Source organism: Sphaerodactylus townsendi, linkage group LG06 (assembly GCF_021028975.2).
Source record: "Sphaerodactylus townsendi isolate TG3544 linkage group LG06, MPM_Stown_v2.3, whole genome shotgun sequence".
NCBI lineage: Eukaryota > Metazoa > Chordata > Lepidosauria > Squamata > Sphaerodactylidae > Sphaerodactylus > Sphaerodactylus townsendi.
In genome coordinates, this window is record NC_059430.1 from 104,251,008 (window position 1) to 104,394,853 (window position 143,846).

Sequence of the window (143,846 nt, forward strand, 5' to 3'; positions counted from 1 at the left end):
TGGAGGACTCTAATCTGGTGAACTGGATTTGTTTCCCCGCTCCTACATATGAAGCCTGCAGGGATGACCTTGAGCTAGTCACAGTTCTTTCAAAGCTCTCTCAGGCCCACCTACCTCTCAAGGCATCAGTTGTGGGGAGAAGACGGGAAAGGAGTTTGTAAGCTGTGTTGAGACTCCTTACGGTTGAGAAAAGTGGGATATAAATTCAAACTCCTCTTCATTGCAGAGGAGTTTGCCTAAGAATGTTAGTAAATCCATACTTGGCAGTAACCAAAGCAACCAAGTCCCCCTCCCTCCACATCTCTCAGATTTGTTTTAGACTACAAACTTGGTGGAAAGGGCTGTGCTGAGTTGGGTGGCCTGTTGTAGGATAAATATCAACATATTTTTGTTTAGGGATCGCCAGGTGGCACTACAATATTGCAGGTGATATCAGTGACAACTGAAAGAGCCTGTAGCTTCATAGTCATAAACCTCCAAATACACACACCACTCAGAAAGTAAAGCAAAAGACCACCAATATCTCTTTTTATTAGAGAGGTTCTTCTGTATCCATCTCTGTTCCAAAGCAGAGCAATCATCTTCTCCACAAGAGGGGCAGCTCAGAGTCCGGAGTCCTGGCAAGATCCATTTTCACCAGGCAGGCAGCTCCAGAGAAGGCCAACATGGGGGGTGGGTGAGGTGTAGCATAGCCAGCCAGCATCCCATTCCACCCCAAACAAGTTCCAGCATTCACCCCCTCAGGGAATGTGAAACAGTCTCCTCATCAGTTCCTGTGGCAGCATTACCTAGAGTTTCTGGACTTTTTTTTCATGAAAGACCAATTATTTTTAAAGTGACCTGGTTAAACACTATTCCTTTACATCCCTACTCATAAACTGAAGTAGCTCCAGTTGCATTGGAAATTCAACGTTTGGTGTCGGGTTCTATTTCCTTTTAAAAAAACCACACAGAACTAGTCATGGAACACAAGCAGCAATAAATTAAAAACTCAGAAAACCATGAGGACTTGCAGCAAACACCTGCAAACGGTTAAATTTTGTACCAGGGAAGGCTTTTGCATTTTAAAAACAAGCTAAATGTAGGAGGCATGAGGGAATTCAGGATTAGGTACAGGGAAATTGTGTGTTTTCAAAGCTTCAGAGTAAAGATAATTAAATTAAACCAAAATCATCCTGAAGAATTTCTAAGCGGTTAAGGTTAAATTCTTAACCACGCAGGTTGACATCTAGCCACGCATGAAACAGATAACCCCTGCTGCGTTGAATCGGCTAGTGAGAGAGATCTTCTGTGTATTTTGAAACGTTTCTGCAACAAGTCTAAAGGGTCCCGGCATCTGTACCAAGGTGCACTCATTGTGGCAACAGGTTGCCTAAATCTGGAGCAGATCTTCTGCTTCGAGGAGCTCCATCTGAAGGAAATGATGAGAGGATTCTAGCTCCAAATACAGCCAGGAAAGTGGCCTCTTCTTCAGCTACTCCTCCCAGGCAAGAGAAACACTTCATGACAGCTCCCTGGAGATCGGCCGTCAGATCCTATTGCAATTGGACAAAATGAGAAGGGGGAAAAACACCATAGAAAGTGGATGGCAAAATGGCTGCCCTGCCTTACTGAGGTCTAATGTCTCCTGGTACTTTTCTCAGAATTGGAAACTACCTCTGGATACAAGACAAATATGAATTGAGAGTAACTTAAGAATGGCCAGACCCTAGAGATTAAGATGTCTCCAACATTTTTGTGCAAAAAAAATCCCTATTAATCAGTGGTGGGATTCAAATAATTTAACAACTGGTTCCAGGAGTGCATTGGAATTTAGACCAAAGTGGGTGCCCTCCCTGAGCTCCAATATCTTTTGATGTTTTTCTCAGCATTGGAAACTATTCCCAGAAAACAAGGAAAGTAAGTGCTTATGTGCTGTCTTGTCTTCAGAGGCAGCAGGGCCACCGCCAATGAAGATTGAGAGGGGAGGCAGGGCCTCAGCAGCTGGTGGGGCCACACCTTGCTGCCGGTGGCTCCTGCCCCGGCTCAACGTCCATCGGCGGTGACCCTGCTGCCTCCGAAGATGAGACAGCAGGGCTACTGCCGATGGAGGTTCAGCCAGGGGGGACAGCAGTCGGTTGCTGCTGCCCCCCGGCTCAAGTGGGCTGAGGGGTGCAGGAGCCAGGGAGGTACAGTGTTGGGATTAGCTACTGCTTCTACTGAACTGGTGCGAACCGGTTGAATCCCACCACTACTATTAATTTAGCGGAATTTAGACCAAAGTGGCTGCCCTCCCTGAGCTCCAATATCTTTTGATGTTTTTCTCAGCACTGGAGACTATTCCCGGGAAACAGAGGTAGGGCTTTGGTGTGAATTTTCCCATCAAAATTAGAAAAATGTTGATTTGTCGGCATCTCATTTGCTTTGTTTTTCGTAGCTGGAGAATACAAAAGCGATAAGTGGCTCATGTGTCCAAAGCCACTGGAGGGTATAGTGCCTCTGAACATGGAGGTTTTGCTCATCCTTTACTATTATTAACAACAACAATAACAATAACAACAACAATAATGTGTGACTTTACAAGTCATATACGACTCAATGTACAAAATTCATACTAAGTAGACAACAGAACCTATGGGAGGAAGAGCAATGGGTTCAAGAATACAGCTGTATGAAAGACTTCCATCACTTTTTAGAGTCAGTCATATGAGGGACCCCACGCAAACACACTACTAGGATTAGCTAACCCTTTAAACATAGAATAGGAGCCATGTGGCATAGTGGTTAAGTGCTTGCACTGCCACTCACGTGGTCAGGAGTTCGAGCCCGCTGTGGGTCAGATATCCTGGCAGCTGGCTCATGGTCAACTCAGCCATCCATCTGTTTCTTGGTCAGTAAATGAGTACCTAGTACACAGCTAGGGGGTAAAGAATAGCCGGGGAAAGCAATGGCAAACTACCCTACAAAAGAGGCTTGCCTATGAAATCACTGCTCGCAGTGTTACCCCAGGGTCGGACATGACTGAGGGGGAAACTTTACAGTTACTTTTAAACATAGAAACATAGACGTTGAAGGAACCCCAAGGGCCATATAGTCCAGCCCCCTGCGCAAAGCAGGAAATTCACAACTATCTCCCACCCCAGTCCCATGCCCAGATGAAGTAAAAAAAACCTTCTGGACCCTGAGCCAACGTGCCCTGACGGAAAATATCTTTCTGATCCCAAAATGGCGATCAGCATTATTGTTGTTGCTGTTATTGTTGTTAATAAAAAGCCACAAGAGTTGAGGAATGGCTCATCCTTTCCTGCCCGCCCTCTCACAATCTGCATAAAAATCATAGTGACTCATAGAATCAACATTGCTGTCAGATGGCCATCTAGCCTCTGCCGAAAAACCTGCAAAGGAGGAGAGCCCACCACCTCCTGAGGAAGCCTGTTCCACCGAGGAATTGCTCAAACTGTCAGGAGGCTCTTCCTAATAATTAGCCCAAAACTCTTTTGATTTAATAGTTACCCCACTAATTCTGGTCTGATCTTCTGGGGCAGTGAAAAACAACTCCGCTCCATCCTCTATATCAATTGTTCCCAATTTTTTCAGGCTGTCTGCCCTTGGCTTCCAAGCCACATCCCTAGTGCCTCCCCACCCCCCACCCACCCCCCACCCCCCAGACACCTCTTTCTTGGTATTAGATCTACTGCAAATTTTAAAAACAACAGAGGAGGAATGCTGCTTTTCCTTTAAAACTCACCAGTTACCACACAGCAAGGATGAAAGGCAAAACCTTTTTCCTGCCAGATGGCCCAGTAATTTCTGTAATGTTCCTCTGTTGCCCCAAAATTCTGTCACACCCCCCCCCACTACCCCAAAATTCCTCTCTGCCCCCTTCATGTTTCCACCGATACCACCATTCTGGGAATCCCTTCTCTATATAATAATGAGAGGAGCCCTTCAAATAGTTAAAACTAAGGCTATGGTATCTCCTCTCAATCAGTTCCCCTCTAGGCTAAGCATACCCAGCTCCTTCGACTTTTCTTCAAAGGCCTTGGTCTCCAGACCCTCACTATCTTAGTTGCCCTCCTCTGGACATGTTCTTGCTTGTTAACATCTTTCTTAAACTTTGGTGCTCAAAACTGAACACAAAACTCCAGGTGAGGTCTCACCAGAGCAAAGTAAAGTAAAACTATCACCTTGTGTGATCTGAACACTATCAGCCCAATCCAGGGTGATGGGAGACCAAGTACCAGATGGGTTGTGAGCCTGCATCAGTGGATTTGCGGTCTCTGGGGCACCTACCTTGTAGAGTGGCAAAAACACCAGCAGGTGAACACCACAGGCGACTGACGTCAGCACTCGCACACCACAGCTGACCCTATTGGTGTAGCAAGAGTGGGCTGGAAGTGTTCCTGGGGGTGGAACCAACTGTAGTGAGTTTCCACCCTGCCTTTAGAGCCGGGAATGATGGAATGTGCCTCAGAGTTATGCCGCCCTTATGAAACTCCACTCAGCACTATGGAGGGCTTTCAGGCAACCAGGTTATTTTTCTTTTTGGCTGTACCCTCATGACACCAGAAAGACACCGGAGGCAGTGGGGTGGTAGCGGCCCCTGGATTGGGCTGCATGCTTTGGTTTATGCTGCCCAAAAATCACATTTGCCTTATTAGCTACAGCATCTCACTGCTGACATGTTTAGTGTACAATCTACTAAGATCATTAGATCCTTTTTTGTATGTGCTACTACCAAGACAAGCTTCCCGCTCCTATCATTAAGCATTTGATTTTCCTACGTAAATGCAGAACTTTTACATTTATCTCTGTTGAAATTCACTGTGTTAGTTTTAGCTCAATTTTCCTGCCTGTCACGATCATCCTGAATCTTGATTCTGGCTTTTAATGGATTTGCTAAACCCTCCAGTATCATCTGCTGATTTAACGAGCATCTCCTCTATTCCTTCATCCATGTCATTTATAAAGATATTGAACGATACAGGGCCTACAATAGATTTCTGCAGTACTCCACTTGTCACTCCTCTCCAAGAGATTAAGGAACTATTTACAAGCACTCTTTGGTGCAATCTGTCGACTATTACAAATCCATCTAACAGTAGTAGGATCCAAATCACATTTCAGCAACCTGTCAACAAGAATACCGTGTAGAACTTTATCAAAAGCCTTACTGAAATCATGAAAAACTGGATCAGCAGTATCCCCCTAATGGCCTAACCTAACGAAGGAGAAACTCTCTCAAGGAGGGACATAAGGTTAGACATGACTTGTTCCCAAGGAACCCATGCTGGCTCTTAGTAACCAAAAATCGACTGATAATTTGTTCTAAAACCTTACCAGGTATGGATGCCAAGCTGTTACTTGAATACTCCTTTTTCCCATTCTTGTAAATGAGGACATTTACTTGCCTCAAATATTCTGGTACCTCACCTGTTTTCCAAGAATTCTCAAAAAATGATGGACAGAGCCTCCAAAATTACATCAGCCACTTCTTTTAGTACCCCTGGATGCAATTCATCTGGCCCTTAAGACTTCATTTCATTTTTAAAAGCTAGATGTTGATGTATCACTCCTATGCCTAGCCTCCACAGCAATTCCCTTCCTTCATCACGTATTCTCTTTGTGCCAGGTTGAGCACAGTTTCCCTTGCAAGAAAAGACCAAGGCAAAGCAGGATTCGAGCAGTTCTGCCCTCTTCTCATCACCTGTTCAAATTCCACATTCCTCTCCTCACAACAGGCCTACTACTTGCCTGTTCATTTTCTTATGCTGAACATTTTTTGTTGTTGGTTGTGGTGGGTTTTCCGGGCTGTGTGGCCATGTATCACAGAGGGAAGTCTGTACACACTGTGTCCAATGACTTCTCACTGGACTCCTCACTGGTCATAGTGTGTAACGGACTTCCCTCTGTGATACACCTCTGAAGATGCCAGCCACAGATGCAGGTGAAAAGTTAGGAACAAGATCCACCAGACCACGGCCACACAGTCCGGAAAACCCACCACAACCAGTTGAATCTGGCCGTGAAAGTCTTCGACAATACATTTTTTGTTGTGTTTAGCATCTTTCACTAGCCTAAGCTAATACTGAGCTTAAGTTTTGCTAACACTCTACAATTACTGGCTCTTTGTTTATATCCATTCTCGTTGATATGGCCCTTCTTCCATTTCCTAAATGAGTCTTTTAAAATTTTAATTTAATTCTTTGTGTATCAACACCGCAGTAACCTTGGCCGCTCTTCTGCAACAAAAGCATGTGCCAGGGACTCTGCTGCTTCAGGTGTGACATGAAAACATAGCCTTCTGGGGGAATTCAAGACAAGCAAAAGCCATGTTTGAAAGCCTACCATCAAGGGAGGGGCAGCCCCTTGGAAAAATCCCCAGAATTTCAAACACCATGGCTGTCAGTAAGAGCTGCTGCCTGACAGAGCAGACTGTATGGGGCAACTTTAATCTCAAAGCTCCCACAATGCACCAGGCTTTTGACGTTGGTCTGAGAGGGTGGAGGGAAGAAATGCTTGGCCTTTTGCAGACCCGGCGTTGCTCTGGGAGGGGGGTAGTGGGGAGATGGGGGAGAATGCTGGGCCTTTTCTTAGCCTTTTATTGTTTAGGATATGCCCACATTGCAAGGGAAGGTGGCCTGGAAACATTTTTTTAAAAAAATACACCATTTTAAAAGTGTTTTCAGAAACAATGGACAAAAGGTTGTTTGGAAACATTTGTAAAACCAAAGGGAGGGAAATTAGTGTGGAACTCCATGGAGGAAACCTTTTATTTCTGAGCTGGAAACACTGTAAATGGCATGTGTGGAAAGGCCACAGTCTTTCAGACTTTAAAAAAAATAGTGGTCTAGTAAACCAGTAAGACTGCACTAAAATGGTTTGAACTGGTATAAGCCATCTGCTATCTACTCTTGCCCAGCCTAGCCCAATGTCTTCAACTCTCAGAAGCTAAGCAGGGTTGGGCCTGGTTAGTATTTGGAGAGGAAACCACCAAGAAAGACCAGGGTTGCTATACAGAGGCAGGCAATGGCAAACCACCTCTGAACATCTCTTCCCTTGATAACCCCAGTTCATAATCTGTACTGTATTCTGAGCAGGTAGGATTCAGAAAAGATGTCTCAGTCCTTGATCACTGGTTTACTTTATATTTGTCATTTATGGGAGACAGACCTTACATGGCATTTATGGATCTGTGAGCTGCTTTTGATTCAGTCCAAAGATCCTACCTTTGGGCAAAGTTGGCAAGGCCAATGATAGATAGGAGGCTTCTGTGGCTAATTTCCATGCTTTATAAAAATCCAACAGCCCAGGTCCAATAGGGCTTTGAGGGTCAGCTGACTGAGTGTATCTCTCTAAAAAAAACAGGGCTGCCTTCTAGCCCCTTCATTGTTTAACCTGTATGTAAATGACATGATTCCTTATATTACAAGATTGGCACTACATGTGCCCATTCTGGTTGGTTCTAAAATTCCAGCTTAGCTATACGCAGATGATACACTCGCACTGTCTCAATCTTAAGCGGGTCTCCCTTGTGTTTATTGATTACTGTACCCAGGAGGGATTGTCAGTAAATTATATAAAATCTAAAATAAGGATGTTTTCCAAAAGCACTGGATGGGGTCTGTAAAGGGTGAGAAAACGAAGCATGTCCCACATATTAAATCTCTAGGAATTATATTCATCCAGACTCTTATGTGAAAAACCCATTTTTGCACTGCAGGTGAATGTGCTCAAATCAATACAAATGCAATACTGTACTAAGATTTTATCATTCTAAAAGTGGAAGATACATATCTGCAGCCATTAGGGTTTTTAATGCAAAGAAAATTGTTCAACTGTTGTACAGTGCGGAGCCCTTCGGGGATCGGGCAGTATATAAATTAAATAAATAATAATAAATAATAATAATACTTGGATAAAGGGAGTATCAGAGTGACTGGATAATAGATAACATACTTTATGGTGCATGTCAAGGGTTCCAAACTGTGTCACAGAAATGGTGCTCAGAGTTGAGTTTGCCCAGCACTCACTGGAATCTAGGGTCTGGTTGGCTGCTTTTAACCTGAAGCTATATGTCTTTCAGAAATGGGTGTTGTGTTATTGGGGGGGGGGGTGCAAGAGGGAATCTTGATGAGATAACACACCTGGACAGCGTAGCAAGCTCCAACTTCTGAGCTATAACCATATCACCTACGCTTATGGAGACCACTGAGTTGCTATTTATATCTAAATGACTATGTTCAAGCTCCAGGATAAACATTTTAAAACTTTTTTAAATTTTATCCTGGAACATAACAGGCTGGTATAACAGACTGAAAGAACTGGAGGTTAGATCCTGTTTGTTGGATTTTCAAATTATTTGGATACAGAAAACCTGGGTCAGAGAATCCATTAGTTTGGCAGGTTTTGCCACTTATGCCCAATGCCATAAATGCCTGATCTAGTGTAAAAGTTTAGTCAAGTTCAGGTTTAGAACACTCAGTTTCAGAAGCACTAAACTGCACTAGTATGATTCTCGCGGCCTCTGTATACTTTGGTTTAGTGATATTATTCCAGTTTCCATCCTTTTCTCTTGTTACGAGTTAACTCCCCCAGTAGGCAACCAATAGTGAAATCTTGAAATTGTGGGAAAGTTACAGAACCCTTAAGGGGGAAGATTTCCAAATGGTCCCCCCCCCTCCAGCGAGTCCTTGTGGGGACCTGGCTTCAGGCTATTATGGAAGGCCCCTTGAAAGTTTTAAACCCAAAGTGTAAATTAATAAAGTTGTAAAGCAGCCACGGAGTGACATCCAGTCATCCTCGCCCAGAGGGGAGCGCTCACAGGGACATGTGAGGTCACATGTCCCCAGGTGCACACCAGCTGGTCACGGGGGAGGGGCAGAGAATCGACTCTCACACCCCTCCCCTCGGCCCAGCCAGGCTGTTCCTTCAGTTGAACGAGCAGCCTGGCTGGGCTGCTGCTGGGCGCCCCTTGGCATTTGCCCGCCAGCAAGGTAAGTGGGGTGTGTGTGTGTGTGCGGGCGCCTGGAGCAGGTGTTACCCTGGGCACCATTCCCCCTCCCCCCATGCCTCTGTCCTCGCCCATCTTCCATGCACCAACTTCTGATACACTCCAATCAGGTGAGACCAGCTATCCAGTTCTGGCCCTTGGCAGTGCCACCACAGCCTCTCTCTTCCAGGCCATGCCTGGAAAGATCCACAAATCCTTTTCTCAGACATCTTGGTAAGTAAGAGAACCCCTAGTTTGAGGCTGTGCCCCTGCAAACAAGTCACACTGCACAAGAGAACACCCAACAGTGACTGAAGCCCTGGAGAAATCAAACTCTTACAAGCTTTAATTATGAAATTGAAAGCAGAAATCACAGGTCTTTGCTCCATGTGGCAAAGGGCACTCTGGCAGGCTCTCAAAACCACAAAAACCATGCAGCAGCAAGAGGAGAGAGACACAGCAAGCACACACAGAATTCCTCAGCTGACTGGAGAAAAAACACATAGCTCGATAGCAACCTCTTTCACTTCACTGTGTCTTTGGGATTTGGGCATGGAGGTGGATGAAAGAGATAAAGAGGTTTGAAATAATGAAGGCCTTGACCTGGACAGTCCAGGGAAGCCCAATCTTATCAGATTTTGGAAGTTAAGCAGAGGGAGCCCTGGTCAGTATTTGGATGGGAGACCTACTGTTATTTTAACATGATGGGGTTTTTTTACTTCGTCTGCCTTGGTTATTATATTCTTGTTTTGATGCTTTAAGGCAGAGGTGTCCAACTCTGGAGCTTCAGATGTTCATGGACTACAATTCCCATCAGCCCCAATTCCCACCAGCCAATTGGCCATGCCAGCAGGGGCTGATGGGAATTGTAGTCCATGAACATCTGAAGCGCCAGAGTTGGACACCCCTGTTTTAAGACTATAGATTGGTATCATAAACATTAATAACCTTCTTGGTTTTTTAAAATACTTTATGTTATTTTCTGTGCCTGTGAAAAGCCACCTTGAGAAGGGAATAGGCCAGATTCAGGGCAAAGGGATTTTTACAAAGAACTTTCTAGTTCATCTCTCTTGGCCCCTTTGGTCGGGAAGCGTGTGAAAGTTCTTGCTCACAGGGAATTCTTCCATGGGCCAAGTGTAAAAGGGAGGTAAGCTCTCAGAGGGTCCAGAATCTGGCTGCATCTGGACAGCCAATGTTTCCTCTCCACCTCTGCCCTCAAGAACACCCTTTGCTTCAGGAACAAACAAGGTTGTCTATTTGTGTGACTAACCAGACTGGGCAAACCGCAATGGCCTTTAATGAAAATTAACAACCTTTTGTAGAACGACATTCCTCTGGTAGGAAACAACCGGAGGGGATGGAAAAGGGAAAAATTAAGTAGAATCCCCAGAACTAGGTCTAGAAAATGAATTCAACGGGAAAACTTTTTTGCAGGACTATTACCCCTAAGCTGCAGGGAAAAAAAATCAGTATTTCACTGTCTCTCAAAAATCCTTGCACATAGACAACTAGCATGTTATGGAATCCAATCTAGTATCTCTCCAGCTTGTTATTGCTCTGTGCACATGGAAGTTCTTTCTTCCCTGAGCAGAAACATCCAACCTTATTTCAAACCCTGCAGTTGAAAGGTATATAAGCCCAAGAAAAACACAACCACACATTGCCAATAAACTGGTCCGTTGTCAGTCTCTGAAGACATACTACTAGAGAGCAAAGAAACAGTGATACATTTTTCTTGTTCCAAAAACAGCTTATTGCATTTGCCCCCTTGCTTGGTCATACACGGCTACACCTACTGGTTTTCCTCTCTGGTGACAAGCAGCATGCAAAGGGAATAAAAAAGGGGTTGGGTGGGAATGGAGGAGAATGTTAGAGACAATGATAAACATCAGGTGGCCCCCATAAACACACCCAAATGCACACCTGTCTATGCTGGTGGTGGGTGGGAGGAAATAAGACACCCTGCTGTCTAAGGTGGAAGAAAGGCAGAGAATAAATCACATTAGACCAAGCGATTGTGGGTTATCACATTCACTTTTGCATTACCTCAAAGTCCCTGTTCCTTAAGGATTTTTTTTAAAGTTCTGAACATGTTTTGCTCCCTCTAGTGGTCAATTTGACTTCAATGAGGTTTAAATGAAACATAATTCGAAGCAGTTCAAATCTTTCATTTAAATCTGTGTAATGTTGAATTGACCACTAGAGGGAGCAAAATATATGCAGAACATTAGAAAAAGAAACTTTCCCGGTGAGGGGAAAGAGAATGCAAAAAAGCCCTATTCCACCCCCCACCCGCCATTCTATCAACAGATGTGCCCCAGAAGGTCTTCACAACTGTCCCATATTGGGATCATGGTGACTGAGGAGAGGGGGCTTGAGGCCCTTCCCAGCCATTTTACTGACCTAAACAACCCCAGGGAGCTGCCTATTACAGAAATCAGTATACACCAGTGAACTGAACCTGATCCACACAAGTTTCCTCCAGTGGGCAAACAGGACCATTCCAGCCTGGGAAAACAGCACAGCGTAGAAGAAGCTGAAGCCCAAATCGGATCTGGGCCTGGGGTTTCCAACCTCCAGGTGGTGACTGGAGATCTCCTGGAATTACGATTGATCTCCAGGCAATAGAGATCAGTTCTAAATGAGAAAACGGCCATTTTGGAAGTTCCATAGACTCTATGGCATTATACCCCATTGAAGTTCCTCCCTTCCCCAGCCTCCTCAGTCCGTCGGTGCTACTCCTGAAACCTCAAGGTATTTCCCCACCGACAACTGGGAACCTAACTCAGCTTGGGAATTATGGTGTGAGCACAGGCCTCCCAAGTGCACATGTTTGGATATGAGTAGACTTTATGAGTAGATGTGAGAGCCAGTGTGGTGTAGTGGTTAAGAGCAGGTGGATTCTAATTTGGAGAATTGGGTTTGATTCCCCACTCCTCCACCTGCGTGGCAGAGACTTATCTGGTGAACCAGATGTGTTTCCACACTCCTGCATTCCTGCTGGGTGACCTTGGGCTAGTCACAGTTCTTTGGAACTATCTCAGCCCCACCTACCTCACAAGGTGTCTGTTGTGGGAAAAGGAAGGGAAAGAAGCTTGTAAGCCACCTTGAGTCTCCTTACAGGAGAGAATGGTGGGGTATAAATTCAAATTCTTCTTCTTTATAACATAGAATAAGGTCACAAGGCTCACAGGGACAGGAGAATAGAAATGGGGGCAAAGTGGTTAGTTCACACTTTGGGTCAGGGACCTGAGAGAAATTTTTTGGGTAAAGTTACAGAAAAGAAGCTTAGAGTTGGGGGGGGGGGGGGCTGCAGACTGCATCCTAAAGACAGGATCACTCCTGAAAGGCAGAGCTTCTTGGGCATTTTTATGAACTTTGGAGTCAGCAAGAATCAGCCACAGCTGCCCTTTCCCTAATGGGACATGCTGTGTCTGTGAAACCTCCGCCTTCCTGTTTGGAACATGATCATCCCAAAGATAAGCCGGAGAGAAAAATGGGGATGCTTTTGGCCTGCTACACAAGGAACAGAAACCAGCTCTAGAGACAGGCACAGAGCACGGCCGCTCTCCCTGAACATCCAAAACAGCCTGGAAGCACACGCAGACCATTATCTCGGACGCGCAACAGCATGAGCACTGTGCATGCGGTTACAATTTAGAGAGCGCAGTCAGGGTTTGCATACAGCTGCAACCTGTCAATTAAGCCCAGAACTTGGCAGGCCTCAATTCCGTGGTTGGTGGGATGCATTTGCCCAGCTGCCTTTGGTGAAGAGCCCTCTGCTCAGGGAGGTTTTAAAAAGCGGGAAAAGAAAACCAGCAGGACTCCCAATTCTGCATCTCAGGCAATTCAAGACCCCTCCCCGACCCCCCACCCCGCAGCAATCCCTGATTCGGCCACTTGGAAATTCCTCTCCTCCATTCCCCCACATAAATACCTCCCCAGGTTCTTAACTGCCCTCTGGCTGGCCCTGGATTAACCTAAGCGAGGAGCAACAAATCAATGGGAAGCAGCCGACTGCAAAACCTGATGTGCCCCGAGACTAATTTAGGTTGCTTCCCAGTTTTTAAAAAAGGCTCAAGGCCGCTGCAGGCAGCCCAATTCAGATTTTTCTTTTTTTAAAAAAATCATCCAGCATGAGGCAGAGTTCTGGAAAATTCAAAACCCTGTGCAGTGTTTTGTGACAGTCCGGTTGGGCCTCTAGCCCTTGGTTTTGTTTTGGGCCAGTGTAGCAATGGGTAACCGCTGCACTCCATACAAAACAACGGAGCACAGAACAGCAGGTCGGGAGCCTGCTAAAAAGATGGCTTTAAAAAATGGCTAAAAAAACCCTCACACATTAAAGCCTTGATATTTTTGAAGCTCCAGAATGAGCCTTGATTTGTGAGGGTGGGGTGGGGTGGGGTTGGGGGTGGGGTGGGGGAAGCAGGGCTGCCCCCAGGGAAAGAAGAGAAAAGCAAAAGGAAACAAAAAGTGTGGCAAACCAGTTTGAGGAAGAAAGGAACATGGCTTGTCCACAAGACTGCAAATACCTGCTTAAAGGAAATGAGTCTCAGGAAGGTGAGTGGTATGAGAAGGTGTGCACAAACTGCACCAAGCTTTGTGGTGCCCAGTGGCAGGCAGAACTGCCAGTTCTTGAACACAGCTGGTCCTATGTATCTGCCATACAAAAAACTGCACAAAAGGGCAACGGAAATCTGAGTGCAGGTATGAGCATTGTGCGTGAAGACATGCTTGCCAAGAAATTCTTCCCACCCACCCCCCCGCTTTGGGCGAAGGGGTCTGATCCACCTGACTCCCTCTCCGATAGGGCAGCAGCTGTGGGCAAAGGTATGTCCCGAGTGGATTCTCTCCACCAGCCTCTCCCCCCAGTTGCCCCAGACAGGGAACTTACAGCGTCTGATAGGTGCTGTCCTTTGATCGGAGGAACTTGATGACGAAGAAGATGACGGCTTGGATGCTGAGCACCAGGACAATCCCGCCAATGAAGCTGGCAGAGTCAAAGCCCGCAGGGCGAAACTCGGGGGAACCAGTTAGCGGTGGGCTGGCTGTCGTACCTGGAAGGAACAAAAGCTGGGGGGGTTACTGGTGAGATCTCACCTTCTTCCGTCCTGTCTCTTTGGCATCATTTCCCCCTCCTCTTCCGTTTCCCCCTCATTTCCAAGCCTGTGAGGTAGGTTAGAAAGAGGTAAGGAAAGGAAGGAAGGAAGGAAGAAAGGAAGAAAGGAAGAAAGGAAAGAAGGCAGGCAGGCAGGCAGGCAGGCAGGCAGGCAGGCAGGCAGGCAGGCAGGCAGAAAGCAAGCAAGCAAGCAAGCAAGCAAGCAAGCAAGCAAGCAAGCAAGCAAGAAAGAAGCAGGGGTGGATTGAGAGGCAACCATGAGCATGGAAAAGGGCCAAGCCCCCTCCATCAGCTGTGCCCCGTCACCTGAGGAAGGAGGTGCTGCCATGCTTTTCCTTGCCAACTGCACCTCACACAAGCTAGTGGGGAAAAAACAGGTATTCTCTCCTTTCCCCTGCTCTCCAGACATGCCACATCTCAACGGGCACAGGGTGAAGCAAGGCACTGTTGTACCTGTCCTCCTCCTCTTCAGGTGTGCCATGTTTGGGCTGGCATGAAGGGAGACTGAGCATCACTGGGTTTCCTACTGCTTCTCACTGTGCCTACGCTCCTGCTCACCAGAACATTACTCCTGGGCCAGGAGAGAGTGAAGTTGAAGCCACCGGACTCCCTTATGCTGGCATCAGCACAGTGGGGCCATTGAGAAGTGTAGGTGCCTTTCGCAGAGGATGAAGCTGGATGCCACTGAATCTCACTGAGGGTGGGCATAGGACAGGGCAACACCCCTCTGGCATATTCCCCAGTGAAGTAAATGGCCAACCCATCACTGGAAGAATGACTGGCCCAAGGTCACTCAGCTAACTTCCATGGCAGAGAAGGGATCCAACTGCGTGCCTCCCGGATCACAGCTTGGCACTCAAACCACTCTATAACACTGGCATTACGTAAAGATACTTGGGAAAAAAATCTATCCAACCCAGGCTAGCCTGATCTAGTCAGCAATCAGAAGCTAAGCAGGATCGGCCCTGGTTAGTATTTGGATGGGAGACACCAAGAAGAAGTACTGCAAGGTTCATGATACAGAGGCAGGCAATGGCAAAGTCTCTTGCCTTGAAAGTGTTACGGGACTGCAGTAAGTCAGCTGTGACTTGACACACACACACATCCAAGCTTCCAGATAGCAGAAAAGATGGGTGAGTTCCTAAAGCGGAACAGGGCGATACAAAATTTCCCAACCAAACCTACATTTCAGTTCTCAAGATGAAGAAGAGGGCACCGTTTCTTCTCTTCCCTCCCCTCTGCATTCACCAAGCCTATATGGCGTAATACCGGGACCTGCAACCAAATGCTACTTGTGTTCATGCCCAAATCAGCCCTGCTGTGTTCAGTGGAGATTACTCACAGGAAAATATGCACAGGATATTTAGTTTCTGGAATTTAACCCTGTCAGTGCTCTATATGCCCAGTAGTTCTTTGGGTCAAAGTCTTTACCCACCGTGGTAAAGAAAAGGATTTTCTATCAAAAGGCTATAAAACAAGCACATGGGTGTGCTATGAGCAGAGGAAGAGCTGAAGCAATTAAATACAACCAGGAGAACCAGCACGGAAGCAAAGGAAAAAACCTTCACTTGCAGAGATAAACGAGCCCACAACTGCCCACTGGGAGCCTGCGCCGGATCAATAATTCACAAGGCTTTGAGATAGAGTTACTCACTTTAATTAGCCCAAAGCTCTTCGGTTCCTGGGCTCCTTTTCGGCAGGAAGATTCATTCTCCCCACGAGCACACAATCCATCTCCTCTGCCTGGTTTCTTTATTAACCGGCCCTTTCCCTTCTGTCTGCAGGCCCGGCTGGTTAAGCTTTGCTATTTGAGTACCACTGGATACAGCAAGAGTCCCTGAACTTCTTTTGAGCAACAACGGGCTAAGAAGCGGAACCATTTCTCTCTCCGTGTGTGTGTGTGTTTGTGTGTGACAGACAGACAGACAGACAGACAGACAGACAGACAGACAGACAGACTGACTGACTGACTGACTGACTGACTGACTGACTGACTGACAGAGACAGAGGGACAGAATGGGTGTGTATTAGAAAGGGGGAGAAAAAGAAGAAATCCGTGATCATTCTAATTCCTGCTACAAGCCTACTCTGCCAAAGAAGTTCCCTAGGCAGCCTTGGGCCGGTCACTTTCAACAGAACCTGCTTCACAGGGTGAATATGAAAATAATGAAGTTGCATATGCTTTAGATCCCCATTGGGAGAAAAGTCGAGCATCAAATATCTAAATAAAAAACAGGGTTTATGCACAAACCAGAAGATCAAGGTTTGCTGCATAAACAGTTTCAACAAGCCATGTTTTTATCATGACACGTGCAGGCAACCTTGGGGTTTTTTAAAGAGGGTTTATTAAGGCCATCTTCAGATCATTTCAGAACCTCTCAGTGGGACGTTGCTGATTTGGAGCCAGCAGAATTTGCAGCACAGATCTCCACCCCTGCATAGAAACAAGGTCCAATTGCTGCGCATGAGTAATGGCTTTGTTTCAATGCAAAACAGGAATCTTGGCCATCCTGTATTGTCCCCCCCGTCTTGCAAGATGAGTTCTATGGTGATTGACAGAACAACCATACAACATTAAAAAGAAAAGGCAGAAAGGCAAAACAGAAATGTCCTAGAACGGTGCTGAAGAAGAAGAACACAATCACGGACTGGGGGCGGGGGGGGGGGGAGAAAAAGATGAGAGCCAGCATGGTGTAGTGGTTAAGAGCAGGTGGATTCTAATTTGGAGAACCGGGTTTGATTCCCCACTCCTCTACCTGAGTGGCAGATGTGTTTCCGCACTCCTACATTCCTGCTGGGTGACCTTGGGCTAGTCACAGTTCTCTCAGAACTCTCTCAGCCCCCCCTACCTCACAAGGTGCCTGTTGCGGGGAGAGGAAGGGAAAGGAGCTTGTCAGCCGCCTTGAGTCTCATCACAGGACAGAAAGGTGGGGTATAAATCCAAACTCTTCTTTTTCTTCTGGTGAAGGCTGAAAGGCAAAGGGGGATTCTCTCTCTGTTGCATCTTGTATATCCACAGAAGCTGCTAACTACCTCCTGCTCCAACACGGGCCTTCTCTCTATCAGCCACACAGACACATCTTACCAGGGGTGCGGATCTCTGGCTCCTTTGAGGGCGGCTCCGGGGGCTCTTTAGTTGTTGGGCGTGGTGGCTCCTTGGTGGTCTTTTCTGGTGCTAGGATGAAGAGGTTGAAAATCAGGAAACTATCCTCAGAATTGTTGGTGCACAGAAAGCCACACCTGCTATCTAAATGTACTCTGATACTAAGCCCTGAAAGCCCTTCACTTGAGAAACCTTTTTAAGGTCCGACTCTTATTGCACCAGAGGTTACTAATTGTTTTTGCTGCAGGGAGAAACTTGGACCTAATTTACTTCTTAGCATTGTGCCACAGGATTTTACTCTGGCACAGACTGATATTTCATATCTCCAATATTAGCATGCAAAATAATTGCACAGTTCCGAAATACCAATGTTTTTGAGACCGAGTAAAACTCACTCTCTGCATCCGGTAGGTCAGCAGGTGCCATCACAATACGGCCATCGTGAGGGCTGGAGCGTCACAACATAAGCAAATTGCTGGATCCATCCCAGGCAGACACATTATAGCCATGAGCCCTCAGCCTGAACACAGACTGTCTGACATTTCTGAACATGGGAACCTTTTCCTCGGGTTGCGGCAGCAGCAAACTATCCGTCCTTTGAAAAACCGGAACTAATCAGTACCTCTTGCTCAAGGCAAAGAGCAAACCCTGCTCCCACAGTGGCCATATTATAATTGGCTCCTCCCACACTGCAACCCCACTGTGATAGCCGCCAGAGTCAGCATCGAGTGAGGCAGCTGCTGGGGCATAGGGCATCTGGCAGGACCCACTCCATCCAACATGGCCTTTCCCTGATTGGATCAGACCAAAGCCCATCAAATCTTTTGTCCCAGAGGCACACTGCCCAGTGAAGTGGGGGAAGAGGATACAGGCAGTCAGATTAGAGTTTCCAGATCTGGGTTAGAAAGGACTTAGAGATTTTGAAGGTGGAGCCTGAGAAGGGTGGGGACCATTGAGGGAGAGAAAGGGAGGGACCTCAGTGCGATATCATGCCATAGAATCGACCTTGCAAAGCAGTCGTTTTCTCCAGAGGAACTGATCTGTGTCACTTGAAGATCACTTGGAATTGTTATTCCAGGAGATGCCCAGCCACCCCCTGCAGTTTGGTGGCTGTGTGCATAGGGGTCTGCAACCTGTGGCTCTCCAGATGTTCATGGACTACAATTCCCATCAGCCCCTGCCAGCTGATGGGAATTGTAGTCCATGAACATCTGGAGAGCCACAGGTTGCAGACCCGTAGGCAGTGGGAAGGCATATGAGCAGGGCAGGGGAAGGATGCCCAGGCTGCCATTGGGATGTATAGGTGAGCAGGTGGGAAGGGGAGCCCAGGACCTCTCTGCCTGGGGACCCCAAAACCTGGAATCAGCCCTGCCCCCATTACCGTCAACATTCCAAAACTGCTCAGAAATTCAATGAAATTGGGGACCTCCAGCATAAAGCAGGGACAATCAATCACTATTCTTAAAAGGATCAGAACTTTGGGGTCATAAGAACATAAGATAAGCCGTGCTGGATCAGACGGAAGCCCATCAAATCCAGCAGTCTGTTCAAACAGTGGTCAACCAGGGCCATCCACGGAATCTAAACTGCAGCTAGTAAAGAGCACAGGAGTAAAAAAAGGAAGTACTTCCTCATAGTTAGTTTGTGGAACATCTTGCCATGGGACACTGTGAGTGACTACTGATGGAGAAAGCCTGGTGGAGGATCTGGGAGAACCAGATTCAAATCGCCACTCTGCCATGGGAGCTTGCTGGGTGACCTTGGGCCAATCACACACTCTTAGCCTAACTTATCATGCAGGGTTGTTGCGAAAATAAAAAGATGATGAGCAGATGAGCAAATGTAAGTCACTTTGGGTCCTCCTTAGGGAAACGGTGGGGTATAAAAAGTAAGCAAATAGGTGAAAAAAATTACAAGATCTAACAGATCCTCCATTGTTCAAAGGTAGAAATGCTTTAATCATGAAAGTCTAAAAACATTCTGGTCATCTTATGACAGTGGTGGCGAACCTTTGACACTCCAGATAATATGGACTACAATTCCCATCAGCCCCTGCCAGCATGGCCAATTAGCATGGCCAAAGGTTTGCCACCACGGTCCTATGATGTTTCTATACCCCCCTTCCTTCAAGGAAATCAGGGAATGAACATAGTTCTCCTCCACATTTTATCCTAACAACTACCATGTGCGATAGACAAAGTTGACAGCTCCAGATTGGAAGCTGGGGGAGTGAAGTCTGAGACAGGCAGGTTTGGGGGAGGGGAAGGATTTTGATGGGGTATAATGTCATTCAGTCCACAGTCTAAAGTGGTCATTTTCTCCAAGTAAAGTGATCTCTATCACCTGGATATCAGATTTCCAGCCACCACCTGGAGGTTCCACCATAATAATCAAGGCAGGTGTACAACAGGTACTGTCACAAATATTACACCCATGCGTACTCCAACTCACTAGGTGAGTAACATTTCAACATTATCTTACAATCATAAATATTCAAGAAAGATTTTTGTAAGTCAGTACACCGTCAGGTATGGCTATAAAATCTCTAGATTAGGTTTTTATTCGGCAGTCCTTTGTCAAGCCAATCTGAAATGTACAAATACAAATGTCAATAAATAAAAGTCTATCTAATTCTTTCATTTTCATATAATTAAACAAAAACCCAAAGAACCCTCCCAATACACTTACAAATGTTGAAATGTTACTCACCTAGTGAGCTGGAGTACACATGGGTGTAATATTTGTGACAACACCACCTGGAGGTTGGCAACCCTACAGTAGGCTAGGTTGACTATAACTGGCCCTCAATTCCACAGCAAGCTTCCATGGCAGATCTGATAAGGATTCGAACCTTAGTCTCCCAGATCATAATCCAACACTGTAAACACTACACTGACTTTACACCAAATCGCCTCATCTCCAGGAGCTTCTGTCATTGATTTTTTTTTAAAGCAGTAACTGTTACCTTCACACATGGTAGTGATGTTGTAAAAGGAACACTTCTCCTGGGCTGGTTCTCCCTTCCCCACACAGCTCCCAGAACCTAAACGTGGAGGAGAGGAAAGAAATGTGTGAATATGTGTATGTGGGCGGGTGGATGAGTGAGTGAGTGAGTGAGAGCCCTGCTGAACACTTTTTTTTTCTTATTTGGACCTACACAACCAGAAACAAAGATAAACAGTCATCACAGATTATAATTTAAAAACTGGAACACAAAAAGGTTGTTTACTTAAGATTTCTCCTGCTGCTCCTTAGCAAAACTGAACAGTTTCCAATTCAAACAAAAATTTAAAATAATCCCCAGACAATAAAGTGCCCTAAAACAACTGAGCCCCATTCCTGCAGCCAATGGCCAATGACCCGTGGCGAGGTGCCCGTAACTTAAGGAGAATTGGCTGGGGAGTCTTTGTTTTGGGGCATGTTTGGCATTATTATCCACTGTCCTGTTTGTAGCAGGGAAGCCTGGCAGGCATCATCCATCAGCTGGTCTCTGCTTGCATCCGAGGGGGCGTGGATGATGTTTCGCGGGTTCTCTATTGTACATGCGTGCTTTAATTTTCAATATAATCTTTAATTTTTATTGTTAAACATATCTATAGATCGATATATCAATTTATCAATCAAACTGATGCCAGGAATATGGTGGAAAGTCCCTGCTCTTTTTGGAGGGGAATCTTGGACTTAATGTCGGGGGCAAGTCATTCTCCGAGGCACCTTGTCAGAGAAGAGATATTTAAATGTGTTTTTTTCACTGTCCCATGCAATACATTCCACATATATTCATTCTACTATAGAAGTCAGTTTGCCCTGGAATTAGGCATTTTGTTTACTATCCCATGGTATACCATGAGAATAAGCCCTTTGGAATTGGTTTTTTAAGCACAGGGGTCCCCCTGGAAGCAGAACAGGCCGAGTTCAGACACAAGAGTTGTGCTATGAAGTAAGCTACACTGCTCCCCTTAAGTGCAAATAAAAACTACAATTCCAGTCTTGCAGGCCACAGATTTCCTTTGGCTGTGAACAGCAACATGATTGCCTTTAGAGGCTAGAGGCTCCTTCTTGATGATGAAATGATTTTTCATTTCTTTTCAACAATTGATATGTGGGATCCTGATCCAGAGCAAAGTTGTAGCTTTGGTGGGGAGGTTGTTTTATCCTCTCCCTGCCTTTTCCTAACCTGACATCATAAGACAGAGTTGTTTGTTTACTCTATTTGTTTACTCTATTTTGTTTGTTTGCTCTATTTTACTCTACACAGTAGTTCCTTGGACACATTTCAGATCAGAAATACAGCACTGGGGAAAAACGACCCCCTTATCATGGATCTTAATTGAGGCTCTCCAAACCAATCATGTAAGAGCAAAAACAAACAGAAACTTGGGCTCTCTGAACATGGAACTCCAATCTTTGCATCCTTTGGTTGGAAAGGTAAGTTGCCCTGAAAAGAAACATGGGATATAAAAATAAATTCTGCCCTGGGGGACACCTGTTTCTGGAAGGCCTACTCAATTCTCAGCCTTCGTGCCTTTTTCTTCATTGGCCTTGCTCCTCCCTCTGCCTAAGAACTGCTTATCTACTGTTCGTGTTCCGACTCTTGTCATTATTTATTATGTGATTAACATGCACATGAGCATCCCGTGATGTCACAGCAGCACAGCCAATCCCAACAGCAGGGAAACTGGCAAACCAGAAATGCAGTAAATCTTGCCAGTTCTCATGGGCTTGGTCAAAAGAATATTTTTATACTGAAAGTCTAACCTCAGTGCTTCAAGAGCAGTCTCCAACCCAGGGGTACACAACTCCCTCACATATTCACTGACTGAGTGGGAAGCAAAGAGAGAGCAAGTACACAGCCTCCGCCCTTTCCCTCCCCTCTTCTGCAGGGACAAACATGGAGGAAGTGGGTATGCAAGCCATTGCCAACCAGTGACATTGCAAAACAATAGTAGCTGAGCGGGGGAGGGAGAATTCATACAGCCGCTTCTTCCATGAGGCCACCCTGCAGAGGACCAGGCGATTGTGCGGAGGCAGGGGATGGGGCCAGCCCACTCTCACCCCCTCTCCCTCCCCACCCATTCAGTCAACGTGTGGGGCTGCCTTGGGCACTTCAGCTATGCAATCTTTTCCACGATGTACAAGAAACAGGCTTCTGCTGCTGGCCTTCCCAGTTCAATTGTGAATGTCAAGATACGGGGAGGGGGATTTTCAGAGTTGCGATCTGACAGTCCCAAATCTAAATGATAAATGGATGGAGGTAGCACTTCGAAACTGCACAACAACAAAAAATCCTGTTCCCATAACAACAAAGCGTGGGAAGTCACCCTACTGCAAGAGAGGAGAGGGTTTTTTTTAAAAAATCATTCATGGCAGCCACATGCTGCAGAATCAGGTCCTTTCCTCCGTAGCAATGTTTTATGGGGGAAAAGGTTTCACAGCAAACCCCGGCAGTTCTTCCTCCATGCCCAGGCAAAGTATGCCAGCCAGCAGCTGCTGGGACAACGCCACGCCAGGGGAGTTTGTTTCTCTGCCTACAAAAAAGCTGCTCCTTCCCTGCTCCAGCGAGCGCTCCCCTGGGACAGTAGTCATGGCAACGAACCAGGTGCACATCAACAGTGAAGCAGTGCTCAAGAGGCATCTTAACATCTTGACAACCCAGCCTGAAAAGTCTGCTTCCTTCCCACCTTATCCTTGTTTAAATTTTGTAACATCCAGGCTGATGCAGAGTTCTGGTGAGCTCAAAACTTTGCACAATGTTTGGTGTCAGGTTGGTCCTAAGCAAACGTCCTACGTGAACTTTGTTCTTGTTTTCAGATTCCGTGCAGACCAACATGACTGTACAGCTTTGTCTGTCTCATCCCAAAGACAGCTCTCCTGGGCAAGGAAGAAACTTCAGAGCTGCCGCATGGACTCTAAGGCCCCTTCCGCACAAGCAGAATAATGCGTTTTCAATCCAGTTCCACAACTGTTTGCAAGTGGATTTTGCTGTTCCACACAGCATCACAGAGCATTGAAAGTGGATTGAAAGTGCATTATTCTGCCTGTGCGGAAGGGGCCTAAGGGACCAACAATGTTTCACTCACACTTTTTTTGAGTTGAGCCACACAAAATGGACAAAAAAAAAAACTTGGGGGCAAGAATTGTCAAATGTAAGATTCTACACTTAGGCAGAAAAAATGAAATGTGCAGATATAGGATGGGCGACACCTGGCTTGACAACACAACATGTGAAAGGGATCTGGGAGTCTTGGTAGACCACAAACTGAACATGAGTCCGCAGTGTGATATGGCAGCCAAGAAAGCCAATGCAATTCTGGGATGTATCAATAAGAGTATAGTGTCTAGATTGCGGGTAATTGTACCACTCCACTCTGCATTGGTCAGGCCTCACCTTGTGCACTGTGTTCAGTTCTGGGAACCGCAATTTAAGAAGGATATTGGCAAGCTGGAACGTGTCCAGAGGAGGGCAACCAGAACGGTGAAAGGTCTGGAATCCATGCCCTGCGAAGAGAGACTTAGGGAGCTGGGGATGTTTAGCCTGGAGAAGTGAAGGTTAAGGGGGGAACATGATAGCTATGTTTAAATATTTGAGGGGATGTCATGTCATCATCATCATCAACCTTTTTATTGGCATAAGTTTAAAATACAACAGGGAGGTTGAGGAAAATCAAGTTAAAATAAATAGGTTCAGACATTTCCTGCAGTTAAAACCATAAATAAATAAATAAACTAAAATCTGTGGCGAATCTGCTGTGCCAGCGCCAGGAATTTGGCAACGTCTAGGGATCTCTGAGGAGACTGGTCACAAAGCAGAAAGAAGGATTTGACCTTGTCTGGTGAGTAGGCATAGTTCTCGGTGTGTGGGTCTATATATTGTCTTCTGGATGAAGTATATAGTTCGCAATCTAGGAGGATGTGCTCAATTGTTTCAATGGCTTTTTGTGAGCAGGGACACGTTCTTTGTTGGTATGGGATCTGGAGAAATCTGCCACTCAGGACTGCTGAAGGTAGGGCGTTCAGTCGGGCTAGCATTAAGGTACGTCGGAGATATGGTGAGGATATATTAGATATTTAGATAGATATTTATTATTACGGCCTTTTGGCCAGCCAAAGTGAGGATATATTGTAAAAGTACCTTGGTAGCCCTTTACTGAAGGGAAGAGGGTGGGAACCCTCCGGTAAAATGCCCTTCATGTATTGAGTAGATAGCAGTTGATTTTCGATGTCAAGTAGCCTTAGCGACAGAAGTTTGACTATTTGCGCTTCATCCATGTTTATGAAGAAGTCTAAAGCGAAGCCTAACGAATTAATTTTTTCCTTGATCAGGAGGCTCCAAGTGGAGAGGTAGGAATCCGAAAGCATTCGCTTTGTTAGGCTGTCCTGTTCTGGTCGGAAATGGAGGCGCAGCCAGTATCGAAGCGAGGAGAGCCATATACGTGTTTCGAGAAGATTTAGACCTAATTCCGAACATAAGGAGAGAGATGACACGCTGTTCGAAATTCCAAGTAGTTTGCGAAAGAAGCTAGATTGAATAGACTCAAGAGGCTTTAGATTACGATTTAGCCAGATTGGAGCACCATACAAGGTTTTTGGGATCAGTTTGCCTTCAAAGGCTCTCACTGCTGCTGGGATGCATTGACCCCCTTGGGAGTAGAAGAACCGCCTAATTGCTGCCGCGCACTGATTGGTGGAGAGGGAGATGTGCTTGTACTGCTCGGTCCAATTCAAGTTATATTGGAAACGGATTCCCAAGTAGTTGAAACTTTTGACTTGGTCAATTCTGTTCCCACTGATAGACCATGCTGCTGGTTTCCACGCTTTTGAGAATGTCACGATTTTAGTCTTCTCATAGTTTATTGTAAGTTGATTGCATTCGCAGTAGTCTGCAAAGGCGTAGAGTAGACGTTTCAGGCCTATCTTGGTACGCGAGAGTAATACCGTGTCATCGGCATATAGAAGGGTGGTCAAAGAGCGTTGCCAAGGATGGGAGGGTGAGCTCGAGTGGTTGGAGAAGGAATTTGGAAGGTCCTGTAGAAACAGGTTGAAGAGAAGAGGGCAAGGACACAACCTTGCTTGACACCTTATTAGAAATTATTTCGGGGGTGCATGAGCCGGTAGGATTGTACCGTATGCTGCAGGTGGTGGCAGTATAAAGTCTTTGGATGAGAAGAAGTTAGAGCTTCTCTTTCCCCAGAGCACTTAGTTTGTTCCAGAGAAGTTGCCTGGGGATTGAATCAAAGGCACTCCTCAGGTCGAGGAAATCGCATGGCATATAGTCCGGAGTTCTTGGTTTTTCTATATTTCTCGGCGAGGTGCCTCAGTACCGCACAGTGGTCGCATTACGTCGATGGAGTGGCCCGTGATGAAACCGATTTGCTCAGGACCAAGTACAGGAATGGCACATTCCAGAAGTTTCTTGCGGGGGTGAACCGCATACAGTCTCCCTGGGATAGATAGGAGGCTGATTGGCCTGCGGTGGAAGGTGTATCATTATTTCCTTTCTTAAAAATTGGAACAACAGTGGCTTTGGTCCAATCTTGGGGTGAGTGGCCGCTATTATCAATTGATGTGAAAAGTTTCGCCAATATAGGAGCCCAGTTTCCGGCATAGTTGGTAAAGATTTCAGGGAATAGGCCATCCGGACCAGGGGCCTTTCCATGTTTGAGTTTTCTAATAAGGCGGAATACCTCGGTGGTAGTGACTCGAGGCCATCTGGGCAGGTCTTCAAGAGCAAGTAGCTCCACATCGGGTTGATTGGAATCTGGGTCAGAGAAGATTTTATTGTAGTGCTCCCACCATGTTGAAGGGGTGATAGAGGAGGCCGAGGTGTGTGCGGTAGAGTTGCAAGAGCTGCCCTTTGAAATGAGGTTCCAAAATTGTTTGGTGTCCGTTTCTTGGCGTTGATTGTAGCAATCCAGATCAGCCCAGATTTTTTTATGCACCAGTACCTCTTCTTTATAATCAGGGGCTTTCTGGAGACTGGGTTTTGAATTGATTGGTATTGCGGTCATCCACGATCTGGCAGTTAGCATTTTTCGAGGAAAATACGATATATGAAAGGAGCTCTGACCGGTGTAGCTTTCATTTGATAGCACCTTAGGTCAAAGCTCCCTGGATGTTTTCTGTCCTCGCGGACTGAGTATGGCACTTTGTTCAGGAAGACGGTAGCCTTTATCAAGATGGCATAGGGATTCGGATACACGGACAAAGAGATCCTTCTAAGGAGAGTGTCAGACATTTTTTGAGGGACTCTGACGAGTAATCCTTCGAACACCTGCATTTTTCAAAGGCAAGAAGTTTGCACCTAGAAGACCGATTTGGTGCAAAGAACCCAGGATGGAAGACATTGGCTTTGGTTGAAACTGGGTTTGCATGAGTTGTTGTTGGGGAGGTAAGAGTCATGATTAGTTCATCAGGTGGTAAATGGTCACTTTCCGTTCTGTTTAATCACCTAGAAAGGAGGGATAATAGGAATCCAAGACGGAGGATTGGGTGAAGGCGATCATGTAGTCAATCCACGCTCCTTCCTTTGCGTGAGATATGCGTGAAGCTGCCTGGGTAATCTGTTTGAAATTTCCCATTGAGGATTATTTTATTTGTTGCTGAGCAGAAATTAATGAGTTCATGGCAGCTTTTGTTTGTTATGGGGTCTTGAGATACCCTCGGCAAAATGGGTGTTGTTGTTTTGGCGACAATGTCAGAGGCAGCTGAGGAAGTGGGATCTGTTTGGCCAATTCTGGCATTAAGGTCTCCGACTATAAAGCAAATCCAGCTCTGGGTGTTGGTGAAACTCTAATTCCTCCAGATAGGATGAGACTCTTTCCCATTGGAGCTGGGAGTGTTTTCTATGATCAACTTATTTGGTTGGAAAGAGTGGAGTAACTAACTACTATTAATTTGGATTATTGCCACTGTAAGTTATGAACGGCGAGGAGCCAGGGGTGAACATTGTTGTTAGAGAGGTACACTTAAGGTCTGAGATGGATTTTGAGTCAAAGGCAGCTTAGAGTCCAGCTTTCCAAAGCAGCCCTTTTTTGAGGGAGGCTAGCGTTGCGGTGGCTGATATGATTTATGAAGCCGTTGTAGCAGAATTGTTTCAGGAAGGGACCACCAATGTTTCTTGCAAAAAGATGATATCGCATTAAGTGGATTAAAAAGTCTTTGAAGGTCCCTACGTCCACTGGAGATTCTTTTGCCAGCCAGCAATAGCAATATTCCATGAAAGGCAACCTTGGAGGAATCCGGGGTTCTGAGGTGTTCCTGGATAGTCAATGTCGAGGGGTGTGATTTTCTGTAGGTTATCCTCTCCAATGTCATGGAAGATACAGCCATTTCCATCGGCAGGAGGGTTTTTGCAGGGGCCTTGCCCGTTGATGGTTCGATACTCCACATTGGGACTGCTTGTGTAGAAGGGGAGGGTATGTATTGGAGACTCGGCAAAGTTTCTTGTGCCCACGATTTTCCTGCTTTTTTTCCGGCCTGGGTGTTATTTTAGAACTTCGGCTTGACCATCTGTCATACTTCCAGCTCAAGGAAGGGTGCTGCACAATGCCATCTTAGCCATCTCAAGTCTGAGCTTTGAAAGGTTGCTTGTTTTTTGTCTGCTGGTAATGAGGTATCTAGTAAGAGGAGAGAATCAGGAGACGGACCCGTTGGGCCGGGTCTCTTTGGAGATGGCTTGCGTCTTTGATGTAATCGCTATACTGCTCCTTGAGGGGCTCAGGTGTGTCAGATCTCGTCTGTTAAGGGTGCCATTTTGCTCCTGCTGCTGCTCATGTTCCTGCTCCAGCCCTATCCCGTGAAAGTTTTGTGTATAGGTCACATTTTCTTTCATTTCCTTCCTTACCCTGGGGCTGGGGGGCTTCATTGGGATCTTGTAAGTATCTGGGACCTTGACCAAATCCAAGGTGGTTTCGTTCTCGGGTCTTAATTGGGTGTCTGAGCTCTTGTAGATTAAGGGGTGGACGATGGTATTTTTAAAAACCCGAGATAAAATCAAGCCTTTGGTTTGCTTAGCCTTGAGCTCTATAGCCTGCGCCAGTAGCTTTGCATGAGAATTCTAGATAGAGTTGAAGGTTAGCAGCGGGAAGCTCTTAGTTGATGGTTTTCATAGTCCATACATTTCTACTGAAGCGTGGAAGGTTGACCACGCAGTGTAAACTTTCTTTTAATAGTATACTGAGGTGGTGCTTGGCCAGAGAGGGTTCGCTCCAGTCGGGGACTATGCCTCTGTGTTTACCAATAATTAAACAGATTTTGTTGGGTAAGAGTGTTAAGTTACAAGTGTTCCTAATTTCTCTGCTTTTTTGGTGAAAGTTGGAGCTTGTGTCTTTAATAGGAGTGGTCTTTGTGAGACTGAGCTGTAGTTCTCTTTGTGCTGTGGATTGAGCCTCAGTGCCTTCCTGCTTTTTGGAGTCCATTACTGCGTTCATTTTGCCATTTAGCAGCTTAAGCTCGTTGTATATATATTCGACTGTCCCCACTAAGAGAGACAGCAGGCTGATTAATTCTTGTCGGTCTTCAGATACAGTGAGGTTACCGTCTGCACTCTCAGCTGTATTTATTTGTACATTCGGGACATTTGCTGTTTTGCTGGGAAGCATTTCTGTTTCAGTTCCTTCTGATAAACTTCTAAGGGAGCTCTCGTCTCCCGGCACTTGCTCATTATTAGTTAGAGCTGCGTAGCGGTTTCTTACAGGAATTTGGAAGAAGTCCTGAATTTTTGGTTGTTTAGCAGTGGGAGGGGAGTTTTCTTCCAGCTCTCTAGTCCGTTTTTTACTACCCATGATGTAGTCAGAGCCTGGGAAAAACTCGCTCTTATCACTCCAGGGGAAGTATCTGAGGGAACTGTATTATCACCAGTCCAGTCCCATCGCCATCTTGAATATGGTTCTAGACGGGGGGAGTTAAAATCTGTTAGTTCTGCTAAAACCTCTTAAAATCCTAAAAGACCCTGTTAAAATCCCGTTAAAATACAGTTAAAACAAGATTTAAAACAAGGGGCTCACAAATTGCAGCCTGAGTTGTCTGCAGATCAGACTCTAAGAATACAGTCAGTTCGAGCCTCCTTATCAGCAGGCATTCTGAATTGGGAAGTGAGGGGGGGGGGGAAAGCAGCTGGGAGGATGCTCAGCTCCACACTCGAATATTAAAAGGCTCTCCCCTTGGAACAACAAAACATTCCAGAGATTAAAAAGAAATACCAAGAGATAAAAGCTGAGGAGGAAATGTAGAACTTATCTTTAAAAGGTGGAGGAGCCCTGCAGCTAACGTCCGATCAGCACGGCAGCCGGAACCGGACTGGGATGTCATGTCAAAGAGGGAGCAAGCTTGTTTTCTGCTGCCTCAGAAACTAGGACATGGAGTAATGGATTCAAGGTGCAGGAAAAGAGATTCCACCTAGACATTAGGAAGAACTTCCTGACCGTCAGGGCTGTTCGACAGTGGAATTCACTGCCTTGGAGAGTGGTGGAGTCTCCTTCTTTGGAGGTTTTTGAACAGAGGCTGGATGAACATATGTCAGGAGTGCTTTGATTGTGTGTTCCTGCATGGAAGGGGTTTGGATGATGGAAGGGGGTTGGACTGGATGGGTCTCTTCCAACTCTATGATTCTATGAACAGTACATAGGGGACACAGAACATGGCTCAGTGACACAGCATCTGCTTTACATGTACAGGGTCTAAAGTTCAACCCTCAGCATCTCCTATTAAAGGAGACTACCATAGCTGAGATCACTTAAGTTTGGGGGGAGGGAATTGTAGCCTGCCAGAGCAGAGACTATTGGTCTTACTCAACATATAGAACAGCTTAGGGCCGTGGTGGCGAACCTTTGGCACTCCAGATGTTATGGACTACAATTCCCTTCAGCCCCTACCAGCATGGCCAATTGGCCATGCTGGCAGGGGCTGATGGGAATTGTAGTCCATAACATCTGGAGTGCCAAAGGTTTGCCACTACTGGCTTAGGGTGCCAAAAAGCCTTAACAATGTCTTTGGGGGCAGCCACTGTTTTGTTGGACCATTTGAGCTCCTTCCAAAGGTCTATGGAAAACAAACATGTGACAAATGCATTCAGGGTTGCTGCTGAAGACACACAGCTTTTGCTATTTTCAAATCCTCACTGAGCCCCGAAGTTCAGAAACTTGTTGCTCGAAGTAGCAAGGAGCGCTTTCCACCAAATTCCCAGGTCTGAAAGCTGCAAGCCTTCTCACACACCCAAGCTTGGCTACAGCAATGTGCTCTGCGGGTGGATGCCCTTGAAGGCTGTTCACAGGCTAGCACCAATGCAGAAGAGACATGGGCAGACGGGAAAGTGGGGTGAGACCCCGATTTCATCAGTTCTCTCCAGCATCCAAACCAAGCCCTCCACTGCTATCCAGGCACTGGTTTCAGCCTGTACACATGTAGTTGATGAACATCTCTAAGAGCTCAGAACCTCAACCTGTGGGATTCTGACCTTAAAACTCCTTCTTCAAGGTCATCTGCACAAATAGTTTCAGGGGCTACCATGTACTTATTTAACTTTTTAAAAGCTACCCTTTCTTCAAGCAGCTCCGGAACACACCCTTAAAACTCTGCAAAGTAGGCTGGGCTGGGTTGAGCTTCACAGCTGAGCCTAAATCTGAACCTGGGTCTCTCCAGGGATGGTGGAGTGGTCTGGAGCAAACAGATCACCTCCAGCTCCCAGTGACTCCGGATAACATGGGCCCTCCCTCCCTCCCTCCCTCCCTCCCTGACTGCCAATACAAGCCTCCTCAAAGAAGCACCTCGCCCCGAGGGAGAAGAAATGGGAGGAGGAGACGGGAATCGCAATTGAAAACAGCAGCATCGCAGCAGGGGAGCGCACATAATTACTTCTTCAACTAGCCAGAGACAAACAAGGGAAGTAGCCATTCCAGTTTTCAAATCCCAGAAGTCTAGGTGTGCGTTTTATCTTAGATCTCCGTGGACAGTTTTTTAAAGTGGAAAGGTGATTCAGTAATATAAAGAAGGACAGTCTGAAGGAACATGGAAGGCTCGCAAGAGCTTCCTTCACATTCCTTGCACTACATCTCCTCTGAGAATATGCATCAGACTTGTGACTCACAAGAAGTTTACGTAGGAATACATTTTGCTCGTAGTTGAAGATACCATGAGACTCTTTTTGACATTTTGCAAGGTTCCAGGAGGCTGTGCTTGCAAAGCGAAAAAAGGAACCCCAAGGATCAGATGAAAATGTTCGTTCTGTATGAACAGAAGGTGCTTTGCAAGGCATGTGAATTGGAGGTCTCCCTTACTCACCTTGCTTCTCCTTGGATTCTCTGCAGAGCATCCAGACGCAATCGGTGATGTTCAGGGATGTTTCTCCTTCAATGCATTTCTTACAGGACTCCAGATCTTTGCATTCTCCTGTGGAGCAAAAAAGAGAGAGAGTTTTCAAGGCATTGAATCTGAATCCTGCATTTGAATTTTGGGAGGAGAAGGAGGAGGAGGAGTTTGGATTTATATCCTCCCTTTCTCTCCTGTAAGGAGAATCAAAGGGGATTACAATCTCTTTCCCTTCCCCCCTCCCACAACAAACACCCTGTGAGGTGGGTGGGGCTGAGAGAGCTCCAAAGAACTGTGACTAGCCCAAGGTCATCCAGCTGGCATGTGTTGAAGTGCACAAGCTAATCTGATTCACCAGATAAGCCTCCACAACTCAAGTGGCAGAGCGGGGAATCAAACCTGGTTCTCCAGATTAGAGTGCACCTGCTCTTAGCCATTACACAATAAAGCTATTAACAATTCATAAAAATTACTCACAGCTATTGGCCAATGACCATGTCATGCTACTTCATTTAGACCCAAAGGGGCTTATATTACTCTTAATCAAACTTATTGGGTGAATTTGAGCCACACACACTCAACCTAATCTACCTTACAGGGTTGTTGTGATGATAAAATGGAAAGTAGGAGAACAATGTGAGCCACTTTGGGTCCCCGCTGGGGAGCAAATAAACGTGTGTGTTAAGTGACATCAAGTTGATTTTGATTTATTGAAACCCTACGAATTAACAACCTCGAAAACATTCGATGATTTACATCTCGGCTGAGGAGTCTTGCTCCCCGAGGGGCATGGCTTCCTTGATTGAGTCAGTCCATCTCACACTGATTCCACCTCTTTCTGTGCTGTATTCAGCTCTTCCTAGCATTATTGTTGTGTAATGCTTGCTGTGTTGTTGTGCCTTCTCTTTGCATTACCAAAATATGACAGCCTCCATTTAGTCATAAATAAACAATTTTTACTCACACCAACCCTTGCTGATGGCCCTGCGGTTCAGGGCAAAGCATCTAATGCACTTGCAGAAAGTCCCAGGTTCCGATCCCTGGCATTGTCCATTAACAGGATCAAGTAGGATGTGACATGAAAGACCTCAACCCAGTGGCGTAGCGAGGGGGGAATGTGCCCGGTGCACCGGTGCGTCCTCTGTCCCGTCCCAGAACGCCCCCACCCCGGAACGTCCTGGCCACACCCCCACACGGGCGTGCACCCAGTGCATCGTGCCCCCTGTCTCCTTGGAGCTACGCCTCTGCCTCGACCACTAAGACCCTGGAGAGCAGCCAAGAGTAGCTAATGAGGACCTTGGCAGACCAAGTGTAAGGCACTGCCATGTTTTCAAGTGTGTTTACATCTGACAGCCACCACATGATACCCTACTAGAAATTGCTCCGTGGGGCAGCTGCCATTACAGAGCAAGCCTTGTTGGTCCAGTGGGTCACCTTCTCGGACCAGGCAAGTATGTTGCTCCACTGCATACGTCCAAAGTAAGAAGTGGGGAGTATTCAGTGGCACAGAGAGAAATCATCCAGTCGACTTCACATGGATGATTCAGGCCCCATGAGGTTACAGCCACATGGGGAATCCAAGAGGCATCAGCATGCTAATTATAATAACAGTGCAAACACATTTTTGAGTGGAACTCTTGTGCAAAGAAAAAAAAGCAAACAAGAAAAATCTTGGGGTACCAAACTCTGATTTTAAGGACATACAACAAATTATTTCTTCAGAGCCTTTCTAGGTCAGACCAAAGGCCCTGCTAATCCAGCAGTTCAGAAAACTACATCTTATGTGGACGATGGTTAGTTTGGGAAAGCAGAACTCAGCTCCTCCAATCTTGGCTTGACAAATGCTGGTTTCACTGTCTTTTCTCTACAGCTTGTGAGGATGTTGCCGGAAAACAAACCTGGACTTGGTCAAGATGTTTGTTAATAATTTATTATTATTATTATTATTATTATTATTATTATTATTATTATTATTATTATTATTATTATTATTATTATTATTATTATTATTTTAATTAATCAGTTAATAATTAATTAATCAGTTAATAATCCAGTGCCAGCTCCTGGCTCAATAGACTAATGGAGCAGTTAGTGGCATGGCTTTCATTTATACAACCACTCTAACCCTAATTATACCATGATTTCATGCAATACCTGAATCGATCCTCTGTTTTCATTAACAACCAACCAGATATCTCCGGAAGCTTACAAAAATAGTTAAAGCAACAATCCCCTATTCTTTCAGCCTGAGACAAGGACTGCCACTCAGACACATTGCCTCTAAAAATGAAGTTTCTAAGTAATTAACAACAGACCACAGATCTGTAGATGGACTCCACTTCAAGAATCTCTGAATTCAGTTTATATATGTAAGAAAGTTACTCATTAGTCAAGCATTGTTTATTTGGCAGGACTTTTGATGGGGTACGAACAGTAGGAATCTTTCTGGGGGAGGGCTAAACTGCAAAATTTTAATTACTGCTTTTAAACCACTTTGAGTCAAGAGGCAAAGCAGAGAATAAATATTTTAATAAAGGAAGACACCAAGGCAATTCTGTTGAAATAGTACCAGCTACAGCCCGAAAAATATTGGACTTGGGTCCCAAAAGGTGCGTAAAGAATGTTCTATGCTTGTAGGATAAACTCAAGTACTGTGCTGGCCCTGCCAGGAGTCTGCACGTGCAGAAGCCCAGATAAGGCTGTGGTGCTTATTGAACATTTATAGGTTTAATAAATGTTGGATTACATTTGCCAAGCACAGCATATTAGGCTCAACAACGCAGCTGCCTGGGAATTTGAGGCCCCAGAAGAATAAAAGCACCACGCGCCCAGGCTGCATTCATGCCAGCCTCTAATTCCCCTTCCCAATCAATAAAACGAGGTATTAAATTGTTGCATCGTCGAAGGCTTTCACAGCTGGAATTAAATGTCTGTTGTGGGTTTTCTGGGCTGTGTGGCCCTGGTCTGGTAGTTTTAGCTCCTCATGTTTCACCCGCATCTAAGGTTGGCATTTTGAGAGGCATGGTGCAGTACAATGTGTTTCTTTCCACTCCACACTGTACCACGGAGATGAACACGTCTTACTGTGACATGCCTCTGACGTTGCCACCTGTAGATGCAGGCGAAACATTAGGAGCTAAAACTATCAGACCACAGCCACACAGCCCGGAAAACCCACAATAGCCGATTAAATTATCCTTTTCAAAAACAGTTCCTTCTTTCTCCAGTTTTAAAACACACACTTCTGTTGTATGCTAGCCCATATGCCAGTGGTGGCGAACCTATGCCACGGGTGCCACAGGTGGCACTCAGAGTCCTCTGTGGGCACATGTGCACAGAGTTCATCATGTGATAATGTAATTATTTCAGGGAGATTATTAGCATTAAACCAAAGACCTAGTTTTGGGGAAGCAGCATAGGTAACCCTGTTAAGCGCTGTTAAAACCCAACTGATTTTCATGGGAAGAACTAAAGTGCGATCCTTTACCTGGGAGTAAGCTCAGTTGCTGGAAATGGGGCTTGCTTCTGAGTAAACCCTCCTAGGGTCATGATTCACCCTTTGGAAGAGTTGCACAGTTGCTTCAAAGCAATGCCACTGACTACCACCAAGCTTACTCCGATGCCTTAGCAGCGTGCCTTTAGGAGTAACCGTTTTTCCTATACTAAAACCTCATTGTTATTCGAAAGGTTGAGAATTGCCATGTTTGGCGCTGCGAGGTAAAAAAAAGTGGGTTTTGGGTTGCAATTTGGGCACTCGGTCTCAAAAAGGTTCTCCGTCACTGCCATATGCCTTCTCACCTATGAAAGACGCATAGAGTTACCTGTTGCAAATTGGGAAATTCCTGGAGATTTTGGGGTGGAGTCTGGGGAGGGTGGGGTTTGAGGAGGGGCCTCTGCCAAATATAATGCCCTGGACTCCACCCTCCAAAGCAGCAATTTGTTCCAGGGGGATGGATCTCTGACATCTGGAGGTCAGTTGTAATTGCAGGATATCTTTAGCTCCCACCTGGAGGCTGGAAACCCTAAAGATGCATGGGACTCTTTCTCTCCCCCACCACCCCAAAAGAGGCAAATTCTGTTTTTGATTTTCAATTATGGGGCCCATCTGAAGGATCAAAAGCATCTCTGAAGTCCTGAACAATTAGGAGACTTAGGACTCAATTGCACTGGTTGACAGTGACGTATCTGCCAGAGGAACATGGGTGGTCCCATGTCCATGCGCCACATGGGGGGTGTAAAATTGCCCACCCACCTTCACTGCTAGCCTTTCCTGGGCATTCTCCCCAGCTGCAGCAAGGCCCCGGGAGAGGCACCCTGGCCATCACCAGCCCCTGCAGCCTTGTTGAGGGGCTAGCAGGACCAGGCGGGAGCCAGCAGCTGCCAGGGCGCCTCCCCCAGGGCCTTGCTGCGGCCTGGGAGAACGTGACCCCACTGCCGGCCTCTCCTGGGAAGCGCCCCAGGCCGTGGCCATCTGGCCGCATTCTTCAGGCCCAAGGAAAGGCCCCAGGCCGTCACCGCTCCCTGCATCTGCTGACTTTGCCTGGTCCTGCTGCCCCCTCAACAAGGCTTCAGGGGCCAGTAACAGCCGGGGTGCCTCCCCCAGGGCCTTGCCAAGGCCTGGGAAAATGCCAGACAGCCTCGGCCCAGCCCCGAGGGGTGCCCAGCGGCGGACTCGCAGCAGGCTCTGGCCCAGCCTGGAGAAAATGGCACCTGGGGCCCAGCCTGCTCCAGCGCCCCCACACACCCCATAGCCCTGGTGGCGGTAAGTGGGGCAGGGGGGGGGGCGCTTGAGCAGGCTGGACCCCAGGCACCATTTTCTCCCAGTACTCCTCTGCTGGTTGGCCCTTGATCCTGGCAAATAGATGAATGTTGGGAGCTCCCCACTGAAACTTAGATACAGGATGGGGAAAATTCAGATTATGACTGGGGCACATGGGCAGAAAGGACATAAGAACTTCCCAAACGTGCCACTGTCCCAACCTGAAACAGTCCTGGGGCTCTGCTATTTGCTATCTTGGGGCAGTTTATAGATTGCCCATCAATACATCAGAGTTTCCTCAGTGCAGCAAACAGCGACTCCCTACGGCTATTTCGTATCAGCAAACTGGCCCAGGCTTAGACACACAGTCCTGGGGCACTGCAACTGACTAGACTACCATTTCTCAAACTCAGGTCCAGAAACACCAGGGGATCCTATGCAATGGCAGAAGACAAGTTCCTCTCACTTCCACCAGCGCAACACGCTCTGTTTTCTAGGAGTGGAGGCACAGTCCCTCTAATTCAGAAGACGAGGATGGAATCCTCTACGCTTCCTTTCCCCTCTACAGAACTTCCAAATCACCTGTAGCCAGGAAGTTTCTGGTGAACCTAGAAAGTACAAGACACCAAGGAGGTATTGTTCTATGGCAGTGGTCAAAGTTATGTCCAGTATGTAACTGAAATGGTTTTCATACTAGTTTCTTTTGCAAAATATTTCAGAGAAAGAGAGAGAGAGAGAGAGAGAAATACAGAGAGACAGATAGAAAGTGAGAGAGAGCAAGAAAGAAACGAACTGCAGCCAATGGTGGTTTTCAATCAAACACTAGACAGAATCATAGAGTTGGAAGAGACCCCAAGGGCCATCAAGTCCAACCCCCTGCAATGCAGGAACACATAATTAAAGCACTCCTGACAGATGGCCATCCAGCCTCTCTTTTAAAACTTCCAAAGGAGACTCCACCACGCTCCAAGGTAGTGCATTCCACTGTCAAATAGCTCTTACTGTCAGGAAGTTTTTCCTGAGGTTTAGGTGGAATTTCTTTTTCTTCACCTTGAACCCATTACTCCATGTCCTAGTCTCTGGAGCCATAGAAAACAAGCTTGCTCCCCCACCAACGTGACATCCCTTCAAATATCTCAACATGGCTGAACAAATGTCCAGATTTTGTGCATTGCTGGTCTCCATTTCTGTGAGTAGCCATCCTAAGCGGAGTCATACTTTTCTAAGCCCACTAACTGCAGTTGACTAATTCATTTAGGTCTGGCCTATGTGTGTCAGGACATTTTGAGCTACAGCCCTAGAGAATTAGCCACCTTCAGAGATGGCAGGCCCCGTGCAAATAACCATAACATTTTTTGCTTGAACTTGCTTTAAAATTATAGCTGATCACAGTCTCACTGCATGGTTTTGAGGGCACAAGTGTGCTAAAGTTTCAAGACTGTGACACTACACCCAACTTCTGGACTTATCAATTTCATTCCCAAGGCAAACTGGAATGGAAAATGTGGCTTGAAGATGCCCTTTGAAAATGGTTTTTGATTGACACCTCTCTTTTGCACAAAAGCGTCAATGAAGCGGCACCTGGGGGAGAACAAGGCCAGGTGCAAACCTGACTGCTTTGAAGACCTGTTAGGTGTGAAAGTCAGGGCAACTTTTGAATTACAAAGAGTTTACAAACTTAACAAGGCAGTTTAGCATTCCATCCTCCCGGGTGTGCACGAACTGCCCTTCCAGCAGACTCATTAAAGCTTTAAATTCATGGGTGGGGGACCACACAGAATGAGTACATTGGCCTTCCCTGCATTCCCACCACCCATCCAGGCATGCGTTAATGCTCAACACTATGATCATGGAACTTTTTTCTCTTTGTGACCCCCCCCCCCCACTGCATTTGCTGACTCTCCACATTTAAACAAAGAAAAATGAGTCACCATTTATTAATAGCAAATCCTCAGCTTTGTTTTATTAAATCTACAAAGAGAATTCTTTCACTCCCCCACCGGAGATCATGCTATGAACTAGAAATGGCAGAATGCTAATCGAGTGGGATCTAGAAGGCAACCTCATGAGTGTCTGTCCTCCCAGTTAAATCCCATGCTCTTAGGGTGCCACTGGCCGCTTTAATTTGCAAACAGAAACTGACTCGATTTCTTTTAAGAAACAGACTCGATCAAAGAGACTCGCAGTTAAAACAGTGCAAACCATTAAAAATGATATCTATAAGACCCTTTTAAAAAAATCAGTAAAAGCATGGCCAGTGAAAACAGCCAGTAAAAGAGCTTAACTGGATCTGCTAAATCTAAGGATCCGAACTCATTTTGGGAAGAGGATTCAAGTTGCTTTAGTAAACCAGAAGCTGAAACTTTGAAGGTTTTTTGAAAGCAGGGTAGATGCTGATAGGCATGGACTGTTCGGAAGGAATTTCTTTTAAGATTCTGAGAAGCACAAGGGCCTAATGAGGTGCCCTTTTCTGTTTGCTAGAACAATGCCCTTTTTTCTCTTTGCTGGGAAAAAAATCAGATGTGCAATGTTTTTTTTTGCAAAAACATGTATCACAATTTAATGTGAACAGTTTATATCTTAATCAGAATGACACACATTATTATCACATTGGCTTGCAAAGTAAACAACATTTTCAGTACAGAGGATCAGATTACAGATGTATTTATTTACCGTCATAGACCAAAAGAAAAGCATGGAACAAAACACAAATTCCAGAATAATAAACTGGAGGATCACCTTTTCAGATTTCCACCACCAACAGACCAAAATGCAAAATTAACGAACATGCTTACACACAGAGAGGCTATAATGAACACGATAGCGTCATTTTTCCCCCAACTTTTCTTGTGGCAAAGTCAAGTATTATCAAAGTAAACCTCCGTCAGAAAATCCCTCTTCTGCAGATGGCAAGGCCCTAGTTATTTCATCAGCATTTAATGAAATCTGTCAACACTGATGTGGTCCCTGCTGTGTATGAGCAACCCAGAGCAGCTGTCCCTATTGCCCCATCCTCCTAAAAAGTTCTGCATGGTATCTTTTTAGCATCCTTGTATGTCATCAGCCAGTCTGGAAGAATAAATGGAAACAATACTAACTGAGGAGTGGATTACACAAGCATGCTCTTTTATCAGTACAACACTGCTTGAGTGTGGTGGCAAAAGGAGCTCATTTGCTTATGGTCAGGGATGTAGAGTTGTGCCATGTAACACAGGAGTCCTTTCCGATGGAGGACAGGAATGGTCTTAGCCAATGAGCAACAAGAGCTGATGCCCTGAGGCCCGTGCTGCCCATTCCCCAAGTACCTGCAGTCTCACCTCCCGCCCAATGGGGGCAGAAGAAGAACTGGTGTCTGTTGTCACCAGTCACATTCAGCCTGTGCAGCAGTGCAGGCCGTTACGTGCTCCATCTGGGTTCCCACCCACCATGCACAGGGAATGAGCCACTCTTTGCTCAGCACCAGCCGGGGGAGGGGCTGGCAGAAGGACCCCACTGAGAGATGGCAGTAATTCTTGGGCCCCATTCTGGACTTTTGCCCTTGGTCCTGGAATCAATTAAGATTGCCCCAACACGGATGATCAAAGATGCAGATAGAAGTCAGGACACAGATATTTGCCTTGGGCATGAAGAATGTCAGTGTGGACACTCAACTCATGTACTGGGAGATGGATGGGGGTGGATGGGGGGTGGGATTGCAGTTTTGGCTGACCAATGCACGCCACAATTTCAAAATGCCGTTATTAAATTGCCATAATTAAACCAGCCTATTTTCATTCATAATTATAATAGCATTACTAATTTAATAAGAGAATGTTAATTTGTGTGTAACAGCATAATTGGTATTTAGTTAATTTGATGCCCTGCTTACAGTATCCAGTGACAACCAGGGTTCATACCCTCCACTGTGCCCTGACAGTCACTCCCTATCTAGTTAACCTTATAGGGTTGTTGTAGGGGGGTAACAATGTATAGTGCCGTGAGCTCCTGGGAGAAGAGGCAGGTTAAGCCTCATCCAGAGGACAGGAAATAAAGTCAAGGGCAGCTATTTCTTACAGGTCCATAAGTGCCATATAACATTATGAAATTGTGTAAGTTCCCTGGTTGCCATCTTTGGAGGTCACACAGTTGTGATCTCTCACTCAAGGGGGACAACTTCTCTCATTCACTTGGAACAACCACACCAACACCCCATGACTCCAAATTCCTACATTTAAGATTCCTATGAAGTAGATGGTTTGTTCAGATTTAATGTCAGCTACCTCAGACTACAGTGCCAAAGAGTCAAATTTCATGTTGTCATACACTGGTTAGTTGTCATAGAACTGGGATGACGTTAACCCGGGCTGGATATAGTATGTTCACTTTGAAAGCCTATTTGTAGCAGCAGCAGAGGGAGACCAAAGAGTTAAAATGCAAAATGCTGCAAAGGAAAACCTTTGGTCCTCTGTAATTGTACCGTGACTGAAGAACAGCCTGATCTTATGCATACTTCCTTCAGAACAAATAAGCTCTCCTGCATTCAACAGGACTTGTTCCCAGTCAAGCGTCTACAGGTCTGAGTTTTGATTATACTGTAACCTTTAAATGTCTTCTTCCACTTACAGAAAGGATGACAGCAAGATAGCTGGATTTCACTTTGTAATGCATACCTAAAAATAAGCTGGGGATTTTAATCTGCAGATAATGAATCCTAATCTCTAACAGCGGATATCTAATACCACTTGCGGATCAAAAAAATCCAAACAACAGGGCTAGGCACAGCTAGAGTTTAGGATTCTGTCAATATACCCTCTCAGGTTCCAAAACAATCCAATTTGTCTTTTTGTTTGTTTTTAAAGCAAAGGGAAGTGATATTTCAACAAGACTGGAGAGGAAACCCTGCAGTTTGGTAGAATTCTGCACTGCCATAGCAGTCCCCAAAATACAGCCTAGCACTAAGGCAGGCATGTTGGCTACCAACCCCTGAGGCAGTGACAGCAAAGGTAAGGCAGGGGAACAGAACTGAAGAAGAGATCAACAGTATGTATTTTGTTGTGGGGGTTGGATTTTCCCATCCTGTGAGACCTTGCAGATTCCCACTTTTGAAAACAAGGGATGAAAGCAAAAGAGAGAGAAAAGCAATTATTTCTGGGCAGAAGGAAGCTTTGGTTTAGTATACTAAAAGTGAAGTTTTTTAAATAGTTTGAAAGCAGCTTGGATGTTATTTATTTGTTTGTTTGTTTGTTTGTTTGTTTGTTTGTTAGATTTATAGGCCGCCTCACCCCTGAAGGGCTCGAGGCGGCTCACAATATAGCTGTTCTCAGTGACAGCAAATGAATACAAAAATATAGTTTAACCCCATTAAAACCTGATAGCAGCAATCACTTTCAATAAATACAAATTAAAACAACGGAAGTTGTTACAAACAGGCGCCCAATCTAAAGGCCAGAGGGAGGGGGAAGGCAGGGCCCAAGGTGGAATCAGGGCCCAGCCAGGATGGAAAAACAGGCAGCCTCAGTGAGGGGCGGTAGAACCGCAGCCAGCCCCCCCAAAAGCCCCCCCAAAAGGATTGTTTGTGAGAGCCATGTGAGGTTACTGCTGTGCAGAGTCCTGGTGAAGTGAACCTAAGGCTACACTGTAGGAATGGATCTCGGGAGTGGGTTCATGTGGCAGCTTTTGCTGTCTGGCTATTGTGAGGAACTGTAAAATATACCATATAGCATGAAATGAAAACAGAGTGAGGAAAAACAGGCTATTATTGAACAGGTGTAGCAGGACTCGTTCAGATATAAGCACACACTCTTGCTCCTAAAATCAAGCATGTTCATTGTATGTTCAACTGGATTACAAAAACACTCTAGAACTCTCTGTTTAGGACTTGCAGAGTGACTTAGATCAGGGGTCCCCAAACTACGGCCCGGGGGCCAAATGTGGCCCCCTGAAGGCATTTATCCGGCCCGCCAGGCATGGCAGCGATGGCTCCATTCATGTGCAGTGGGGGCTCGAGGGAGAGGAGGAATCGGCTCCAACGGCTGTTGATTGCAGTTACATGATGGCACCCCCAAATCTCCATGAATTTTCTGACCCAGAGTTGGAAACCTTACATGTGGCAACGCCTGCTCTGCCCTTCCCTCTCAGCTACTCCATGTGTTGCTCTCAGGCTTTCTGTTCTGCCTCACTCCCATTGGCATCAGCCAGGCTGGCAAATCGCTCGCTGGCTGATAGGGAGGAAAGAACCCAGGAAGATACCTGATCCTGGGTTAGATGGAATGCTTCATTGGGAAATTTCTGCTTTTTTTTTGCAGGGGAAGGTATTCCACAGCCTCCCCAACAATATTTGGAGCCCACCCTGTACTTGACATACTTTGGTCACTGTTCTAAAAATAGACCATGACAGAAAGGCTGAAAGGTGAAATCAAACATTTTACAATCATTTGTGCATAGGAATTTGTTCATAGTTTTTTTTAGTCCGGCCCTCCAACAGTCTGAGGCACAGTGAACTGGCCCCCTGTTTAAAAAGTTTGGGGACCCCTGACTTAGATGAACTGAGATGCCTGCTACGGACTGCACATGAACAGAAAACAGCATACACACACATAATGTAGAAGACGTTTAAAATGTATTTGCATATTTATATCCTATTTTCTCCTCATCGGGGATAAAAAAAGGATGCAACAACCATCCTGTGAGGTAGGTTAGGCTGAGATTATGATGACTCATGGTCGCCCAGTGAACTTCCAAGGTAGAGTGCTTAAGTTAGTGTGACTAACCACTACACAATCAGTCTCCAGTGACTTTGGAGGTACATAATCCTGGCAAAGAAGTAAATTAGGAGACTGCATCAATAGTGGCTGCCCATTTAGGCAACCCATTTAGGTGACTAGCTGTGCATAAAAATCACTTGAAATTCTGCTCACTCGGAATGGTAAGATTATTGCAATCTCACAGGTTGCTAGACTTGAGAGGGAAAGGGCCCTGTCAGGGTGGGTGGGGATACTTGCACAAAAATCTAGAGACCCTCTACACTTTGGGGGCCCAGTGAACCTACAAGCGGGACGTCCAGTGATGAACCCTTAGCCAATCAACATGCAGGACGCACAGGGACCCAAGCCCTGTGCGTCCTGCATGCCCATTGGCCATTGCTGGGTCTGTGGAGCTGCTGCTCTGTGGGCCTGGCAATGCCCTCAACCTTCCACCTGACCCAAGCACCCAGGCTGGGCTTAACCCACACCTTCCAACCCTCCCTCCACCCCAAGCCTCACATTCTCACCCTCTCCCATCCCATCCCAAACCTCACCTTTCCACCCTCCCCACCCCAATACCCACCTTGCCACCCTCCCCCACTGCAAGCTACACCTTCCAACCCTCCCCCACCCCTACCCCTACTGTCCAACCCTCCCCACACCCCAAGCCTCACCTACCACCCTCCCCACTACCCCGGCCACACCTTCCAATCCTCCCACACCCCAATCCTTACTTTTCAACCGTTCCTCATTGAAGCCTCACCTTGCCACCCTCCCTCACCCTAATACTCACCTACCAACCCTCCCTCCACCTCTTACCACACCTTTCAACCCTTCTCCACCCCAAGTCTCACCTTGCTGCCCTCCCCCCACCCCAAGCCACACCTCTCCACCCCCAAGCCCCAGACCCAAACCCAGACCAGTGGCACACATAGTGCTGGAAGCAAGGGTTGGGGGCTACTGCTCCACTAAAGTCCAATGCAGGGGAGATGCTTCCTCTTCCTCCTTTTCCTGGAGCCCACTGCCAGTAAATAAATAATAAACTTCTGCATATGCTAGTTTCCTTAAGGGTGCTTCCCTACATAGTCTCCACCTTTTCCTGGAGCCCACTGCCAGTAAATAAATAATAAACTTCTGCATATGCTAGTTTCCTTAAGGGTGCTTCCCTACATAGTCTTCATAATCCCTCCAAAAAGACAGAGGTCTGATCAATAGGATTATCCCAGACAGGGGATTACAAACAGGAACATGAGGATGTCAAGGCCCCCAGGGAATAAACAGCCCCCCCCCCCCCCCCGGACTGCAAGGGCAAGTTTGCATCTGATGGCTCTTGCCCTAAAAAGAAACTCAGTTGAGCTGCTGGACAGAACCATACCTATGGTCCCCTCTTCAATTATAAATCAACACTGCATACCTGCATTAGGGACATCCAAAGGATGAGCAAGAGACTATTCTTTGCCAAGCGACCAGCAGTTTTCTAGTCTTAAAAAATCAGACTAAAGTATATATCCTAACATCAAGTAGCAGTGAGTTCTACAGGCCACCATCAAATTTAAACTACAGTTGGCATGAGATTCCGGCCACTGGGTGGACCATCAAATTAAAGCACAACCCTTTTTGTTCTACACCAGCATTCACAGTATCCCCAGAGCTCAGTAGTCTCACAGAACGTTCCTGTCACTGCAAGCAGCTCTGGGTGAGCAGGAAGTAGATGGAAATGCTCCCTCCTTCAAGAAGAAGAAGAAGAAGAAGAAGAAGAAGAGGAGGAGGAGGAGGAGGAGTTTGGATTTATATCCTCCCTTTCTCTCCTGTAAGGAGACTCAAAGGGGCTTACAATCTCCTTTCCCCCCCCCCCTTGCCTTCAACAAACACCCTGTGAGGTGGGTGGGGTTGAGAGAGCTCTGAAGAACTGTGACTCGCCCAAGGTCACCCAGCTGGCATGTGTTGGAGTGCACAAGCTAATCTGGTTCCCCAGATAAGCCTCCACAGCTCAAGTGGCAGAGCGGGGAATCAAACCCGGCTCTCCAGATTAGAGTGCACCTGCTCTTAGCCACTACACCAAGCTGGCTCTCCCATTAATCAGGCACGGGGAGGATTTTCCCCTCCACTTTGCAAAATCTGCCAGACAGTCTCCTCCATTCAGAAGCAAGCCCCAGAGAATTCCACGTGACTGGCTCCTGAGTAATCACGCACAGGACTTCAGCCCTGAGGAGGAATTCGGGAATGAGATGCAACTGTCAGCCAGCAACTCCCACCTGCTCTGAGCCAGCCTGCCAATAAAGCAAGTATCCGACCTAGCGTGGGAGTCTCTTCTGTTCAAACTAACCTAAAAAAAAAAAAAGTTAACCAATTATCTCTCCATGGTGGAAAGTTGAAAAGCTGATGGGCCCATCACCATGGAGACAGTGTCCCAGCTACGGTATTTCTCCTCTCAGCATTGAGGGACTGGTACAGTAACCAATTACGAAGTAGTACTTGAAGCTCCAGATTTCTGGCAGGTTTTTTTTATGAGTTGGGTTATTTTTACTGCAGCACTAGCACAGATGATCGCAGATCAGTTGCTTCACCAAACGCCTCCGAACACTGTCACGCTGCATCGGAGCACAGGGGGGTGGGGAAATAATAAAGCCCCTTATAAATCTGTTACAGCCACCCCACAGATGGGGCCTAATTCATATGCAACAAAGTGGGATACAGTAAACTCCCCCCGTAATATGCAAGTTTTTTCCACATGCCTATCTGGACAGGTGTCTCACTGCCCTCCTACCCCCAAATCCACAAGTTGAGCACATCAAATGGGATAAGATAAGCTTCCCAAATGTTCCATTAGACTTCCATTTGAAATATGTGTTACCACCTAACAGGGACCCACCCGTAAGACCATTAAACTTACAGTCTGAATTGTGCACTGAAATGTACCTTTGGTCTCTTTCCCTAGCTGAGGCAAACATCTACTTGCTTCCCCTCCCTGCCCCCAGACAGTGGGGGACCTTTATTATGCCCTACCTCCACAATCTTCACTGACCCTCAGCAAGACCTGAAAGCAGCTTCAAGCAACTGTAATTTTGTCAGGTTTTTCTTCCCTTTTTTGGATGCAGAAACATCCCATAAGGGCATGTGGGCCCTACAGGGCGGGCAGGTAGGCAGGCAAACCAGATACCTGCTTGGAGTCACAGTTACCACATAGAGTCTTCTTGCACAACCCAACCCAGAGAGGGAGTCAGGATCCTGGAAAATCTGCAGTGTGGCGGCACAACAGAATTCCTCTAAGTTTGAGCCAATACATACTACAGCCGTCTTTTGTTCCTAGAAGAAGTTGCCAGCCATCAATTACAGCCTGCTGAGATCAAGAGGACTAGTATGACCAGAGGTGTTGAAATATATAGTGCTAGTAAAAGGAAGCCATTTTGGTATTTCTAGCAGTTGTGTAGAACATGGAGTTTGAGAGTGGACCTCTCACCCTACAGGACTATATATCTGCCAGAATTCCTCCTCCTGAATCATGGATCTTGAGCTCTTAAAACATGAAGTAATGGATTCAAGATGCAGGAAAAGAGATTCCACCTAAACATTAGGAAGAACTTTCTGACTGTCTGGGCTGTTTGACAGTGGAATTCACTGCCTCGGAATGTGGTGGAGTCTCCTTCTTTGGAGGTTTTTAAACAGAGGTTGGGATGATCATATGTCGGGAGTGCTGTGATTGTGTGTTCCTGCATGGAAGGGGTTGGACTTGATGGCCCTTGTGGTCTCTTCCAACTCTGTGACTCTATCTGGCCACTCTGAATTTCCTCCCTGGGTTGATTTCTGATGAGGGGTGATATATTCACACTGCCATAACATTTAGTAAGCAAGAGGATCCAATGGAAAGATCACCAAAATTGGGGAAATCACTTCCAAATAGACTTGCAGAGATAAAATGGAAGTCCCATTGAATTCTCTGGGGCTTACTTGGGAGTAAGAATGCTTTGGACTACAGCCTTGGGTTCAAATCCTTAGTCTGCTCCAAACTCAAGGACAAGGACCTTCTTTCAGGCCCTAAAAAAATCCCAGGAACTATAGCAGCCTGCCTCACAGGGGTATGGGGAAGATAAGTAATGGGAGGGCCTTTGAGCAGAACATTTACTCTGTATTCAGAAGATCTCAGGTTCAATCCCCAGCAACTCCAATTAAAAGGAACAGGTAATATGCAATGTACAAGAATGAGACCCTGGAGAGCAGCTACCAGTCCGAGTAGACAAGACTGACTGTGATAGACCATGGGTCTGACTCAACGGAAGGCAGCTTTATATGCTCAAGGAGAAGCACCATATGACTTATAGTATGTTGGGGGAAAGGGCAGTGGAGCAGAGTGGTATGAGTCGAATGACTTTATGGGAGATGCGGGTTCCAGTTCCGTCTCTGCCGTGGAAGCTTGCTGGGCCAACTCTGTCTTTCAGCCTAACTCCCTGTACTGAAAGGGCTGTTAAGAAGTTAACAAGGAGGAGGAAAAGACCATGCCTACTACTCCTAAGCTCTTTGGAGGAAGGGTGGGATTAAAAGGTGCTAAATAAATGCACTGGGATTTTTGTTAACTTCAGCTGGAGGGCACGCCGGAAAGCAAATTATGCAACTGCCAGAAAGCAAATAATTGCATCAGAGCAGGGAGATCTTTCTCAGCTCTGGAGAACTTTTGTCCATCTGCCCCCAAGCATATTGTGAGGGCAGGTTAGGGAGTTAGTCCATTTCAAGTCACTTGAGAGTTTTTATGGCACTTCTTGTACTTTTAAGCACTTCAAGTTACAGGGAGAGGCAATTTATTTACCATTGTTCCTGCCCTGTTCGAGGACTCTGGTTGCATGCAAGAATTCATAGTCTTTTTAAACCTCCGAACAACTCCAGGGCATCTAGCCACATAGACGGGGACACATCCCAAGGCCACACCCAGATCTCCCTTCTACCAACCAGTTTACAACATTGCAACAAGTCAAGAGCAGCATCCAAAGGCCCTGCCCTGTGTGCCACCAACTTTGGGCAGGGCCTTCTCTAGGGTGGCACCCCATATGCTGAATAATCTTCTACAGGGGCCTATTTCTATTTCTTTGACCAGGCCCTCTGTTAATATTGTTTGGGATTTATTCCCAACTGTCCTCTCTGGGATTGTTTTACTGCTTAAATTCTTTCAGCGTGTTTTTGACTCCCCCATTCGAAATTTTCTAGAGTTCCAAAAGTCAACACATGATAGAGTATTCATGCAACCCAGTGGATCTTGCTGCAGAATGGCTGAAGTCACCCACCGATCATAGGGCAAAAGCAACTGTATGAAGCCACTTGTGGAAATATTGGTCTCAAATTGCAACACTGCTTTAAAGAGGACAACCCCCGCCCACAAGTTCTCCAATTCTTTAAGGACCTTGACTGAATGCTGCGGGGAGCAGCGGGGGCAGGACCTCAGAATTAACCGCACCATTCACAAAGCAATCACAAAAGAAAAATCCAAACGGATCTGTGATAACTTTAACAGAGGGCAAGTGAGGTGTATAATCGATTGGGTGGAATTTGTCTTGAGGTGTACTATACGGTTCTGTTCTCTCACCCATGCTCTTTATTACATGTGTGAAGCTGCTGAATGAAATTGTTCAGAACTTTGGGGTTGGGAGTCATCAATGTGTAGATGACACCCAGATCTATCTTTCATTATCCAGGCCTCTAGATGCCTCCATCTTGGTTCTGAACTGAGGCTTTGAGGCTGCAGCCAAGTGGCAAAGGCAGAACAAGCTGAAGCAGAATCCAGACTAGACAGTGGTAGTCCTAGTTGAGAAGTCTGATATTCTAGGGCCGTGGTGGCGAACCTTTGGCACTCCAGATGTTATGGACTACAATTCCCATCAGCCCCTGCCAGCACGGCCAATTGGCCCTGCTGGCAGGGGCTGATGGGAATTGTAGTCCATAGCATCTGGAGTGCCAAAGGTTCGCCACCACTGGGCTGATGGGAATTGTAGTTCCTGAACATCTGGAGAGCCGCAGGTTCCCTACCCCTGGTCTACACAGAGCTGAAGGGGTCAAATGATTCTGAGGCCATCTGACCCATCCAACTGTTTTAAAGAAGAAGACTGCATAATTCCGCCCTCCAAAAGGCTTGGGGAGGTATGCGTGGCTTTTGTATCTCCTATGTAATCCTCACAACACCCCTGTAAGGTAGGTTTGGGTGAGAGGCAGTGAGTAGCCCAACATCCCCCAGTGAGTGTTACAATTGAGTACAGGCTAGAACTATGTTCTAACCACTACTTCAGTGTGACCAACTTGTAAGGAGACAGGAAGTTTGTTGGTGGCGTTCTATCTCATATGTTAATTCTTCCCCCAATCCTCCATCACACCTCCGCTCCAGATTCAGGGTGGCCAAGTGGCTGGAGAAAAAAAAGTCTTGCCACTTTCACCAGAAGTTAATGTCAGAGCACTGATGTAACATGTGTCTGATCATCAAAATCTAACTGACAGCTAACTGACAGGTAACACCTGACATAGCCTCATTCTGGGATTGATTGGCAATGGATGGTGATAGGCCAGTAAGCCAGATATAAGGCTGCAGTATACTGAGGACTATGAGACACTTGTCTTCGCACTGCCTGACGGAGCACTTTGTCTGTGTGCGCTATACTTGTGAACTAATAAAAGTAGGCCCGCTTCTGTGAAGCTGAGCTGCTGTGTGCGTCTGACTTCCTACTGTGTTCCAGTATATTGCACTACTCTTCTATAGGGTTTTACCCCACACCTTCACAGTTAAATGGGTGGAAATGACCACTTAGTGCTTTGATTGTGTGTTCCTGCATTGCAGGGGATTGGACTTGATGGCCCTTGGGGTCTCTTCCAACTCTATGATTCTATGACCAGTTGAAGCTATACATGACAAGGAGGTAAATAAATAGCACCTGGTAAAGAACATTCCCAAGCGTCTTTATTAAAGGGACAGGAGATTTTCTTCCTGGCCTGTTGGCAGCCCTGCCTAGATATGAGGTTGACTCTCCTCTCTCTGAGTTCAGAGTGGTCTTCCCTCCCCACAGGGCTGACTGTCTCCCTGTTCAGATAACAGAAGAGAATCTCAAGGGAACTCTTGAGTTAAAAATGGTCCAGCACTCACCGCACTCTTGTTCAAAACAGCCTCTAGGCCCACAGGTTTGAAAGTGTGAAGCTGAGCTTTATGGCTCGGGGTGCTGCAATCTGTGGAGAGCAGATTCATCAGATGAGGTTAACCATGTCAATGAAACAGCCAACCTCAGGGTTTATAGAACCTGTTTTCAGAACCCCAGTAAAAGCAGAAGGAACCCACCCACCCCGCCCCTAATCAGATGCCCCCCTGAACTCAACATTAGTGGGGTGTTGTGAACATCCCAAAAAAATACAAGTCCTTCCATAAATTCTCTGATTGTGAGCCTCATTGCTACTGTCTACCCTTGAGGAAATCTTCATTACTTTGTTAATTTCTTGAAGCCATAAATAAGGGAACCAGTAAACCCATTAAAGTGCTGATTATTATTCTGTGCACCTACATGGAAAAGCTGCAAAGTACTCCTGCTGAGATCTTTGCGCTCAAGATGAGAATTAGTCAGATTTGCCAGAGAGAGTGGTTGCTCTAGGGTCTCAGCACTGCTAGGGTTGCAATGTTTCTTTGTCACTTTTCATTCTTGACTGTGGAAGAAGGAATTGGGTTTGCAGCTGTTTCTGAATGCTGCAGCTTTTCTCCTGTGGAAATAAAATCACTATCCCCCCAAATAGTAAAAGTTTTCAGACCCAGAGATGACCCAACAGCAGCATTCCACTGGAACACAGACTACAGTAAACATCTTCACACAATGCATCCTAAACCTAAGACTGAAGGCCACAGGGTGTAGCGATGAGTGCTTTTTTTGGCCATCAAGTCACTGCTGATTTATGGAAACCGCTTAGTGTTGTCAAGGCAAGAGACGTTAGGAGGTGGTTGCCATTGCCTGTCTTTGCGTCATGCCCCTGCTAATGGTATTCCTTTGAGGTCTCCCATTCAAATACTTGCCAACATAATACCCCCAAACCATTGCCGGTCTTAAAGACTGCTCCCCTGTTTAGAAATGTCTTAGTGATGTAAAATGATTGCTGGGCACAGTCAGTGGCGTATCTGCCAGAGGAACATGGGGGGGGGGGAAACTGACCCAGGGCGCCACCCATTAGATCATATGGGGGGTGCCCGGCAGGCTGTAGCAGACTCCTGAAGGAGCAGCCGGGCCAGGAGCCTGCTGCAGGCCCGGCAGGCACCATTGGCCAGGCCCTACCCGGCCAGGCTGCCCAGGACCGCCGCTACCCTCCTCTGCCGGCTAAGGTAAGGGGGCATGGGGGGGGCACAGGGGTGGGGGGCGCCCTGAGCAAGTATTGCCCCAGGTGCCATCCCCCCCCCCCCGTATGCCTCTGTGCTGTCCTCTAGAAAGTCACAAAGAGGCTAGCCTTGACTGGCTTCTCTAAGCCACAACAGAAAAGCTCCTGTTCCATGATTCCACACCAGCCTTAAAATCACATGACCGGGCCATTCCTGATATCCTAAGAGCCAATGAAGGAATGCATTGGTGGAGTGAGCAGCTCAGCGTGCCTGGATGCTGGGTGGGTGGGTGCTACATCAATCTAAGTGTTCATAAGTATTATTTCCTGTGATAGGATGTCTCTCTTTCTCTCTGGAGCTTCTCCCAATCAGTTGGTAACCATAAAGTTATGGTTATACTGGCAGATGGGGACACTGTGATGATTAACAGGGTGGGCGGCAATCAGCCCCTCCTCTCCTGCTTCGGGGTGACTATTCCAAAGTGAAACCAAGATGGGAGAAGAAGATAAAAGTAGAGTTTGGATTTATATCCTCCCTTTCTCTCCTGTGAGATTCAAAGGGGCTTACAATCTCCTTTCCCTTCCACCCCACAACAAACATCCTGTGAGGTAGGTGGGGCTGAGAGAGCTTCAAAGAACTGTGATGCCCAAGGTCACATGCTGGAGTGCAGAAGCTAATCTGGTTCACCAGATAAGCCGCCACAGCTCAAGTGGCAGAGCGGAGAATCAAACCTGGTTCTCCAGATTAGAGTGCACCTGCTCAATCACTACACCATGCTGGCTCTCTGAAGTGGGCATTTCTTGGATTACAGCTCTGTATCCTAACTGGGCCATAACTGCTATACACAAGAACTTTTCTGTTATGGTGGAATATCATAATCTTAGGAAAACATGGGGACAGCATTTCTAGATTTGTTATATCTCAAGTCTCACACTAGAGGGCGATTGTAGCTAACATTGTTAATAGGGGGATCTTTTTCAGGGGCTTACTGGGTAGGTTTCCCAGAGGGAAGTTCAAAACATGGATATTGAAAAAAAGCACCTGCCCTATAACGTGCAGAGAGCAAAAATGTTTCTTTGGGAATTTATGTGTTTCTACACGTTGCATACAAGCCTGGGTGTATCACAGCCGGAATAACGAGGATATTGTGGGTTTTCCAGGTTGTATGGCTGTGTTCCAGTAGTATTTTCTCCTGACTTTTCATCTGCATCTATGGCTGGCTCAGGATCATTGTGCAGATTCTTTTTTGCACGGCAGGGGAGATGCTAAAAGATAACTCCCTGGGGCAAACTGCAAATTATTATTTCATTTCCAAGAGATATTGTTATTAATAATAACAATCTTGTTTGTCACTGGAAACTCTGATTTTAACGGATTTATTTTTAATAGGATGCCTGACTTTTCAGGGAAGAGATGCTGGGGTTCGGGGGCGGGGGATCAGGCTATTATATATGTTGATTATAAAGATATGTATAAAAATAACAAAATAATATACTGGGGCATCATTTTGTACTTTTGCCTCCTTCAAAAATATATAGATAAAGCCTCGCATTTCCCCTACACACATTTGCAGTCTCACAGACATGCATAGGGAGATCTGTGTCTTTAGAGCTCTCATGTCATGCCTGGTTTGGACCCCCATGATGAGGAGAAGTTTGGATTTATAGCCCACCTTTCTCTCCTGTAAGGGGACTCAAGGTGGCTTCCAAGCTCCTTTCCTTTCCTCTCCCCACAACAGACACCTTGTGAAGTAGGTGGGGTTGAGATAGTGCTGAGAGAACTGTGACTAGCCCAAGGTCACACAGCAGGAATGTACAAGGGCGGAAACACATCTGGTTCACCAGATAAGCCTCTGCCACTCAGGTAGGGGAGTGGGGAATCAAACCCAGTTCTCCAGATTAGAATCCACCTGCTCTTAACCACTATGCCACGCTGGCTCTCCAGCTGCACCCCATTCGTGGCAACACCTCTCGGCGTCTGGTCCATATCTACGAGCGGCTTTGGAGAAAAGCTTTTTCACTATTCCCTTTGCGCGGGTCCCAGGGCATTGCAAACAGATCTAGGGGCAGATTTCTCCCGGACCTTTAAAGATCTGGCGCTGGGGAAGCGCTGTGAGAGATCGCGCGCAACTGCGCTGGAGTGAGACGGAGGCCACGCCCAAGGGCGGAGCTACTAGGGTCCCGCCCCAGCTCACCTGCCTGCCCCGCCCCTCCCTCCCTCCTTGCGCGCATGTGCTCGCCAGCTGGGATCCTGGAGAGCTGGGATCTTCGTTGGCTGCACGGCGGATCGCGGCTACTCGAGTACAAGAGGAGCGATGCCGGCGGTGGGCGCCCGGGAGCTGCGGGCGGCGTTGTGGTGCGCCCTGCTTTGCGCTCTCGGCATGGTCCCGAGCCAGGCAGGTGGGTGAGAGCGGGCTGCTCCAGGGGATCTGGCGGGAGGCTCTCCCCAGATCCTCCGGGTCCAAGTTCGGGAGTGGGGAGGTGCAGTTTTGGGGATCGCTTGTCACGGGTCCGTTTTGTTGGCTGGCTGTTGTGGCGGAGGGTGGGTTGTGGCTCTCGGGGCAGTGCAGCGAGATGAAACCAGGAGTCCAGAGGGGGGCGTCAATCCTGGGAGCCTCTAAAGTGCCACGGAAATAACCCTTGACACCTTAAAAGACGCACAACGTTGAGTCCACTCACTGGAAGCTTTTGTGAGTCAAAGTTCCCCTCCTCAGGTGTGCAAAGTGTTCATCTGCCAGTAAGATGTATTTCTACTTCTGTCACAGAAAGAGGGAAGATGCAGAGTTTATCAAGCGCACTGTCCTCCTTTCTGTTTCCAGTGAACTTCAGCCTTTTTTAGTGGTTAAAGTTTACAAACTGCCCTGATGGTGCATCCACTTCAAATGATTTCCTGGTCCTTTTTAGATTTGCCTGAATGCACCATTGTTTTTCTGTAGGAGAGTAGAGAGCTGGCCAGGTTTCCAGTGTCCTCCCTGGAAACCACTTCCTTGTTGATGTGAATGTGTGACCTGTCTGGACTACAGGCATGTTTTTGCCCCCTGATGCCGGCACTGTTTATATGTGGGACTGGGTGAGGGTTAGTAGATCCAGATCGGATGGTTGATGCTTGACGCTGTATCAGAACAATACCATGCCTGTAAATGGGGTCAGTTCCCACATTCAGCGGCCCAGTGTCAAGGACCGGTTCAGACCTACAATCCAGTGTTTTGGTTGTTATAGGTGGTGATAAATGGGCCTTGAGCTTTATTTGTATCATTCAGTTATACCCCATTTTTCTCCCTAATGGGGTCCCAAGGCAGCTTACATCGTTTCCCCCTCCTGCATTTTGGCTGCACAACAACCTGTCAAGTAGGTGGGACTGCGGATTGCCCATCAAGTTTTTACGGCAGTGTCGGGATTCAAACCTGGATCTCCCAGGTCCTATTCTGACATTGTAAGTGCCCCTTTGTCTGGTACCCCTTTGGAATGGAGGAAAGAATGTGAATCTGGGGGGGGGGGGCATCTGTGCCTGCATTGGTATATGCGATTTCTTGGTTTGCACATGAACTCACTGGTGGTAGCTGAGCACATTCCCAAGGCACATTCATTAGACCTTAACACTGAACTGAATGTCAAAAGTTGCCCGAAGTGCAGAGTTGTAAGTGCATGACATCAGCCTTGTAAAACTACTGCACACGTTCCCTTCTTTAGTCGCCAGGCTTCGTAGCCAGGATTGGCTGCAGTGCCATGTGTGTGCATGGCTGTGAGTGACTGCCCCACAATATGAACTGAAAATTGGTATCATTTGTTTGTTTATGAAAACACTTATATCCTGCCTTTCCTTGTGGTTCAAGGAGGCTTACAATAATAGTTCAAAAAGTTTTCAGTTAAAGCCAAAGGTAAAATAGGCTGGGATTTTATTAAGTAGCTTGCAGACTATTTAGGAATTAGGTTTTAGAATGATGGAGAAGCTAGATTTTAGAATTCATTTATGTTATTGACGTTGTGGTTGTTTTAATTCTGCTTGTAAGCCATCCTGAGCCTGACTTTGGCCGGGGAATTGGGTGGGGTATAAATATACATAGATCAATGAATAAAATAGCAAACCCCAAATCTTCTCCCTTTCTCCCCTTAAAGGATTTCTGTCATTCAAACTCCCTCAAATGCCCTTGCAAGCAGGCAGGCCTTGCTGTGCATCCTGAAGATCTCTTGGGAGGGGGAGCTCACCTGTTCAGGAAGCCCATTCCACAGAGTCAGAGTAATGTTAGAAAAGGCTTTTACTCTGATTGATGCCAAACAGGCCACCCTAAGTGGTGAGATAGCCAACAGATGTCTGCCGAATTATTGTAGTTGGTTCACATGGAAGGAGATGGTACTTCAAATATGTAGGTCTCAAGCTGTGAGCTTTACTCATAACAAGCACCTTGAGCTGAACTTGGAAACAAACCGGCAGCCGGTGTAGCTATTTCAAAATGGGCAGTGTATGTTCCTTCTGGGGGGCTCCTGACAATGCTTGAGCCGCTACATTCTGGACTGGTTGTAGTTTCTGGGTTGTGTTCAAGGGCGGCCCCACATAGAGTATGTTGCAGTAATCGAACCATACAGAAGCATAGAGTGGCCAGATTGGCTGTGTTGACAAATCAGATGCAGCTGATGGAAGGCACTCCTGGCCACTGGGCCAACCTGCTTTTCAAACAGCAAGGCAGTGTCTGTGAACACCGCCCCGTCAGCTCTTAACCTGTCTGAAAAAGCCAGTGTCATTCCATCTAGAACAGTGGTAGGGAACCTGCGGCTCTCCAGATGTTCAGGAACTACAATTCCCATCAGCCTCTGTCAGCATGGCCAATTGGCCATGCTGGTAGGGGCTGATGGGAATTGTAGTTCCTGAACATCTGGAGAGCCGCAGGTTCCCTACCCCTGGTGTAGACCATTTTCTCTGGTTGGGAGGGATTAGAAGGCAGTGAAAATGTCACAGTCGCTAAACTACCAAAGATAGTGTTTCACATTCACCTGTAGCTGTAGGTGATGCCGGATGCCCCAATATATGCTTGAGTCTGCTAACTTCCGGCCTCAGAGAAGCAGAAAAAGTTGCCAGCTGCCATATCAGTCCAGGCAAAATTCAGAAACAAAACTAAAATTTATATCATGCTGTAGGGATGAGCCTCAGAAAGAGCGCAGGAATGCCTGTGCCATCTGTGCCCTTCTGGGTGCACATGCTCACCTGTCCCCAAGCCCCCGCGAGTCATAGGTCATGAGATGCCTGACTCACGGTCACAAGACATCCCAGACAAAGGGACAAAGGGGCTCAAGCCCCCAGGTATGGATTAGGCCCAGACAGGAACGTTTCATCTCTCACGTAGGCAACCCCATGAGTCATGTACTGTACAGTATTCTCCCGCTCTCCCGCCTCTGTCCCGCTTCTTGTGAAACCCTAATAAAAGGTGCCAGGGATCAGACCACGGCAGAGTTGCCAGATCCACGGATCACGCTTCCTGCCGCTGGCTCTCTCCACCGGATGATATCGCTGCGTCTCGCCTCTTCCTTGCGACCCTCGCGGGCCGACTTCATCATGCCTTTTTACTGGCACCAACCAAATTAATAGAAAACATTGTGCAAGCTTTTGCGCTCACGCAAACTTGTTATCAAGTTGGATGTTAGAAAATTGTTAAAAGATGGAGGAGTAGAAAGGAGAATTTTATCCTATTCATTATATTTATATCCTGCCCTCCCGCTGTAAAGCAGTGCTCAGGGCAGCTCAGAATGGCACCACATAACAGCAATAAACTATTAAAACCACAGCAACAAATTCAATAAGTCACATCTAACTATAAAAAACGATGCATTAAAATTAGCACCCTGGAGTAATTCAGATCATGACCCTACACGAAACTGGAGGTGTAGCAGTTAGTGGCACCCCAGACGACTCTGAGGGAGGTCTGGAAGATGGAGAGATCAGGTGGCAGAATGGAGGGGAGTCCGGCAATCCAGGCTGGTATACAATGTTAGCCATATAAGCCATTGCTGTCCTCGACTATGATCTCTGGTTCACAGGAAAACGTAGTGCACAAGCAAAACACCACTTGAATAAAAGGATTATTTGACTGTGAGGTTTCCAGGGCAACCCTAAACAGCTTCTATACCCATGAATGGACATCCAGCTTCAAAAGCAAGCAAAAAACTCTACCACCACTGGTCGCTGTGGGTTTTCCGTACTGTGTGGCCATGGTCTGGTAGATCTTGTTCCTAACATTTTGCCTGCATCTGTGGCTGGCATCTTCAGAGATGTATCGCAGAGGGAAGTCTATTACACACTGTGTCCACACAGAAGGAAGTCTGTTACAGTGTGTAACAGACTTCCCTCTGTGATACACCTCTGAAGTTGCCACATGCCAGCCACAGATGCAGGCGAAACGTTAAAAACAAGATCTAACAGACCAGGGCCACACAGCCCGGAAAACCCACCACAACCAGTTGAATCCAGCCGTGAAAGCCTTCAACAATACATCTCCACCACCAGCTTTGCCGTTGCAGCTCGCAGAATACAGCCACGCGGAAGGCAGTACATGGCCATCTATAATTTGTTACCAAGCCCAGAGCAACCCCTCAGCCAGAAATGTACCTGAATTGTTTACTGCACATGGTGCCTGTAGCGAGGAGCATTCTGGGATTCTCTGCAGCATCAAGACAGAAGCCGGTCACACCAGGCAGGCCCATCTTGCCCTGCGGCACAACCGGCACAGCAAAGCCATTTTCTCCGTTGCTATGAAACCACACACAAGCTTCTTGGATGATCAGACCTTGGCAGAGTCACCTATTAATGAGGACTGAGGGCCAGAGAAGTTCGGCTTGCAAATCAGCACCAAACATGACCGTGAGGAAAGATGCACAGATTTATAAAAATTAATACATGAGGGAGGCGGGGGGTTGATCATCACCCCGCTTCTCAGCTGTGTAAGCCACCTGGTAATCAGGAGCAGCAGACACTTTTGCTGTTTTATGCCCTTGGTTTGCTTTTATATTGATGATCTGTGCTGTTTTATAGGATTTGAGGGTACTGTTTTTGCTTGTAAGCCACCTGGAGCCGGACTCTGGAGTGTAGTGTACAAATTTCCTAAAGAAATAAAATGGCCCAGTTTCAAGCAGCTGGGAGATGGATGCCTCTATGCCCTCCAAACAAGACTCAATTATAACTAAAGGCTCCTTATTTATTCATATGCTGAGGTATATTGCTTACTTAGATGGAGATTCTGTTTAGTTTCCAAGACCTCTTTCCCACTAATTCTGGCAGGTGTCATAATGATCCTCTGGCTACACTGATAAGGATGTTTCATTGACAGAGTTCCTACCACAGAGAGTCATAACTGTGCCATAAAGTCCGTTAGAGATGCCTTCTCTCTGAGGAACACAGTCATTCTGTGGTGGTGGAGGCTAGGGACCCCCCAAGGGAAATTTTCAGCACCTTCACTAAACCCTAATTCCTAGGGGGAAGACAAGACTGGTACAAGACTGGGGTACAAGTTTGGAATAAAGATACACTCCAAGAGTGTCCACACTGTAGTTATGATGCTACACACAAGATGAATATCGCATTCATTTATTATTCACTTTGTTTGTACCTCACCTTTCTCCCAACAGAGACCCAAAGCAGCTAATTTTCATAACAACCCTGTGAGGTAGGTTAGGCTGAGAGTGAGATAGCAAATTCCTTAGCGGGAATTTGAATCAGTCTCCCAGACTCTAGTCCAGCACTCTGACCACTGTACTATGCTGCCTTCAATGGATCTCCTTTCTTTAAAAAGAAACAGGGTTACATCTTGGGATCACAGATGTGCCTCTGTTTTTTGTGTCTATGGCTCCAGGGTCTGCCACCTTCTTGCTATATTTCAGTGGTGGCGAACCTATGGCACGGGTGCCAGAGGTGGCACTTCGAGCCCTCTCTATGGGCACGTACAAACAGAGTGCCCCCGCTCCCCACATCTAGGCTGGTCTGGGCCACTGGGCTCGATTATTAGCATTAAACCTAAGACCTAGTTTTGGGGAAGCAGCGTAGGTAACCCTGTTAAGCGCTGTTAAACCCCACTGATTTTCATGTGAAGAACTAAAGTGCAATCCTTTACCTGGGAGTAAACTCAGTTGCTGGCAATGGGGCTTGCTTCTGAGTAAACTCTCCTGGGTCGTGATTCACCCGTTGGAAGAGTTGCATGGTTGCTTCAAAGCAAAGCCACCCACTACCACCAAGCTTACTCCCAAGTAACGCATGCCTCGGAGCCAACCGTTTTTTAAAAACTAAAACCTCAGTATTCAGGTTAAATTGCCGTGTTGGCACTTTGTGATAAATCAGTGGGTTTTGGGTTGCAATTTGGGCACTCGATCTCGAAAAGGTTCGCCATCGCTGCTATATTTCCTTATACAGTCAGTATGGGGCAATGGTTAGATTAAGAACTGGAAGACCCCGGTTCAAATCTCTCACTCTGCCATGGAATTTCACTTGGTGCTTTCCGGCTTGCACCTAACCTACATCAGAGGGTCCTTGTTGTGAGGAGTGGAGAATAATATTTATAAGTCACTTTGTTGGGGAGAAAATATGTTGGCAAATAAAACAATCACTCTTGCTATACCTTTATGTTCATGAATACACATCAGTGGCAAAACTGCAATGGGGCAGGCGGAGTGCCACGCCCCGGGCGAGCACCATTGGCTTCATGTGTGGCGAAAAATCACCACCAGACCCCCTTCTCCAGTGGCGGGGTGTGGGCAGGGTGTGGTGTGGGCAGGGCAAGATGGGGGGCTACATGAGCAAGTCATGCCCCGGGCAAAGTTCACTCTTTCCCCATCCCTGATACACATAGTTGCACAATGATCACCGTGCTTTCAGCTAGGCATAGAATCACAGGCACATCAAGAAAGCACTGCAGTCAACAGCAACAGATATAAGATTCTCAGACGTAACTCACCAGCACTGGTACGCCAGACTTTAATCGGGGAAGTTCCAAGATCACTTTTACTGAACCTAGGAGTATAGCATTTACTTCCCCTGCTAATCACAAACACAGACTTCCTGCACAAAAAAATGGAGTTTCTACATATTCAGGACTTCTTGGGTATGTAAACAAGCAGTATTTTGTAAATAGACTATAAAGAAAAAAGAAATACCCCCCCGCACACACACACACACAGAAACAGGGGGGCCAGTGGCTGGAGAAGCCAAACAGCCCAAGAACAGAACATGCTTCAGAAAGCTTAACATACTGAACTTTAAAGGAAAATGGGAGGCAGAAGGGGAAATTAGTCAGCACAATTCCTTGCTAGCTTAAAAAAAACAACCCTCCTCTCAGCAGTAGCGTGCAGAACTTGAAGCAGGAGGTGCACCAGCATGTGTGGCAGCCTGCACCTGCATGCATTCATTTCCCGACCAACGACCAACGCAGTGGCTGCGTCCTTGCCACAGCCCCTCCCAGGAATGCCCCGCCCCCAGAATGCCCAGCCAAGCCCCCATCGTGCCCCATCCAGCCCCATTGGCGCTACGCCACAGTTTGAATCCCACCACCATGGGAACCTGTTACTAAAATTTTTGGATCCCACCACTGGATGTGGCATTTCTGTAGAGATTCTTTGTGGGATGAAGAAAACAGACTCCATGAGGTAAAAGTTTTTCTGCCAAAAGCAGAAGAGACAACCTGAATTAAGAACAAGCCATAATTTTTAGAGTCTTTGCCTTTATAATCTATCCCCAAGAAACTGATCTACTCTACACCAGTTCCAGAATCACTCAGGGGTCTGCAATCTCCGGCTTTCCAGATGTTCATGGACTATACATTCCATCAGCCCCTGCAGACCCCTGCAAGAATCACGTTTTCTTGGGCTACCCCAGATCAGCATGCCACAATTTAATTTTTAGCTATCTGGCTCTCTTGTGAGGGAAACAATAGCTCCTCGCACACAGAAAACTAGCAAGACAACAACCAGTGTTCCAAACTAGAATTTATTCCCACCTTACTAGCTTGATGTCATGGTTAAAGGACACATAGGGTCAGTGTAATGCAGTGGTGGGATTCAGCAGGTTCGCACCACTTTGGCAGCACAGTTGTTAAAATGGTGCTTGTAAACAATCAGTTGTTAAATTATTTGAATCCCACCACTGGTGTAACGTAGTGGTTAAGAGCAATGGACTCTAATCTGGAAAACTGAGTATGACTCCCCACTCCTCTGCACGAGATGTGGACATCTCTGGTGAACTGGATTTGTTTCCCTGCTCTTCCACACGAAGCCTTCCGGATTACCTTGAGCTAGTCACAGTTCTCTCCAAACTCACTCAGCCCATCGACCTCACAAGATATCTGTTCAGGGGAGAAGAAAGGAAAGCGTTCATGAGTCGCCTTGAGTCTCCTGACAGAAGAGAAAGGTGAGGTGGTATAAATCCAAACTCTTTTCTTCTAAAACTCCACCATTAAAAAAGAAGGCAGTGGAGGTTCCAAAAGCCAGACCTGTAGTTTGAAACAATACGAATCTAGAATCTGATTCTGCTGCACTTTCAGATGGATTCTGAGAGGGGGGGGAAGGGCTAGGGCAGGGGTCTGCAACCTATGGCTCTGGAGCCGCATGCAGCTCTTTCAGCCTTATACTGCGGCTCCACATGGTCTGGAGGTCGCAGGGTAGCGTGGCCATGTCCCTCCATCCCTCCAGAGCAGCACTGGAATGAAAGGTGAGTCAAGGGGCCGAACCAGGGGCGGCTCTATGCGTGAGGGTGCCGCTTTTTGTGTCCCCTCCACTCACCTCTCCTTCCAGTGCTGCTCTAGAGGGCTGTAGGGACACGCCCATGCTACCCTCTGACCCCAGGAGGTTGGACGGTAGTGTGGGCATGTCCTTTCAGAGCAGCCGCCATCCCTCTCTGCTATCCCTGCAGCCGCCATCCCCCCTCTGCCCCTTGGAGCAGGTGACCGCCTGCTCCATGGGGCAGAGGGGGTTTCCCTGCCTGGCGCCGCTGCCTCCCACAGCACGAGAGGTGCTGGCACTGGGCAGGCCGCAGAAGCCATCCCCCCTGTGCCCCACAGTGCAGGCAACTGCCTGCTCTGTAGGGTAGAGTGGGTTTCTCTGCCTGGCACTTCCGCCTCCCAGCACTGGAAGGAAAGGGGAGTGGAGGGGCCAAACTGGAGGTGGCTCCATAGATCTTCAAGGCTGTAGAAAACGGGTCCAAATGGCTCTTTGGGTGGTAAAGGTTGCTGACCCCTGGGCTAGGGAATTGGCCAGGGGTGCGCACTGATATAAAACTCCACAGAAGAGCCAGCATGGTGAAGTGGTTAAGAGCAGGTGGATTCTAGTGGGGAACTGGGTTTGATTCCCCATTCCTCCACCTGAGCGGCAGAGGCTTATCTGGTGAACCAGATGTATTTCCGCACTCCTACATTCCTGCTGGGTGACCTTGGGCTAGTCACAGTTCTCTCTGACCTCTCTCAGCCCCACCTACCTCACAAGGTGTCTGTTGTGGGGAGAGGAAGGGAAAGGAGCTTGGAAGCCACCTTGAGTCTCCTTACAGGAGAGAAAGGCGGGGTATGCATCCAAACTCTGCTTTGTCTGAAAGGCACTTCTCCTTGACCACTCGATTGAGAACGAGAAGGACACCCATTCACTGAGTGCGCCCTGGAAGAGCCAAGACTGCCAGGGCACCACATTAAGGAGACACTCTAAGTCTAAGACTAGCATGGATGGTCTGTGCGCGCCTCTGCGCTTCCACGGTCTCTGCAGCAGAGTGCTGAGTCACCACTCCAGCCTACTGGCTCTGATTCATAGACTACGCCAAAGCAGCCCCGCTTGGCATCAGCCAGGCACGCGCGCGTGGCGATGCGCTCGCTCACCTCGGCTGGCTTGCATGCATGCGCACGCATCCCCCCCCCCCTTTCCCCGCAGCATCCTCAGCCTTAAACAGCCAACCGGGGAGCATTGAGGCCAGCCGGGATCGCCAAGGCAGCCCTGGTGAGCAAGCGAAGCTCGAGCTGCTGAGGAGGGGGCAGGGGGGTGGGAGTCATTCATTCACTTGGAGGGGGTTGCCCAAGAGCTACTCATGCCGCCGCACACCCACCTGCGGGGGGAACATCGCGTTCTCTCTCCCGGCCATTCATCTCCTGCAGTTAGCCAGCCACATCTAATTGGCGCGGCGAAGGCAACTCTGCAAGGTCACCGCGACTGGTGTTTCTTGAATGCCCTTTCTTCGGAGCCTGAAATACACCTGAGCCATGACGTGGCAAGAGCAGCGCAATTTCCCGGCCACATCAATACCAAAACGGGAACATCACTTTCATGTGTTGGGGGGGGGGGGGGGGGATGAGTTTGTAATGAAGAAGAAGAAGAAGAAGAAGAAGAAGAAGAAGAAGAAGAAGAAGAAGAAGAAGAAGAAGAAGAAGAAGAAGAAGAAGAAGAAGAAGAAGAAGAAGAAGAAGAAGAAGAGATGAGTTTGTAATTTAGGAGGAGGAGAAGAAGAGTTTGGATGTGTACCGCACCTTTCTCTCCTGTAAAGATTCTCAAGGTGGATTCCAAGCTCCTTTCCCTTCCTCTCCCCACAGCAGACACCTTGTGAGGTAGGTGGGGCTGAGAGAGCTCCGAAGAACTGTGACTAGCCCAAGGTCACCCAGCAGGAATGCAGGAGTGCAGACACACCTCTGGTTCACCAGATAAGCCTCTGCCACTCAGGTGGAGGAGTGGGGAATCCAACCCAGTTTTCCAGATTAGAATCCCCCTGCTCTTAACCACTACACCATGCTGGCTCTCAACGAGGAAGGGGTCTCGATGAACACTCTGCCCCAAATCAGATTAGATCAGAGTATACCATAAGGCTTGGAACCCAGACACTCATTTGGGCTGGAGACGTTTGATGGGGAGGGCAGAGCACAGAACTTGTAGCCTTTTGCAAATCTTTCTGCCTGCCCTGCCCAACCTCCCAGGACATGGGGGGGGGGGAGGCGGGATTAGCTTCCAAACTGGCATACTTTTTGAGAGAAGCCCTTCACCACTCAACATCATCCTTCCCCCTATTTGAAGGGTTTGCTTTGCTCTGTTCTTCCCAAGCCTGCTTTGCTTCCACTTTTTTTCCAGAAATGCCAAGGGTGTTTGCATTTTCAAAGGTCCCACGCACACCAGCCTCATTTTCCTGCCCTTTACAGTTGCCAGTTCCCTATCTTCAACAATGGAGGACATTTTGGAGAGGGGAATCCATAACTGAAGAAGAGAAGAAAGGTTTGGACTTATACCCCACTTTTCCCATCCGTAAGGAGACTTAAAGAGGCTTACAAACTCCTTCCCTTCCCCTCCCCACAACTGACACCTTGTGAAGTAGGTGGGGCTGAGACAGTTCTGAAGAACCATGACTAGCCCAAGATCACCCAACAGACTTCATACAGAAAAGTGGGAAAGCAAACCCAGTTCACCAGATAAGAGTGAACTTATCTTTACTCCACTTGTTTTTGTGATTGTAACAGTCAGCGTGTCAAACTCTGAATCTTGGGCCCCTTTCGCACAAGCAGATAAGAGTGAACTTAATCTTTACACCATGCTAGCTCTAACACTGTAAGGGTATTATAATCACCAGTCTTGTGGAAAGCCCTCCAGTGGGGAAGAAGGCAGCAAAAATGTGCGGGTGCAAGGAAGTGTACAGAAATTTCCCATGCAGGTTTTTTATTGCCAAGGAGAATCCTTCTACAGCTTCAGATGTTGCATCCATTCCATTTTTGCAACGCATCAATGTTACTGTACATGGGGCATCCTGTTAAAACAACCCATGCATACCTAGAAATGTTGGTACAGAGTCTCAGCTGCCTGCCTGGAGAAAGTAAGTACTTAATTGCAGGAGGAGTTAGCTGTTACTATTTTCGGAAGCAAAACAGTTGTTAAGAGATTTGAAGGGGGGGAATGATGCAGGGCTTACTTCTCCCCAAGGTCTCTAAATTAATTCACAGGTAGTGGAGGAATAGCAACAGAGAAGAAGTTCTTCAAGATAGGAAAAGGTGACATCAGCCTACAATCACAGGCCACTTAAACTGTTATTTGTGATCAAAAACAAGTGGCGGTAGGTTGTGCGCCAGTTGGACCATTTCTCTGATCCAGATATATTATGCAACTCAAGCACACATGTGAAGTCCACCTTTCTTAAAGTGGCTTAACATCATTCTTCTGTTCTCCATTTTATCCTCACAACCACCCTGTGAGGTAGGTTAGGCTGAGAATACTTGGCTGACTCAAGGTCATCTTCCATGGCACCATGGGCATTCGAACCTGAGTCTCCAAGGCCCCTTCCGCACATGCAGAATAATGCACATTCAATCCACTTTCACAATTGTTTGCAAGTGGATTTTGCCATTCCTCACAGTAACATCCAGCTACAAAGTTCATTGAAAGTGGATTGAAAGTGCTTAACTCTGATTGTGCGAAAGGGGCCCAAGATTCAGAGTTTGACTCCCTGACTGTTACAATCACAAAAACAAGTGGAGTACAGTGTAGCTATAGAACAAAGAAAGGAGAATCACCATACTCCTGGCTACTAACATAACACTGTAGCAAGAACAGTGCAATTTAATCAAGAATAAAGTGCCAAAGAGACAATAGAATGTGCATCCCGTGTGGTGCTTACCAGTACCAGGAAGCTAGGCTTTCCCGGTGCTGAGCTATTGTCCCACCACACCTTCACAATCAAGAGCTTTTCACTACCACCACCACCCATGTGGTTGAGCACAGATGTTCTTCCTTCCATCTTTCTAAAGCAGCAGAACAAGCTGCTCCTGCATCATCCCATTCCAAGGCCCAGATGAAACAAAGCATATGGATAGCAATTTCTCTGACAAGATGGGGAAAAAAGCTAACAGGGCACCACTGTAATTCCAGGAGCCTCCTACCATTTTTCCTTCCTCTGTATGTTCCATTTTTGAGTCCAACACAGTCTAAGTAATGTAGGAACTTTAGGAACTGCAGATACCACTTAGCTTCCATCAGAGGTGTAGCTCCAAGGGGACAGGGGGGGCATGATGCACCAGGCATGTGCCCCTGTGGGGGTGTGGTGAGGGCATTCCTGAGGCATGGCAGGCGGTTCTGCGGCGGGACGAGGTGGAGGACACACCGGTGTACCGGGTGCTTTCCCCCCTTGCTACGCCTCTGACTTCCATGTCCCACATTAGAAGAAGAGGAGGAGTTTGGATTTATACCCTGCTTTTCTCAACCCTAAGGAATCTCAAAGCAGCTGACAAAGTCCTTCCCTTCTCTTCCCCTTCCCACAATAGACACCTTGTGAGGGAGGTGGGGAGAGAATTCTGAGAGAACTGTGACTAGTAGTCCAAGACCGCCCAGAAAGCTTCATGTGTAGAAGTGAAAGAAAAAATCAAACCTGGTCCAATTGATCAGAGTCCCCCTCTCTTAACCACTGCCCCACACTGGCTTAGAAAAGGGGTGATCATGGGTTTATCCCTGCAGATCCATCCTCCCTGGTAGATCGTCAACAATCTTTCACTGTGCCACGTCACTGACACAAGCTCTGTGTGTACAAAGTGCTCTGATGCATAGTTTAACCAAGCACAGAGAGCATACAGCACACTGTGACCATAGCCAGATAACAGCATCACAGTGTGCAGAGATGGTCAGAGACATTCTGAATGGGAACATGACCTATTATTTTGTGGTGAGAAAAGGAGGCACAGAGAAATCAGAGCTGGGAGAACGAGTCAGAGAGCGCTGTCTGGCCTTAGATCAAGGGCACTAGACACACCAGGCCATCTCATGTGCCAGTGTGGGTGCCAGTGCGATGTAGTAAAAACAGCACTGGGCTTACAACTGTCCAGCTCTCAGGGCAGCATTGCTCAAGAGAAAAGCAAGCAGGCAGGCACACATACAAGAAATAACCACACAGGATCCAGTGTCTACAATAGAAGAGCTGAAAACTAGGAATCTCCCCAGGAGGCAGGCAAAGGCTGGGGAGATGCAGGTCATTTAGGAACAAACTACTATCCATACTCTGCACAAGCTGGTTGAACGTAGACACTGAATGAGCTGAAGATGAAGGTTCAGCTGCAGGATTATATCGGAAACCAAGGGACCTCTGGGCAAGAATAGGTCCCTGATCCTGCCAAGATCTGCAGAGTTGCAACTTCCCCCGAGAGAGACTGGAGCATGCATGCCTGTCCCTGAGCTGCCAAGTATGTGGTCCTCCACTGGACAGAGGCTTCAGCTCTGGCTCTCTGCCTTCTCTATTCTTGGGCTCTGGGGTGGGGGTGGGGAGACTCTGGAGGTCCACTCAGGTAGTTAGAGAACCATTGGGGACAGAAAGGGCTTGGGAAAAAGGGAGTGTTTAACCCTTTCCCCCACTCGCTATTTCCCCCCTTCTAAATTGCATGGCTTAAATCACTTGATGCCAAGGAGAAGAATTACTCAAGCCACGGGACTGTGCTGGATTTCTTCTTGCATCTTGCTCTCAGTCTGATTATTTACAATACTTTTAATTGCATAGTTATGTTGGTTTTAATTTACAAGTTAATTCACCAGTCAGAAATGGTCTGTGCTGAGGGCCTTTGAAGAGAGGGGATCAATGGTCAGCACCAACTCTCCCAAATCTTTCCAGGATTCTATGTGCACCTTGGAGCAAAGGCAGGTCTATTTTTCCCTTCCATCTTCTCCCCACCCCCACCCTGTGTCCTTGAGGGTTTCCCCAGCAGACCAAACAGCGCTCTTCAAGAACATTTTAACTCAGAAAATAATGGAGCTGTGGAATATGTCATGGGGAGTCTGCAATCCTGATCTGAACTGGGCACAGGAATTGAGAGCCCATGACTGGTTCATCTACTTTATCAAGGACATGGGATGGGGAGGGACCCCAAACCCTACCTGTATTCCCCATAATATCTGAATCAGCAGCTGCTCTAAACATGCAGTACCTGTTAAGCATATCCAGTCCTCACAAGCCTGTCCCCCTTTTGTTTAATGTACAATGGCATGTGTTTATGCATGCCTGTGTATGTACTATGTACATACTATGTAATACTCCTGTCTGATCTGGTGCAGCCCGGATTTGCTACTATTGTGATTGGTGAAAAGTGAGAACCACATTACAGTTAGAGTAATTTTGCCCCCTGTGCTACAGACTTTGTGTTTTTATTTTAGCTTCCTTGAGAGCTAAATGGCTGGAAAATGCAAAATAAACACAACAAAAATTACAATGGCTGAAAACTGAAAGAGCAGACCAGCATATATTCCCCTCCCCCCAATTCTATCCTAATTGAAATCACATCCTTGAGTTACCTTTCTGTTCTGACATAGACAAACACTCCAATAAATGCCCCATGGGAAGTGGAATCCACAGTAATGTTGATGGCTACTTGGATTTCTTCTGGACTTCACTGCTCTCCCCTTTCAAGGCTCCCTGACTGCACTTAGTGCATGAGTCACAGAGATTCCTGATTCTGCTGCCTTTAAAACCCTACGGGGTTGCCATAAGTCAAGTGTGACTTGACAGCCGACAGGCAGGCAGGCGTACACAGAGAATGCATACACAGAGAGTGTTTTCCACAATTCTCTCTTGTTTCCAAACTGTATATATTGGAAAATATTACCTTTTGACTCAGAAAGGAACGATTACATATGCATTTTCTTTTGACAGAAATTTTAAAGGCTAAATACCTAGGGGAACAAGGCCTGTTTATTGCATTTCAGCCACAGCACGGGGGGGGGGGGTGGGCAAGAGGAGAATGCGCTCTCCTCTGAAATTTACCAACCAAAGCCACTGCTTCATGGTAAGGTCATTCCTGGGTCTTGGGATGCATCAAACTCGGGGAAAGATATTCAGCACCAAGGACAGCTCCTTGCTCGCCAGCCTTTCCAGTGCAATCAAAAACTTCAGCACTCCGACCAGGGATGAGAATTGCTGGTGGTGACCTAGTAAATAGATCTGTTGTACCACCTACAACTGGATCAAACATAGAGCCCTGGTGTTATTTCAAGGCAAAAATTTATCTATTATGCATACGGGAGAGTTCTAAATGTCATTCCGAAATACTTCAAAGGGCGTTCCTTTCCATTGCCTGCCTGCATTCTCTGGTGGGATCTAATTACGCATGTATGGCTTGCAGTCGGCTATTATATAACTTGTACTGTTTGGTATTCTGCTGGCAAATGCCATGTGCCATAGCTAGGGAAGAGAAATGCACTTCATTTGCTAAAGTGGTACAGTCGCAGTGGTGTGTGTGTATACACACAAGGCTGATGATGTATCATAAACAAAATTAGGATACTTCTTTTTCTGAAAAATCTCTCCCCCTCCCAGTTCCCAGAGGAGTTATTTCAAACAGATAATTGTATGTTGCACACACATAACTCAGCTCTGGATCTTTGTAAAAAGAGAAGCTGGCTTACACTGAAGATCTATGGAAGGGTTGGGTGCCTAATGCGCAAGAACAACTCCAGGAGTCTGGCCTTCAGAAATTAACTCAAAGGCAGTGATAAAAGGGTGGTGCAGCAAACAACTGTGTCAGTTGTTGTATTAATGGTGTGAGAGAGAAAGAGTCCGATGTATTGGACTAGGATCCACACTGCCATGGAAGCGTGCTGGGTAATGTTGTGCCAGTCAAATATTTTCACAATAGCCTTCCTCGCAGGGTTGTTGTTGTGGGGCTAAAATGGAGGAAAGGAGAGTGATGTATGCCATTTTGGATCCCTACTGGGGAAAGCACTGGTGTATAAATGAAGTGAATAACAGTTGGAGACCAAAAGCTCTGATAATTCCTGGGGTGCAATCACCACAGAGATCTCTCCATCTAGTACATTTTTATTCCACCCTTCTGCCAAGAAGCTCAAGATGGCTTTGTTGTTCTCTCTTTTATTCTCACAACGGTCCTGTGAGGTAGGTGAGAAAGTGGGCCAAGGGAGATTCATGGTTGTGCAGGGATTTGGATCCAGGCTTCCCTGCGCCTGATCTGACAGTTTCATAGCTAGTCCATACTGGCTTTGTAGAAATAAATGTGAGCTGGGTTATCTGGCTTCTACAGGAGCACTTCCCAACTGATTTATTTATTTCCTTTATACTCTCCCTCTGTCTTCCAAGGAGATCTAAAGTGGCTGACATAACTCTCTTCTCCATTTTATTCTCCCGACAACCTTGTTTGCTAGGCTAAGATGAAAGTTTGTGACTGGTCCAAAGTCACCCAACAAGCTCCCATGGCAGCAGGTGGATCCTAGCCTGACACTTTAACCACTACACCATGTTATTCACCATTTGAGGTTTCTGCTTCAGGTTGCATAATGTCTTGGGTCATCCCCTCCCAAAACATTATACTAGCACTCCAAGAGCCCCTTGCCACTCTGTTTTGTATTGGAGTACAGAGACCAGATTACACAAATGCATAGACTTCTTGCCAAGTCAGAGAGGAACTGATTCAATACCAGAGGCAGAGCGAGGGGAAACTGCGCCCGGAGCACATATTCATCCTGCTCCCCCAGAACGCCTCTGCCCGCCCCCACCACATCATAGCCACGTCCCTGCAATGCACGCGCCCGGGGCGTCACACCCCACTTGGGCCCGTGGGCACTACGCCACTGTTCAATACCCTTTCCGATCTGTTTAGCTGCAGATGTCATGAATTGAACTTGGGACCTTCCACGTGCAAAACAAATGCTCTACCCCTGAGCCATTGAACATGAAGTTGGCTTACCTTGAGTCAGATCTTTGGTCTACCAAGGTCCATCTTGCCTTCTTCTTTAGAGGTTTTTAAACAGAGGCTGAATGAACATATGACAGGAGTGCTTTGATTGTGTGCTCCTGCATGGAAGGGGGTTGGACTGGATGGCCCTTGTGGTCTCTTACAACTCTATGATTCTACTCTGACTGGCAGAGGCTCTCCAAGGTTTCAGATAACATCTTTCACATCACCTGATACCAGATCCTTATAATTGGAAATGCCACGGGTTGTACCTGGGTCTTTTGCATGCAGAGCAGATGCTCTGGCACTGAGCCACAACTCCCCCCCTTTCAGGTGTTTTGCATATACGTTACCAGGAAGGGTCCTCCCCCCAGTTGATGAAGTATTACTCCCAGACTAGTAGTTTTTTCGATTTTCACATGTGTTGAACTTTTCCACCATCCCCTTTCTCTTTTCATTACAGCCAGGGAAAGAAAGCACACAACACTATGGTAGTTTCCAGCTGCCAGGTTCCTTCTTTCATAGCACAGATGATGTACTGCAAATGAAGGCAGGTGCAACCAGGGAGCAAATTGTGTTGATGAATACACAGCAATGGCTGAAAAAGGCAAACAACACATCAGCCAAGGAGGACTGATTGCCCAAATGCACATTATAGCTTTGGTAACAAAAAGCAAATAATAGAATCATAGAGTTGGAAGAGACCCCAAGGGCCATTAAATTCAACCCCCTGCCACGCAGAAACACACAATCAAAGTACCCTTAACAGATGCCAACTTCTGTTTAAAAACCTTCAAAGATGAAGACTCCACCACACTCCGTATTCCACTGTCAAATGGTTCTTACTATTAGGAAGTTCTTTCTAATGTTTAGGTGGAATCACCTCTAAATGTTTAGGTGGAATATCACCTCCAAATGAATAAAACTGAATCAAAGCCTTTCCTGACGCAAACCTACAAGATTGTTCTAAGTTGCAGCAAACCCCACTAAAACCTAAAAGGCACAATGACAGCACAGCCAAAATCCCAAAAGGAGCTAGTTATCCTCTTCGAGAAGAAAGGGGGAGGTACTTTTCTCCCCACATCAACTCTGCAGTGAGTGCCAGAAAATAGGGTGGGTGTTCCCTACCCATCCTATAATAGTTTTGTCCCAGTTGATGCCAGCAAGATGGACCTGTTGGAACTCAGGCATAAGAACATCCCTGCAGGATCAAACCAGTGGATTACAATAATTATCAGTGATGTTAAAAGAGTTTTTTTAATGGGCTTTTTAATGCTGGCTTTTTGTTGTTCTGAATGTTGATGTTGTAAAAGCCCTGTGGTGCAGAATAGCAAGTTGCAGTACTGCTGTCAAAGCTCTGCTCACAGCCTGAGTTCAATCCCAACAGAAGGCAGTTTCAGGTAGCCGGCTCAAGGTCAGCTCAGCCTTCTACCCTTCTGAGGTCAATAAAACGAGTACTCAGCTTGCTAGGGCAAAATGTAGATGACTGGGGAAAGCAACGGCAAACCACCCCATAAACATATCTTTCCTAGTATACATCATGATGTGATGCGTCAGCCCATGGGTTAATAATGACCCAATGTTTGCTCTGGGGACTACTTTTCCCTTTACCTTTTTGGCCCATTAATTCTTATTATCAGCGCACTTCATTTATAACATTCTCTCCTCCATTTTATCCTTCCAACAACCTGAGAGTGTGTGACTGGCTCAGAGTCCCCCAGCAAGCTTGCAAGATAGAGGGAGGACTTGAACTGGCCCTTCCGCATCCTCGTCTGCCCCCCATCGCCGGTGCAACGCATTGACTACTGACTCCTACACTGCGCAGTGACACCTCCTCTCTGACCCCCAGAGGTCCCATCAGCACCACCACCCCTGCCCCATCATCCTATCAAGATCTGGCTCGGTCGCAGCACCAAAAGCCAAGCCAGCCTCTTCACAGCAACCTTGATGTGCCCCTCTTGGAGAATCCGGAGGCGCCGCAGGGAGCTCTTCCTTCGCCGGCCCCCTCCCGCCTCCATCGGTTCCTCCGCAGAGGATTTTGGAAGGACGGGGTGGGCGGGCGGAAGGAGGCACCTGACGGCTGCACATCAAAGGCCCCGGCCGCGTTGCGCTCCCCGCCCCCCGCGCGCCTTTTCTTTTAATGAATGGAAATCTCCAGCCCCGATTACTATGCCGCACAGCGCGCGCGCTTGTCTCGGCCCGCCAGGTGATTGGCTCCCGCCTCCCATTGACGTCACCCGGGAGCCCAGACCAACCAAGGCAGAGGAGCCGCCGAGCCCGGACTTCGGCGTGAGTCACCATTCATAAAGGGGGCTTCACTATAACTCCGCAGCCGCAGTTGGGAACGCGCCTTCCAGCCCGCAGCCCTGGGAAGCGGCGCCGAACGGACTCGTGGACCCTCCAGTCGGCAGACCCCAGGCCCACCCCGTCCCAAACAGCCAGCTGGATCGGATGTGCAGCGACCCCTTCTGGAAGACCATATGGGGTGAGTCACCCCCCTCCCCAGCCCTGAATGTCTTTGAGCTCCGACCTAAGGCTTGCCTGCATCAAGGTCCTTCTTGTAGTGCAGAAGAAGAAAGGGGGAGGGAGGGGGAGCCAAATTGGGGGCATGGCTCCTAAAAGCAAGACCTTGCAGGAAAAGAGCGGAAGGGGCTTGGAAGGATGAAGAATCCCCCCCACCCCCATTCCTCCGCTTCCCCCGCTGGGGTTTTAAGGAACAGCTCAGAAGCCTGGCTCTGTACTGTTCATTTAAGGCAGATCAGAGTCTGAATTTTTTTTTATCACACAGCATTTGGGTGGGGGAAATCTGCAGATACTACTAGAAAAAACAGGCAGGGAGAAGGCCCCAAAACTGTGGGGTTTTTTTAGTAATGATTCATTTCGGAGCCAACGCCGAGTGTCACGGCCAACAGATCACAGCCTTTCAAGATCTTCAAACTCTCTTTCTTACTGTCCAAACTGCAATTAGATTAATCGGGTTTCCAGTGCCCATGCTCATATTATGAGCTCCATCCCTTGAGCTCTCAGTCAGCTGTAGAAAAGTCAGTGGGTTAAGTGCGTTGGAAGGGGCGGTAGTGAGGAGTGTTATGAAAGCATGACACTCCAACTACGAAATCATGAGGTGACTGGGGACGTATACAGAGACCAGCGATAACAGCGTCGGTGGGTTTACTATCCCATATCTTGATGGCTTTTGTTGGAAATGCTGCAAACAAAAGGCTGTGCCAGGCAGAAATAGCTCACCGGGGACCACTGATAACAAGCATGCAGCAATCACATGCAAAACAGGTGTGAAATCTACCTGTGCTTTTTTCCCTTGTACAGCATCACTGGGCAATTAAGGCATTTGTCTCAATAAAATCCCCCCCCCCACTCAGTTTTGTGGGACAAGTTGTCTCAATTCTACCACTAGAAAAGCTCCAATCAGTTCAGAGATTTTCCCCCACCCTCCCTCCCTCCCTCCCTCAGGTACCTGGGTCCCAATACACTTACAAATGCATGCTGCTTTCCATTCTGGTTTGGCTGACGCTAACAGGGTGTTGTTCTGCTATGGCAGGTCCCAGGGAGACACCATGAAAGGCGGTGCACCCTCCAGCATCACCAAAGAACCGCCCGGGTGGTTCATGTCCGGCAATGCCAGTGACGACTCCGTGGATCTCTCAGAGGCTACTTCTCTTCCCTTGAATCCTTGGGATGTGGTGCTTTGTGTCTCTGGGACCATCATTTCCTGCGAGAACGCTGTCGTGGTGGCCATCATCATTTACACCCCTGCCTTCCGGACGCCGATGTTCCTGCTGATCGGGAGCCTGGCCACAGCTGACCTCTTGGCTGGCCTGGGCCTCATCTTCCATTTCACCTTCATTTACTGCATCCAGTCCCAGGTGGTGAATCTCATCACGGTGGGTCTCCTGGTGAGCTCATTCACAGCCAGCGTGGGTAGCCTGTTGGCTATCACTATCGACCGGTACTTGTCCCTTTACAACGCCCTGACTTACTATTCTGAAAGGACGGTCACCAGGACGTATGTTATGCTCATCCTCACCTGGGGCGTCTCCATCGCCTTTGGGCTGTTGCCCGTCATGGGCTGGAACTGCCTGAGGGACATCGCCAACTGCAGTGTCGTGATGCCCTTGACCAAGAACAATCTCATCATCCTCTCCATCTCCTTCTTCATGGTCTTTGCCGTCATGTTGCAACTCTACGTGCAGATCTGCAAGATAATCTGCAGGCATGCGCAGCAGATTGCCCTCCAGAGACACTTCCTGTCCACCTCACACTACGTCACCACCAAGAAAGGCATCTCCACCTTGGCTGTGATCCTTGGGACCTTTGCCTCCTGCTGGTTGCCCTTTGCCATTTACTGCCTGCTGGGAGATTACACCTACCCGGCGTTCTATACCTACATGACAGTTCTCCCTGCCACCTACAACTCTATGATCAACCCTGTGATCTATGCTTTCAGGAATCAGGAGATCCAGAAAGTGTTATGGACCATTTGCTGTGGGTGTGTCTCGTCCCCCATGCCTTTCTGGGCCAGATCTCCCAGTGATGTCTGAATTGCTCTTGTTCCTCTAACTCTTCTTTGCAAACGGCCTCTCTTCTAGTCTCCCTCTCTGTTTTTTGCACAATCTGGTAGCGTTTGGGAAACATCAAATGCCCTAGATACCTGAAAGGAAGACTACAGTTATCCCCCACTTGTGCCATCAAGAAGAATGTCTTAAATTTGAATACAAGTTATGGTTATGTATAGTAATTTAAATTTTTTGTGTATAATATTTTTGTTGGGGGGAGGGGGTTTGTACCTGCAGAAACATTTTCCTTTCAAGTAAATAAGGTGCACACTGTCCCTTTCTAAATGTCTTCTCTTCTGATAAGAGTGTATGAAGTTGCTGCTGTCTTATTTTTTCACCAATGGGGGAAAAAATCATGTTTTATTTTTTTATCCATACATTTTTTTAAAAAACCAGTGTGCTTTGCCTGTGTGTGTCTGTGGGTGTCAGTATCTAACATGTCAGAGATCTGATATAATATTTTATTTGAAATATAAAGTATTATTTTCTTACCAAGGAAATGGAAAGAAACCTCAGTACCTTTGACCTTGCTTTTGAGTTTCTGCAGCCTTAATTACCTCAGATCCTCAGAAAAAAATAGTTTTCTACATTTAAAGAAATTGAACCCATACTATATGTGTGTGTGTGCGCGCGCGCGCTGTCAAGTCACAGCTGACTTATGGCAATTGTATAGGGTTTCAAAGGCAAGAGGTGGTTGGCCATTGCCTGCCTCAATGTGGGCTGAGAATGTTTTGAGAGAACAGTGACCCGCCCAAGGTCACTCAGCAGGCTTCATGTGGAGGAGCGAGGAATCAAACCTCCAGATTAGAGTCTGTCACTCTAAACAACTGCTCTGTGCTGGCCCCTGTCTCCATTATAGACCCAAATAATTTCCATCTTTTATTTCTCCACTTTTGGAAGAAGGGAGATGGTATAGATCAGGGGTGTCCAACTCTGGTGCCCCAGATGTTCATGGACTATGATTCCCATCATAGCATGGCCACCAATTGGCCATACTAGCAGGGGATGATGGGAATCGTAGTCCATTAACATCTGGGGCATCCAAGTTGGACATGCCTGGTATAGATACGTGCCAGCTAAGAAGAATGTATACACTTATTTATGCATCTTATTTATCAAGGTTATGGGGTGGGAGGGATGAGATTCCCCTCACGTCCTGTTTTGTATTTTGCTGCCCTCTGGTGTTCAGTCTATTTAATGTAGACCAAATACCAAAAAACTGAGGAAGGAAATTTTTTTTTGTTTTTTGTATGTTGATGAAGCCAAGGCAGTATTAATAAACGGAATGTATTGCATATAAGCAACTTGAATGGAAACGGGATTAGGGAAATGCTGAAGGATCTCAGTGATCACACTTCACAGTAAGTGATTTCAAGATCATAGCTTCAGCCATTGCACTAGGAACAAATTAATTAAATTAGATTTCTCATCATAGAGATACAAACGATAGATCATGAATTGCACTCCTTTCCTTTGTTCAGATTTGCACAGTTCTGATCAGGAAACTAATGTAAAAGCACTTTGGAGGTCTGGAATTTTTATTACTGTGTTGCAGAGAGATTATAAAATGTTCTGTAGTTGTTGTTATGTACGGTATACTTTTGTTTACAGCCATCAGAAAAAAATAAAAGAGAATTTGTGATACATGCAGCTGGGTGGAGGTTTTGTGTGTGGGTGCTGTAAGTTGGGTGGGAACATGGCTCAGGGCTGGAGCATTTGCTTTGTGCAATGGCATATCTGCAGGAAATGGTACCCAGGGAATATACTGAAATTGCCCCCCCCCAATTGCACCTAAGGGGAGAGGCAGAGGGAAAGGGTGCCCTCAACTGTAGCCTGTCTGTCAAAGAAGGGCAGCAGACAGGCCAGACTGAGTGCCTCAGACCTCTTGCTGTTGGCCAGCGCAATCCCCACGCAGCACCCAGAAGGGCTGTAGCTGTGGTACCAGCTCACACCAAACATCTGCCCCCCCCCCCCCCCAGTGGTGGATGGCTTTTTGTAGGCTTTAAATAAATCAATGGTAGATAGAGCTATAGCATACTGATCTCATAACTACTGGATGGGTGGGGGTTAAAAAAGTGGCAAAAACACATGTGGCGGGGGGCAAAAGACGAGTAAGAAGGTTAGGGAGGGAAAATGGCACTAGCATGGGATGTTTGGGACAAATCCACGTGTACTCTTGTGGATCTCTACAATGGGCCAAACTGCACTCCTTTGGACCATTTCAGCTCAGGAAATGGTGCAGGAGGAAAAACTGAAGTGCAGCCTCCTCACACAGTCACGATCCTGACTGGCCACTGTGTGTGTGGGAATGGAGAAGAACCTGCCACACACATCTGACTGTGTGGACCCTGGACCCAGCCTATGTACTGCACAGTGTGGATCAAGTTAGCATTTTATATAAAGGAAACATGTTCCTAAGAACTATCGCAAAACCGCCCATACCGTGTACTTTGGCCCTGAGGAACTTGTCCCCTTCCTGGTTATGCCATAAGTAAAAATTGCTAGAAAAGTTGAAAATTCAGGAAAGGGGTTTTGGATATCTGGGAGGAAATCCTTAACGATCTCTTTTCTTGTAGGGGCTGATGGGAATTGTAGTCCATAACATCTGGAGTGCCAAAGGTTCGCCACCACGGCTCTAGTCTAACTAAACAGAACTTACAAGGGCCCCTGCAGTGGGGAGGGGCAAAAACACTCAACTACCTTTGAATTAAAATCCCAGCCATTCAAAGCATTTTAACTACTCCACATTAGTGGCATACTGCTAATGGGACATGGGGTAACCAATGTCCCTGGGTGCATGCCGTGGGGTGCATGGGGCACCGGCCGAGTCCCCTCCTGTGTTGGGGCATGAGCTGTTTACAGTGGCCCAGGACAGCTCTTGCCCCCCCCGGAGGCGGGGCACACAGGGGTGGGGGCGATGGAGTGCCTGGAGCAGATGTTGCCCCAGGCACCATTCCCCCCCTCCCCCCAGTACGCCTCTTCTCCACAGTAAAAGAGGAAATAAACGAAAGGTTACTGTTTCCTGCCAAGAGATGCCTCTCAGGTTTATGAGTAGGGGGTTCACAGCCTTGGGCTGCTTTAGAGTGAGAAAGCTCCCCATCTCTGGGGGAAAGGGCGCTGAAGATTCAAGAGCAGAACCAGCTCTTTGTGATGATACTCAACATGTAAAGCCAGGGGTTCCCAGCATGGTGGCTGTGTATTAGAAGCAGTAACTGCCACCATAGCACAAGGATATTTGCTCTGTGGCTGGAAGGATGCTGCACGTATGCAATAAAAATTTTAAATGACATATTTTGCAAAAGCATCCTTTTACACAGAGCTTCTGTCTGAAATGCTGAAGAGTTATTATTTGTTACAGATATCAAACTCCCTGATGTTTGTGGTTGGCTCCAGTTCTTGCAGTTGCCATGTTTGTGACTGTGCCCAATCCCAAAGGTGCCCACAATTGAAAAAGGAAGGGGACCCTGCACTGAGCAAATAGAAGAAAAGTTCACCTAAAAGTTCACCTGAAGGGTCTTCTCTCTCCAGATTTCAACAGTCCATCATGAACAATAATTGCCTTGTTTATTTGACAAGGTGGGCTGTTCTTTGTTTCAAGCACCTGGAACACAAGTTGTGGCCACATTAGTTCTTTATCTGTGTGATATTTATATTCAACAGCTACACACCAAATGGAAAAAAAAAGGCACAGATCCCAATTCAGTCCTATTGATCCAGAATTATGCATCTTCTTTCAGGTGCCTGATGCCTCATTCAGGTGCTTCATTCAGGACACCAAATCATACCGTGTTTCCCCGAAAATAAGACAGTGTCTTATATTAATTTTTGCTCCCAAAGATGCGCTATTTTCAGGGGATGTCTTATTTTTCCGCTCCACAGCTGCATGCTCTGGTAGACGGGCATGCTTCCAAACAAAAACTTTGCTACGTCTTACTTTCATGGGATGCTTTATATTTAGCACTTCAGCAAAACCTCTACTATGTCTTATTTTCAGGGATGTCTTATTTTCTGGGAAACAGGGTAGCATCCAGCTAATTCACTACTTTAGGGCTTATGCTGGGTGTGATGTTTGCATCAGCAGACACTCCTCTGGTTAGGTTTATAAGTGTTCGTTCCGAGTGGTTCAGAATTTAAACTGTTGGGGATGAAACAGGGTTTTCCAAAGCCATGCTTGTCTTCATGGTATTTTCAAATGACATACAATCCCCTTCCCCCTTAGGTTGCAAGGAAATCAAGTTATACTTCCAGACAGACATAGCACACTTAATTTTCTCCCATCAGACATTAGATGGCACACTGGCTAAATTGCAGACAGTTTGGGGAGAGGTCTAGTTAGTGACATATTTTCCCATTTGTTGGAGAAGGTCACCTTTGTGAACAAGCAATTATTGTTTCTTGGAACAATCTGCCCTCAGTCTGGCTGTTGTGGGTTTTCCGGGCTGTGTGTTCGTGGTCTGGTAATTTTAGTTCCTAATGTTTCTATGGCTGACATCTTCAGAAGCATGCCATAGTAAGATGTGTTTCTCCATCTCACTGTGACATGCCTCAGAAGATGCCAGCCATAGATGCTGGTGAAACATTAGGAACTAAAATTACTAGACCACGGACACACAGCCCAGAAAACCCACAACAGTCAGTTGATTCCAGTCATGAAAGCCTTCAACAATACATTGCCCTCAGTCTCTTTTTCAGATGTGATAAGGAAAGATACTGAATTTAAAAGCAACCTTCACCTCATTGATGATGCCTTCAAACACTGGTCTCCCTATAATACTTCCCATCCTGCAAAGACACCACTCCTATCGCCTCCACTGGCTCCACCTACCCAAATCCCCTCTTATCAACCAGGTTAACTAAACAGAACCTTCAGGTTCCTTGCCTGGGACAGTAGCAAGGAGGATACAGTAGCCTTCATGATCTGCTTGCAAATTTCCCAGAGACATTTGACTGGCTGCTGATAGAACCAGGATGTGGGGCAAAATGGAGATAAAAGAACTTGCCTCATTCCACAAACCCAACACACAGCAGAGGCTGAACCCCAAGCACCAAATCCCTCAGCCCCTGCATTTGCTTCCCAGATGCAACATCCTTTGTTAAAGAGGCAAACTGAAATGGCCGACATATAAGTGACTTGTCCAAGGCCAAACACTGAAGGTGGAAGTGGATCTAAGCCTCAAAACCACACCACTAAATCAACGCTCCTTCCATAATGTCCAACCCAAATATTCAGCATCATTCCAATTTGCCATTTGGACCCTCCCCAAAATTAGTGGGGGGGGGGGACACTCATTTTCTTGTTGCTTCTTGGACTCCAATAGACCCTTCCTCCATATTTCTCTTTCCTCTCCTGTTTGACACATTTTAATCCCTTCCTTAAGAGTTCAGGGTAACATTTCCTCCTTTCTCCCTGCCTAGGGTTGCCAGATCCCCCTTGACCACTGAAAGGGATGGGTCCTACCCATGAGAGTCCAATTATATTTAGATATTTATACCCCACTTTTTCCCCCATTGAGGACCCAAAGCTATTCATAACATTATCCCCTCTTCCATATTGTCCTCACAATAGTTGTTTGAGGTAGGTGAGTGACTGGGTGACTGGCCACAGGGCACAGGACAAGAATCCATGACAGAGTAGGTGATTCATATCTGGAAGGTCACATTTATGAATGTTTGTTTCATATATGGGTCTTCCAGATTCCAGTCCAACATACTGACCATGTTGACGCTCTCTAGTCTTCTCCCTCTCTCCAGATTTAAGAGACATTAAAAGCCTGTGTGGTGGACTCCCATAAAACGTACTATCATGTTTCTCTGAAAATAAGACAGTGTCTTATATTAATTTTTGCTCCCAAAGATGCGCTATTTCTTATTTTCAGGGCATGTCTTATTTTCCCACTTCACAGCTGCATGCTCTGGTGTTCTGTTCGATGGGCATGCTTCCAAAAAAACCCTTTGCTACATCTTACTTTCGGGGGATGTTTTATATTTAGCACTTCAGCAAAACCTCTACTATGTCTTATTCTCAGGAGATGTCTTATTTTTGGAGAAACAGGGTATGCAGTAGTTAGGACCAGAAGTGGGATCCAACCAGTTCTCATTACTTCTCTAGAAGTGGTTACTAATTTTTTCTGAGTGCCGAGAAGGGGTTACTAAAGCAACCTCCCTGCCCAATAGGGACTGGAGGTCCGTGTGTGCAGCAGCACCACTGTTTGAATCCCACCACCATAGGAACCTGTTATTAAAATTTTTGGATCCCACCACTGGTTAGGACGTTGGAACTACAAACGTTCCCATGCAGTAGTGTGTGGAGGTAGTACCATCATTTTTATACTGGTTTTAATGGTTCTCTTAGTCATTGGATTGCCAGTTTGGTTTTGTGTACATTTAAAATGTAACGGTTCTCACTGCCCAAAATGCAACTGAAGATAGAGTAAGGTGGTTTTCTGCTGCTCGAGAGATTAGGACAAGGAATAACGAATTCAAAGTACAGGAAAAGAGATTCCACCTAAACATTAGGAAGAACTTTCTGACAGTAAGGGCTATTCAACAGTGGAATACACCACCTCAGAGTGTGGTGGAGTCTCCTTCTTTGGAGGTTTTAAAACAGAGGCTGGATGGCCATCTGTCAGGAGTGCTTTGATTGTGTGTTCCTGCATGGCAGGGGGTTGGACTGGATGGCCCTTGTGGTCTCTTACAACTCTGTGATTCTATTTTCATAAAATGCCTTGGACATTACTGGAGAGAGACAGGCTAAAAGTTAGAGAGATGGTGTGTATAATGGTTAGAATTAGGACTGGGGAGTTCAGAACTTCACAATTATTAATTAGATGGTCTCTGTCCAGTCACTATTTTTCATCCTAACCTACTTCATGGTACGGTGTAGTGATCAGATTGTCAGACAAGCGTCAGGCAGACTCAGATTCAAATCCCTCCTCTGCCATAATGAACGTTGCTGGGTAACCTTGGGTCAGTTGTGTTCTCTGTCTCAGCCAAATCAACCTGACAGGGTTGTAGTTATGAGGATAAAATGGAGGAAGGGAGAATTAAGCGTGCGGCTCTGAGCTCCTCAAAGAAAGAATAGGATAAAACTCCACTAAATAAAAATAAACAATAAAGTGGCTCTTAATTCACACTACTCAAAGAACAGAAGGAAAGCGGCTTCTTCCTGGCATGGCCAAATCCATATTAAGCCTGAGTCGCTAAAGGGCATAAGAGAGGAAAATAAAACTCTAGGCGCCTGAGAGGGTATAATCAGCAGTTCCCTTCTGACCTCTAGTGGCAAAAGAAGAAAAAAGCAGTTTGTTACAAAGGTTTATTTTGGTGGGTAAGAGGGGGGGGGGATCTAAAAGAGAGGAAAGATCTCCTCACAGAGATTGGGCAAGCGTCATATGAACCAGCCTGAGCTCCCTGGTGCAAATGTGTTTTATGAGCCTTCAGGTTGCTTCCAACTTATGGCAACTCTACGAATTAACAGCCTCCAAAATGGCCTATCGTCGTTAACAGCCTCGTCCAGGTCTTGCAATTTGAAGGTGGTGCCCTGTGGCTTCCTCGTTGAATCAATCCAGGGGATTAAAAAATATATAATAAAACCCTGTTTTTTAAAACACCAGTCATTTTTTCTGCCTCCAACTTCCTCCTGGCCCTAAATGGGTTGTAGGCGAACGAGAGAGAAAAAATGGAAAAGGACAAGCCCGAGAAGGTTGTGAACCAGTGGAAGAGAATGAGCTCAGACCATAGTGGGTTATCTGATCCAGGGTAAGAATCAGTTCTGGAGTGACCCAGCTTCGCACTTTCCAAAAAGCAACTGAGTGTCATAAACTGCTTGTGTTTCTCATTGACATCTAAGTTTAGAAAAAGGAGGTTGGAGGCTTGCTTTTAGAAAAAGAAGCTGGAATTCAAAGTGGGGGCCAGGTTATTTTTAAGCAACCAGCCGGGGGAGGCAAGTTTCCTATTAACATAAAAAGCAGAGGATGCCCACTAAAAGCGCTGAAATTTGCATCAGAGGCACTTTACAGCAGGGGTATTGAACTCATGTGTTACATATGACATAAATGTGACTTGGCTGGTTGGACTGGACCTGGGGTGTCTGTTTGGCAGCCTGGGCTAGCCTCAGAATGGCACTGAAGGGGTGTCTGGACTGGTGAGCCTGCAGCAAAGTGGGGTGACTACCTTGAGGGGGTTTATCAGGCCCGCAAACCAGCTGAGGGAACCCCCTCTCGCTCCCAAACCGGGAGCAAAGGGGGCAGTGACGTTTCAACAGAAAATGGAGCCTGGGGTAAGAACTGAGTCCCCCCCCCCCATGGAGTCCGGGGCAAGAACTCAGTTTTCCGGGGAGGCACGCTCCCCCTCCCCGACCCCACTCATGGCCTCCCTGTCAGGCATGGGGGCAGTCCTCGAGCCTGCTTGCTCTCCTGGGGCCGCCAGGGTTCTTGCAGCTCATGCCTGAGCCGCCCACCAAGGGGCTGCCCACCACCGAGTTGCCTGCCGCAGGCCTCCTGCCCTTCCCGGTCTCACTTGCAGGGGGGAGGAGGGGTGTGGGGGAGATCTTCTGCCCCCACGTGACTTAATAGGCCCTGCCTGGGGACATTTGCCACCACATGTCCCCGTGGGTGGTACACCTCTGAAAGGGGGTTGCCTCTGCTGGTTCATGGGCCTGATAAGCCCTGTCAAGGGGCTGGATCCAGCCCATAGGATGCATGTTTGACAACCCTGCTTCAGAGCTTGCAATTTTCAAATGCAGAAGCAGAGGAGAAGTTAGAAGGGGAGGCCTGGTCTACCAGCTTTGGCTGTTGTCATAAGAGTCCTACACTCTGCCTCAGGACAGCTCTTTTCTTACAGGTGTTCCTCAGGGGAATTTGATGGCATTGGGGGGGGGGGGGCTGTCTCACAAGTGAAGTGTCCAGGGTTGGACCTTCTCCCATACTTACTTGAGCCAGAGCAGGTGGCCTCTTCTACCTTCAGGCTGCCAACAGTCCCAATAGCAAGAGCACCAGCGTTGCCAGGCCAGGCCAGCCACGGCTCCAACAACGTACCAGACAGCCCTGTAAAGATCTGCCAGTAACAGCTGCAGCTGGGCAACACCAGCTAATACATCAGGTCAGTGGGGAACAATTGTGGGACATGAGGAGGGCTGTTGGGCTTGCCCGTAATTAAGCCTGGCCCATATAAGGGGCCAAAGGATTGCCTGGGAGGAGACTCCAGGGCTTCACCTGGCTGTATTCCCCCCCCCCCACACACACACATGCATCAGAGCCCTTTGTTGGGAGGAAGATGGGAGAAGGAGGAAGATGGGAGAAGAAGAAGAGTTTGGATTTATACCCCCACCTTCCTCTCCTTTAAGAAGACTCAAGGTGGCTTACAAGCTCCTTTCCCTTCCTCTCCCCACAACAGACATCTTGTGAGGTAGGTTTGGCTGAGAGAGTTCCCAAGAACTGTGACTAGCCCAAGGTCACCCAGCAGGAATGTAGGAGTGTGGATACACATCTGGTCCACCAGATAAGCCTCCGCCACCTAGGTGGAGGAGTGGGGAATCAAACCCAGTTCTTCAGATTAGAATCCACCAGCTCTTAACCACTACACCATGCTGTGGGGAGCGGGGGGGACGAAGCAGTCATAAACCGCATGGATCCTTGAATCAAGAATCCCCCAAAACCTATTATGACCCCTGCTCTCCCACTCTGAAGTGGCCCGTGAAAATGAGGTGGACAGATGTGCTCACTGGATGCTCGCCATAAAAGACCAGCCCAATTTTTCCTTTGTACAACCCTCAGTGTCTCTGCCTTGGTTAAGCCTCGAATGCGACAGCGATGGAGGGCAGGCTTTGTTGGGGCTGGGTTGTGTACGCCGCACCGCTTGGCAACTCGAGAAGCAACACCCGGTCCCTCTCAGCCGGCTGAAATGCCGTGGCCCAGCCTGCCAAGCAGCGAGCGGGAAAGACTCCCGTTCCACCAGATCAATTTGGCCCTTTTGCCTGGAAGGGGAGTCTTAAGCCTGCAGCAGAGAGGAGTTGGCTTTTGTTGAGCCGTTGAGCCCTGTGCCCAAGCCAAGGGGGCTGTCAGACGGCAGAAATCCTGAATTCGTTTTCCTCTAGCAGCCAGCGGTTATTTGCAAGCAGCACGAGTTGTGGGGGGGGGGGGGGGGGGAGAAGATTTAGAAACAAAGCAGACTGGGGCCTAAAGGGCACTTCTGCTTCCCACTCGGCTGCCGAGTCAACAGTAAAAATGTCAGCCATTTCTAAAGAAGCAGAGCCAAGGCCGCCTCAAAGGCTTGCAAGCTCACAACCTGGCAGGAAGCGTGGATTTGGGAAGGCACAAAAGCCGCTCAGAGCCTTTGGAAGCGGCCGATAAGGCTCATGGCACGCTGGCACCCAAGGAGAGCGCATAAATCCCGCCAAGATGACACACTGGCACAATCCAATTGCGAGGAAGGCGCCTCATTAACACTGATTGCAAGTGGCACCACCTTTCCTTGCCTCCATCTCGGAGGGAGAATTAAGGGGGTGTGTGTGTTGGGGAGGGGGAGAGAACATGATGTCAGCCCTGCAAAGGAGAAGACGAGCCCTACACTTGTCCGAGTCGCTGCTAACACCACCTCGGAAAGAGAAAATTAAACGGGTCTTTGGAGAACAGAGTTCCTGTGAAAACAGCAGCCCGAGACAATCACAGGCTAACCTCCAAGGCTGCAGACCCAAGCCAGAGCGGCAAGGTCTGCTGCGTCCCCCGCCCAGCTGAGAGCATTTTCTCCCCGAGAGATCCTGGCTAATGGAAAGAAAATTTGGGAACATGTTAACACAAGCAGGCAATTAGGTCCTCCCTTGGGTCCTCCTGGCACAGGTTAAGCAGGTGCAGCAAAAGCAGCTGCCATCAAGAGATGGTGCGGAACTGGAAGGCGTTGCTTGTCAGAACAAACAACAGTGCGTGGGGTGGGGGCGGCTGTTCTTTGTCTCTCTCGTGTATCTCAGGGGGACGTGATTTGTAGGAACCTGCCAGCCGTGCACAGGCAGAGACGGATCAACCCTTCCCGGCAGGCTGGGGTGGAAGCAAACTAAGTCCCAGCTATATTGGCAGCAACCATTCAGCTCTGGCCTGGCCCTTGGCAAAGAGGGACATTGCTTTCTCCAACACTGCTGCTGCAGCTGGCTGGGTCGGAGCCTAGGCCAGCTTACTCTTGGGCGGTTTGAACTTCCAAAGCTGCCCCTGTGTGCAGCAGAGGCGTACTGACCTAGGGACATGGGCATACCCATGTCCCTGGGAGCACGCCTTTCAGTCATGTAGGGGGTGCCGAAGGGCCTCCCCGTGTGGCCAAAGATGTGGGTTCGCAGCTGGGCGCCCCACCCCACCCCTCCTTGCAGGCCGGCTCCTGCAGGAGCTGGCCTCTAGGGATATGTGGGGGATGTCTGTTCCGCCCCTGCCCTGCCCCCCAACCACCCCCCAACCACTGCCCACCCCTGAGTGCAAGGGGGGGGGGTGCACCCAGATACCAAGTTGTCTCTGGGCATCATTTTCCCTCCATACGCCTCTGGTGTGCAGGCAGGCCTGAGCAGACAGTTGTAGTCAGTTGCTAGCTGGAGAGCTTGAATCATCTTGCATACCACTGTTTCCCCCTTGGGGTCCAATCCCCACAGCTGCTCCGTGAACTAAGGCCCAGCCCTCTTCCTTGTTGCCGCCCTATTAAGACTGAGAAGGGAAGGACAAAAAATTGAATCCTTGTATGAGCAATGCTGGAGATAAGTTTTTTGCTGATGATGTACAGGGTGTGTGCATGTGTGTGTACAGGGGAGATGTGTTTTTGGATCCCTGATGGGCAGTTTGAACAGTTTCTGCCCCACAACAACCAACCCTATGGGGCACCCAAGGCAGTGGTGTAGCTACCACGGGACAGGGTGGGGACAAATGCCCATTCAGTCATGTTGGGGGTGGAAAATCGCCCCCACACCCCTCCCCCTTCCTCCCTTGGCTGGGCCCCATCCTGTGAGGCTGCTCCTACAGCCGGCGGAGGCTGAGCCAGCAGGGCCGCCGCAGGGCACTTGGCCTGGCCCCATCCGGCCTGGCGGAGGCCACAACCGAGTGCCCCTTGGCCCCACCCCACCCAGTGGAGGCTGCAGCCGGGCATTTCTTGCCCCCGTCCCGCCAGGCTGCTCGGGACCAGCTCAAGTAAGTGGGGCGGGGGGAAGGGTGCGAGCATCATTTTGCCCCAGGCGTCATTTCCCCCCACTATGTCTCTGACCCATGGTAAGCCCCCTCCCACCAGCCCAATCTATTTCCCACCCACCCCTCCCACCCCCTATCTAGAGCCCATTTTATTTCACTTTAAAATGAGCTTTACTGCTAGTACTGCTTGTATAATTTCTATAAAAGTGTATAACTGGATTTTTTTAAAATGCCATTACGGCACAAGCCTCTGTTTTCTGTATTGCAGAGTCTCTTATTAAATTGCTATATGCTGTTGCACTCTTGCTAGTGGTGTGCATCGTTTTGGAATACTCATTAGAAATGTGATCAATTTTTAATAGGGCTGTAAGCTTCAATTGATTTAATCAGTCGATTAATGAATTAAGCCTTCAGCTTGCTAACTGACAAGGCTCTCTCCGTTTAATGGCATGCTTGTTTATGTTTTGGCTTGGGTCTATTGTTTTTAAACAAGGCGATTTCCCTTCCGACAATAACTGGTAACTTTTAAAAAAAGAACTAAATTTTTATATCTCTGCAGACTTTCAGTGGGTAAGGAAAAGTGGCGTTTGCAAGACGCATGTGGGCAAAAATATAAAGGCATAACATGAAAAGGCTTAATTTGGCATCTAATGTGTATATGGAAGAAAGCAGACTGGCATTGAAGCTAGAGTGTTAGACTAGAACTGGGGTCTGCAAGCTGCGGCTCTCCAGATGTTCATGGACTACAAATCCCATCAGCCCCTGCCAGCATGGCCAATTGGCAGGGGCTGATGGGAATTGTAGTCCATGAACATCTGGAGAGCCGCAGGTTGCAGACCCCTGGACTAGAACCAGGGAGACATGGGTTCAAATCCCCAGTCAAAAAGCTCACTGGAGGACCCTGTCCAAGTCATTCTCACTCAGCCTAACCTACCTGACAGGAGTGTGGCAAAGATAAACTGGCCAGGGTAGAGAACTATGAGTTCCCTTGAGAAAAGGAAGAATATGAGGTAGTTTGTCGCCTTCCTTCATGTAGCAACTGCAGTCTGCCTAGACTCTAGAGCACAGGTGTCAAGCTTGCGCCCCTCCAGATGTTATGGACCACAGTTCCCATCATCCCCTGCCGCGAGTTTGACACCTATGCTCTAGAGCCGTGATGGCGAACCTATGGCACGGGTGCCCAAGGCGGCACTCAGAGCCCTCTCTGTGGGCACGCATGCTGTCATCTCCCCCTTCCTCCCTTGCCCAGCCAGAGGCGACTGCCAGAAAACGCATTGGGAGTCACGCTGCACAGGCTGGCCGTGCACAAGGTGCTCTGCCGGATGGGGCTTTTAGTGCCTGGAAGCCCAGAGGCGGGAGGAGAGATCTTGCAAGGTCCCTAGGCTCAAAAGCAAAAGTACAAAAGACATTTCACACCAATAAAGAGGTGAACTAAGCCAGGCTCCCGACCAACTGGCAGGAAAGGGAGAGGAGCATCCTTACTGCCCTGAGCATCCTTATTCCCCTCCCTTGTCAGAATTAGGGCCATTCTGACAGAGGCAAACGGGTACAAGAGAAGTCCATTTCAAAATATTCATGCTTTTATTTTTCTGTTCCTGTTGCATTTTTTTTGTAGAAAGTCAAGTGCTGTGATGACATGTGAAGGAAAAAAAACCAATAGATCAGATGGCTGCTCACAAATTTAGCTTTCCTGAAGCTATCCTTATGGCACTGTACATTCTTGCTTAAGATTGCCTTCCTTGACTGCCTTTTCACTTCTATTTTGTGGTGGTGAGGTTATTGGGTTTCAGAATGCAAAGTTTTACTTCCCTCTCCCCTTCCCCACCAGGCCCCATTGTGATAATAGTGTAATTATTTCAGGAAGATTATTAGCATTAAACCTCAGACCTAGTTTGGGGGAACCCTGTTAAGTGCTGTTAAACCCCACTGATTTTCATGGGAAGAACTAAAGCGCGATCCTTTACCTGGGAGTAAGCTCGGTTGCTGGCAATGGGGCTTGCTTCTGAGTAAACCCTCCTAGGGTCGTGATTCACCCATTCAAGGTGTTGCACAGTTGCTTCAAAGCAAAGCCATCGACTACCACCAAGCTTACTCCTGAGTAACGCACTCCAGTGGGAGTTTAACCGCTTTTTTCTAAACTAAAATCTCAGTATTCAGGTTAAATTGCCGTGTTGGCACTTTGCGATAAATGTGAGTTTTGGGTTGCAGTTTGGGCACTTGGTCGCGAAAAGGTTCGCCATCGCTGCTCTAGAGGGTATCCCATCAAAATGCTGACTGTGGCCAACCCTGCTTCGTTCACAAGCCTGGAAGAGCTTCTGGCCAAACTGAGCGAATGAAAATTCTTGGATAGAAAACATCCAATCAAAAGCACAGTAGCTCCCACCTATTTTGGAGGGAAAGGCGAAGGCGACAGGAAGATTCTACCCAGGGGTCTTCAAACTATGGCCCTCCAGATGTTCAGGAACTACAATTCCCATCAGCCCTGCTACTGGGCCATGCTGGCAGAGGCTGATGGGAATTGTAGTTCCTGAACATCTGGAGGGCCATAGTTTGAAGACCTCTATTCTACACAGTAGGAAGAGCCCCTCCCCCACCCCCACCAACCAGGTGACACACACAGATTGAATCTAATCGCTCTGGCATTCCCTGTCCTGAGGCCAGATGCTGCCCTCCTTTTGCCCTTGGAGAGAAAAGCTTCAGTGTTTCACTTTCTAAAATGTATCACTTTCTAAAAAAGGAGCCAGCGTGGTGTAGTGGTTAAGAGCAGGTGCACTCTAATCTGGAGAACCGGGTTTGATTCCCCTGCTCTGCCATTTGAGCTGTGGAAGCTTATCTGGTGGACCAGATCAGCTTGTGCGCTCCAACACATGCCAGCTGGGTGACCTTGGGCTAGTCACAGTGCTTAGGAGCTCTCTCAGCCCCACCCACCTCACAGGATGTTGTGTGGGGAGAAGGAGATTGTAAGCCCCTTTGAGTCTGTTTACAGGAGAGAAAGGGGTGATATAAATCCAAACTCCTCCTCCTCTTCTTCATAATTTTATATCTCCATTTGTAGCACAAGCTGTACAAATATAAGAAGAGCTCTGCTAGATCAGACCAAAGATGTATACGGCCCAGCTTGTCTCACATCATGCTCAAAAAGGGAGTCCTGGGTGGCCTCCAAGGCAGGTCCTGTAGTCCAAAACCTCCCCATAGAGCTGTTTCCCCAGCCATTTGTAGACTGCCTCAGAATGTGGAGGTTCCATTTTGCTGAACCTCTCTTCCATGAATGAACCCCATCTTCTCATTCAGCTCTTCTGCTTATGCACGACAGCTGCTGTGATGTCAGCCAGGCCTCATTCCTCTGGCCCCACAGATACTAGTACGGAATGCAGCCTTTATACAGAGGAAAGGAAAAGAATGTTCCAAATGAAGTCCTTGGTGGGTAGCGTACATTTAAAAGCAAATTAGCTGGGGAGAGGCTTTTGTTTATTTAACAGAAATCTTACCTTTCTTTCGATTTCTCAGAAAGACACTATGGGCAACTCCCCCCCCCCACCCAACTTATGGCAATTCTGAAGGGTTCTGAAGGCAAGAGGCAAACAGAGGTCGTTTCCTGTTGCCTACCTCTGCATAGCAACCCTGGCCTCCCTAGGTGGTCTCCCATCCAAGTATTACAACCGTGGGCCAATCCTGCAGCAGGCAAGATCTAGCTAGCCTGGACTATCCCGGTCAGGTGTGGGGCATCCTAGAGTCCGGTTAAGAGTGGTAGATTCTAATCTGGAGAGCTGGGCTTGATTTGCCACTCCTCCACATGACTCTAAATTGGTGGACCAGATTTGTTGCCCTGCTCCTACACATGAAGCTTGTTGAGTGACTTTGGACTAGTCATAGTTCTCTCCCAACTCTCTCAGCTCCACCTACCTCACAGAGTTATTGTGGCAATGGGAAAGGGAAGGAGTTTGCAGGCCGCTTTGTGACTCCTTACAGGAGAAAAAGGTGGAGTATAAATCCAAACTGTTCTCCTACTGCCTCGTAGCCCACCAATGTTGCATATTGGAATTTTTTTTGTAATTTTACAAGTAGTAGTAACACTTACATACAACCACCCTGATACAAATTTAAGCATTTTCTAATAACAAGCTGCCTGTTTCTTAGGGTTTTTTCCTTTTCCCCAGGAAACCAAAATACATGTTCACCAGCACCATTTACTAAGATTACATTTCCATTATCAAAGAGATGAACACAGCAGATTCAAATCCAGACACAACTTTGGGTACAAATGTGGGGGGGAGGGGAGTTTGTTCTTAGGAAAAAAATGTGGAATCCAATACATTAAAATAAATAGATACCCAAGCAAACTAAAACAGAAAAATTAGCCCCATTAAGTTTAAAAGACAGCGGATACACAAGGTTGTGACTCAAAGATACACATACTTCTCAGAAGAGTCCAAAATTAGATCCGGGGCCCAAGGAGCTAAAAGGACAAATGCCAGCCTAAGCTGCCATTTTCCCAAAATGTCCCAACAAAATCAAGAAGCGTTGACTCCACATAGGAAGTTGCCTTATGCCGATAGGTCCAAAGGGATCAGTCTTCTTGTCCCCTCAGACTGACAGCAGCATTCCGGGATCTCAGACAGAGGTCCTTCCCATCCCCTACCACCTAAGGTAAAGTTTCCCCTTCAGTTGTGTTCGACCCTGGGGTACCCCTGTAAGCAGTGATTTCATAGGTAAGCCGTTTTTGTGGGGTAGTTTGCCATTGTTTTCCCCGGCTATTATTTACCCCGTAGCTGTGCTAGGTATTCATTTACCGACCAAGGAATGGATGGATGGCTGAGTTGACCATGAGCCACCTGCCAGGATATCTGACCCATAGGGGGCTCGAACTCCTGAAAGTGTGAGCGGCAGTGCAAGCACTTAACCCCTACGCCACACGGCTCCTCCCTACCCCCTAGTCCTTTGTTAATTGGAGATGCTGGGGATTCAACTTGGTACTTTCTACATACAAAGCAGAGATTCTTCCACTGAGCCGCAGCCATTTTCCACTGGAGCAGCCCTGTGCCTAGAGACAAAACAATGACCAGGTTACTTGTGGTCTCATCGTTTACTGCAGGGGTCTGCAACCTGTGGCTTTCCAGATGTTCATGGACTACAATTCCCATCAGCCCCTGCCAGCATGGCCAATTGGCTGATGGGAATTGTAGTCCATGAACATCTGGAGAGCCACAAGTTGCAGACCCCTGGTTTGCTGAGAGTGGCAGCTGTATAGATGGGAAAGTCTGGAGCTTCCCAGTTCTGCCTGGATTGGCACCATTTCCCTGGCCTGCTCCCCCATGGTGGGCATCCCCTCCAACTAGCAGAGGGCTGCTTTTTAAAAACATCTGCATATTGTTATAATCATCCTTCTTTCTATCCAGTTCTCTGAATTCTCATCTTTCACTGAAGAACAAAGAATAAGTCTACAATCTTTTTCTTGGTGGAATATCCTTTTCCTTTATTTCCTTAGCTAAAGGCACTAGAGAAGCACGAGTTTTTTTTAAATGAAATCTGAGGAATCATAGAAAATGACAGACAGTGCTGCGGTGATATCAGTTCCCGATTTTTGAAAAACATTTGAAAAAGACCTTGGTGGCTTTTGGAATATGGCTGTTTGGTGATGTGAGACAGTAAAACGCGAGGAAAATTGCCACGCGGAAGTCTCATTTCCATTGTGCTGTTCTGGCAACGGGAAAACCGCACAACCCATCCCGGCACAGGAAAAAATTATAGCATACTACTGAATTCAAACCAACTCCTGGCATTGAAAAAGCAGACCTCATTTTAGAATACCTCCCTGGCTTGTTTTTCGGAAGCCTTGCCTCTTGTAGTCTTTAAGCACTGAATCATTCATAAGTGTAGAAGGACAGATTTTTCTCTCTAGGCTAGGATGGCAAAACAACTAGATAAGTTCCTGTAGAGTAAAATATGAAAATAAGTGGCCACCTGATGGAAAAGGACAAGAAAGAAGGTGCCACTGGACATGGCTTTCCAAGCAACCTAAAAAGAAGAGTTTGGACTGATACCCCATCTTTCTCGCCTGTAAGGAGACTCAAAGGAGACTTATTTCCCTTCCTCTCCCCACACAACAGGCACTTTGTGAGATAGGTGGGGGTGAGAGAGCTCAGAGAGAACTGTGACTTGCCCAAGGTCACCCAGCAGGAATGTAGGAGTGTGGAAACACATCTGGTTCACCAGATAAGACTTCACCACTCATGTGGAGGAGTAGGGAATCAAACCCGGTTCTCTGGATTAGAGTCCGCCTGCTCTTAACCACTATTACGCCATGCTGGCCACCAAGCATGTAACAAGCTGACTGCTTTTGTGGTCTCTGACAATGAGATGGTTGCTCTTAAATTGTTAACGCATCACATCAAGCAAATTTAGGATCATCAGTAGCACGTCCCTTGAGGTTCTGCCGGGGGAAACATCGTTCAGTACTACTAATCCATGCATCCTTCAATTAAAAAGGTGGATAATTCAACCAAACATCATTTATTAATAAGTAAAGGACTGCTATCAATTCTCCTTTCATCACTTAGCATCAATACAGTTTAGAACAGGGGTCTGCAACCTGCGGCTCTCCAGATGTTCATGGACTACAATTCCCATCAGCCCCTGCCACCATGGCCAGTTGGCCACCAATTGGCCATGGTGGCAGGGCTGATGGGAATTGCAGTCCATGAACATCTGGAGAGCCGCAGGTTGCAGACCCCTGGTTTAGAAGAAATAACTGGTAATCTCTAAGAAAATGATGTGTATGTTTCTGATTTTGGGAGAAGCAAATCGTCCTTCCTGTTCAGGAGAATTAATGACTTCACAACTTAGCAGCTTTACTTGAAGGGGGGGGGGGGGAAGGTAGCAAACTCCAGAGAGAAGCCACAGATCTATTTCTCCATGCCAAGATCTGCCCCCGGCAAGTGCTTCACCGCTATAGCCCCAGCCGAAGCTGTGTATTGCTCAGAAAAAAAGCTTGTTTCCAAGTCCAGGTGCATTCATAAAGCAGGATTTAACTAAGCATTCGTCTTTCCTTCCGACATCTTCTGGTTATAGCTTTCTTTTGTATTAGAGATGATCAGCCATCAAGCTTGCTACGAAACCTTGAGCCACAGTAGCCCAGGGTTGTTTCGAGGAGAAAATGGAAAGAGAGAATGTACACGCTCTTGGAGGAAGAACAGGGTAAAGGCTTGGTAAAAGAAAGGAAATAAATCATCCTAAGCTTGGTCTGCTAAAACTTAACATTTGACCCCACAGTTTCAGGGGCAAAGGCAATAGCCCATGGGGCCTCTCTCTACTCTCCCCCTCCCACATTTATTTTTTTAAAAAAGCTGTTTCTCCAGAGACTGAAAGCTCACAAAGCAAAAATGCTGTGGAGCCCTAAAATATAACCGCAATATCATTATAAAATATAACAGCGGTAACAAGCCGAAAGAACAACGTCACAAGCAGCTGCCTAAAATGATATCCAGAAAACAGTCCCCAGACTAGAAGCAGAACAAACAAACAAAAAAACAGTTAAACCGGGTGAAAGTCCTCTTTTAAAAGCCTACATTAAAAAAAAGCATTTTGATTGGGAACCTAGAGGCAAATCTCAAGGGCATTCCAAAGGTGAAGGGGCACCATAGAAAAAGCCATCTCTGGTCACCCCCACCTTACCTCTGACAACAAGGGCACAGAGCAGAGGTTTTTAACTGTCTGGCTGGTTATAAACCACTCCTATTTTCACACACGTTCTTCAAGACTCACTCCATATGTTTCTCTCTCTGTAGCAGAGAATAGCCGAAGCATGGTGCATTTGAGAAAGACTTGGGAACAAAGACAGTAATTCTGCACCACAAAACTGCAGGGAGAAATCTGAGATCCGGCTCTGCACTCAGACAGAGGCCATCTTTAAACTCCTAAGCTCTCTACCCCTACAGATGCTTTATACACAGGCACGCTTCTCAACACTCTTCAGTTGAGGAACCCTTGCAACATCAGATAGCCAAGCCAAGGATTTTTGGTCTAGTTCACAGGTCTGCAACCTTTGGCTCTCCAGATGTTCATGGACTACAATTCCCATTGGCCCCTGGTCTAGGCAGATGACTGCAGTTGCCTCCACTGTCCCCCCACTCACTGTAAGGAAGCCACCTCCATTCATACCATCATCAATGGGGCTGTGACTACAGGTTTGACATCTACCCATGTGGTGTTCCCTAACATCATGACATTACCTCCAGAATGGACCAGAAGTGACACCAATGTGTTGGGACAGTGCCAGCATGTGTCTAAAGATTTAGGGTTTTAATAGAAGTGACATCTTGACACAGGGGTGGGGGGGTTGATTTCCCCCACACCATCCTAGCAACTGGTTGCCGGGTCATTGTACTGCCACCAGCAGACCCAGTATACTTAGCTGTGACCTGCCACAGGGCCACATCAACCGGAAGGGGATGAAGAGGGTCCTGTACTGCCCCCTCCCCGCAGTGGAGTAGAGGGAAGGGGAAAGATAACCTGCTCCCACTAGATGGAGGGAGGGAAGGAGTAAGCTTGTTGCAGGCCACCTACTGAACCAGGAGTGCCATCTGGGGCAGCCATTTGCCACAGTAGGCCTTAATGCTGTGAACAGGATAGTGGGGCAGCAATTGGGCTGGATTTGGTGCCTCTCCCCCTCTGGTGACCTTGGCAAAGGCCTAGGTCACCTAAAAGCCTTGCCTACTGAATCTCTGTTCAGGATCTGTCAACCAGGTCAGCAAGATCTATCTGACAGCTAGAAGGGACGATGCAATCTCCTTCTTGAGGAAGTCAGCAGGTTTAGGCATGACTCATACCCTCGTGATGCACATCTGTACAGATAAGGTGCAACACTATCGTTGGCTGTATATATATATATAGGAGTTGGCAAGGTGCTAGCAGTAATGTGTGCTTCGGCTCACCTGTTGCTGCCCTGCACTCTGTCGGTCGGTTTCGTGACTGGCAAGCAAGAGAATAACAAGCTTATGTTCCTGCGTCTTACTTATCCTGATGGCCGTTACTGACACTCCCACGAATGCTGCCTGCTGGATCCTTAACAATCTCGCCTCCACCCTCCGCCCCCCCCCCCCCAGTAAAAACACAAAGCAACTGATGACAGGTAATTTATAGCCAAAGTCAACAAAAAGCTTCAAATGCAGGCAGAAGGATGTGATTAAGTAGGCATTACAGAGACTTGGTGGGATGATTCTCAGGACTGAACGGTAGTAGTGGATGGATAGTTGTTCAAGAAAAACTCATGGATTCAAAGGGGAGGTGGAGTGGGGTGCTATATGTGAGGAGAGGGTTTGCTTGTCAGGGAATACTGGAGGAGGCAGGTGGCCGCCCAGTGGACAGTATCTGGTTGAGTATAAGGGAAGGAAGGAGACACAGTATTGTGGTTGGAGTTTGCTACAGACCTCCTGCCCAAGGTGAGGAGGTGGATGCTGCCTTCCTTAAACAGCTTGACAGGGTATCCAGACAACATGACCTGGTAGTTACAGGTGACTTCAACTTCCCTGATGTGTGCTTGGAGACAAACCCTGCAAAGCATCCAGTCAAACAGGTTCTTAACATGCCTGGCCCCCAGCTTCCTCCCTCAAATGGCAGAGGAGCTGCAAAGGAGCTCAGCCATACTTAATACTGACCAACAGGCAAGAGATGGTAAATGGAGGGAAAGGGGTGGGGATCTTAGGGGGATGTGTGACCATGTCCTCCTAGAACTCTTTCTGCTGCTGGGGACCAAGGGAATTCATAGCCGCTCATATGTGTCAGTTTTTAGCAGGGAAGAGGCACGATGACAGTCATTCCATGGGCAAGAATAATGGAAGGAAAAGAGGCAAGTGAAGAATGGGCTTTCCTAAAACCAGATTTCTCGCAAGCTCAAGCCATTGTTATTTCAATAAGGTGGAAACTTGTAAGGGGACCCAAAAAGCCAATGTGGATATACAGAGGACTCCATGGTGAGTAAGGAAAGAAAAGGATTGTTCAAGAAATGGAGGCAGTCACTGGGCTGCAAGATTCTGTACTATGGCATTCTTAATGAAGAGAATTGCGATTTAGTTTTAACAACCCAGTATTAGATTTTATTATTTTAAACACTGCACATTACCTGTATTGAGTGTTGCTTTATGCAGATTTTAGATTATGTATCATCGTTATGTTTGTTTGTTGATCCTGGATCATAAGAAGAATTATTGAATTGCACATACCGGGCACCATTTTTGGAGGCCAAGTGGCAACATCAGAAGCAGCTCAGAATGGCATGACTGAATTCCTCGCTAATTTGACCCGAGTACACATTTGCAGAACTTTCTTTTTAAGTCTCCCTTGTTTTTGTTTTCAGTGACAAAAGCAGCCCAGAGTTGGGACTGTTATTCCCTGGAACTTTTGTTGAATCTTGCAACGGCCGTAAGTTACACCCAAGTGAAGAAACGATCGTTGAGGAACAGCAAGCCCCAAAGTCATTCCGGCAATGCTGCAAAGTGACAGATCAACATTGCGTAGAGCAGAAACAGCTCCCTTTAACTCTCCATTGCGCAGAAGACCATTTATTCTCTGAGAATTGCTTGATCGTTGACACGTTGGCTCCAATGTTACAATGGGTCAGTATTCTCTACTGACTGGTAGCAGCTCTCCAGAGTAGAGGTCTTTCACATCACCTTTTCCTACCTGACCCTTTTAGCTGAAAGATTGAAATCAGGATCTTCTGCATGTAAAACCAGATGCTCTACCATTGAGCCATGGTTCTCCTCCTAACAAAACTATCAATAGTGACTAGGCGAGTACTAGAAAGCAACTTCACTTAGCTCCTGCTTTTTTATGCTAAGGAGCACAGGACAGTACACACTGTCCAGAGCCAGCATGGTGTAGTGGTTAAGAGCAGGTGCACTCTAATCTGGAGAACTGGATTTGATTCCCCGCTCTGCCACTTGAGCTGTGGAGGCTTATCTGGTGAACCAGATTGTGCACTCCAACACGTGCCAGCTGGGTGACCTTGGGTTGGTCACAGTTCTTCAGAGCTCTCTCAGCCCCACCTACCTCACAGGGTGTTTGTTGTGAGGGGGGGAAGGGAAAGGAGATAGTAAACCCCTTTGAGTCTCCTTACAGGAGAGAAAGGGGGAAAAAAATCCAAACTCTTCTTCTTTCATCCTCACTCTTGGTTTAGCCTACATCACAGGCTTGTAACTTACCCCAAGGTTGCCCTGTGAACTTCCTGGCTGAGTAGGATTTGAACCCAGATAACTCCCTGGTCCTACATAACACTGCACCTCTATGATCAGACACAGTCTCCCAAGTATGCTGACGTCAACAGAAGGTGGAGGGTCACCTGCCCGGTTTGCTTACTTCTTGTGAACATCAGACCGAACACAATCAGTTGAGGGATGCAAAACTAGATGCACCATGGGTCGGAAGCAGCTGCAGCTTCTTGCATTCTCATGTTCTCATAGCAACAGGTTTCTTTTTCAGAAATCCAGTGCTGGAAAGTTCCAAGGCCACGCTCCTCTCTCCCGAAATGTACACGGCTGGCAAAGAGGATGCAAAAAGAAATACGATTTCGGAGTCATTGCTTAATTTCAAGCTACAGGATTTCTTCATGCTGAAAAATATATGAATCCCAGAGTGCCAAGTTCTATCTTGAAACAACTGGTGCCCAAAGTTCCCCACAAGCCTGTCTTGGAGAAAGCAAACAATGGTAAAAACAATGCAATACGGGATGCATTTATGTTTCACCCATTAACTCCTGTAAGGGATGAGCAATTAATAGGATTATGTGCAGGACAAGCATCCTCCAGTTATTGCTGCTCGTAAGGAATAAATCGAGTCTTAGAATGGGCCCTAGCCTGTCAAGACTCCAATGATGATCTCATGTAAAAGGCAGCTTTTTAGAAACTGTTCCAGTACGAGGTGGTTGCTTTCCTCAATCTGCAGGTGTCTGAAACACACATTTTTTCTTTAAGAATTAGGCAGATGCATTAGAAGGCACTGCTAAGATCCACTGATCAAACTGCCAAGTTGAATTGAGCCTCTGTGATTGCCAGAGACAGAAAACAGGGTATAGCTATGACATCATGAACTTCTCTTGACGGTCTTCTGTTGGAGACAGGATGCTTAACAGAAGATAAAAAGAGAAGAGCCCTGCTGGATCAGACCAGTGGTCCATCTATTCTGCCGCCCTGTCCCACACGGTGGCCAACCAGTTACTCTGGAAGACAACAAGACATAGAGGCCAAGGTTTTCCCTGATACTGTGCCTCCTTGCACTGGTATTTAGAGGTTTCGGCCTCTGAATGTGAAGCTTCCTTTAGTCAACATGTCCCTTTTAACGCAATCTTCGTTTGCAGCCAATGGTTGCAAATTCCACCCTTTAGTTACTTAAGTAAAGACACATCTCCTTTTGTCTACCCTGAGTCCACTGCCCAGCAATTTCACTGGATCCCTTCAAGTTCTAGTATTTGGGGAGAGGAAGAAAAAGTTCTCTCTTCACAATCTCTGCCCCATGTGCAAGTTTATCAACCTCTATCATGACCCTCCCCTTAGTTGTGTCTTTTCGAAATAAAGAAGTCCCAACTCTTCAGCCTTTTAAGGTGCTCCAATCCCTTAATTGTCATTGCTCCCTTTTCTGTAGTTTTTCCAATTGTGTAACTGAGTCTCCTGGGTATGAGCCATCCACAATTCTTATGATCTTACAGACAGGAGATCTGTGGTGAGTTATTGCTCTGGAGGGCCACTCACTGAGCTGAGTCCCCCCCACGCTGCTGGCTCCTGGCTGTTTTAACATCCCAATCCACCCCCAACTGAAAACAAAGCATTTATTTGCAAGGATTTCCTCACACCAACAAGACATTTTAAAAACTGCAATTATGATTCGTTCCAATTCTCAGTCTTAGCAAAGAAATCAGCCAGGATGAAGATGATCCATTTGCTTTTACCCAACTGTACGCTACCCTCCCTAAAATCCCCAAGTAAAACACACAACTGTCACTTGGCTAGAAAGAATTTATGATTGCTTTGAAGTTTACACAGTAAAAAGGACCCTTAAAACACACGCACGCACATTACAAACAGTCCCTCAAGAAAAAGAGAGACAGAACGACTAACCAAAGAGATTACAAAAGCCACATTAAAAGTTTGGATTAAAAACAGCAACTACCAAGAAATGTTTAAAAAAAAACGCGAGCAGAGGCTGCCAAATTCTGAAGGAGGGCAACTTTAAAGATGGTCAAAGACATGAAGGCCCCTCCTCACTGACTAGAATTCGGCACCTGACAATCAGGCTGAGCAGAAACATACATGTTACTGGCCCTGGTGCTGAACAAGGGCAGGGTCATTCTAGTATTTATTGATTCAATGGAACTGTCTACTTTTAGGCTGTTTCCGCACGGGCTGAAATCAATTATTTCAGCCTGATAAAACACCATTTGGGGGGGACCCTCTCACAGACGCCACTGCCAAATTGATGCAGTGGTCCCCCCCCCCCCCCGAAATTGAATTTTTGAACCCCGGGGAGCGAGGTTTTTGGAAAACGCTGGCTTCCATTCGGTGCCGAGTGAATGGCCCTCCCGAACGGCTCTTACCTTCTGCTGCCTTCTGTCACTTTGTGGAAGCCAGGGGACATGCCTCCTGGCCTCCGACCCCAGAGCTGTCACTCTGGCCACAGGTGGGGCATGTGTCCCCTGGCCTCCACAACGCAATGGAAGGTGGCAGAAGGTAAGAGCCATTTGGGAGCAGTGCAGCCGGTATGAAGGCTGAGCCACCGGCTGCGCAGCCAGCGGGACCGTCCATGAGAACAGCCCCGGGGGGTGCATTGGCATAAACTATGCCAATGCACCCCTGCTCAGCTGGCCATGCAGAAATGGCCTTAGATCCAGTCTTAAGACCAATTCGTTCTGTCTTGAGTCTGTGACAGCCAGTTACCAGGCATACTGTATGTGCAGACAGACAGTACCAAGCACCTTGTCTTCAGCAAACATGTGAAAACATGCTCCTCAATCTGGGAGATCACAGCATTGGCCAGGAGCGTTTGTGAACTAGATTCTTGGTCCAACAGTATTTCCCACTGCAAAGCTTCAAGGAACTCCAGCTATGACTGTATCCCACACCAATTCCAAGGCTTATCTGATGGGTCTATTTTAATGATGTCACCCCAACCAGAATGTGAGCAGAGTTATTCCCTTCTAAGTCCACTGAAGTTATGGGCCCTCTGCTTAGGACTGCATTGGAAATCAGCCACTGGGGGGATTCAAAAGGGAGGCTCTGGTAGCATTTGATCTTCACCTTCTATGATACATTTTGCAATAATTACTCATAAATATATTCATGTCATATGAAATAAGGCACTTACGAAAATCACCTATACAGGAAGTAAAACATTGGTTAGTATTTTAATCAATTAAATGAATCATGTTAAGAGGTGCATTTTTTTTTTAAAAAAATCAGATTCCCAATCCCAGGCTCTTCTAAGTCCACTTGCAGAATCGGTGAAAAAAGGCATACGAAAGAAAATCAAAGACAGCACTGCATGAGTGTCTCTGAAGGCACAGCAACCTGTTAAAAGGACACAGCCTGTTTCCCCCAGGCACGGAATTCAAAAGCAGGCACATTTTAAAGCAGTCCCCGTTTCTACCAAAAGGCTGCCTGACACCTCTCTGTGGCCTTTGGGTCTCTGAAGGATTCCTGAACCTGGAATTGATCAGCTGGTGTGGAAAAGGGAAAGGGGGGGGGGAGATCCGGACTGCTGGGAAGCCAGGGTGGCGATGGAGAGAAAATACTCAAGATACATTTTAACAGTGGAAAGAGGTGCCCTGATTGGTTTTTTATTAATATTTAATCTGCAGAGAAGCTCATATTTTTTTCATTCTGGATCACTTAAGAACACCACACCACGTCCTGGCTTGGATCAGCTGGTTACCAACTCGGATTGAAACAGTTATTCTGCACACCACTGGGAGGGAGGGGCACAACATCACAGGCACACGAGCCACTCTCCTCCCAAGCACAAAAAGGAAGGTCAACTGAATGTGTGTGTGCTAGTCCGTGTGAAGCACCGTTTGTTCCCTTCGACAAGTACATACATACGAACACAATTCCCTAGCAGTTACGCGAGCACCAAGTTGCCAGTCGTATTGCGCAGGGCTTGACACCCCAGATTGGGAAGATCTACAGGAGCAGAACAGGTATTTAAGGCCACTGCATTTTATTATCGGAAAGCTGCTGAACTGTGCTTAGCGAATGGGACTGTTGTGTTCCAAATCACAGAAGACACAGGGCCTTCCTTCCTTCTAACAGATTTTTTTTAAACAGCAAAAGATGAAAAAAGAAAGAAAGAAAATGGTTTGGCTGGCGCCATTTAAAAAAAAAATCTCATGCAGCATTTTACGCACCTAACTCTTGAGAGCTTTTTACAGCTAAGCTCACCAGCAAGAACGAGTCGGTCCCTTTCTTCCCCGCCTAACAAGGAAAACAGATCTGCGGCTGCTCTGTGCCCCTAAGCGAAGCACCAGAATCTGAGTATGTTCTGAGAAGGAAAGGGGCTCCCCTGGTGAAGCTGACATGTGAGCTCTTTCCCACTACCTTCGCTGGGGTGTTGAGCTCAGACGGACAAAAGCAACCCCCTATTCTTCAGTCTCTTCGCCAAAACCAACAATACCTGGGCTATTAAGAATGTCTGGCATCTAAAGCTCTGGAGCCTTTGGGGAAAAAATGTAATAAGGAAATTTGTAAGCAGAAGACCCAAAGGACACCACCATACCCACGACGACTCCTCTACCAATTACAACTCGCTTTTGCCACAGGAAAGAAAGTTACAAGACATATCGTAGCTCAAAAAGAAAAAAAGTCATGTAGGGCAAAGAGTTTCAAACTGGCAAAGGGGATGTTAGGTACCCTTATTGACACACAGAATCAGGTTTCTTATTTATGAGGGGTCATCCAGGCCCACTCTAGTAGCCTGGGATCTGTATCCGAAGGCCTGCCCTTGGGTTATTTTGCATACCAGCTCTTGGACAGGAAAGCTCAAACGAGCCATTTCAAAAGGCACTCATTAAAGAGAGGAATTCGTATTTAATGCTGATGTTCTGGATTTGAAGTAAAACCTAATTTTACGTATTTAAAATCATCTACAGCTTTATCGTCACACACTCGAAGCAATTTTTCTCCCACCCACGCAATTCAAGCTGGGAGAGGGAATTTTTGTTTTTTGGTCTGGTAATGAACAAGGCAGAACTGATTCGGAAAGGGGTTAAAGCAAGCTCGTAAAAGCAGACTGGATATGTATTATCAATGACCAATTTGGTCCACAAAGCCTCCATGGGATGTCTGGAGAGGAAGAGCAGCATGGGCCGATGACTTTAATTTGCTACTTTGCCAGAGTACCACAGAGGTCTCTGCTTAGGGTTCCAAGACCATGTTACACCGCAAGGCCATGCCTGCTGCTTCTGGGTCCTCTCCGAACACTGGAAAACTACCTCCCAATTCAGCTCACATGGCGACAAATAACTAGACAATATGGAAATAAGGCCAAAAGGGTTAGTGGGGCATGGCGGGGGATCACACCAGACTTTTCGCTAGTGAAAGAACAAGGAGGGATCCCCTTTTGACCAATGGAAAGGCTTTGTTGCCTGGGATGAGGGGGGGGGGGACTTTGGTGAGGAAGAGAACTGGACAAGAACAACTGGAAAAGCTGGTAGGATCCTGTGGTCTTTGCATCATTCTTCCCATTTAGATAGTATTGGAGGTCCACACCAAATGATTGAAGAGGGTTTAGCTGCTTGACAATAAAAGGCAACCCTCCTCAAGCATCCATTTTAGCCCTTAAGAGACTGTTAATGGACAGAAAACAGAAAATCAAGCCTGTCTCCTTGCAGCATTTCCCAATTTGAGTGGCTACATAAGCCACTCACCCTCTGGCTGCCGAGCTTCTTTTCCAATACCGCGCATAGTGATGCAAAGGGGAATAAAAGAGCCATCGGCAAATATATTGCCTTTCAAAATGGCGGCCGCTTGAAAGGATGCTTCTCGGCTGCATTGGGGCCTGTAATTTTCAAGCTTGCCTGCAGCTACATTGACCCCTGCCCCCAAGAGAAATCATTCATCGGATTTTGTTCTAGAGCCCTGAGAATCTGAAGATTTGGAGTTAATTTCCGCTACCCTCTTTCATTGGAGAGGGCGCACAAGTCCTGTCTATGAAAGAAGGCTGGCGGTCGACTGGAAGCCCTTGGTATAGCAATCTTTGGTTACTGGAGGAGAGAAATAAGCAAGTAGAGTTTTGGCAATCTGGGCAAGGGTGGCTGCTTCCTCTTGCTTTCAAAGAGACCGGGTGGCGCAGGGGCAGCTAGTCGGACCACTCGTCTTCATCAAACTCTGAAGAATCGTCTTCTGAGTCGCTGTACTCCACCGCAATGCGGCGGGAAAGGATGGTCGCCACGTCGTTGCCCCCGATATCTCGCTTTTCTTGCTCACGCTGCTCTTCTACTTTGCGGAGCTGGAATCCTAGGGAGGGAAGCGGAGAGGGAGGAACAGGTTACTGCGATGGCCCTTATGAGAAATAGCAACATTTAATGTGGCCGCGAGGAGGGCCCAAGGGAAGAGCTGCTCCGTGTCTGGAAGTACATTGAGCCAGCTTGACAAAAGAGAACGAAGGCAGCTGTGATGGTAAGGTTGGGGGGGAAAAAACCACGAACAGAAACAGTTATGCAATGCTACCTTAATAAAGATCAGTTAAAAGTCATGCATGGGCAAGTTTCAGAGGAGTTTTCCCCAGGCTGGGTGACAAAATATAAAAAACAGGGGGATGGGGAGAACAGAAAAAGATGTATTGGATGCCATGGATCTGTCCCACTAGAGGAGGCACTGTCATCAAGAAGAGGGAGCCTTACACTGATTCAAGATGCTTAGAAGAGCATCTTCCATCAAGGGCAGCCCCTTCCACTTGAGGGTACCACTTCTCCTAGTGCAGGGGTAGGGAACCTGCGGCTCTCCAGATGTTCAGGAACTACAATTCCCATCAGCCCCTACCAGCATGGCCAATTGGCCATGCTGACAGAGGCTGATGGGAATTGTAGTTCCTGAACATCTGGAGAGCGCCAGGTTCCCTACCCCTGTCCTAGTGGAACAGATCCACAGGAACCAATCCACTGGGTTGGATCCACCATAAATGCAATTTCTACTGGTAAGAAGAGGAGTCTGGATTTATACCCCGCCTTTCTCTCCAATAAGGAGACTCACCAACTCCTTCCCTTTTCTCTCCCCACAACAGACACCTTGTGAGATAGGTGGAGCTGAGAGTTCTAAAGAACTATGATTAGCCCAAGGTCACCCAGCAGGCTTCACGTGAAGGAACAAAGAAACAAATATAGATCACCGAATAAGAGTCCACTGCTCTTGTAGGGGAGTGGGGAATCAAACCCGGTTCTCCAGATTAGAGTCCACCGCTTTTAACCACTACCCCACACTGGCTCTCTGATGTCCCCCTTGCCACTGCACAGCCTCCTCCTGGTGTCCTGCACAGCCCCATTCCCCTATCCCCCCAGATGTTTGTAGGAGGGAGCCAGTAAGAAAGTTCCATTGTACTGATGGAAAACGTAGTCTGGATCCAACCCACTGTGCTGCTGGTGCAGGCTTGTTCGGACTACGAGGGAGTCTTGAGGGAAACATCTTGCAGGCTGTGCAAAAGATCTCATTGGAAGTATCCAGGGATAAATCAGCTGTTCTCTCATTGAAAATACAAAAGCCAGCAATTGTTTGGCTTTACTGTTTGGGGATTTTCAATGAGCCCTAATAAAAGAAAGTATTACGCTACTGCTGCTGCGTGAGCTAGCTTGGCACACACAATTTAACAGAACCCAGAGGCCACGCTAAGCGTGGCACTTCAGAACCCAAAATAGAAACAGCCCCCCCCCCCCCAAAAAAAAAAACCCTGTTACAAAGTGTGGCTGGTTTACAGCGTTGAGGAAGGTGGTGTGGCTCTGCTTTTCATGCAGAAGGTCCCAGGTTCAATCCCTGGCATATCCAGTTAAAGGATCTGATGGGAACTGATTTGTCCTCCACTTTTTTCCTCAGTGGGGACCAAAGTGGCTGAGATGTCCTCCATTTTATCCTAACAACCACCCTCTGAAGTAGGTTAGGCTGAGAGTGGTGACTGGCTCAAGGTCAACCAGCAAGAGCCCATGGCAGATCAGGTCTCCTACATCCTAGCCCAGAGGTGTCCAACTCTGGCACTTCAGATGTTCATGGACTACAATTCCCATCAGCCTCTGCTGGCATGGTCAGTTGGGTCACAGGGTCACAGCCTGAGAACCTGGAAAGCAGCTTCCAGCCAGAGTAGACAACACAGGCCAAGGGCCAATAAAAGACAGCTTCATGTGTGTCTCCTGAAGTGCTGCATTTCCACAAGGAAATTTACACTCTTTCTCTCTCTCTCTCTCTCTCACACACACACACACACACACACATACACACACACACTCACTCTGTGTGTGTGTGTGTGTGAGAGAGAGAGAAAGAGAGAGAGAGAGAGAGAAAGAGAGAGAGAGAGAGAAGCTTTAGGTTTGATTCAAAAGAGGGTTCCCACCCTGAGGTGAAAAGAGGAAGGCAACTGGATTCAGTGAAGGTGTTCCCAACGCATGCCTGTCTAACCGGATGAAGCCTCAAGCACCTCCTGATCCTACCTCCCCACCACTGGACAAAGAAACACCTAGGTTCAGAAGGCAAGAAGAAGAGTTTGGAGGCAAGAAGGCAAGAAGAAGAGTCTCTGCAAGGAGACTCAAAGGGCCTTACAATCTCCTCACAAACACTTTGTGATGTGGGTGGGGCTGAGAGAGCTCCAAAGAACTGTGACTAGCCCAAGGTCACCCAGCTGGCATGTGCACAAGATAATCTAATTCACCAGATAATCTAATTCACCAGCTGGCATGTGCACAAGATAATCTAATTCACCAGATAAGCTCAAGTGGCAGAACGGGGAATCAAACCTGGTTCTCCATATTAGAGTGCACCTGCTCTTAACCACTACACCACGCAAGGCCAGGTATGAGCAGTAAGAGACAAGACTCACCTTGACGAATAGCAGAAAGCAAGTCACTTCTAGCCTCACTAACATCAGGCAGTGAGGACTTTGACTTGGAAGGCGTTGAGTCCAGCTGCGGAAGAGCTTCTGGGCCATCTGCACCACCAAAGGAAGAAGGAGGGGGCCCAGGAGGGGGTGGGGGTGGAGGAGGTGGGGGTGCGCCACCACCCTGTTGGGGTGACATGGCTGGGGGTGCAAGAGTAAACTCTGCTGCTGGCGGAGGTGGGGGTGGAGGGGCAGCAAAATCAGGGTGAGGAGGAAAAGAAGGAGGAGAGGGAGGTGGTGGGACCCCCACATTTGGGAAGCCAGCAAGAGGTGGTGGTGGAGGAACCCCCGTCATTGGCGGTGGTGGCGGAGGTGCAGGAGGTGGTGAAAATCCCGGCCGGCCTCCCTGTGGAGAACCAATGGGTGGAGCTGGTGGAGGGTGGCTTGGGCTGACGAGGCCTGATTTCTTCAGCCCTCCGGAACTACTTTGGTTGTGCACTGGATAGCTGTTGGAGTGGAGATGGAGGAAGGGAGGGAGGGAGGGAGGGAGGGGGAGAGAGGGAGAGAGATGGGGAGGGGGATGCCTGTTAGTTTTGTAAAGGACCACAGTTCTAGACATCCACCATCAGCAAAGGAAAGCTACTATTCCCCAACTTTTCCTGCCATTTTTCCTCCTATATTTGACTAAAGCAAAATGGTCTAATGTCCTGCCTTGCATCTTATGGCTGGCTTTTGGAAGGATTCTCTGGGATGCTTAAGGGATATGTTCCACACATAACTGGCTTAAAAGCCAGCAATGCCATATGGATGGTTTTAAAACCAGTTCCAGAAAATGGAGTTGTCTGGGAACCTCATGACTCCAGAACATTCCATGACAGCATTTTCCCATGGAGGGAGCCAGAGGAAAATAAAAATTACTCCAAAATCCATCGGGGGGGGGGGGGGGGGTTAGCTTTCATTTTAGCCAAGTTAATACTTCATTTTAGCCAAGTTATCTCAAGTTAATAATTCATTTCAGCCAAGTTACCTCAAGTTAATACAGAAGTCTAGAATACACAGGACCAGTCTTTTTCATAAAACAGTAGCCTATTCTCCATATTAACTTCAGTCATAAAATGCTTCATTTTAAGGTGAACCAAAGTTCAACCTGTTTCACAACACTTCAAAGTTCAATTTGTTTCATACACATCCCTGTAAAAAGTGTCATTTTCACATAGCGCACATTTCCCCCTCCTAGATGAAAGCTCTATTCCACCAAGTATGAAGGTGATGGTGTAAAGCCTTAAGAAGCTGAAAAAGTCTTGAGCCTGACAGAGAAACAACGGCACTGACTGCAACAGCAACACACCTCTTCCTTTGGCCAATCTGGTGGATCTTGCCAGCTCCTGAAACATGGAGGAAGCTCTGTGTGTTGTTGTTTTTTTGCTTTGCAACGAAGCCAGCTGTTTAACTGTCCTCTGCCACATCTGTTCTCTCTGCCCATGATCTGTGCGCTTCTCAAATGAAAGGGGAGTTTTATCTGGCAAGCAAGTGTGGGGTGACACCCTTATGCCTCGTGTCCTAGTATCAAAGTAGCTTACTGGAGATACTCACTGTAGTCTCAATTCAGCACATGGCTTGGAGGACTCCAGGCCCAAGCCAACTAACCATCCTTTCACTTCTTGTCACTTACCTAAATTCAATTGGTGGTGGAGGAAGACTGTCCTCCATGAACGAAGGAGGAGATGACGGAACTGAATCCAGCTGTGGTGGAGGCAGGTAGTAGCCTGCATCTACGCTTTCGTCAGAGCCAATGCTGCCATTCTGGTACACCATATTAGAGTGGTACCTAAAAATAAACAAACAAAAACCAGCCCTGAGCTACAGAGACCGACATCGAATAAGAGCCTCCTCTTCCAAGTTTCTATGGCACCCTTCAGTGAGAAAATAACCTCAAGCACTTTAAGGTCAGGAAAACAGACAGGGATGTGCAGGAACATCTCACCTCACGATTTTAGGTTGCAACTCTTCTGACAGACATCACCTGATGCTCTAGAAACACACAGCACTGAGCATCAGAAACTGTTGCGTGTATTCTGTTCCCCAGAGATACAAAGAATAGTTCAAACTCCTAGGTTGTATGTAAAAACCTTACTAAACATTCTTGTCTAGACTCTTCTGAAATAAGTCAGATTTGGTTTGTTCCTCATTTCTGCTTCTGATGATACAGGGATGTGTATGTGTGCAGGTGTCTGGGCTGAAATTTAAAGGATTGGGCAGTGGGGAGGGGAACCTCTCAGGTAGGACTAGGTGTCCCTTCCGGTGAACAGAAGTTCCACAATGGAAGTTTCATAAGGCAGAGCCCTTTTGGGATTGTAACAATTCTGAATGTGGGTGGGTGACTGCATGTCTGAACGCTCCTCCAGGGCAAGAATTCCCTAGGTGTGGAATCTGTGACCAGCCCAAGGTCACCCAGCAGGAATGCAGGAGTGTGGAAACACATCTGGTTCACCACATAAGAGTCTGCCACTCATGTGGAGCGGGGAATAAAACTCAGTTCACCAGATTACAGTTCACAATTCCCAACCACTACTCCACGCTGGCTCTCAATTTTCTCCTACTACCACAAATTATGCAGTCAAGTTTCCTACATTTAGGGAAATCACAGGGGTCAACACACCTGGAGTGCAATGGATAAGCCTCACCCTTCGTGACCACCTTTGTGACCATGGTCTCTCCACTGCCAGGTAAGGACAGAATGTGACTCGCTCCATGATTCTTTTCTGGCCAATGGCCACTTGGCCTCTCTCTGCTGGGACACATCAATAACTAGCTACCACTGAAGGACAGGAAAGGACAGTGGAAAGGTTGGGCTTCAATTTCTGGGGGTTAGATGTCTTCAGATATGGGTTTTTATTTTGTTTTTCAGAAAAAGAAAGCCAGGATACAAGTATGATATATATATTTCTCTGAGAGCAAAAGGCACAGCAAGGCAGGGGCGTTCAAAGAATAAATAGCAGCACTCTTCTTTGCAAGCACTCAGTCCAGCACTCAGAACAGAGAGCTGCGAGGACAAAGAAGAGATGAGAGCTCGCAAACAAGAGGCAAAAGCCACGCAGAAGTGGGGCCGAAGGCTCCTGAACTTCCACTGAACTCCCAAGTTCACCAGGACCAGGCTAAACTCCTGCAGACCTTCTGAGACGGACGTTATTCTCTGATCTGGCAGAGTGCAACTGGGACCCAAGCAGGGAGAATTAATGTCCTCTGGATTTTTTCTAAATACACTTTTTATGAGTATTTAGATGTATTCATTTCCATGGTCTGTCCTGGATGAGAAAGTATGGACAGCCAGCTCAATTAGGTTTGCACAACACAGCAGATGCCTGAGCTGGGAATGCTCCAAGAGACGGCCTCAATTAGTGAAACAATTTTTTAAAAAATATATAGGCCGGGCCCCACACTCAAGAGGACTGCTAATTCCCTAGAGCTCCAATTGTCCCTGTTTGTTTAGCTGGAAGTGAATCCAAAATAGAGGTGGGCTTAGTTAGAAATGATGAAACAGTACATCTTGGATGACAGATTTAAGCAGTAATCTCCCCCCCCCCCCCCCCCCACAAAGGTGATTTCTGCTGCCCTCAGTGCGGGGTTCCTGGTGCCCTGAACTTTAGGAAAGTGGCAAATATATAAGTGGAGGACAAATTACCTTGCAGAGGGAGAAAGGCAGTCATGTGATTCTAACCCTTGCTCACGCAAATTACACACTCATTAGAGAAGCGTTTTCCAAACCCAGTCAACACAATGTCTGGACCTGTCACCATTTCAACTCAGACTAATGCTTATTTAGAGTTTGCAAGTGAGGCTCAACACCAACAAGCCCTCGCTGTGAATAATAGGCATCATAAAAAAAAATTATATGCAGAATTATACGAGTTTTATTTATTTGCCAAAACAACTAAAAAGCCTTTAAAGGTACCTAATTGACATTTCGATGCTAGAGCAAAGAGGTGTGGAAAATAAATGCTAGTGGGCAGACTGTAACGGCAGCTTCTGAAAAACAGTTTGGCAGCTCTCTAACATTTTCAGAGGAATGGAGCCCAGGAAAACACTGGCTGGAGAGTGTTGGGTCAGGCCAAGCCGTGGGTACAGCAGTGGTCAACCTCGTCTATAGCGCCCCCCCCCCCCCCGGTTTCTCTTGCTGCAAGACAAGGAGGTGTTCAACAATTCAAGTTGAAAGTGATTTCAGAGGAGAGACTCTCAAGAAAATTCTGCTGTTGCAGAGAACTGGATGCACACAGCTCCTTGCAACTCAGATGTTCATGACAGGCAAAAACTACAATCCGTGATGCTGTTGTGGCAGTTCACTTTTAGCTCCAAAGCCAACACCAAAGGTCAAATCCCTGAACAAAAAGGCATAGTTCAGGAGGAAAGATGGGCATTTTCAGAAAATATTCTCCTGCCATTATCAATCTTTTCAATGAGATACCCCTGGAAGGTCTCTAATAAAGCCCCAGGTTCTCCAAAAAAGGTAGTTTTCAAGCATCCTAGGCTTTTAAAAAAGGGAAAACAGATAGCTTTGGGGGCTATTTTTGGGCATTGGGTTTGTTTGCCACCTCCCTCCCGCTGGCACGTTCATCACAAGAAAAGGGACATTGTAAAAAGGCAGCTAGACCACAAAGGCGAGGAAACACTGCAGAGAAGAGAGCCGGAATGGTTTCACTTGCTTAAACTGCCAAACAAGGCCAGAAGTGCTTTGAAAGACACCCTTCCCCCAAATGTCTCAAAGACTTCTGAAACAATGCCTGGGCCTCCTGCAGCCACGTGCCAGGGCAGAATCCCGGATGACTGAGCCCCACTGTTGGAGAACTGCTTTGCAGCACCTGAGCACCTGAATTTGACACTGGAGGGGTTTTCTGTCCTTCTGTGTACACTGCAAACTGCCTGCTTTCCAGTATGTGATGCCAATTATACTCCTGGCCTTGATCATGTTCTTTAATTCCAGAATTTTTGCAGAACGGGTGGTAAATAGGAGGGTTTTGCAGGTATGCAATTCTCCAGAACACCACAAAATCAATAGTGAGGACAACCTAGTGACCTGTTATCACTTCCTACACATTTGAGATAAGTGGATCAGAAAACTCAAATAAACTGGCCAGGTTCTAAAGAGATACCTAAGGTACACCTATGGACTGGGGCATGCTCAGAGTGAGTTTACAAATTCCCTCATTAGACCATCCTCCCTGCCCTATCCAGCTATCTTTATAAAATCCTTCCTTTAAAAGCAAGATAGAACAGCAGTCTCTAGTGTGCATACTGAACAATAGGAGCCTCAAATGTCTCCCGGGGATCCAGCACTAGCTGCATGGTTCTTTGGATTCCAGCTTCCATATGTTCTGTGGTGTTCACCCCAGGAATACATCAGATCTTGAGCTCTACAGAGCAGTTCCCTTCTCTAGGCCAGGAATCAGAGCCTTTGTGTAGCCTGCCCTAAGCCCCAGGGGCAATGGAGGATACAAGGGTGCTTATTACCTACCTTGCAAAAATGTTTTGTCCATTGCCACATGCGTGCCAAGGTGAATCTATGAAACACTGATAGGCTGGTACTGCACAGTGTAGGGAGAGATAGTGCCAGGTCTCACAGATCGCATTCACACAAACCACGTTCTGCTTCTATTAGATCAGTTGCTATGTTTTCTCTTACCCAGGTGGTCCAAATTTTTCCCTTGACTCTACAAACTCTTGTCCCATTTTCATTTTCTCCCACTCCTCCTTCCGGGTTTTGATTTTCCGTGGATTCACATTTCCTCGGTTCGGATTGTCCTTCTTTTCTTTCTAGAGAAATTTTTAAAAAACCTTGTTAAAATGGACTGAGACAGAGGTGTTCTGGTAAGTTGCTCCTGCTTCATTGCATTGACAGGAGTCAAGTCCGTTCCCTCAGCACTCGCAGACAGACCACAAGGTGCTTTCCAAAGGCCCATTCTCTCTTGCTTGAGCATATCTGATTAACAAACAAAGAGATGCAAGCCTCTTCACTGTTCCAGACTGCGAAGCTAGGAGATTCTCTGTATACAATTCAAAAACTGTCTCTGATTTTCTGGAGAATTCTGGTATTGGCTTCTGAATGGAGGCTTCAAGTGGCAGTCAGCTAGGAGCCTAGTCCTCCCTTTACACAAGGGGGGCAGAACAGAGGAACATCTGTACTTTGTACATTGCTCCATCACTGTGATTATTAGAGCAATCCACAGGATTGTTCTATAGAGACACACAATCACCATATCCTGCTTCATCCTCTGGACTCCCAAGAGGATGGAACAGAGAATGAGGCACTCATAAAACAGACTTCTGACTCCACCTGCCCACTGGGTTTACTTACAGCAAAAGTGGATCACACTGGAAATTTTCGTGGCATTTTCTAAACAGCACCCACTCTCTGCTATACACAGCAGAGGACAGAAGATATTTTAGAGGTAATTATTCATGTCATGCACTACCAAGCCTGTGGGGTTTCATCAGTGCCACATGCCAACTTAAGAGTGCACCTGCCTGTCCTAGAACATGCCCTTCACTCTGTCTTGGCTCTGAAGTGCAGGGCAAGCGCAGTAATAACAGACAAGCCGATCTCTCAGAGAAGCTAGTGCACCATTTATATCCCTGAATAAGACTGGTAATTCCCAGGGGTGCTTTATATCCTACTTCATTCCGCAGTGGGAACTGAATGCGACTTACAACATTCTTCTCTCCTCCATTTTATCCTCACAACAACCTAAGCGGATAGGCGAAGAGTCTATGACTGTCCATCAAGATCATCCAGCAAGGCTCCATGAGATTGTAGCCTGGGTCCTACCAGCTCCTATTCCAACATTCGAATCATTACACCACGCTAATACTTTGAACACCTTTTGAAGGCCATTGATCTGAATGATAATAACAGGTACCACAGCACTGAGCTGGGATCTGTGGACTTGTGGAGTAAAGGCCACTTTACACACAGTATTCCCTGTATTAAGAGTACATTCAGACAGATAGAAAATGGCCAAAACTGTAATGGCACATATATGCACAAGTGTCTATTTCCATCCATTGTATATGCAGCAGAATATCTCAGTTGGAGTATGTAATGGGAGAAAAAGGGTGTGGGAAGAGCTACTACAATCCTTTCAAATCTTACTAGGCTAGAAGAAGGAGGAGGAGGAGGAGGAGGAGGAGTTTGGATTTATATCCCCCCTTTCTCTCCTGCAGGAGATTCAAAGGGGCTTACAATCTCCTTGCCCTTCCCCCCTCACAACAAACACCCTGTGAGGTAGGTGGGGCTGAGAGAGCTCCGTAGAGCTGTGACTAGCCCAAGGTCACCCAGCTGGCGTGTGTGGGAGTGTACAGGCTACTCTGAATTCCCCAGATAAGCCTCCAAAGCTCAGGCGGCAGAGCTGGGAATCAAACCCGGTTCCTCCAGATAAGATACACGAGCTCTTAACCTCCTACGCCACTGCTGCTCCCCTACAGGTACAGATTCAAATGTAAGGGAAACAACTTATGTAGTACCATAGGTGATCAGTTGACATCCATAAATAGATGAGCTAGGCTAGACTCACATCACTGCAAGGATCTAACCAAAATTTTGGCCTTAATCTACTTTATCGTTTCCATAATGCGAGTAATCCCTCTGTTCTATACACGCTCGACCAAAGTATTACATCCAGGTGTGTTAGTATATAACTCAGATTTTTCTTCAAAGTAAATGGTTTGCAGCCCAATCCTATGACATCTTACTCAGAAACAAGTACCACTGTGTTCAATCAGATTTTCTGTACTTAACTGAAAATCATGAGAAGCCAAAGTTAGTTCTCTGAAAAGTTTCCCTGTTCCCTCCTTTAAAAAAAGATGCAGACAATAATAGTCCTGTATTTTCCCCTCCCTGACCTGTTCAAGCTTTTTAAAAAATCCACTAAGCAACAGGTGCCCTTCCTCTCACCCGATGCTTCCGTTTTTCTTTCATGATATCCTTGGTGTCTTGTAGCATTTTCTCCTTCCAGAGATCAAAGAAGTAGGATGGATCTGTGTAGAATTTAAGCGCTTCTTTGCCATCATCCCTAGGAGAGAATCACAGACACACAGTAATGACAGTTTATCCAAAGCCTCAATAAAACAAATTAAATATCACACACACACACACCAAAAAAAACCCCCACCAAACCCTGCAGAGGCTAAGAAATAATTGACATTTTCCATCTCAACCTAAACAAGGGTATCTGCTCTACCTTCGGGATTCAGAAGCCAATATTACATGCTCCTCCTCTGCAGGGTAGCAGCATCCCTTGGAAGACCACTCCTTTCCACCTACCTGGAATTAATGTTTATGTATTCAAGGGATATTTATGAATGTGGCCCTAGGAAACATTTGTATTCCTGTCTATGCCTCTCCCACTAGCTTGCCTCTATCCTGAAGAATGACGTGACACAGTTAGATGTTCAGAAAGAAGCGGCTAGTTGCACCACCATGTTTTACCTTGGGCTGAGTCAGTCTCCTGAGACCCAACCTAATGGGACCAACACTTTACAGAAAAGTATTCTGCACCTACTTCAGGCAACTCTACTTGCAAATATATGGGCTGTAAATTGTACCAAACAAGGAAACGGAAGAATATCACACGGAAGAGTACATGAAAACACACTATGTTTCATAATTGTTACTGTGGAAGATTTGACAGTGACTCTGACTGTTGAAAGAACTGCTTCACAAAACATATAAAACAAAGTAATTAGATGGAGATTTTCCAGCCACCAAAAAATCTGCACTATTTCCACAGGGAAGTTACAAATTATCCTGATAACAGTAGGTAGCCTGGAGACCCACAGGCCAATCAGGGCTCCTTCCCTGGGCTCCTAAGGGAGAGAGAGATGGCCAGACAGATAAGCAACAGCACACCTCTTTCATTTCCGGGGTGGAGGAGGAGTGTTGGGCTGTGCCCCTGCAATTCAGGGTTGCAAGGGGTGGTGGGGCTGAGAGAGTTGCATGCTGCTATTTTACCTCCTGCCTGGAAATCACAGGGTACCTGGGAGACGTGTTTCATAAAGAAAGGGAGTGCCTGCCGGGCTGAAAGAATCACATGCTGCTTTTCACCAAGCTCCAGAGCTTTCTTATGTTAAAAATAACAGATACATCCCAGAGAGACAAATGCTCCTCTCTTCACTGTACAAGAAGCCTTTGGAGACCTCAACAGGGACCTCTCATTTCTTCTGGGAGGAGGTTATCACCTACGCAGCTTGGTCAGGGGAGTTCAGCTCCTAGTGGATGGCCAGTCCACCCTACAGAAATAGAGATCCAGGTCTATCCAAGCTGACGTTCCATTACTAGCAGTTACTGGCCTTGTGCTTCTGGAAGCTTATGTGAAGACTGCTGCTGCTTACCTGTTCTCAGCATCTGATACTCAAGAGCACACTACCGGTACCTCTAGACACAGAGGTTCTTTTGCATAGCACAGGTAATAGCAAGAGATAGGTTATCCCAACACCCCACTACTATTTTAAAAGCCAATTTATATTCTGTGTTAAAAAGTACTTCCTTTTGTCTACCATGAACAGTCAAATCCATCGAGTCACACAAAGTTCAGATATTACTGGAGAAAAAGTGTATCCCAGTCTCCTTTCCCCTTCAAGAGTCCAGAACTTTGCAGGTCTGTATTGTGCTGTCTCCCCTGCCTTCCCCCATCATATTGTCCTCAAATAAAAAACCCCAAATACATAGCCTATGTAAGGAGGATGTGCCAATCCCTTGATCAGCCAGGAGGCTCTCTTAAGGACTAGCCGTGCTACTTCATTGCCTCTGGGGAAGACGGCCGTTTCAATGCAAGTTCGTGACCTTATCAATCATCTGGGCAGCCTTCCCCGTACAATTCTGAATGCACATTACCTGTAAGGGGAGAGAATGTTAAGAGGTGGTGGCGTATTGCAAACACTGTATGTTTCAAGGACAGGCACTGGGAGAGAGTCTCTGTCAAAGAGCTTTTGGTCCTGAGTTGTGGAGCTTTTGAAGGCTTTCCTTGTGTTAATACCTTGCAGGGACACTAAGAAGAAAAGAGAGAGAGAGAAAAAGAAAACTGAGGCTTTACCTCAAACATAAACTAGGTTACTGTTTGTTCAGCGACTGTTTTTAATGCATTCCGATAATAGTACAGATTCTTTAGTTGCCTCTTGAAAGGAGCCTTTTAAGAAACCCCTTTTCACACTCATCTGACGCTGTTAGGCTTAACTGCTCAACCTGTGTGCCAATGAACCAGACTGCCCTGGAATAATTTCTTGTTTTAAGTAGAAGAGACTTTAACAAATGGGGATACAGACAGCAGGCTCTCACCCCACCCTGGTCAAAGGCGATATCCATCAGCAGTCAGAAAGCTTCAGGCAGGACCGGCACACACTGTCGACTGACTGATCAAATGGTGTTAAATCATAACCATGCGTTTGAAAATGCTTACTTGTAACAGGAACTGAAAATCATGGTTGGCATGAAATCTGTATGCAGACATGAATGCAGACATCACAAACAGCTGAAAACGTGTTCAAAATGAGCTCCAGCCTGGGTTATTCTCGGACTTGCACACTTGCTCACCCAAAACAAAGATAGGCCAACTGAAGAATTGCTGGCTGTGGAAATGGAACCTGGGTGCCAAAGCATTTCTTTCTCACAAACTAGAGTCAAATACACAGGGGAAAATGCTACCCTGGGACTGAATCAGCCTGGAGCTCATCACAGATGACTCAGGAATTCTGACTTCTGAATATGGTTAAAATTGTCCGACATCTGCAAGTTTCTAGAGCTCGGTCAGGTCCACCCGGTTTTCAGAGTCCCATTTAAGACCCTCACAAAAAATGTTATTGTCCTGCTGAGTCTTGGATATTTGAGATCTGATAACAGCTTGTGTGTGTGCTTACTTCTTAACACTCCCTGAACCCAGTGTTCCAATTTCTTTTAAAAATGTCTGCAGTTATCTTTCACAGTCAGTAGGAGAATCTAGACTGTCCATCTCAGTGGTGAACCTAACCAAAATGGTGCCTGCGGCAAGAGAGGCCGGGCGTGCCCCAGCACGGAGGGAGCACCAAACGTCTCCCCAAGGCCTCCGGGGAGCCTCTGAGCCCTCTGGGGATGGGAGGGGCCCGGTGGGGATGCCAGGAGGCCAATGGCATCACCTTTGCCCGCTGTGCTGGGAGCGCGCTTGCTGCCCCCGCCAGGCTCCCCGTGCGCCTTTACCTGGCCCAGAGGTGCTGTTCAGCCGCACATCGCCCCAGTAGCCAGACCCACATGCACTGATGCGTGACTGAGCAGTGCCACCACACTGGGCCAGGTAAGGGTGTGTGGGAAGCCCGGCAAGGGCAGCAAGCACACTCCCAGCACAGGGGGCCAAGGCGCCACCACCACCGGCCTTCAGGTACCCTCAGGGCTGAGGCTGGCTGGGCCTTCAGGGCTGCAGCTGCAGTGCAGTGGAGGGGTGGGTGAGGGCGATTTTGTGGGAGCCCCCACATGGCACCTGGGGACATGTGATGCCATATGTTCCTGTAGGCGGTACTCCCCTGGTCCATCTTTATCAGGAGAGGAGAGATCAAATCATCTCTGGAAAGGGTATGAGGCACCTACTCCCAATCAAGGATACACACATGCACACCCTTGACCCTCCCAGATGGAGAACAGGAGGAGGGATCCATTCCCACCATGGCCATCAAATGAGTTCACTGTGCAAGTAAGGGGAGATTACTTATACAAGGGCATCCCTGACTATATAGAATAGCTGACAACCATTTTGAGTGCAGACAGAGGTCAGATGGCCAGCTGACAGGTGCCCAACCCTTGCTGCAAGTTCACTCCAAGGCTATGAACATTTCTCAGCCCCTTCCCCGGCTCTTTGGGGTACTTGGCCTACAAGGATATTATCTGCTTCCTTACCTTCCTCCTCCTTGGGATCCAGCTGAGTGACTTTGACTTGCAGGCGGTCTACTCTCTCAACTAGGGAGCTTACACGAAAGGCAAAGGTGTTGGCCTGTGTGAAAAGCTCGCCAAATATGTCCTCAGCAAATTTACCTGCAATGGGGAGAGAAGAGAGCAGAAGGTGACCAATCCCCAAATGCTGTGAGTCGTCCAGCCCCTCAGCCTCTTGCTGCCCCTCCAAACCTGCCCTTTTTGCCTTTGTCTGTTGCACCTGCAACATACCCCGAGTGCTGACTGACACAGGGGAGCCGAACAAATTCTGTACAGAAGTGCCCATGTGTAAAATGTTTGTAATTATATGTGTAACTATTTGTTTACTTTGTTAGCAACCCAGTTTTTCTCTCCAGTGGGGACTCAAAGCACCTTCTGTTGTCCTCCTCTCCTCCATTTTATCCTCCTGACTGGCCCAAGGTCACCCAGGTAGCTTCCATGGCAAAATGGGAATTTCAATCTGAGTCTCCCAGAACCGATTTATTTAAAACAATGTTATGCTGCCTTTATCAGGGCCCTCAAGGTGGTCACCGTTAAAAAAATTGAACATTTCAAGAATTAAAAACACTTAAAATTATACAATAATTAAATACACAACAAAAACAACACTAGAACCCGGAAGGAGGAGGAGTGACTATTATTTGGCTTACATGCAAATGAAACAATGAACTCTTCACCTACCGGCAGAAGAAGAAGAAGAGTTGGATGTATATCCCCCCTTTCTCTCTTGTAGGAGACTCAAAAGGACTTACAATTTCCTTTCCCTTCCCACCTCACAACAAACACCCTGTGAGGTAGGTGGGGCTGAGAGAGTTCAGAAGAACTGTGACTAGCCCAAGGTCACCCAGCTGGCGTGTGTGGGAGTGCACAGGCTAATCTGAATTCCCTGGAGAAGTCACTGATAGCGGGAGACTGATGAATCTCCCTTGGGCTGTTTCTTAATTTGCCACTCATCTAGCCTCTGATTATAGGAGCAACTAACGTAGGGTCTGCAAAGATGAGCAGAGAGTCCAGGTAGGCTCACAGGGGAGAAGGCACTCCTTAACGTTGGTCCCAGGCCATATAGGGCTTTAAAGGTCAATACCAGCACCTTGAATTGAGCCCAGAAGCAAACCGGAAGCTAGTGCAGATGGAACAAGACTCAAGGGATTTGGTCCCTCCAGTCAACAATCTGATCCAGTCTGACACTAACTGCTACATCACACTGGCATACACCAAATCAAGGACTTCACAACTGGGACGTTAGCAACAAGAAGAACCATTCTGTCTGAACATAGCCTTTCTAGAGCATCTTTAAGCAATATGAAGAAGCAAACCAGAATTTAACACACCATGAAAATAAAGTTGCCATGAGCCAAGGGCCAATGTTGTATTTGTATCTGTCTTGTGGGCCTTTTAGGTGGTCAGCTAGAGACTCACTCCATTACAATTAATTTCATTGTGCTTTGGAAACTCCAAAGATGTTTTGAGATACATGCTACTATTTCATGTTCATCTCTCTTGCCTTTCTCTAGCTTTTCTAAATGTTAGAATTTAAATTTTACAGAAAACAAACATAGACATGTGCCTTTCTCAATTACTACTCAGTCATTAATTACTTGCGACCCAGAAAAACCAAGCAAGATTCCTTTAAAGTGCAAACAAGCTCCAACCCGAGCTGAAGCTGTTGTTGTTTCTGCTTCACTGCACACAATCAGCAAATTATTAGGAGGAGGAAATCTGAAGATTTAAATATATCTACTGAAATTCACAACTGCAAGTTGTCTGAAGCTCCCACTAGAACCCAAGAGCTTTGAATGGTGTTCAATAATTCTGTAAATTCAACAGAGCAAAAGTGATCATTTAATGTTTCTTTAAGTTGGTAAACCATCCAATGTTTGGAGCGTAATGGATCATGTTAATATAAATTACCTGCAAGGACTTACAGGGGGCATCTCATCCCCCCCCCCCCCTAGTCTCTCACTCTTTTGTTTCCTTATCTCTTCACCCACCAGGCCCCTATCTTCAGCTTTCCTCCCATCTTTTCCCTGGGAAAACTCTGGCCAGGTTGCGAGCTGCCACCTAAGCTGGGCCCAGTGGTGTGGTGGGGAACTTGCAAGGACCTGAAGTGGGTAACTCACTCTCCCCTGGATCCCCTTTCCCCACACTATTTTCTTTTTCCTGTCTCCCTGCAAGCCCCCTATGCTCGTATGGGGATAAATAGATGGACTCCTTTCCTGAAAAGTCTCCAGATCTATCACGCCATCTGGTATGCAGTAGAATGCAACCGTAAAAATTAGAACAGTTTACTATTCAGAGTATAAAGCTTTAAATGGTTAAAAAAATTTAAAAGTATGTCCACCCAGGAAGTGGAGGTGGGGAGGGATGTGATATTGCCTGCATTCATACATGGGCAAAAATACAGTTTAATTAAACCCCAGTTAGTCATGATGCCCAAATACAGACAATCCAGAAAACAAGGATGTGCTGACTATGCTGACTGTCATCCAAGTGGGATTTCAAGCTAGTGTTTGTATCTACTTTGCCAGCGATAGCTTAGATTTGGACTGCTGTGAAGCACAAATTCACACAATAGAGGGTTAGATCTGACTAATTGTTCTGCCTACACAAGGCCCTTTTGCCAGAGGGCCAGAATATCCTCGCCTCTTCCCCACATTGCTGCAGCCGGTGCTCCCTCAAATGCTGCTCCTGGGGAACAGAAGACACTCTGGAACAGCACGAAGGCCAAACTGGGGATCTGCAGCAAGATGAGGAAGTGGCTGAAAATTAGCCAACCCACCTATTAGCAGAAAGTTTAGTCTGAACAAACCACAGCTTGTTCAAGTGGCACTTCTCCCTTTTATTTGCCTGGGAATAGTACACAGAGGACGTCCTTCTTACTAGGTGGCAAAAGAAGCCAAAGGTAGCAAAAAACTGAGGTTTGTATGTAAATTGGGGTTTATATGTAAACACAATCCATTTCATGAAACTGTCCTGTGTGGTATTTGAATGCAGCTGCTACCTTGCAGCAGAAATGGCAAATAGTTGCTGTTAAGCATTTGAGATACAGATCTCCAGCAGAACAGTATAATCTCAGACAATCAACAAAACCATACCTCCGATACCTCATAACTTCTAGAAAATACGTACAGATTTCACAATCTGGAATTGTGCAACAGTCTCATGACTTCCCCAAAGCCTTTAAAAAGATGGTATTTTAAGAATACAAGTTGGCTTTCTTAACTGGCTGCATTTCTTGTAAACTGACCCAAAATCATCCAATAAATTCCATGGCTAAAAGCAGATGTGTCTTGGTCTTTCTAATCCCAGTCTGATTTCTTAACCATTGCACTGGACGTCACACCCATTCTATTTTGAATTACTGGTTACCCTGTACATGTCTACACAACTCAAGTTATTTTACTATTGACAAATAACTGTCCATATGTCACTTGCCACGATAACTGCACATCATCATCTATGATTTAACAATGACTTGCAGTGCTGTGCATATGTACTTAGACGAATGTCACTGATTTCTCACAGTAGACTACAATACTATATATACTTCATCGACAGAATTATCAGAGGGGTCTTTCAAGCCCTATTTTGTAGAAACTGGTGCAATTCTGCCATTTCTCCAAAAATATGGCCCAAGGGATGCTCATCTTGAGTGCAATAACCTCCCTTGTATTTGACACACAATGTCTGATTACCCAAAGGGCAGCTGCCAACGTGCCTCCTCCCTGTGGCGCGCTGAGAGACGAAGTGTGGCGGGGCAAGTTTTTTTGTCCCGATGTGCTTCCTCTTGCCCCGCCTGTGCTTCTCATTTTCCCCGTGGAAAGCGAGAGCATTTCTGGCGGGACTTTTGCACCAGAGCGGGGCAAGGGCGGGGCAGAGCCAGTCATGGGTAATTGGCCATTCTCTTTTCCCCACAATGACTGTGTATTCAGGGCAGTGATGGAGAACCTTTTGGACTTGGCATGTCAAAATTTTGGAAAATGCCTAACCTTAGGAGTGTCAACCCCCCCTCCCCCGAACAAAAGATAAACAATTATTTACATACTCATTTATTTTTTAAAAATACAGTCCAATCATGAGTGTTGCTATGTATTATATGAAGAAATGTCAAATAATGACAAAAATAACTCAACCAGGGAGAATAGTTGGTGTTGGGTGTTGGTGAACGTTGGCGTGACACCCAAGATGTCATAGTGTGTCACCTCTGACGTGTGTCAGAGGTTTGCAATCACTAATTCAGGGGAACAGACAACCCACGAAATGCAGTACTGGGATTTCTGAGCCTGCTAACTTCGAAAGTCATCCTGTTACATTGGAGAAATATAAGAACATAAGAACATAAGAACAAGCCAGCTGGATCAGACCAAAGTCCATCTAGTCCAGCTCTCTGCTACTCGCAGTGGCCCACCAGGTGCCTTTGGGAGCTCACATGTAGGATGTGAACGCAATGGCCTTCTGCGGCTGTTGCTCCCGATCACCTGGTCTGTTAAGGCATTTGCAATCTCAGATCAAGGAGGATCAAGATTGGTAGCCATAAATCGACTTCTCCTCCATAAATCTGTCCAAGCCCCTTTTAAAGCTATCCAGGTTAGTGGCCATCACCACCTCCTGTGGCAGCATATTCCAAACACCAATCACACGTTGCGTGAAGAAGTGTTTCCTTTTATTAGTCCTAATTCTTCCACCCAGCATTTTCAATGAATGCCCCCTGGTTCTAGTATTGTGAGAAAGAGAGAAAAATTTATCTCTGTCAACATTTTCTACCCCATGCATAATTTTGTAGACTTCAATCATATCCCCCCTCAGCCGCCTCCTCTCCAAACTAAAGAGTCCCAAACGCTGCAGCCTCTCCTCATAGGGAAGGTGCTCCAGTCCCTCAATCATCCTTGTTGCCCTTCTCTGCACCTTTTTCTATCTCCTCAATATCCTTTTTTGAGATGCTACGACCAGAACTGGACACAGTACTCCAAGTCGCGTCAGCACTCCACTACTTTATATAAGGGCATGACAACCTTTGCAGTTTTATTATCAATTCCTTTTCTAATGATCCCCAGCATAGAGTTTGCCTTTTTCACAGCTGCCATGCATTGAGTTGACATTCCCATGGAACTATCAACTAAGATCTCAACTCCCTTTCCTGGTCTGTGACTGATAGCACTGACCACTGTAAGCGATGTTATGTGAAGTTTGGATTGTTTGCCCTATGTGCATCACTTTACATTTTGCTACATTGAACTGCATTTGCCATTTCTGAGCCCACTCACCTAATTTATCCAGGTCTGCTTGGAGCCCTTCACGCTCCTTTGTGGTTCTCGCCCCCCTCCATAATTTGGTATCATCTGCAAACTTGGCCACCACTGCTACCCACCCTACTTCCAGGTCATTTATGAATAGGTTAAAGAGCACTGGGTCCCAAAGCGGATCCTTGGGGACACCACTCCCTTACATCTCTCCATTGTGAGAACTTCCCATTTATACCCACCCTTTGCTTCCCTGTTTCTCAACCAGTTTTTAATCCATAGGAGGACTTCCCCTCTTATTCCCTTCATTGCTGAGTTTTTCTCAACAGTCTCTGGTGAGGAACTTTGTCAAAAGCCTTTGGAAATCCAAGTAGACAATGTCCACGGTTCACCCTGTCCACATGCCTGTTTACACCCTCAAAGAACTCTAGTAAGTTTGTAAAGACAGGATTTGCCTCTGCAAAAGCCATGCTGACTCTTTCTCAGCAGGTCTTGCTTTTCTACATGTTTTATAATTTTATCTTTAATGATAGATTCTACTAATTTACCAGGAACAGATGTCAAACTGACTGGCCTGTAATTTCCTGTCCCCTAGATCCTTTCTTAAAGATTGGTGTGACATTGGCCATCTTCCAGTCTTCAGGGATGGAGCCTGATTTCAGGGATAAGTTGCATATTAAAGTGAGAAGATCAGCAATTTCATGCTTGAGCTCTTTAAGAACTCTTGGGTGAATGCATGCAATCTGGGCCAGGGGATTTGGTAACATTTAGTTTATCAATGGCTGCCAGAACTTCTTCCTTGTCTACCACTATCTTCGCTAGTTCCTCGGATTAAGCCTCCTAAGAAGCTTGGTTCAGGTGCAGGAATACCCTCACCTCCTCTCTTGGGTGAAGACAGATGCAAAGAATTCATTCAGCTTCTCTGCAATCTCCCTGCCATCTTTAGCACACCCTTTGTTCCTTTGTCATCTAACGGGCCTGCAGCTTCCTTGCTGGCTTCCTGCTTTTGATGTACTTGAAGAACTGTTTGTTGCTGGTCTTGATTTTCGCAGCCATCGCGTTCCTCATAATCCTTTTTTGCCTCCCTTAAAAGCTAACTTGCTTCTCTTTTGCCACCATTTGTGTTCCCTCTCATATTCTTCTTCATCAGCCAAACTGGACTTCCATTTTCTAAAAAGACATTTTTCTTTTTTCTGATAATTTCCTCAACCTCTCTTGTTAACCATGGTGGCTTTCTTTTTTGGACTGGGTGCTGCCTTTTCTAACCTGTGGAACACATTCCAGCTGAGCTTTTATTACTGTGTTTTAAATAACCTCCAAGCATCCTGGACAGTTTTGACTCTCTTGATTTTCCCTTTCAGCTTCCCATGCGCTATCCCCCCTCATCTTTGCGATGAATTTCCTTTTCTGAAGGAGAATGTAACTACGTTAGTAGGTGCCATGTGGTGGCATGCTGAGATACTGAATCTAGCAGCAGTGTGGTGGCTGTTCCCTATCGGCTCAACAACACTGACTTAGTGCACCAGGTCCTGAGTCCCACATAGAATTAGATCTAGGATCACCTTTCCACAACCATCTGCTCTAAGCCACAGTCATTTAGCATATCCAGGAATGCACTCTCCTTACTATGACCTGAACATGCATTTTTCCAGTTTATATGGGGATAGTTAAAATCACCCATTACCACTACATTTTTTGTTTTTTTGGCTCCTCTAATTCTTTTTTTTTTTCCATCTCAGAATCCTCTTGTGCACTTTTGGTCAGGGGGCAGATAATATATTCCTAATATTAAACTGTCCTTCACACCTGGTATTGATATCCACAGTGATTCTGTAGGGGAACCAGCTCCCCTTGCATTGTCTATTTTATGTGATACTATGCTCTCTTTGATGTAAAGGGCAATTCCACCCCCAATACGCTCTGTCCTACCCTTCCTGCCTGTAGCCTGGGATAACAGCATCCCACTGGTTCTCCTCATTCCACCATGTCTCTGTAATGCCCACTATATCAAAGTCCTCCTTCAAAACTCTGTACTCTAGCTCCCCCATTTTAGGTCGAATGCTTCTACTATTAGCATAGAGACACCTGTATACCCTGTCTCTGTCCTTAACCTGGGATTTATGTGCTTTACCCTCAAGTCTTTTGTAGACACTATCCCTTGTCACATGCACATTGCTATGTTCCTCGCTTGTATGTGGTTGATTTAGAAAAACCTCCCTCTCTGTCTGCATCCCCATAGATACTGTATTCCGAACCGAAGTCACCTCAGCTCCTGTCGGCTTTCCCCCAGTGATCAGTTTAAAAGCTGTTCTGCCACCTTTTTAATGTTGAGCGCCAGCAGCCTGGTTCCTCTTTGGTTAAGATGAAGCCCGTCCCGTTTGTACAGGCCTGCCTTGTCCCAAACTGTACATTCTGTACAACTGTACATTCTGACCATGCTGTGCAAGCAGTTGAAACCCCCTGCCCCCCAAAGAAGATGTAACAACCCAGTTCATTGCAGATTGGCTTTGGACTAAGGGGGGGAAAGCAGGCAAATGCCACATATGGTGGCAGACTCCGCCAATGCAGAACATTGGGATGCATCTGGATGTATTTTAGCCCTGGAGTAGCAGGGCAGTGTGCTCTTGTTCAAAGCAATTCAACCAGCATCAGGACAACAAAGGATCATACTCAGCCCTCAATAATTCCCAAGGGTGAGCAATATAACTGCTGCAGATATGAGAGAAGGAAAAGAAGCGGGGGGGGGGGGGGGGATTCCCTCACTCTTCCTGTTCCACATTCCCCTGGAAATGTATGTTGGCTCTAAAGACGAACTGCCTTCCACAAGAAGTCTTGTCCTGCAGCAACATCCAGACTGCTCTACTGATGGAGCCACCAGTGAGCCCCAGAGCACGTCTCTCCCTTGGTAGCTGCCCAGGAAAGCAGTCAGGAAATACTTTGAACACTGAAATGTTTTGAATACTGTTAATACACAACCCAAAAGAGTTCTTGTTGCTGTGCTGGTCAGCTAACCTTTAGCGAAGGCCTCACGTTTCTCAGAAGTCCCATTCCCAGGCTCCAGAGAAGGGACAGAGGAAGTAATCTCGCACAAGGCCACAATACAAATGAAGTCTGGTACAGAGATGTGAACTTGGGACCAACATACAGGCCATAGATCATATTCTCACTTTGAGGATTTGAGGGAATGTAAAGGAAGCTGTACTCCTCAAATTTGACCCAGAAATTATTTATCTATACCCCATCTTTCTTCCTAACAAAGATCAAAGCAGCTTACGCAGAGATCCTCTCCTCCGTTTTGCCCCCCCTCCCCCATCTTGTGAGGAAGCCTATAGGTCATGGGTCCCCAACCTTTCTGAGCCTGCAGGCATATTTGGAATTCTGCCATGCAATGCTGGAGGCAGAAAGAAAATGCCTGCCACAGCAGAAGGAGCAGGCCACAAATTAATTGCCACAGCTTAACTTCACTAACACAGCGAAGATGCTTGTGCTGTGGCGGCAGCTGCCGCTAAAGCAATATTTTAAAAGAGCTGCACAGCCAATTAAATCTCCAGTAGTTTTGATGGAAGCAGCGTTTGAATAAGAGTTTTTAACGCTGCCAGAGAACCAGGAGGGGGGGAAGCAGGCACTAGGACCCAGCAACATTAAGATCCAGGGAGTTGTGGCAGATTAATAAACACATCTCCTGTCATCTTTATCCTGAAAAGTGTATAGCTTGTACCAATTACAATGATGGGAAGAGACCCAAACATCCCAGGATGATTCTCAAACAAAAGGAACCTTCACAGTAAGTCCAACATTCTGTTTTGGTAATGTTTGGGAACCACATGTTAAACAAAGACTTGCCCTACTCTCCCTTCATCAGCTTTTGAAAAAATCAGGCAAGGGAGCCGACCTTTCTGAGGCAGGAACCTTGGGAAAAATTCCTTTTCTCCCAAGGCCTGCATTTACTCCCTGGGAGCAGCAGTGGCATAGTGATTAAGAGCAGGTGCACTCTAATCTGGAGAACCGAGTTTGATTCTCCACTCTGCCACTTGTGGAAGCTTATCTGGGGAACTAGATTAGCTTGTGTACTCCAATAGACGCCAGCTGGGTGACCTTGAGCAAGTCACAGTTCTTCGGAGCTCTCTCAGCCCCACCCACCTCACAGGGTGTTGGGGGGGGGGGGAAGGGATATTGTAAGCCCTTTTGAGTCTCCTACAGGAGAGAAAGGGGAGGTATAAATCCAAACTCCTCTTCTTCTTCTAAGGTGAAGGGCCTTGATGGTTTTGGATAATACAGAATTGTAGTCAAGTACAGGTGCTCAATGGCTATGGGTTCCTCCTCCAAGGAGAACCCTCCCTCCTCCCTCTCAGGTTCTGATTATGATGAGTGGCTTTCCATCGCCGAGGGGCTGCTCTGGAAACTGGCAGGAGCGGCAGCAGAGGAGGAACCTTTCCAGGCTGCCTTGGTGGGCCACTGAGAACAACAGACCTGACAGAATGTGACATCCCACTCTGGCATGTGGACCTCTCTCTGGGGGCAGGCAAGGGCCGTCTCTGATTGGAGCATTTGGACCCCCGAGAAGGGGTGGCAAAAAACATGTTCTTGCACCGGTTGGAGCTCTTCTCTCAAAGTTCTCCATAAACTCAGGTGAGAAAGGATTCCACCTGTCCACTACTTAGGGAGCACAGAGACTTTACATTGCCCCACTGAAGATGTTCTGGTGGTCAGGGAGTCCATCTAGTCCAGAGGGGAAGAACCTGGCATGTGACAGTCATAACCACCAGAGGCCAAACTGGCGGCCGAGAGAGATGCTTGCACCTTAAGTGCCATTTTCATGCCTTTTTTATAGGGCGTTCTTGGTCTGCGCTGGGCTCCACTGGCCAGGGGAGCGCTCTCAAAGAGAAACAGATGGAAAGGAGAAAAGAGTCCACACTCGTCTCAGAGAGAAATGTGTTGCAGGGCCGATAAGGAGGAGGAGGGAGAGTGCAGAAAAGCCACAAAAGAAACAAAGCCAAGAGGGTATTTAAAAAGAAAGCATGAAGAGACAGGCGGGAGAGGTTAGGAGACTCTCCTCTTAGCCTGAAGTCATTCTAGGAGAAAGGCAATGGCAGACTGCACCCGCTGCAAAGAGGGTTCCTCACTCCCACCCCCCGGGTGGCGCTCTCTGGAGAGGAAACAAGCTGAACTGGAGTGGCTCCCAGTTGAGAGACAGGAAGTTGTTAAAAGTTGGTCCTGCATCCCTGAGAAATGGTTGGGAATCACTCGTATCAAGATGCCCTCCTGCTCAGATCAAGAACCTTGATTTTCTGTTCACACACACTCGGGCAACACAGATCCCCTGCTCTCGCTACCTGTTTATGCTACTCTACCGCAGAAGAAAGTTTTTATACAAGCAAGCAACTTTGGGTAGCTTTATTGGCGTTCAGCCATATAACTGAAGAGCTTTTGGAGAGCATTTTAATCATTTCTGCTCTAAGGCGGATTCCGCATGGGCCAAAATCACTAGTGTCGGCCCAATAAAAAGACCGTTTGGAGGGGGAACTTCCCACGGCTGCCACCTCCATGCTGCTCTTTTCCCCTCCAAATAGCGTTTTGTTGATTCGCTAGTCATTTGGAAAGTGGCGCCTTCCACCTGGTGGCTAGCGAACGGCACTAGTTGGAAGGCGTCTTTTTCTGGCGCACCACATTTTTTTTTTAAACCTACCTCCTCTTCCTATATAGCTCTGTTGAGACAAGGGGAAACTCCTGCTGCCCTCCAACCCCGGGGCACTGCCAGGGCCATTGGGGTGTGTCCCCTCATCCCGACAGAGCTACGTAGGAAGAGGTAGGTTGGTTTTTTTTAAAAAAAAAAAAGTGGCGTGCCCCATGCAGAGGCACCACTGTGGGCCGCAACAGCTTGCACACACGTGTGCGAAGGACCTTGGGGCTGTACCGGTGTCATGTACGCCAGTGCTCTGCTGTTCCCTGGGCCCATGCAGAATCCGCCTAAGAGACCATGAAAAAGCTTCAACACAACTTGGGACCCATTAACAACAGAGGAATTTGAGCTACCAAGACAAGTCAGAGTTAGTTTGGGAGGCAGAGGGGTCCATGAAAGGGTGGATGTTAACAACCTTAAGTGGGGTCACTTCCCACAAAATGCAAGGTTGGAAGCAACCCAACTCTTGGCCTTTCAGGTGGTAGGAGCAGCAGAGGTGTAAGAGCCCTTCGCCGCCCAGAGCCCTTCGGGGACGGGGCGGGATAGAAACCTAAAGCATGCATGCATGCATGCATAAAGAAAGAAAGAAAGAAAGAAAGAAAGAAAGAAAGAAAGAAAGAAAGAAAGAAAGAAAGAAAGAAAGAAAGAAAGAAAGAAAGAAAGAAAGAAAGAAAGAAAGAAAGAAAGAAAGAAAGAAAGAAAGAAAGAAAGAAAGAAAGAAAGAAAGAAAGAAAGAGGTTAAGAGCTCGTGCATCTAATCTGGAGGAACCGGGTTTGATTCTCCGCTCTGCTGCCTGAGCTGTGGAAGCTTATCTGGGGAATTCAGATTAGCCTGTGCACTCCCACACACACCAGCTGGGTGACCTTGGGCTAGTCACAGCTTCTCGGAGCTCTCTCAGCCCCACCCACCTCACCGGGTGTTTGTTGTGAGGAGGGGAAGGGCAAGGAGATAAAAATCCAAACTCTTCTTCTTCTTCTTCTAGTTATGGTCAAGTGTACATTTCAACAGCTTCAGCTGATGTGTCAGCTGCCATCCCTTTCTCAAAAGGGAACTGGCTGCTGTATTACGTGTTCAGGTGACTTCCTGCCTTGATGTACTGTCAAAGGCTTTTACGGCCGAACTCAACTGGTTGTTGTGGGCTTTCTGAGCTGGGCAACCATGGTCAAGTCCTTCCTTGACTTCTCCCTTTCTACTCCATGCGCCTGTGACAGCTGCTTGAAAATTTTACCCAGACCAAAATGTAGCATTTGGAACAAGGAGCAGATTACATAAATTCTGCCAAAACATGCCTCCTTAATTCCAGGCTATTCCAGGTCATCTTTGAGTTGCGTTTTTGATCCTCAATCCCCAACAGCCCAGATCCAGGATATCTATAGGAACACTATCTCCCATTCTAAACACTCAGCCATTTGAACTGTAGTGATGCTGTTCAACCTTTTCAGCGCGCTCTGCTGATTTTGTTATTTTCACAAGTGGGGAATTAGCAGCCGTTTATCCTGCATGCTGGCCTCTGCCCCCCCACATTTTGTTCAAGTTTCTCTTCCCTTTCTCTGCTCTAGCCGTGTTTCTTTCCTCAAACCAGCTTCACAGTTTCCATGAGTGTCAAAAGTTGGAGATGGGCCACATAAACTCCGGGGGGGGGGGGGGAATCACTTGGTCCTTTCTACCACATTCAGATCTAGCCAACGAACGACGAGAGGAAACTGACAGAGTGTTTCCTGGTTTATTTTTAATACCAAGCATCTCTCCCTAAAAATAACCAGCTTTGAACAAATGTGAAACAGGTTAGACTGTATTTACTGCTTCTCAAAACTTCATCATTACATCAAACAAATTGAACTAAAGGCAGCTTTCAGTGTGAAATAACAAATCATGGGGGAAGTCCAAATCAAAATGTTCTATATGAAACAGTACATCAGTCATGTACTGTACTGATTACTGCAAGCTTCTACTAGACCCGGGTCTAGGAACCGAGAGATGCTATCCCACATGTGCCCAGGATCATCTACAGAAGGGGTGTCCAACTCTGGCACTTCAGATGTTCATGAACTACAATCCCCATTAGCCCCTGCTGGCATGGCCAATTGGGGCTGATAGGAATTGTAGTCCCATGAACATCTGAAGCACCAGAGTTGGACACCCCTGATCTACAGAGTTCATTAGGGTATATTTTGTCTTATTAGAGGGGATGTGCGAGTTCAGCTCACATACTGGCAGACATCCTATCCTTCCATTCAGCAATGTCCAAAGCCTTCCTCCAACTTGTAGCTCCAGCTAAAGAACCTCTTAAAAGGCTGAAAACTTTGCTGAGGGATACAGGCCACTACAAGTATTTGACTATCACCCAAACGGAATTCATATTAAACTTATTTCTCAATGAGAAATGCTACTTTGGCCATGGGAAAGATCTGAATGCTTGTTACCAAGGTTGTCCCTTTGTTTCTTCTTAACTGAGCCTGTATCCTATTTTAAACCAGCCCTTTCATAAAGCAAAGGACAATGCAAAATCCAGCAGTTTCTACTTGACATCTGCAGAACACACATCATGGCGGTATTAACAACCAGGAGCAATCTGTATCCTCTGTTAGAGACTTGGGGACTTACAAAGCAGCCAATTAAAAGTTTAAATAAGTCAAAAGCAGCACACAGACCCTGATTAACTTTTGACAAACGAAGACCACCATGTTGGACACCAAGAAATAACTGGGCTGCCTTTGGTGGTACGCCTAGGAGATTCTCAGACCAAAGGAGCTTCTGTAAAATTTCGCCTGCCATTTTAAGAAACTCTGCCTGCCCGTGCTCGATTCCATTCCTGGTGCTTTCCTGCTGCTGCAGGCTCGTGCATTTGCTCATGGGTCCCTTCTTTGATTGACGAAGATGTATGCCTCCCCCCCCTCCCCTAAAAGCTTGGGTGACGTAAGAGGTGGAGTGGGAAATAAAATGGAAGAAAGCGAGGCTCAAAGAGGTTTTTACTGCGAAGATATATTTCGGCGCTGCCCTGGAAGACAGATGGGAGAGAAACAGGCAGGGAGAGGACGGCTAAATCAAGAGCCCAGCAGCTCTGCAGGGCAGCAGGCAGGCCTGCCACGATACTCACTCAGGCTGCCCAGCTGTCGAATGACATTTGCCAGGGTTATGTTGGTCACGCACTCCAGTTCATTCCGAACACTCGGCAGCATCTGACGGCACAGGTGCCTTGGCTCGATGTTTCTCGTTACTAACGGCATGGTGGACCAGTTTCAGGCAGGGTTCTGAAAGAGAAAAACAACAGGGGAAAGGCTTATTCCGGGGAAAGGACGGTTCCCTGGGAAAGGATCACTCAGCCACAAATCCAAGTGACACCAGAGGCACAGGACATGTTCCTCCACTCAGAACAAGCTTTATTGAAGTCATAATTTCTATCCTTTTCTTCGCTGCCTCCCCTCGTAAACTTATCAGGACTGGCCTTTCAAGATAAAGATGTGGATGGTTTCGGGCAACACCACCAGACCAACAGCAGCAATAGGCTTCCGACTCTGAACTGACACAAAATCAGCATTGCTGTTTTACCCTGTCCACCTCAACATATTCAAATAAAAGAGTCCAGCTGAACTCTCTCCCAAACACTTCAGAGTGTTTATGCAAAGGACATTGTGTGTGGGGGTGGGTCAGGGGAACTAGTTTAAACCAGGCAACAGATTGAAATAGGGATGCTACTGCATTTCTTGACCCCATTGTTTGGCCCCCCCCCCCCCCCAATTTCCCCTTTTGATTTCCTCCATGTGCAAACAGAATCTCTGAATGTTTATTTCCACTCTATTTTCTGTTTCTGCAAGCCACTTTTCCCCCTGTTAAATCAGTGCCCTTTTAAAAACATTTTTGCATCAACTGTAGCAAAGAAATGTGAGGAACAAGTGGGGAACATCCTGAACCAAAACGGGTTAAAGAAAAAGTTCAAAAAAATGACAAGCTATGAAAACAAAATGAGTGAAGTGCACACTCATCCCAGCTAAAAATATTTCTGTCATGCCAAACAGGCTGGGCACTCATGAAAACAGGAAGCTAGCTTAGCTGACCAGGAAGTTTGCTTACAAGTGTTTTGTAGATGTAGAACAGCATGGCCCCCCAAGTTCCCTTTTGATTTTTCTTGTTTCAAAGCTACTGAGGCCTACAAGGACCCAGAATTTTTAAACAGACAGAAAGCAATTGATAGTATATTGGTAGGAGACATTTCCCAGCATCAGCAGATGAAGATTCTCCCTGCAAACGTTAAAATAAGGCTCTGAAAGCATTTGCTAGCGCATCATGTTTATTTGTAAGCAGTGAATGACAGCTGCTGGTTACTCCTTCTTTCACAGTCACAGTTGCCAATTATCTGAGGACAGTTCAAACCGGCAGTTTTAACTTTTAACGTCCTAAATAGATTGGATCTGTCCCATCTTAGGGACCACCTTCTCCTAGAGAGCCAGCGTGGTTCTTCTAATACCTTACAGAAGAAAACAGAAGAAAAGGTACACTCTAATCTGGAGAACCAGGTTTGATTCCCTGCTCTGCCACTTGAGCTGTGGAAGCTTATCTGGTGAACCAGATTTGCTTGTGCACTCCAACACATGCCAGCTGGGTGACCTTGGGTTAGAGACAGTTCTTCATAGGTCTCTCAGCTCCACCTACTTCACAGGGTGTTTGTTGTGAGGGGGAAAGGGAAAGGAGGTTGTAAGCCCCTTTGAGTCTCCTTACAGGAGAGAAAGGAGGGGATATAAATCCAACTCTTCTCTTCTTCCCTGACTGGACACAGAGGTCATAATCTCTGAAGTATTGGAGGAGCGGGGCTGTCTTCTTCCCAGCACTCTATCAGGGTCTTAAATCTGTGCTGTCCCTGACCCAACCAGTTAATACCATCGACAGCTATACCAGCTAGATACTTTCAGTTAAGCAGCCTGCATATTAATTTCTCTTTTATACAGAAGGCTTCAAAGGTCCTGTAGAGAAACAAGACCAGATATTTATGATACTTCCAAACAATGGAAATAACATGCACTCTATCTCTTTGGCTAATATTTTCGAAGAAAAAAGAACCCGCCCACCCTTCAATCAGATGGCGAACAGCTCTGCCGGAGGAGACAGCTGTCTTGCAACAAAGACTCTGATCTGCTGTGGATGGAATGGTAAAAAAATAAAGCAGGAAGCTGACAGCTTTGGGGAGCAGGGCTTCCTGTCACCAACAGCAACACACCAAGACTTGTTTTGTAAAAAGTCTGCTGTTTGTGCTTGACTTTGAACCACCCTTTTGCAGTCTCTATGGCAGCTGGCGGCTTATCTCCGAGGTCCAGGAGTCATTCCTGGATGGTTTTCTATCAGGGTGTTAAGGGACTGAAGCCGATATTAGATTCCGCTAATTACCTCCCAAGCCAAAAATCTGAATTTCCAAATCTGACCCGCATCTGCAGAGGAGATCGAGATCTGGAGGGCACAGCGCAGCAGCCAAGGTTTTTACGTGCAACCCGCAGGTCCCCCCAAAAAGCAAAACAAACACAAAATCCCCAAGAAATTATCAACCCACACCAAGAAGAGGCTGAAGATCTTGACAGGAATACGTTCTACTTTGAATGGATCTTCAGTGCCTTAATATGGCCAAGGTCACCCCAGCTTGCCGCATCCCTAATCACAACAAGGATAAGGACAGATTCCTTGGCGCATTTTCCAGACAGGGAATTTGTTATTACTTCTCCATGGACTGTGCGATCGATCATTTATCCTCACGTTAACTCTGCTTGGGACTGAACCTCACTCTCCCAGGCTGAGGGCTGTTTCAGATCCACCGTTCTTCCTGAGTAACGTTTGCACTGAAAGCTGCACCCTTCTAACTGAGCTCTCCCATTCTCTGCAACGTGATAATACCACATTACTGAATGCATTTTTCACACATGCTTTCACATCACTTGCTACTACCAGTGAGGAGGGCGGGAGGAAAATGCAGAATGAGATGACAACATGATTTGGGATGAGTTAAATAACATTTTACACTACAAGGGTGCAGGGTGACTTTAAGAAGATGAAGAGTTTGAATTGATACTCCCACCCTTTCTCTCCTGTTAAAACACTCAGAGGAGCTTACAATCTCCTTTCCCCTCTCCCCCCCCCAACAACAAACACCCTGTGAGGTGGGTGGGGCTGAGAGAGCTCCAAAGAACTGTGACTAGCCCAAGGTCACACATCTGGCATGTGTTGGAGTGCACAAGCTAATCTAGTTCATCACATAAGCCTCCACAGCTCAAGTGGCAGAGCGGGGAATCAAACCTGGTTCTCCAGATTAGCATGTACCTGCTCTTAACCACTACACCAGCATGTGTAATATGTAAGTTCTTCCCAAAAAGTCAACACAAATGGTGTGTGACACAGCTCATAACTGGAGGACTGGAGACTCAGGGAGAAACAAAATATCTCAGGTTTCCTAAATGATGAACCCTAAATATATGAATATAGCCATGGAGTCTCTAGTGGACCTAATGAAACATTTGGGGGCACTAGGAAGTCACTAGAGAAGAAACTGTAAAGAAAAGGGAAGAATGGAAAATATACAAGTCTTGTTGATTCATTGGACAATAATCAAAATGAAACAGCATGGAGTTGGTGCAGCCCCCCAACATTCTTCAGAAGATCCCAGTAAAAGAATAAATGAGAAATAACTACAGTTGTAGGGACTGGTCAAATTCAAAAACTAAGCATACAGGTCAAACTCCTTGGGTGCTGCATGTGACCGCAAAGAATCTACGTCCTAAACACAAAGAAGCAATAAACATATAAAGCATGAAAGAAACAACAGTGGCTTAACAAAGCCAAATCACCTCATCTGAAAGAAGAGCTAATTGGCAGTAGATGAACAGCAAACAGTGATACAAATAAAGCCATTTCCATGAATTAAAGTAGCAAGAAAAGGAGGTTTTTGGACACTTGTAAGTGAGAGCCAGTGTGGTGTAGTGGTTAAGCAGGTGGATTCTAATCTGAAGTACCGGCTTTGATTCCCCACTCCTCCACCTGAGTGGCACAGTGGCTTATCTGGTGAACCAGAGGTGTGTCTGCACTCCTACATTCCTGCTGGGTGGCCTTGGGCTAGTCACAGTTCATTCAGAACTCTCTCAGTCCCACCTACCTCACAAGGTGTCTGTTGTGGGGAGAGGAAGGGAAAGGAGCTTGTCAGCCACCTTAAGTCTCCTTACAGGACAGAAAGGTGGAGTATAACTCCAAACTCTTCTTTTTCTAGACACTCCACTAGAATTGCTCACAACCCACCAGCAGGTAACATCTTCTCCAACGTCAGAGCTGGCAGGCTGACCGCCCAGAAAGATGCTGTGCTGTGTCTTGTTTAACAAGATTCATACAGAGGGCATCATAACATTTTCTTGGTAGTGGCACCACTGATTTGGAATGCTGTCTCTAAGGAATATGGTCAAAACAACACCTCCATATAATTTTTCTAAAGAAACCATGGGGGCATGAACCATTCCAAGACCCGGTGTGTGCAAAGCTGTGTATGAAAAAAGAGGAAGAGAGATAGAGAGCACGGAATGAGAAGTAGGAAAATATTGCACCCTGGTCTGCACAAGCAGAAAAGGAAAGAAGACACAGCAAGAGAATGACACACGCAGAATAGATGCATACTTCGGATCAGCTCCTTTTAATCAGCAGAGGGATGAGAAAATAGGACACACACACTCACTGCTAAGATCAGATCTAGTCTAGACATTACTCAGTTATTTTGGAACATAACAATTTGTGTGAGGTTGCCACATGTCTAATCAGTCGCATATGATACAAAGTGCTCTGCAATGCTTTTTTTGTCAGGCTATTCTATAGCAATGTTTGGTTTTCTCCACCCAACCACTTTGAGGAATCGTATCCCACAACACCATGGAAGGCAGACGTTTGTGCTGTTTCCCGACATGGTATTCCTATTGCTAAATGTGCAGACATATATATTTATGTATATAAAATCGCTAGCATATTGTAAGGAATTATAAAAGTGGAGACAAAGTTTGTCATTATACTTGTTTTTAAAATAAAGAGTTCCCATTTTAGTAGAACTAATTCCGTTCCCTGCAACTCGCGTTAAAGTGGTGAACAACCAGCTGGAATGTCTGCTCTTGTGCATAAATATCACGTTTTTAAAATGTCTTAAGGCAAAGTCTGGCAGACAACACATTATCAGCTCTGTGAAGTGCAAAGACGCTCTTGCAGAGTGAGCAATTTCTGTGCCAGCTCTATTATGCACTAACACAGCAAACTGAATCCCAGAAAGTGAAGTGTCAACTAAGATGCACTGGCACCCAAGACAACTGTTCTGGAAGGTTCATTATGTTACCCAAAGCGGCACTGCATACAAACATAACATATACATTCCATAACACCACATGGAACGTGTGGTGCAAGTCAAGTTCTGGGTCATTTTCAAAGTATTTGTATTGACATTTAACGCCTTGAGCAGTAGCAGACCTGGAATATCTTTGGGTCCGCAGCTCCCCATTTTGCCCTACAAAGCCCCTCTGTTCATCAGAGGGGAACCTCCTGGTGATCCCCGGCCCGAGAGACATCCAGCTGGCTTCTACAAGAGCCAGGGCTTTTACAGTGGAATTAAGTCAATTCCTCAGGGCTTGCGAGATGTGGCTGTTCCACCAGGCCTTTTCCAATTAGCCATCCAGATTGATCCAAGATACTAGAATATCTTTTGGTCTCCAGAAGGGGGGAAAGGGGGGGGGGGAAATGGCTAGATGGATTAAATGATACAATCCAGAATTATTGCACTAATTTTGTTAATTGGTTGTAAGGTTTTTATGTTAAGCTTTATATTTTAAAGTTGCAGGATGTTTTAATACATGTTGTAACCCGCCCAGAGCCCTTCGGGGATGAGGTGGGATATAAGACTAATAAAATAAATAAATACTGCATCAAGTTAACAGAGGTGGCAGAAAAGGGAAGAACCAACAGGTCAGCTATACATGGTAGACAATACCTAGAACTTAATCATCACATGAAAATAGATTATAAGGATAGCATCTTGACTAAAAACTGGATGGCCTTCTTTTCTAGTAATGAAAGGTAGCTCCATTTCTAAAATTGGAAGCTCTCACACTTCCCAGAATCGGTGTGTGTGTGTGTGTGTGTGTATTGTTGTTAGCAACTGAATGGTCAAATGATTGTCATGTATTTTTAAACCATTAACTTTTATTAGAACAAGGTGGCAGTTTAATCGACATCCAGGTTGATATCTCTGTGAAAGCATCATGAAATAAAAATGTAACCTGTTACCTACATCCAGTGCCATTCTTGGCTCCATAGAATATTTTACCATGGTCAATTAACTGGTGCTGCTACCACAGTCACTGCAAGTGACCTGCAGTTTCAACATAATGGAGGAAATGTGCCATGATTTTACGTCTTTATTTCAGATCCTACAATAGCAGCTTGTCTTCCCTGTGGCAGGAGACCACACTCCAAACCGTATGATGACATAATCCCATACCTTAAGCATCTGAAAGCAGAAATGGCAGAGCTGTGAGCCATGCATGGATTACGGGCTATTTACCTCCTAAAACTACAGCCATCTCATGCCTTCTCCCCATTCCCAGCATACAATGTGCAAGTGACAGTATGTTTCCTACAGTCAAACCCAGGATTCAGCTAGAACTATTGGAAACATGAGCGGTTCTCAAACTCACCACAGCTAACTAGCTTGCCACAGGAATGAGTATTAGAGAAAGGACCTCACCACCATCATCATCGTAGCAGCAGCAGAAGCAGCAGAAGCAGCAGAAGCAGCAGAAGCAGCAGAAGCAGCAGCAGCAGCAGCAGCAGCAGTAGTTGTAGTAATCGGCACGCTGGGCACCATCCCAAAAACACTAGGGCAGCACTTGAAACAACTTCGAATTGACAAAATTAACATCTGTCAAATTCAGAAGGCAGCCCTGCTGGGATCCACACGAATACTACGCCGATACATTACAACTTCCTAGGCCTCTGGGTGAGGCTCGAATTGTAATGAAGGCCAACAACCAGCTTAAGATCTGGCAGCTGTGAAATCTACAACCACACCACCACCACCACCACCACCACCACCACCAGGCATAATAAAGACAAGAAAGCTTACCCAAGCAAGGATTAAATACTAGCACATACTGAATTGCCTTTCTTCTACCAAGTAAACAGCTCCCTGAACAAACCATACCAGTTTACTCTCATAGGAAAAGGTCACTGAATTATTCTAGTAGAGCTCTCGCCCATGACCCACCCTCAGGTTTTTGCTTGAAAAGCCATCTGTGAGCACTGAGAGGAAGGGAGCCAACTGCGCCCCACCCTCCTGTAACATGCAAGAAAAAATTCAGATAAGAGCTTTTCAGAGGCAATCCTGTCTCTACACTGCCATTTAAAGGGGGATGGGAAGGACTAAGTAAGGAAATGCACAGAGGTTCACAATTACAGAACTGTGAGAAATTACTCCTTTATACTTCTGCCAGAAAAGCCTCTTAGATTTTTATCTGAAGTTATAACCTGTTTTTCTCAATGAGGACCCAAAGTGGCTTACAACCACCTGCGAGGTGGGCATGTGAGCGGCCCATGTTCACCCAGCAAGAAACCTCGGTAGAGTGGGGATCTGAACTTGCATCTCCTAGAGATACTAAGTCAAAACAAACCACTATACAACTTCTCCATCAAGAACTGCCACAGTGGGTGTTGGCTAGTGACAAACCACTCTAGTTTCACCTAGGAGCAGCAGTAGCGTAGTGATTAAGAGCAGGTGCACTCTGATGTGATTAGCTTGTGCACTCCAACACACAACAGCTGGGTGACCTTGGGCTAGTCACAGCTCTTCAGAGCTCTCTCAGCCCCACCCACCTCACAAGGTGTTTGTTGGGGGGAGGGAAAGGAGATTGTAAGCCCCTTTGAGTCTCCTTACAGGAGACAAAGGGGAGGGGCATAAATCTAAACTCTTCTTCTTCAAGGGGTCTGGCATATTTTTTTTAATTAGCATCACAGATATTTCAGTAACAACATCTTTCCTGGGCTCAAGGGAAGCATGTCTGCAGTAATTCTAGTTGCAATAAACAACTGTGTAGCAAAACCAAACAAGGGAGACCGCTTTTCAGATTGCCCATTGGTAGATTAGACACACCAGAAGCTTCAGGAGAGACAAAGGAATAATCACACCTGAAATTCCCATCAGGTTAGCAGGGGCTGATGGGAATTGTAGTCCATGAACATCTGAAGCGCCAGAGTTGGACACCTCTTGAATTGCATAGTTTCAAGCCTCCATTCACTGTGCAAATACAGGCCAACTGTTCCTCCCTCCCTCTAAGACGAGCTTTAACATTTCAAGCATCTCTCAGCAGTTAACAGTTCCTCTGTGAAACAGCCTGAAAGAAGTTGGCTTGACGTCATGCTGGAAGGCCAGACTAAAAACTGAAGAGGCATCAGGGACCAGACACTTAAAAAAAAAGTAGTCAGCAGGAAAGTTCTGCCTAGGACGCAGAGCAACATTCAGAGATGCAGTCACAAGGAAGAAAGATGCTGCAAATCTAGGATACTGCCATGATGGACCAATCTGAGGGAGGAGTCTCAACACAACAGTGATCATTATGGAACATCTGTACATGATACTGCATGGCGTTTCATTCAGCGAGCTATAATGAACATTTACATTTTTCCGACCCCTGAAAAGATTATGGGTTCACTTGCCTTTAATAGCCTTGACAACTAGCAGCCAAGTCAGTATGTGCTGGGTAAGGGCAGCTACAATCCTAAAAACTCAGCCCACATGGCGGTCACCAGAAATTTCAGGCATCTAGACCCACCTTCCGATAGCTCCATGGTGGCGAACCTATGGCACTCCAGGTGTTCAAGGACTACAATTCACATCAGCCCTTGCCAATAGGCCATGCTGGCAGGGGCGGATGGGAATGGTAGTCCATGAACATCTGGAGTGCCATAGGTTCGCCACCACTGCGATAGCTCATCTAGATCTCTCTTGGAGCCAGCTGATCATCTGGAAACTGAACAGCAAATTCTGCTGGGATACGATTTTCTCAGAACAGGGGACAAGTACAATGCTATCCACTTGGAGACCTTCAAGGTCCAGGCTCCTGTAAGGAGTTGCGGGGGGGGGGGGGGGCCCCTTCAAGTTCTTTTTTTTTAAGAACAAGCCAGCTGGATCAGACCAAAGTCCATCTAGTCCAGCTCTCTGCTACTCGCAGTGGCCCACCAGGAGCTCACATGTAGGATGTGAACGCAATGGCTTCTGCGGCTGTTGCTCCCGATCACCTGGTCTGTTAAGGCATTTGCAATCTCAGATCAAGGAGGATCAGGATTGGTAGCCATAAATCGACTTCTCCTCCATAAATCTGTCCAAGCCCCTTTTAAAGCTATCCAGGTTAGTGGCCATCACCACCTCCTGTGGCAGCATATTCCAAACACCAATCACACGTTGCGTGAAGAAGTGTTTCCTTTTATTAGTTCTAATTCTTCCCCCCAGCATTTTCAATGTATGCCCCCTGGTTCTAGTATTGTGAGAAAGAGAGAAAAATTTCTCTCTGTCAACATTTTCTACCCCATGCATAATTTTGTAGACTTCAATCATATCCCCCCTCAGCTGCCTCCTCTCCAAACTAAAGAGTCCCAAACGCTGCAGCCTCTCCTCATAGGGAAGGTGCTCCAGTCCCTCAATCATCCTTGTTGCCCTTCTCTGCACTTTTTCTATCTCCTCAATATCCTTTTTGAGATGCGGCGACCAGAACTGGACACAGTACTCCAAGTGCGGTCGCACCACTGCTTTATATAAGGGCATGACAATCTTATAAGTTCGTTTGCAGAGCCTACCAAAATCTGCAGTGGTCTGTCCCAAGGTCTTCAGTCACACTTTCTGCATGGACAATCAGGAGCTCTGGCTTTGCTTTTGCAAAGCATAGATGCTGTTCCACCCAAACACTTCCTCAAACAGTTCTTCAAGGGAGTCATGCTTTAGAACCGTGGTGGCAAGCCTTTGGCACTCCAGATGTTATGGACTACAATTCCCATCAGCCCCTGCCAGCATGACCAATTGGAAGGTCTCCTTGAAGGTCTCCAAGTGGATAGCATTGTACTTGTCCCCTGTTCTGAGAAAATCGTATCCCAGCAGAATTTGCTGTTCAGTTTCCAGATGATCAGCTGGCGCCAAGAGAGATCTAGATGAGATATCACAGTGGTGGCGAACCTATGGCACTCCAGATGTTCATGGACTACCATTCCCATCAGCCCCTGCCAGCATGA

The 143,846-nt window shown here is 46.8% G+C and overlaps 3 protein-coding genes and 1 non-coding gene across 7 annotated transcripts in view; 1 reads left to right on the top strand and 3 right to left on the bottom strand.

Moving 5' to 3' along the window:
- Positions 1–501: 501 nt before the first annotated feature.
- CD164L2 (CD164 molecule like 2) lies at positions 502–63,453 on the bottom strand. Of its 3 annotated transcripts, none has more exons than XM_048502204.1 (6): positions 63,353–63,446; positions 31,471–31,578; positions 20,159–20,236; positions 17,176–17,265; positions 13,866–14,028; positions 502–1,535 (listed from the first exon to the last, which is right to left on the bottom strand). In XM_048502204.1, exons 1-6 carry the CDS (start codon positions 63,390–63,392, stop codon positions 1,529–1,531), a joined length of 486 nt encoding a protein of 161 aa, XP_048358161.1. In that variant the 5' UTR covers positions 63,393–63,446; the 3' UTR covers positions 502–1,528. The 3 variants fall into 3 exon arrangements, with proteins under 3 accessions (XP_048358161.1, XP_048358160.1, XP_048358162.1); XM_048502203.1 differs by lacking the exon at positions 502–1,535 and adding an exon at positions 9,883–10,779 and having other exon boundaries at positions 63,353–63,453; XM_048502205.1 differs by lacking the exon at positions 502–1,535 and having other exon boundaries at positions 13,862–14,028; positions 63,353–63,451.
- A 9,782-nt stretch (positions 63,454–73,235) lies between these two features.
- Positions 73,236–77,158, top strand: GPR3 (G protein-coupled receptor 3). The gene is made up of 2 exons (XM_048502427.1): positions 73,236–73,422; positions 74,494–77,158. The coding sequence occupies exons 1-2, from the start codon at positions 73,418–73,420 to the stop codon at positions 75,491–75,493; spliced, it is 1,005 nt and encodes a 334-aa protein (XP_048358384.1). The 5' UTR covers positions 73,236–73,417; the 3' UTR covers positions 75,494–77,158.
- A 23,489-nt stretch (positions 77,159–100,647) lies between these two features.
- Positions 100,648–143,846, bottom strand: part of WASF2 (WASP family member 2) — a 57,737-nt gene continuing 14,538 nt past the window's right edge. For both annotated transcript variants that reach the window (XM_048500248.1, XM_048500247.1), the window contains 8 exons: positions 133,672–133,825; positions 119,621–119,755; positions 117,596–117,749; positions 115,658–115,775; positions 113,390–113,520; positions 109,385–109,540; positions 107,716–108,218; positions 100,648–105,152 (listed from right to left, as the gene is read on the bottom strand). In XM_048500248.1, coding sequence (XP_048356205.1) covers positions 104,995–105,152; positions 107,716–108,218; positions 109,385–109,540; positions 113,390–113,520; positions 115,658–115,775; positions 117,596–117,749; positions 119,621–119,755; positions 133,672–133,801 — 1,485 coding nt within the window. In that variant the 5' untranslated portion in view covers positions 133,802–133,825 and the 3' untranslated portion in view covers positions 100,648–104,994. The remainder of the gene's footprint in view (positions 105,153–107,715; positions 108,219–109,384; positions 109,541–113,389; positions 113,521–115,657; positions 115,776–117,595; positions 117,750–119,620; positions 119,756–133,671; positions 133,826–143,846) is intronic.
- On the bottom strand, positions 110,291–110,446 carry LOC125435967. Its single transcript, XR_007244951.1, has one exon. It is a non-coding gene; the product is annotated as a U1 spliceosomal RNA (small nuclear RNA).

Excerpts from the sequence above, each read along its gene's own strand:
- CD164L2 (XM_048502203.1), bottom strand. The coding sequence starts at position 63,392 with ATGAATGGCCGGGAGAGAGAACGCGATGTTCCCCCCGCAG. Across the intron at positions 31,579-63,352 it reads ACGCGATGTTCCCCCCGCAG|GAGAATGCAAAGATCTGGAG; the intron begins GTGGGTGTGCGG and ends TTTGCTCCACAG. Across the intron at positions 20,237-31,470 it reads AGAATCCAAGGAGAAGCAAG|GTTCTGGGAGCTGTGTGGGG; the intron begins GTGAGTAAGGGA and ends CTCCACGTTTAG.